Source organism: Tenrec ecaudatus, chromosome 6, assembly GCF_050624435.1.
Source record: "Tenrec ecaudatus isolate mTenEca1 chromosome 6, mTenEca1.hap1, whole genome shotgun sequence".
Classification (NCBI taxonomy): domain Eukaryota; kingdom Metazoa; phylum Chordata; class Mammalia; order Afrosoricida; family Tenrecidae; genus Tenrec; species Tenrec ecaudatus.
The window spans coordinates 63,779,416-63,923,594 of record NC_134535.1 but is presented as its reverse complement, the minus strand read 5'-3'; the positions used below and the strand labels follow the sequence as shown (position 1 = coordinate 63,923,594).

Genomic DNA, 144,179 nt, shown 5'->3' with positions numbered 1-144,179 from the left:
TCTAATAAATTTCTGCCACATATAGGTTCTAGCTCTAGGAAATTTTAGTGCAATAGCATTATAAATATCTTCCCTAAAAACAAAAAAGCAAAACAGAGACACTCTCATAAATTTGTCATGTAACACTATGCTGTACTTTGGCTTCCATAATTACAAGGAAATCGATTAAGGATTTCTTTCCTGTGTTTAATATTAAGGAAAAAACAAATGGCATGACAAGTTATTCAATTAAACTTGTCTTTTTATTTCAATCCATTTGAGGACAATGAATCCGCTTAGAAAACTCAGGGCAAAATATAGTAATCTTCATTTTACTAACACATCATTATACACTGGCAAACCCAGTTGGACTTCACTAGGGGCAGGAGGAGGCTGTTAGAAATGCTGCAATCTGTTTTTCCTTAAAAGTAAGTTTAAAGTGCAGATAAAGAAATACATAAACTCTTCAGATTTGTTTTTAAAACAACCTTGTCTCTGGCACAGCTTTATCAAATGCTGCCCAAAGTATAGACAAATATGATTTTTTTAACTAAGAGTGATTGCAAAAGACAGCTGGGTGTTGTGTCCTGGTGCCAGGCAGAGATCTACTCCACCCTTCACTTTTACATGGACTTTGCCCCTGGGTAGAGGGAAAGGTAGATGTCCATCCTTCCCAACGAGGCTAATCATGATGTCACCTCATTTTCTCTCGTTCGCTCATTCGTTTGATTAAGCATCTATAAATGGCATGCTATGCCATAGCACGCAGTGAGGCGTCAAAGATGAAAAGGATGACACAGCTACTGACACGACAGACCCGTCCTGAACAAATACCCCAAATACAATGTTCTGTAAAGCGTTCCTCTATTGTGTAACTTTCTGCTTTCCTCCATCATCAACAGAAGCATGTTTTAACAACGGGTACCCGTACACTCAGACATTAGTGAGGACTTCTCAGGAGCCAGTCTTTTCCAGCAGTGATGGAGAGACTTCCCGCTCATGTGCCATCTACCTCTCATGGGGTGGGAGTCAATTATACTTAGGTCTTCGATTCTCCAACCTCAGAGGGGAATCCAAGAATAATACAGTAGTAGCTCTCCTGTTTCTTCTTCCCTTGCGATCAAGATGCTTACAGCTCAAACATAAACCTGGAAACCTATGGAGCATTACTACCCCACACTGACTGTGAGCATCACCACGCCATCAACTGCAAATCACCGCTCTTGTTCTCTTAGGAACCTTACCTTAGAGCATTAAGACATTGGACAGAGATGTACTAAGTGCCTATTGTAAACCAAGTACTCACCTGTGTGTTGGGGATCAACTCATTGCCATCCAGTCTATTCTGACTCATAGCAGGATATACACAGGGCAGGATAGACTTGCCCCTCTTGGTTTCTAAGACTATAATGTTTTACGGAAGTAGAAAGCCTTGTCTTCTTCCCAAATGCTGGGGATAGAGCAGTGATAAAATATAAAAAAATCCCTGCCATCAGGGAGCGTCCATTCGATAAAAAAACAAACAAACATGTTGTTAGGTGCAATTGAGTCGTTTCCAACTCTTACAAGAGAACAAACCATGGTCCGTCCGGCACCCTCCTCACAATGGCTCTCATGTTGCATCCACTGTGCTAATCCATTCTTGGCCAGGGTCAGCCTCTTTCTCACTGCCCCTCTACTGGACCAAAGCCTGCTGGCCTTTCCCAGGAACTGCGCTCTGCTGACGAGCGGAGGCATGACATCAAGAGTGTCAAAGATGAGGAAAGCAAAGTCATTACAGAGAGGGGAAAAAAGAAAAGATCTCAGCGCATGTCAGAAGAGACTCTGGAACTTGCTCTGAATCATAGAGTAGCTAAGGCAAATGGAAGAAATGATGGATTCCAAAAGCTGAATAGAAATTTTCAAAGGGCAAAACAAGAAGGCAAAGTACTTCAATGACTAGCAATAATCATAGACATACAACAAATCAGTCAAATAAATAATGTGTCATATGATGTGATGGAGGGGAAAAAATAAAACCTAAAGCAGGAAAGAAAAAGAGGGAGTGTTGAGGAAATGGTGATTTCAAATAAGGTAGTCAAGGAAGGCCACACTACGAAAGTGACATTTATGCAAAAGTTTCAAGAAAGGTCAAAGAGTCGTACAGACAAAGAGTAGGGCAGACCATGAGCCAGCAACCTGTGGAGTGTTTCTAAGACCAGAACGCCAGGACACTACTTAGTGGCAAATCGGGGTAACAGGGAAGCCCATCATGTAATGTCTTACACGTTGGCTATTACGGTGAGTGACATGGGGAGCCCTTTACATGTTTGGAGCAGATCTGACAGGTTTTCAAAGGATTTCTGTGGTTGTTCTACAGAAAATAAAGAACACAGCACAAAATACAAGCAGAAAAAAGTTAGAAAGACAATCTAGATAAATATAAGTGAGGGTGATTTGAACTGAGCTGAAAGTTTATGAAGATGCATAACTATTATCAAATTCTGAATTTATTTTGAAGGTGGGATCAAAAGGAATTCTTGACAGATTGAGAGTGGAGTATGTGGACAATACTGGGATTCAGAAGGATACCAAGAGCTTAGGCATGAACAACTGGAAAGTTGGATTTACCAGATAGGAAAAATGAGGAATTCTAGGGAGGAGGGGGCTCGGGAGGAGGGAAATCAGGACCTTGAGTTTGGACCTAAGATTAAGACGTGTGCCTGCTGGACATGCTAACAGTGATCCCGAATAGTCGTGCACCTAGAGAAGTCTAGAGCTCGAGAAAGGACTAGGGCGGAGATGTAAACCTGGGAGGTGTCAACGTACTGATGAGACTGGATGAAATCACCGAAGGAGAGAAGATGCAACAACGAAACCTTGGGAAAGTCCAACACGGAGACAGCAGGGACCTCAGGAAAAGACAGCAAAGGCAGCCGAAAAGGAGAGGCCAGGGAGGGAAGAGGAAAGCAGGTCAAGGTGATAGCCCAGAGGTGTCCTGAGTGAAGTGCTTCCAGAAAGAAAGGAAACTGAGCACCATATCTCACATACTGCGGAAGGAAAAGCAGCACATGATTGGGAACTGGCCACTCAGGTTAGCATTATGGAGGTCTTCTGTCACCTTTGTAGAAGGAAGTGTATTTTGCTGCTGTTAGTTACCCGGAGATGCTTCTGGTTCTTGGCACCCCTACTGTGGGAGAGCAGAACTGCCCCACAGGGTGTTTTTTGTTTTGTTGGCTGATGGAAGCAGATCTCCAGGACTTTTATTCCTAAGGTCCACTGGCTAGGTCCAAACCACCAGCCTTTAGGACAGCATTGAGGTCGCACCTTTGGTGCCAGATGGAGACAGTTTAGAAGGAAGTGTGCTGTCATTGTTGTTGCTGTTCGGTGCCAGTAAGTTGGTTGTGACTCATAGGTACCTTAAGCACAACACAACAGAAGAAAACACTTGCACCATCCTCACAATTATTACGGTTTTTGTTGGTTATTTTTGTAACAGTTTTACTGGAACTTCATCCACATGTCATACAATTCAATAACCAATCATTTTGAGTTGTACAATCATTACCACAATCAACTTTAGAACATTCTTCATTGGGCTCATTGTTATGTGTGTAACTGTTTTTTTTATTGTGACAAAAATACACACAATAAAACATTCTCCCATTCAACAACTTCTACACGCACTACACTTGTTGTACAACCATTACTGACATCCTTTTCCAAATTATTTCACCGCCATCAACATAACTCAATGTCCCCTAAGCAAACCCTTACTCCTTCACCCACAACAGCCATTGATCAGGTTTTGTTTCTTCCTCTTTTTTTAACTAGTAGTTTTCTTGATATAATATTCACATATCATACGTTTTCATAGGTAAATCACTTTTAAAAAGTTATATATTCATTGTTTGTTCCCCAAATCCCTAACCTCCTCCTCCCACCTCCACGTCCCCAATAAGCCATCACTTCAGTTATTGTCTCGGTGCATCCACTCCTGCTGTGCTTCACAAACTGGGAGATCCAACAGAAATGATGAAAAGTAAATAAATAAAATGAAACATCTTTAAGAAAATAATCTAAAGATAAAATAAAGAGTAAGAAAGAGAAGACCATCAATAGTTATCATTGTTCTGTCATAGTCTATTGTTGCATCCATTATGTCAAGCTATCTCATGAGGGTCTTCCTCTTTTCCACGATTCTCTACTTTATCGAGCATGGTGTTCTTCTCAGGGACTGGTCCATCCTGATAACATGTCCAAAGTTTATGGGCAGCATCTCACCATCCTTATGTTTAAGCAGCATTCAGAAACACAGAACCCTGGCTACAGCCGGTTCAAAGGAGACGAAGAAGAAAATGGCTCTTAGAGAGTCAACACCGACAGGTTCCTCGGGACGTTGCTTTTAGTGAAGGTACAGATGTGCTTTACACAATTGATGAATGTATGGATTGTGATAAGAGTTGTATAAGCCCTTAATAAAATGATTTAAAACGAGAGAGAGAGAAACAGAAAAGTGGAGTGGCAGCTGGAGAGAGAGAGAGATGTCAAGGAAAGGTTGTTTTTTAAAGACCATGTCTGTGGGTGGATGGGAATAAAGATGGAGAAATTGGGTGAGCTGAAGAGACAAAAGTCACATCTAGAACGGGATCTAGTTGACCTTCTTTAAGAGCATACAGCTCAAACATAGTTTCAGGAGGGAAGACAGATTCTCCAGCAGAGATGAAAGGAGACGTTTTCTTCTAATTATTTCTATGCTCTAAGTGAAATAGGAAGTAAAATCCCCAGTGAAGGGTAAAAATGGAATAGGATACAGTTTGAGGAGAGAGGGGTGAGTGGAAGGCACCAGTCTTCCAGCCATCTAGGGTGGCAGAGGCAAGAGTGAAAAGACCCTGGAGCTTGGTAACGTGAGCATTAAAGACCCATTTAAGATTAAAACCTCACTGTCTTCCAGTGGCCTCCAACTCTGCGTGACCCTACATGGCAGTGTAGACTTGCCCCCAGGACATTATGGGCTGTGATTTTTACAGGAGTAGACCACCACACCTTTCTCAAGCAGAATCGCTGGTGGATTCAAAGCACCAACCTCGTGGTTAGCAGGGGAGCACTGAAGCACTGCACCACCAGGGTCCTCCTTTCTGAGATTGTTGCTGTTATGTGCCATTGAGTCAGTCCGGATTCACAGCGGCCCTGTGCACCACGGGATGAAACACAGCACAGGCCTGCACCACCCTGGCATTGTCCCTGTGCCTGAGCCCATTGTTGTAGCCATGGTGTCAGTCCATCTCCTCGAGGACCTGCCTCTGCCTCGCTGTCCCTCCACTGTACCAAACAGGATGTCCTTCTCCAGGGACTCATCTCTCTTGACAGTATGTCCAAAGTACACAAGTTGAACTCTTGCCATCTTTGCCTCTAAGGAGCACTTTGGCCTTTCTTCTTGTTGTACAGATGGGTGTGTCCTTTTAGCAGTCCCTGGTACTTTCAGTATTCTTCTCCAGCACCTAATTCAAGTGCATCGATTCTTCTACAGTCTTCCTTATTTAATTTCCAACTTTTACATGCACTTGAGCTAATGGAAAATGCCATGGCTTGAGTCAGGCACACCTTAATCTTCAAAGTAAGATCCTTATTTTTCAATATTCTAAAGAGGTCTTATACAGCAGATTTACCTAATGCAAACAGAGACTACTAATCATGAAACGGCCGCGCCTTGGTGGCACAGTGGGTTTTGCATCGGGCTGCTAACCCAACATCAGCAGTTTAAGACCACCAGTCACGTGGCAGGAGAAAGACTCGACTGTCTACTCCTGTAAAGAATGACAGCCTGGGAAACCTACAGGGACAGTTCTACTCTGTTCCATAGAGCCACTATGCATCAGAATCTGCTCGATGACAGCGAAAATCATGAAACTAATGGGAAAACAGCTCATGGGTGTGCGTTTCTCCTACCACATGAATCTGCAAAGCAGAATGAGAAACGTAGAGAAATGGACTTAATCAGGTTTTCCAGGTGAGTCCTGAAAAGTGAAAGAGAGATGATCAAATTCAGAGTAATTAAGAGACTGCAGGCATAAATTAATGTTATTTATGCAGTATATATTATATGAAGGATTGATTATGCAAAAAAAAATGAAAGTGGGGAAGAGGCAAATGAGAAAAGTAAAGGGTAGGGCCAGTGGATTTTAGGTCCTGACAGGATGGAAGATTACTGGAATCAAGATAACCGAGATTGAGACAGAAGGAGAGATGGTGTTTTGTAGAGCAGTATATTGGAAAAAGAGTCAGGGAAATGTTGAGGTCACTGGTAATGAAAAAGTCTCAGGCAGCAATTTTCAAACCTTGTGGTCTCAGGACCCTGTCTTTATCATCTTAAAATCGACTAAGCACTCCAAAGAGCATTTGTTTATATGAGTTATGCATAAAAATAAAGAGAAAGTAATATTAAAAGAGAACAATTTAAATCCAGTAATATATAAGCACACAGTCCATTAGCTACCAGGACGAAGATGCTGTCTTAGACTGGATTCTCTAGAGAGGCAGAACTAGTGAAGCACATGTTGTTTTCAGGTGCCATCAAGTCAGCCCTGACCCATAGCAACCCTTTTCACAATAGACCACAACACTGCACAGTTCTGTGTCATCCTCACAATTGTTCCTATACCTGAGCCCTGGACGCCACCACTCTGTCAATCCATCATGTGGAGGGCCTTCCGCTCCTCCACTGCCCCTGCACTTTACCAAGCACGATGCCTAGGGACGGGTCTCTTCTGACAATGTGTCTAATGTAAGATGAAGTCTTGACATCCTTGCTTCTAGATAGATAGATAGATAGATTTATATATATAATACACTCACTGTGCTGACCCATCGTGACCCTGGAGGACAGGGTAGGAACTACCCCTGTGAGTTTCTGAGACTACCTGTTTATGGGAGTAGAAAATCCCATATTTCTCCCAAGGAACAGCTGGTGGTTTCGAACCACACACCATGCAGATCACAGGCCAATGTGTAACAACGACACCATGAAGGCTCCTCTGTATATGTACACAGAGAAGTTTATATCAAGGAAATGGCTCACCTCATTATAGAAGTGCACAAGTTCCAAGTCTGTGGGTCAAGATGGAGGCTACTCTTGATTCACACAAATGCACGTGTTGTTGAACACAAGATCAGACAGCAGGCATCTGTCTGCAGAGGCACATGAATCCATGGTCAGCAGACAAGACAGCAGGCTGCTGATGGCTCCCAAGATCATCAAGCAATACAGCAGGCCACTGGCTCTAGTCCAAAAAGCCAGAGGTCGAAGGATGAGCCAGATGTAGGATTCGGAGCCATTGAAAAGCAAGCAAAAATTTCCACAGCATCCATTTATATTGGAAGCAGGTCACAGACAGCTGCTTTTTAACAGTCTGGCTGTTCATAGTAGATCTCACTGTGGAGGTGATCACATTATCTTAGACCTCATCTTGGGAATGATTCGGATTTAACTACCAATCCACTGAGAATCCTGACCCAGACAAGCTAAGGCAGAATCCAAATTATCACCCAAATCATTGTGGCGCCTCTGGAAACATGCCGTGTACTTTAAGAATGAAGGGTGAAGAGGAAACGTCATACTTTTGTTTTATGAGGAGAATATTTGTGACCTCAGGGACCTCAATGACGTTTTCCAGAGACCCCCTGCCCCCTGAGAGCTGCTGTCTACGGCTGTGGAAGTGAGCAGCCGCAGTACAGCGGAGGAAATAACAATGGAAAGAGATGATCCTGCAGATCTGAGAAGAACCTGTAAGGGCATTGTGGTAGTCTGGGTACTTTAGAGAAACAAATCCACAGAAATTCATGTACAAGAGAGAGTTTATAGAAAGGGGAAGTGCACATCAAGAAGAGATCCCAACCCAGTGCTGCCCAAGCCCACAAGTCCAACATTAACCCATATGTCCAAGACCAATCCACAAAGTCCTCCTCCATCTCACAAAACAGATGCAGTGACACCGACTGCAGGAGGAAAGCTGAATGTATAAACATCTCAGCGCTGGCAGGGTTCTCCACAGGGCCGCTCCAGCACCCAGGGCTGCATCAGGGTAGGTTCATGTGGCTTCTCCCCAGGGATGTCTGCAGGAAGTGAGCCTTGCCAGCTGAAGCAGGGAGATGCTAAGGCAGCCGCACCCTAGTCCGACCATCACAAAACAAGAGACCTTAGAACAAGCAAGGTGAGGCTCACTGAGTCATTTATCTCTCCGCCCTTCAATTAACCCCACATAAAACTATAAACTAACACAATAAACTAACTAACTCAAGCATTTTATATGACTATTGAGATCACCAAGAATCACGACAGAAACAGTACTAGATTAAGTGATGGCAAACCAGGAGTTGAAAGACTGAAGGGGTATGTCTGTAAAAATAAGAGACATTAGGGGAGATGGCATGAGATTCAAAATGGGTTGGTTTTTTTTTAAGGACAGAGGAAAGTAGAAGAGCGTGGAAGCATCTAAAAACAGAAATGATTTTCTACTGTCCCTCCAGAGGATGTAAGAGAGACCACTTGAGAGAAGAACCATTCCCTGAAGAGAGAGTCAAGCTGCGGTCACAGCAAGAGGGTGAAGGGAACGTCAGTGGACGACCTGGAGGATGCACAGAGTTTGCTGCGGGTCGATGATGAGTCCCAGAGAGTACAGTGGAAGGAAAGATGGACACCCAAAAGGGAGGCACGAGACCATTATGTTTGAGTCACTTCTGCTATGTAAAACATTATCCCAAAGTTAGAAGCTTTGAGCAGCCTTTTTTTTATGCTCATTAATTCTGAGGATCAGAAATGTCGAAAGGGCACACGTTGCACGAATGCTATGCTGTCTTGGGCCTAAGAGATACAGACTAAAAGCCTGGGGGACCCGATGACTGGGGGCTGAACTGAGCTAAAGACTCACGCGGTTACAAGCTCGGTCCCTGGGATGGGATGACTCTGAGCACCTGCAAGCAGCCTCACCTTGCTGCTTCGCTGCCTCACGGTATGGCAGCCCCTGCGTAGTCAGAGGTAGCGGAACCACATGGTGGGTCAGGACACCGAGAGCAAGTGTTCCAGCTAACAACAGAGAGACTGCCTCGACATTTATGTTCCAATCTCTGAAGTCACAAAGGTCACTTCCACCATATTTTGTGGCTTACACCAGTAAACTGACTGCTGAGATCCAAAAAAAGACCCCCGGCTATCCAGTCACTTCCAACTCACAGTGAACCTACACAGCGTTTCCAAGGCTGTGAATCTTTACGTCGGCAGATCTCATGTTTCTCCTTGGAAACGGCTGACGGGTGTGAACCACTGGTCTTGTACACAGAGGTCCAGTGCTTACCTAACAGCATCCCCTGGGCTCCACAAGACTACACATGTGGCAAAATGTTCACATTCAGGGGCTGTCTTTTGAGCAAAGGAGACATGTCAAGGCTGAAGGTCAAGGTTTGCAGACACATTGCTTAAGTCATTAATTGAGCGTCCCTTCCTGTCCTTCCTTCCTCTCTCCTTTTTCGGGATGAAGATTGGGGGCTGGGGTGGGAGCGAGTCCACACAGTCATTGGATTTAGAGCCCGGTCATGAAGCTACTCAGTAATCATACAGACATGTGGAGAAACCTCAGGGCTGGCTACCCTCCGCGCTTGTGTATGTCCAGCAGGATTCAAGCTCACCACCAACGGCAAGGGAGGTGAATCTAATCCGACAGATTTTCATTCTTCTACAATTACAAGGAAGGAAGCGAAATAGCAACAAAGAGAGCAAAGTTATAATGCCTAGCCCAGGGTTCTCTTTGACTGAATATGTGCTCTGCATTACTAGAAAATTAAACATTTGAAAAGAAACACTTGAACTCATCTTTTAAAAAAATCTAATAGTAAAGGCCACTCACTTTTAGTCAACAATCTCCTGACATTTCTAAAGAGAGCAGTGTAGAAAGTCCATGGCTCTCCAAGTTTCATTTCATGAGGGTACCAGTGCACAACTCTCAGTCCACTTGTGACTATCAGCAATGAGAGAGAAACAAACTACTTGACACTAGAAGGCATCAAACAGGCACAGAGAATATGCCAGGGCAAACAAACATATACCTGCAATGTTACCTGTGTTCTTGCCTACCGTTTTATTTTTTTGTTCATTAATTTCATCTTGAATTCATTAGCTTTTCCTCAAATGATCTACTGTACCTTAAGAAGACATTTAGTCTTAGTCATTTATCTCTGTATCACATTTTCACGTTGTTTGTTATAGTCAAGAATGGTTAAAATAAAAGAAATGAACACTTCAACAGTAAAAAGATCAAGCTTTATTAGTGCTAAGCATGATTCAATCATGAAACCGGCTCAGGAAAGGCGGGGAGAAAAAGAAGGCTAAATACTCCTGTACAGAGCTATAGGCTCAGAAGCCCACCAAGGCCGTTCTCCTCCGCCTTCTGGGACTGACTCCAAGGCAATGAGTTTTGCTTTTGTTTGTTTGGATACAATGTGGCATGCGAGTGACAGAGCGGCAATATCTGAAGAGGCACCCAACCCAGGCAGTTGGGACAAGGGTACCTCCTATGACCCCACTAAGCCCGTTGGGATTGGGAGAAAAGAATGAAGTGTTCTGACTTGCAGGAGGGAGACAGAAATGCAGAGAAGACTGGAACATCTGCCTTTCAAGTAGCAGGTCATGGATCAAAAGGATCTTGTGACCAGACACAATGGCAAGGTCCAAGAGGTCCAGATCAGCTGGCCGGGTGACATTCAAAGAACCAAATGGGGACAGTCTCGTCTCACTGGACACAAAGGCACAATGCCCAGGCACCAATAGCGCCAAGCTCTGCAGCAGTGGATTCTGTGAAGGCCACACAAGGAACAAGACTCCTTCACCCAGGTGCCATCGTGGGGTTGAGAGGGGAAAGGTCATTAGAAAGGAGCAAAGTCACCGCATGAGAATAGAGGACCTCCTATGTTGACGATGTGGTCCTGCAGGGGGAGAGAAGTAACATGCAGCTGTGAAAATTACGTTTCCATAGACTTGCAATTGGTTTGGGGTGCATGGGAGGTGACAGGGTGTAACGTCTTAGAGCAGTGAGTCCCTTAGGCACACTGCAAGAAGAGGCTTTGTTTTCGGCGACCAATTTCAAGTGGCCTGAAATTAATGTTGCTCACTTCAACGTTATTGATATTTCTAGCAGTTCTGTTTGTATTTCATTTGTAAAATTTCTTTTGGCTCTGTGGTTGCATGAGGGCTATAAGCATCGAGAGTTTACACCCAGTTTTATGGCAGTGCTTATTTAAGCAGCATAATAAAAATAGATGGAGTCAGGAATGGAAACCTGGAAGAGGTTTTTGAGGGTTCCCTCCCCCCTTGAAAAGGCTCCATTATGATTTCAATTGAAGAAATAATTGCTTTAGGTTGAAGTCTAGGGTAGAGGGAAGCAAAAACGGAACCAACCAAAAACCCAGAGCTGTGGTCTTTAGGACCATCTAGGACAGAGTGTAATTGCTCCACCAGGTCTCAAGGCTGTAAATCTTTAGGGAAGCAGGCTGGCTCATCTGTCCCCGACGGAGGTCAAACTGCCAATCCTTCTATTGGCAGCCCTAGGCTCAACCCACTGTGGCTCCTGCAGAAACTGACCTGGGAGGACAAAGCCTCCCATCATTGGAGCTGGACATGGTCAACTACAGCTCTGACAAAGACAGCTGTCTCTGCAACTGCGCAGCCTTGGAGGCTTCCTAATGCAGCTGCAATACTGGAGCTACTCGGTTATAAACTGGAGCCTAGGGGTGGTTAAAAATCAAACAAACAGACTCGCCGCTACTTGAGCTTCAATTAAAGTGTTTGTTTTTTTGTTTTTTTTTTTTCAGGAAATGTTCCAGTTTGTGAAGCAGAAGCTGCTGCAGATACAGCCCCAGCCCAAGACGGTCTGGGAAGGGACAACTCTTTGTAAGAGGGCACCCAGCCATCAGTCATCAGTCTTTAAGCAAGTCCTCGCCCTGGGATGCAACAATGACGTTCACGTCCATTTATTAACATCACTCCCCGAGAACCAAGAATCACCCAACTTCAGAGATAGAACGTCAAGTTTCCCCAGACCAAACCCCAGCAGGACGGGGGAGCCCGAATAGCAGAGAAAAGCTGCAGCCAGGTGTTCTCATGTTCTCTCAAGTGTAAGCAGAGTACCCCACTTTCCTCAGAGATAAAACATGTTGTTCTGAGAATATAACAATAAAAAGATGTCTAGGAAAAGCCTATTAGTAGAGAAGACATTTCTATCAAATAATAAGTCCATTTTTCTCTTATGGTTTAAAAAAAACAATCACTTAAAATTCCCAAGTAGTTTCAGAAGATAAATATATTGGATAATAATTATTTTGTCTTTAGGATTCAGTAGAATGTGGATCTTCTATAATTAAAAGATGCTCCCGCCACCCCCAAAATGTTCCTATTGAGTTACCATGACCCAGCCTGGTAACCAATCACATTAGTACTCCTCCATTTTTATATTATACTACCAGATTATATTTACTTCTTCCCTCAGCATAGATGGCATAGTAGTTATACGTTTGGCTGCTAATCACAAGGTCAGTAGTTCGACACCACCAGCAGCTTCGAGGGAGAGAGGCAGAGCGGGGCTTTCCATTTCTGCAAAGAGTTACAGACTGGGATACCCACAGGGGCATTTCCACCCTAACCTGTAAGGTCACTACGAGTTGGCATCGACTCGGTGGCAGTGAGCTTTTTTGGTTTGTTTCACCAAGGCCTCCTCTCAGTATCTGCAGTTTCTCAGGATGGCCTGAAGCAGGGCAGTTGCCTCCTCCCTGATCCTGGCCGTCTCCCTTTCCCAAGATTTCCTTCCTTCCACCAAGGTGATCTGTCTAAAACCCAAATCTGGTCTTGTCACTCCTCTGTTGGAAGTCCTTCAGTGCTCTTACATTACCTGCTAAATTCAACTTGAACTCTTAAAGCTGACATACAAAGACCTTCAGAATCTAGTCCTTTCTAGTCTCATTTTCCCTCACTCAGTGAACCCACCTCCAAGGGCATAAAACAAAAAACCCTGATAAGATACCACTTAGTTTGCCCGCCGCATAGGATCCAAAAATAGAAGAATAGAAACCCATGTTTAATCATCAGGACCAATGGAGGGGCCGAGATCACCATAAATGATAAACCCGCATCAAGCTATCAAGTTTATAGGTCTACATAAGCTGGCACTGCCACGGGGCCAGTTCCTATTGCTAATACCCTGCAAAACTCAAGGCTCACTGCCACCAAGTCAGGGCTGACTCATAGGGACTCCCAGACTGTAACTCTTCGTGGAAGTGGAAAACCCAATCTTTCCCCCTAGGAGTCACTGGTGGTTTTGAACTGCCAACCATGCAGACCGCGGCCTGACTTGTAACCACTAAACTACCAGGGCTCCCAAATAGGACAGAGTGAAATTCTTCCTTTGGGTTCCCAACACTTGAAATCCCGATGGTGACAGACAGCATCATGTTTTCCCTGAGGAACAAGCGGTGGACTCCAACTGCTGGTTTTGCAGCTAGCTGCTCAGCTTCTAAGTCACCCCACCGTCAGCGTGCATTGCTCTGTTGTACACAGGGTCTCGACGAGTCAGCACACCACCACCATCAGGGTTCCTTCCTCACATGCATATTCATGCCCTACAGGGCTGCAGACCCCGCCATGCAGTGGAGCTCAACCTTCCTAATGCCATGGCCCTTTAATACAGTTCCTCATGTTGTGGTGACCCCCCCAACCATAAAATTATTTTCATTGCTACTTCATAACTGTCATTTTGCTACTGTTATGAATCGGGCGACCCCTGTGAAAGGGTCGTTTGACACCCCCCCCCAAAGGGGCTGTGACCCACAGGTTGAGAACCGCTGCTTAATGGTTCCTAGACTATCCCATACCATTCCGCAATGCTTTGGAACACACCAGGCCTAAAGTTTCTCTTCCCCATCTCTTCTCAACTTTCTAAGCTCCTTTCTTTCCATCAAGTCTTTTAAAACACTTCCTCTGTGCTACCTCTTCTGAGCGTTGGCCTCCGTACCAGCCTTCCTCCCACACAGCCTCAGCACAGTTACCGCCTCCTCTTGGCCTTCCTAGCAGTAGCCATACCCTGGAGTACAGTGTCGCCATCACTTGGAGTAGATTCCATGGTAGTGAGTTTGGTTCCGTTTGGAGTCGAGAGTTGGTACTGGAGATATCTCTCATACTCACAACTCTACAACTAAATAATCTTAGAAATGGGACCCATGATCTTCCCCAACAAACATGTGGGCAGTTAATGCTCAGTAAAAATTTGCTACCTGTGGTCAAGGTGAAAGGTTCCTTTGTACACATTTCCTCAGCATGAGCGAGCTGGACTAAAACACGTGAACAACGTTGCTCTCACAAAGTCCTGTGCTTCGCTGTAGCTTTTCCCACAACTCGAGTTTTCTTTCTGCTTGTTTAAAAAGGGTTTTCAAAGAATAAAAACTTAAAAGTTATTCATCAGAACAAGTGGGTGGGTCAAGTTTATAAATTTACATCAAGATATGACAAAAGCAACAAATCAGTTGTTGTTACTGAACCCTGAAACATATGCAGGATATTTGCATAAATTCTCAATATTGGTTCATTTCACTAACACACACAATTCAATTAAATGGACAGCACTTGCCCCATGTGAAAGAAGAGAGAGCAAGGGCTTTAAGTAGTTACAACCTCACAGAGTTAGGAAAGGGCTTGAATGGCTAGAATGGCCATGTGGTTTGGCTTCGCCTCTCTTGTCAGTAGACTCTGCACTGGCACTGAGGAACATATGTAAAAAGAGAAACCTTGTCTTTGCACATGGCACTCAACATCACCTGGTATGGTGCCTATGGGTTGATCACTGGTAAAATGCAAGGTACTAAAAAACTAATTCAGATACCTTGTAATTCTTATGAACAGATGTAAGACTTTCCCCCCAAACTGGCTGCAGCCAGAGGCCACAGACAAGCCTACGCAGGCTTGATTGAAGACATGTGCATTGATATCTTTTTATAGTTTTACAAAGAAAACCTCTGAAGTTAAATAAGGAAGGGACTTTACAGAAGGTAAAATAAGAACTCAAATCCAAGTTTTGGCGCTGGGTTAGAATGAGCCACTCTGTCAGGCGTGGTACTGTACCGTCTGGGTAATGTCACTGAAAACAAATAGATCAAATCCTGAATATCTTAGATAGCCTGCCATCACACAACATTTAATATTGGCTTTAAAACACCTAACATTCAAGTCTCCATTTCTCTACCAGTATGAGTTGATAGTTCTTTTTCTTCATGAATGAACCTAGTCAGGTTGCTCCTGAAGAAAACACTGTCTGAAGTTCTTCTCCTTGGCCACTGGGCCATCTGATAGGTAGCCAGGCTGAGAGTTCAGATGTGTGGCTTTGATTAAATAAAACATTGGGAAAAGGGCAAGTGCACACTGGCTATTAATAATAGAGAGCATGCCCGTTTCATCACAGTGGGGAAGAACCCCAATCCTGTTCATTCTTGCTTTTGTGGCAAATACTCTTGGTACAGAAGGAACGCTTGACGCAATTGTGTCAAATGGTGGGTGGAAAGAGCGATGCACCTCACAGAAGTTTAGTCAAGTTATTCTGCTTTGAAATATGGCGGGTTTTAAATCATTTATCTTAAACATTACTAAACCTATCCTCAACCTGGCATGCCAACTTAGGGGCATGAAGCAGCAAACTAGCGGAGAAGTCTACGGGGCTAGTTACAATCACAGTTCCATCAGCCCCCTCCCCAGAAGATTGCACTACAGAGGACAGCACTGAACAAGCAGCCCCAGATAGTGTGGCGGGCCTGCCCAGAACACACAAAAGCAACCAAGAGGGAAAGACAGTGGACTGTATCCTGGCCCACCAAATCCCATGCATGATGCTCCTCAAAGCAGCCAAGGCACAGAGAGGACCTTAGGGCTAGCCCCTCACTGACCCACAGTGCTTCGGGGGACAGCAATGGAGAAACAGTGTGGGAATTGTGTTCTGTCAGATCCCACCCCCAACCCCCACACACAAACCAAGGCAAAAAAACAAAGAGAGGACAATAGAGCAGTACGGGGAGCAAAGCAAGGAAGTCCTCAAGGAATCCTAAAAATAGACTTCAGTCTTGGGGGACAGAGCATGGCACTCATCAGACTTGATCAGAAGACATACATAAGGGTCAGCAGACAGACCTGGAACTATGCACAGGCCACCTTTCTTCTTCTTCTTCTTTTTTTCATTGCCTATATAAGATAGGCATGATAAACAATCCCAGGAAAAAACAACAAGGCCCGTGGTTCCATGGGGACAGGGGCGAGGGGGAGGTGGGAAGAGGGAACGTGGAGCCAACAAACCCATGGAGAAGGAAACAACAAGTGATCTAAACTCAATGGTGAGAAGAGTGTAGAATGCCTGGTGGGATTGGATCAAGTGCAATGAATCCGAGAGGAATCACGGAGAGCCGAATAAAGGTCAAACATGAAAGTGGGATGGGAGGAAAGTAAAAGGAAATAGAGGAAAGAACTAGGAGGCATTTGTAGAGGTATAAATATAGGCATGTAGATATGTAAATGTATTCATAGATAACGATAGGGATATAAGTCTATGTACATATATTTACATGTTAAGAATCAAGGTAGTAGATGGACATTGGGCCTATACTCAAGTCCTCCCTCAATGCAAAAACACTTTGTTCTACGAACCTGGCATTCTGTGATGCTCACCTTCCGGACATGATTGCTCAAGTCAAAATGTGGTGAAGATACAGGGTCTGGGGTCTTAAAGTTAAACAAGTGGCCATCTAGAAGGGAAACAATAAATCCCAAGTGGAAGAAGCACACCTTCTTTGATACGAGGTATCGACAGAATCAGGTAGCAGGCATCAGACGAGCCCAAACAAACAATCATATGGATGTGAACAAGGGGGTCTGAGTGAAGACCCAAAGTCCATCTGTAGACAATTGGACATCCCCTCACAGAAGAGTCACAAGGAAGGGACAAGTCAGCCAGGGTGCAGCATAGCACTGACTAAACACAGAACATTCCTCTAGTTCTTTAATGCCACCCTTCCCCTCCAATATCAAGACCTCAGTTCTACCTTTCTAATTGGGTAGACCAGAGTGAGCTCTCAGCACATGGAATCCAGGACAGAGAAACTCTTCAGGAGCAATAATGGGAGTAGTGATACTAGGAGGGTAGGGGAAGGTGGGGGGAGAAAGGGGAGAAATGATCAACATGTAATGCCCCACCCAGGGAGAGAAACAACAGAAACGTGGGTGAAGGGAGACAGCAGACAGTGTAAGATATGAAAATAATAATAATTTTTTTAAAGAAAAGAATCATATATAATTTATCAAGGGGTCATGAGTGAGCGAGTGTGGGGGGAAGAGGGAAAAAGAGAGCTGATACCAAGGGCTAAAGTAGAAAGAAATGTTTGGAAAATAAGGATGGCAGCATATGTACAAATGTGCTTGATGCAACTGAGGCATGGATTGGTATAAGAGATGTCACAGCCCCCAATAAAATGATTTATTTTTTTTTAAAATGCTGTTCAACAATAAACTAATTAAACAGCATAATTTTAATATAATGCTAGAAACATCATCTTGGGAATGACAACTTCTCTTTTAGATTGTCTCCTTAAGAACTAGAGTCCTGGGCCTTCTATTTGAAATTTTTAGCAAATGTATTTTTTTCTCTAAGCCTCAGTTTCTCCTTCTGATGGATAAATAATAATAGTTACCTTACCCCTACCTCCCCCCCACAAAAAAAACCCCAAAACTCATTGCCCTCAAGTCAATGTCGACTCATGGTGACACTGTAGGACAGAGTGGAGCTGTCCCTGTGAGTTCCTGAGAGTCAAACTCTTTACCAGATTTCAAAGCCTCATCTTCTTCCCAAGGAGTGTTTGGTGGTTTCAAACTGCTGACCTTAAGGTTAGCAGCCCAATGTGTAATACTATGCCACCAGGGCTCCTTACACCCATGTTGCAAAGACTGTACCAAATAATGAAGCAGATTCACAACAAGCCTGGGTTTCTTCTGTTCTCCTCACACGTGCCCTTCACAGTCTACATTTCATAGTGGAGCTCTGGTTAAGCAAGTCTGGGGTTGATCCTACCTCACCAAATCTGTTTGTGATGCAGGAAACAACCAAACTGTAACAGAAACCAAACCCAAACCAAACTCACTCCCATCGAGTTGATCAAGACTCACTCATTAAATCCCTTGTGCTTTATCAGATTTTTTTAAAGTGAACTCTTCTGATTTTCTTAAAAACAAATCCTTCATGTCTAAAAAGAGGTAAATGCTGTCATTTGCCAAAATGTCGGCAAACTCCCAGACGCAATAACTCGTACAACAGACGTCTGGAAGAACGTTGTAAGGGTCACTTGAAGACCTCCAAAGCCGAAAAATAATAAAATAGTGAGAGAGGAGAGATAGAGAACGCGCATCCATTTCCCATGGTGGTGAAAGCTACATCTGTAGAACGCACATAGACACATGTAAAATCATACATTCATACAAGTCTAAAGATAAAATTAAAGGAAATTGCAGAGAATATCCCCATTTTTAAAAAATGCAAGAAGTATGTTTGAAAGTCTTAAGAAAGGACTTTCAAAACATTCAAGGGAAATTTTCATGATCTTTTTGTTCCCTTTTTTCCCATGAATTTTTTTAAGTCCCCTCGTATGTATACACATCTTCCTGAAGATACTGTCTTTGATGACGGAGCCTTCTCCACATCTTAGACCGCCATTAACATTTACTAACCAGAATCCCCCAATTCAGAAGGACAGCACTTGGTCATTTACACTGAGATGTTCTCCAACACTTACATTATTATTACACATGGTCAGGTAATAAGCAGACATAAAACCACAGATAAACTCATTTTAAATCCTTAATTATTTAATCTGACTCAAAGAGATATTAAATAGAACCATTTTGAGAGTCACCCCCTTCTTGTAGAACACACAAAGTGAATTGGGAAGCTTCTAAATGGATTGTGTTTGGCAACTCAGGCAGAAAATCAGGGGCCGGGGGCAGCGCAGCGAAATCTGTCCTGAATGTTAGTAGTATGTCATCATACATAGGTGAGTCTTATATGTCATGTGGGAAGTGACTGCATTTACTGAAACACCCATATGCTACAGTTTCTCTGTTCAGCAAGGCATGAAGTAACAAGAGCTCACTCAATACCATCTTGACAGGGGCCATCCAGATGAGCCCAGGTTTATCTATGGAGTGGATATTTGGCATCAGATTATACAGATTAGGCAAATCTCTCTTTGCATGCTGGAATAACAACAAAAAAGGCCATTCTCTCAATCTTTGAGTTAAGATGAGTCTTTTCTTAAAGAACAATGCCAAGAAACATACTAGTTCAAATATATGGTGCTTTAAAGAATTAGCATCTGATATTAATTGTGCTAAAGTCAGGAAAATATTTAACTACATAAAATCCACATGAAAAAACGTTATGCTAGAGTAGTCTCCATAATGAGTTTTAGAATTGCAAATTAGGGGGTTGGAAATTACAATGGCTATATGAACACAACCAACCTTGGAATTTAATAGTAACACTAGTAGTAAGATATTAAAAATTGACCTTTGGTCAATGCTATCCCCAGATAAAATTAAAAATGTATTTGCTCCCTCTATGTTCATTATTTTCCTGATCGGAGAGTTTAATTTTTCGGTTTATGTTTAATGAAGATCTAACTCAATTTGAATCGCTTAAAATTTCAAGTTCTACAGAAAAAAAAGCTAGAGAGAGCCCAATTTTGATTGCAGAGAACATGTTGCTCATTGTTTTTAATAAAAGTCTCCCAAGAGGATAAGTCAAGTTCAAGCAAACCCTCTGAAATCTACCTTAAAAGTCATGTAGGCAGTTCAGTTCATTTAAATATATTTTTTATTTACATACAGATGTGTGCATATATTACCTATGTATACATGCATATACACACACACTTAAAATAGAAATACAAACACCAGGTGGGCAGGAGATTTTTTAAAAGGCACCGACTGGTGCATCTCAATGAGGCAAGACCTGAAAAGAACCAAACAAACCATTCGAAATGTTCAGAGAAGCTCTCACGATATAAACAAGAAGGTGCCTTTAAAGTCAAAAAGAAACATTCCCTATTTGCTCTAGCTGGAGGAGATAAGGCAGAATAACCAATTTTGGAGTCTGATGTTTTTATGTATTGAAGGAATTTCAGTCTTATCTCCACCAAACAGATTAGCCAGTCATCCTTCAAAGTTACAGCTGATTTCTAAAAGACACCCAAGTACATTTTGTCACGATCCAAAAATCTACCCATCTCAGCGCTCCGATGCCAAACTTGTTGGCAGCATTGTGATTTTTTTTTTTTTTTGTGGAAGCAAACGAATGTATGTGATGCTGGGTCCATTGTGTCCTTTGATGGATAGGATACGCCATAGTTATGTGAACACACAGTACCTGTAACTGGTTATAAATGATCGGTGCCGCTATTTACAACTTTAAAGACCGGGGGTTTTTAGAGAGAGCAGCACCATTTCTGAACCAGGGCTGCCTTCCCAGTAGGTAAATGTAAGGTCACTTGGCAGAAAGTGCGCCAGAACGGGAATGCACCTATCTAATAAAACAGCGGTGTAAAGGGGATGAAGGTCCTGAGTCATTAAGCAGGTTCTAAACCAAAGTCAGGTTGTGCCACCTAGAGAAAATCCGGCAATTGTGCATTGGTTCCTTGGTGAGTGCCTTCACGGGAGGCAGAAACTTTTGACATGCCCAAGAGCCGAGCCTCTGTCCCAACCAGTTTATCAAAGCTGCTGGCTTAAGCTCCCCTGACAACTCTGCCTGCTCCACACTCCACGTGGACCCCTCCTCCTCCTCCCTCCCCCAGCCACCCCTTCACCGCGGCACCGACTGCAGCCACAGCCCAAGCAGACCCTGCATCCTGAAGTCCATCCCATTCTAAAGCATTTTCCTCGAAGCCAAAGCAGCCCAGGGTGGGAGGAGCAGGAGAATGAACCCTGGTGGACCTTGCCAGCTCGGGTCCCTGCGGAGGCCAGCAGGGCCACGGCACACACTCCGCCAGCCCCCATGGGGCCTGTATAGGAAATTCTGGTGCACTCAGTACATCATATCCAGGTTACCAAGCCCAACTCCCTGACTAACCTCGGCACAATCCAAACACCATGAACCGACCTCGCTAGAACCAAGCGTGTGCGGTGGAGAGGGCCTTCTTCAACTTTCCTCTCTGCTACCCACTTAAAGGCAACGTGCCCAGCGCACTTGACAAGCTGAAGCACAAAAGGTCGGCAAGCAACCTGGCCTGGAGAGCAGGCTTTCTTCACAAAGAAAACACACAGTAATCACGAAAAGCCCGCAGTCCTGCGGTATGAACTTGACGGCGGGGGCCGCGCCTGGCCCTAACTCAGATCGCAGGCAGCACGGCTTCCAGCCCCAGCCCTCCGCCGGGAGACAACCTTTCCCCTCCCCCTTCCCTCTCCCGAGACCTGCAGCAGCGCCCCCTTCCATCCCCCGCGCTTCTTCCCCCAACTTGGGGCTTGGCGGCCCCGGGACAGCCCAGCCAGAGGCGGGGACACCGGGAAGGCGGCCGCGGGAGGAGGAGGAAAGTTTCAAAAGTCAACTTGGAAAAAGGCGGCGGGAGCCCCCACCCACCCACCCATCCACCGCCCCAGCACCCACCCACAGGCGAGTCGACGGCTCGGGGGCTCCACGTGCGGGCCGGCCCCGGAGACAGGGATTTGCCTGACGTCAGGACCACAAAATCTGCCCCCCAGCGAAAAGTTCCCAGGCGCGGCACCCCGAAACCAAGTGAGCGCGCCGGAGGTCGCCCCACGCCGCCAGGATTCGCCCGCGGGACCCAGGGCGCCGCGCCCCTCCCCCGCCCGGCGGCGCACAGGTCGGGAAGGAGCGAGGGGGCACCCCGGGGGCGGCCCCCGGCCCCGGCGCCCCCTTCCCTGCGCCGCCCCGCTCACCTCGCTCCTGCTCCTCCGCCTGCAAGCAGATGGGGATGTTCTTCTTCCAGCCGGGCATGGTGGCTGCCTGCTCGCCGGCTGCCTCGCGCTCGCTCGCTCGCTCGCTCGCTCCGGGTCTGCGGCGCTCGCCGCTCCTCCTCGCTCGCCCTCCCGGGTCGGCCGCGGCGCGCTCGGGGCCGGTCAGCGGGGCTGGGGCGCCCAGGCGGCACCCGGGGACATCGAGGCGGCGCCGCGCGCCCCGCGCTCGCCTCTCACTCGGGGCGCGGCGGCCGGGCGGGAGCGGGCCGGGGGCGCCGCCGCCGCAGCTGCCGCGGGGTGGGCGCGAGGCCGGGCCGGGCGCCGCGGGCAGGCGGCCGGGCGGGGGCTGGAGCAGGCCGGGAGCCCGGGTCCGCGGAGCCTTGGGGAGGTGGGCGCCGGCGGCAGGAGGGGGCTAGCGCCGCCGCCTCTCTCCCCTCCTCTTCCTCCTCCTCCTCCTTCCCCTTCCTTGTCTCTCGGCCGCCAGCAGGTGGGACTCGGAGCCGCCGCCGCCGCACAAAGCTCCGCTGGCGGCAGGACTGAGGCTGCGGGCTCCCCGGGCGCCTGTGGCGGAGCCTCCCCCGAGACGCGCGCGAGGCTGAGCGGGCACGGAGGGGGCGCGCGCGCTCACACCCTCCGCGCCCCGGGCGGCCCGCCGCGCCCGGCCCGCAGGTACCCGCGCTGGCACCGAGCCGCCGGTGCGGAGCCCACGCCGCCCCACCACGGCCGCCACTCCCTCCTTCCCCGAAGCCCAACTGGCGGCTCCACCGGCTTAGGCGGCGACCTCGATGAAGTAGGGGGCAGTGTCCCCTCTAGTCCCTCCCTCCTCCTCGCCGCTCGGCCCCCTCCCTGGCTGCCGCCCCCTCCTCCAAGTTGTGGCGGCTAGGGAATCGCTAACTTCGCCCCCAACTACGGGAAATAACAACTTTGGAGATGGTCAGCGCTGGCGCTGGCCCTGGCCAGGCGTGTTCTGGAGGGGCAGGGCCGGGGAAGGCGAGCGTGGAGGGGCTCTTTTGTTTAAAGGAGGCAAAGGACACCTCGGCTGAGTGACTATGGAATCGCTGCCTTCAAGTGGAAGGAGGGCTGAGGATCAGCTTTGATGGTTAGTGTCTTCCGCCTGTCGCAGGCTCCTCGCCCATCAGTGGGAGGATGAAGAAAGGGTGGGGGGAGAGCTAGCTGTGCAGCGGAACCTGGAAAATTCTGCCTAGACATGGGGACGCTTGCTTGTGGTCAGAAGCTGGTCCATCATGGGAGGGGCTCCTGACTGTCTTCCAGAGGGCCCTCTGCCGTGTGGGGCTTGGCATCCTTTTACCTGAGGGCCCAGGGTCTGGCTAGATAATGCCTGAGTCTTCACCTCCTGAGTGTCTGATGAGATCGCAAGCATTGGGGGGCCTGAGGCTACAACTAGTGGTTTGTAGCTGTTGGGGTCCAATCACTGCACCGTGATGACTCTCTCTGCCCTGCGGCTTATTTTGGCCTCAGAAGGAACTGCGGTTTGCTCTCCCAAACTGAGGGCACAGGTCTTGCCAGACTTTCATCTCTCTTCTCTTGGAAGCATCATAATACGGCTGGAGAGATGTAATAACTGCGACGGCGGAAAGACTGGACCTTTTTATTTGGTTTTGTTCTTCCTATCGGAATGGTCACTCTTGCTGCTGCTGCTGCTGCCCTGTGGCTGGGTAGCTGTGTGTTCTTACAGGACGGCTCCGCTTCCAGAGACAAGTGGCTATCTGTCTAAGCACGAGAGGGGCTTCCAGGGCAAAGGAACCGGGAGGTTAAGTAACAGGCGGCAGACTTAGGCCAGTCAGGGAAGTTATCAGAAATCTGTTCTGATCGGCTCAAACCTTCTTTCCAGTTTTGGAGAAGTAAAATGCAGAAAGTCAACATAAATGTTGCACCTGTGACACCTCAGTGACCCACCCTCCCTCCCGAATCTACACAGGCCCCTCCAGTGCTCTGGTCTTGTTCTGACTTTGTCATAAAACCTGCATCCATCCTTCTTAGATGCCAAAAGGCATAAGTCATTGATGGCCCCAGAGGGACAAGGCCAACTAGCCTCTGACCAGGGCAGTTGATACATGGTTCCTGGTAAAGACTTGAGCTTTGACGGGTACAACCGACCACAACATTAGCCACACTAACTTTTCTTTCTTGGTGCCTCGCAGCATCGTGTATGTGCGTGGCCATTGTCGTCATTTCACGCTCATGCTGACTCTGTAGGTCAGAGTAGAATTGTCCTCTGTGGGTTTCCCAGGCTATAAATCTTCAGGAGAACAGAAAGCCTCATCTTTCTCCCAAGGAGTGGTTTGTACCAATGGCCACGTGGTTATGACCTTGAGTTTTGTTTGGAGCTTGGTGAATAGTATAACAAGCATACTTCCCAAAGATGTACAAACTGAACAACTGGTCTCTATTGAACCACACATATATGGATACATTGCAACTCACTCAAAACACTCACCGCTACTGGGTCAGTTCTGGCTCACAGTGACCCTATGGACAGTGCAGAACTGCTCCTGTGGGTTTCAAAGGCTTTCAATATAGTGAGAGTAGAAAGCCTCATCTTCCTTGTGTGGGGCAGCCAGTGGGTTCCAACTACTGACCTTGTAGCTAGCAGCCCAACATATGACCTGCTCTGCCACCAAGACTCTTGGTACATTGCAACTAACTGTGTCATTTTCCTGTCAAGATGAGTGGCACATGACAGTGGAAAGGGAGTCCCAGCTCACAATTATGATCCAATAGAATGTTAAACCAGACAGATAAAAGTCCTACTATGTGTTGGACACACACACCCTGCCCCAGTCTAAAAGCTAGGGATAGAAGAAGAAGTTTAAGTGCCCGCTTGCATGCACCCGCGCATTGCACACTGCATTGCTATAGAATGACGGTGAAACTGTGACACACCTTGTGTGTGCCGAGGGGGCCTTGTGTGTGCCGAGGGGGCCTTGGACAGCATCGTCCGGATTGAAACTAATTGATCACAAAGGGACACATGCTACAGGAGGGTGTTGTTATAAAAGATAAAAACCAAGACAAAGATTTTCAGACCAAAACCAGCCAGCATTGATGGTCAGCAGTGGGAGGGAGGGAAGAGGAAGCCAGGGACTAGAGTGTGAATTTAGGGCAAGGGGAAGATGGTATTCAGCAAGAGGGTGAAGAGAAAAGGGGATCAGGGAAGTGTAGTAAGTAGCTTAAGGTGCTGAATACAAACTGATTATCTGAAATGGACATCCCCACCCTGATTCACAGTAAAAAGTTGGGGGTGGGGGAGTAATAATAATCTGTGGTCCTTTGGTGAAAAAATATTTTCCCCAAATTCCTTGTGTGACACTGGAGAACTTTACAGTCTGGGTTGACAGAGCTCCATGTTCGCTGTAATGATTTTGCTATTTACAAGGCACAAAGGTCTCTGCAGAGGTCATGGGATAGATGCTTCTACGGGACCCTGATTTATCTCATTTTCTATTTGCAATTCTCAAACTATAGGGATGAGGAGATTCTTGCTCTTACTGCTAGTGCCTCCCTTACCTGGGGAAACCAAAAGGAGGGGGAGGTAGGGGTGGTGGGGGGAACAAGCCTGTAAACTAAAAGCTTTCATTTTACTGTTGGATCATTTTTTGTCAAGCTGTGGATACACTCAGTCCATTCAGAACTGAAAACTGCTTCCCTCTCCTTCCCTGTGTGCTCTGACAGCTGAGCTCTGTCTCCTGCTCCCAGGGCCTTCGCCCTCCAAGTGTTAGGACTTCGTGGGACTCCATTTCAGGAGCTTGCGGAGTCCCGCAGGAGACATAAAATCCCAGCTGTTATTTTGGATTTGTTCCAGGGCCCAAAAATAAAACTAAAACCACCACTATGCGCATGTATATTTAATCATGTGTTGATCTTTAGGAACACAGTCGCTGCATATCAAGTAGGAGCCTAAACATTTCACCACTGCCACCAAAATCCAGGCTCCGTGTCTATTGCATGCGGTGATATGAAAACTGTTTTAACACCTGATACGCATTCCCTCGGGATCGCCTTGAAGGCAATGGGTTTGGATTTTTGGCATGTACTTCTCATAGAGATCCCTGGATTCTTTCAGCTGTTAACTCAGTTTCAGCGGCAAAGACCTCTTGAAACGTTTAAAATGAAAGGGGCTTCCTTGGATCGTTTATTGTTTTCGGGGGTGGGGTGAGGATGAGGGGGAACAAACAAACCAAAAATCAGCAAAAAGCAAGCAGAGTGCATCCAAGTTGTTTTTATTTTAAGTTCTTCACTTAGGAAGGCATCACGGGGATGGGCAGCATGGGAGAAGGAACTATGAGATGAATAATTTAAAGATGGCCTCCATGTAAAAGCACAAAGAACTTTCACCTAAAGGAAATGATACAAAGTGTGTTTTTTTTAAAATACGTTTATTGGGGGCTCTTACATCTTTTATCACAATCCATACATTCATCCAGTGTGTCAAGCACATTTACATCGTTACTTTGAAAGCATTCTCTTCCCACTTGAGCCCCTGATGTCAGCTTCCCATTTCTTCCTCCTCCCTCCCCCATCTGCCCTCCCTCGTGAACCCTTAAAAAGTTACAGATTATTTTTTTCCATATTCTACATCATCCTCTTTGCCTTCACCCACTTTTCCATTATTCGTCCCTCTGGGAGGGGGTTCTAGGTTTATCCTTGTGATTGAAGCCCCTTTTCTCCCCCCACCCTCCCCTAATCCTCCTGGTATCTCTACTCTCCTTGTTGACCCTGAGGGGTTTATCTATCCTGGATTGCCTGTGTTGCGGGCTCTTATCTGTAGCAGTGTGCATGCTCTGGTCAAATCTGATTTGTAAAGTAAAATTGAGGCCATGATAGTGGGGTGAAGGAAGCACCAAAGAACTAGAGGAAAGTTGTGTGTTTCATTGGTGCTATACTGCACCCTGGCTGGCTTATGTCTTCCCTGTAACCCCTCTGTTAGGGGATGTACAATTGTCTACAGATGGGCTTTGGGTCTCCACTCCATGCCCCCACACCCCACATTCACATTGGTTATGGCTCTATTCTGAGTCTTTACTGCCTGATACTTATACCATGGACACCTCATGATCACACCGGCTGGTGTACTTCTTCCATGTGGGCTTTGTTGCTTCTGAGCTACATAGTCGCTTGTTTATCTTCAAGCCTTTAAGATCCAAGACACAATAGCTTTTGATAACTGGGCACCATCAGCTTTCTTTACCACGTTTGCTTATGCACCTATTTTGTCCTCAGCGATCCTGTCAGGAAGGTGAGCATCACTGAATGCCGGATTGTCAGGACAAAGTTTTCTTGTGTTGAGGGAGGGCTTGAGTTGAGGCCCAACGTCCATCTGCTACCTTAATTCTTAACATATAGATATGAGTACATAGTTCTATTCCCCTCTCATTATATATAAATTACATATGTACATACCTAAATTTAGGCCTCTATAAATGTCCTTTGCCTCCTGGTTCTTCCTCTATTTCCTTTTTACTTCCTCGTGTCCCACCATCATGTTCAGCCTTCATTCGGGTTTAGCAATTCTTTGCTGCTACATTAACCTTGATTGAGTCCCACTAGGCATCCTACAACCCTCCTTCCATTGATTTTAGTTCCCTTGTTGTTCCCTTCTCCACTGAGGTATGCTTAAGAAACAAAACAATACAAAAGAACGGGGCATAGGGGAAAAGCTACTATATACATACACCCCTGGGTTGAGGTCCAGCAACTATGGCAGGGGTCAAACACAATTCAGGGATACTTATGGCAGCCAACTAAATAAGAGGGAGAAAGAGAGAGAGAAAAAGACATAGGTGGGGGGTGGGGCAGGCCACTAACCCACCCAAGTGGGGGTGGGTATTGTTTATATCTCCACAGGAGAGGGAGAGAGAGACCAGGCTTCAACCCAGTGTGCCAATACGTGAATAATACATACTGGCATGTACCATGGAACCAATAGAGAGGTCTGCGGGGCCCTAATCCCAACTATGTGGACACCCCCCACCCCCTCCTCAGAAGAATGCACTTCAGAGGACAGCACTGGGGCTACAGTTTGGGGAGAGGGACACATCAGATTAGAGCACACGGAAGAAATGCAAAGGGTTGGAGAGGACATTCTGGCCGGCCAAACCCCAAGGACGATGTTCCTGCTCAGGGCAGACAATGCACAGGGAGGACGGTAGGACCGGCCCCACTACCGGACACGGTGTCTCCACTGAACCATGGCACTGTCGGGGACTGCACTGGAGACACAATGTGGGAATAGTGCACGGTGGGCCCCATCATGCTGGGACGAGGCACTGAAGGCGTGCAGCAGAGGAGCACTGGGAGCAGAGCGATGAAACTGCTGGGGAATCCCAAAAAAATAGACTTGGGCGACAGAGTGTGGCACCCCATCAGACTCGACTGGAAAACACTCCTAAAGGCCAACAAACAGACCTTGAACTATTTATAGGCATTTCCATTTTTGTCCGTGGTTTTCTTTTTGTTATTGTTATTTTGTGGTTATTTCTTGCTGTTGTTGTTAATGTTTTGTTGGTTTTGACTTCCTTTGTTGTTTTATTTGGCTTTGCCTGGTTTTTGCACATATTAAGGAATCTGCATGTCTATCTAGATAAGATAGGCAGGATAAATAATTCAGAGATGAAATGAACGGAACCAGTAGTTCCGGTGGGTTAGAGGAGAAGAGAATATGAGAAAGGAAGGGGAGGGGGACCGACCTAGAATGTGTTTTGAAGGGTTTGTGAATGTGGGTTGCAGGGTTTGGAACCAGCCCTCCATTCAAGTCCTCACTCAGCACTCCAGCTCTGTGATATGGGCTATTTATAACCTCTCTAATCATCCGCTTCCCTCTAAGCAAAATGTAAAACCTGCATGCCAGTATTGTGGTGCGGTTTCAATGAGCTTCTGTAATATGGCACTTAGTACCTGACACATAGTTAAATGACAAACCCCACTGCTAGTGAGTCCATCCCAACGCATAGCCACCCAATAGAGGGTGTCTAAAGCTGCAAATCATTCCAGGAACAGCCTCATCTTCCACCCACCGAGTGGTTGGTGGATTTGAACCTCCAACTTTGTGATTAGCAGTCTCATACTTAGGACCAGTTACCCCTGACTACATGTCAAGGAGCCCTGGTGGAGCTGGTGGTATGTCACCTTATAGGACATAGCAGAACTGTCCCCGTGGGTTTCTGAGGCTGCAAATCTGTAAGGGCATAGAAATCCTCATCTTTCCCCCACTGAGCAATCGGTGGTTTCAAACTGCTGGCTTTGCTGTTAGCAGTCCAGCTGGTAGCCCAAGAGGGCTCCTGGTCTCACTCTTAGAGTCCCCTCAAGTTCTACCCCTTCTGTAAGTCTCGATTTCTCTGATTTCCCCAACCCTCTGCACCGCTGTTCTTGTCTATAGTCATCATTGTGTAAGTCGTGCCCATAGTCTAAGTTCCTACAAGGAAGTGTGTCAATGCAAGCAGAGGCTGGAGTCAGCTGGTTCAAGTTCAGACCCCAGGTTCTCCACTTACTGTGTGACTATTTGAAATTATTGGCTTCTCCCTGTCTGTATTTTCTAATCTACTAAAATGGGGATAACAAAAGGACCAGGTTCATAGCCTGACTGGGCATTCTATAAAGCATTTAGACTTCTGCCTGGCACATATGGAGAATTGAATAAATTCTAGATATTGTTATTATTATCATAAGGCTAGTTCCTTTACCTTAGGCTTCTTGGCATTGCCACTGGCACCAGCCACTGAACAGTGTGTTCCCAGTAGATGCTGGCAGAGAGAATGGACATTGAGAGGAATTTTCATTTCTGAAGCAAATCTCCAATGATCAGGAAGAACTACCATAAATTTGCTGGTGATGGAAATTTTGTTTATTTCAATAAGGCTAGGAAATAAAACTTTCCGGTCAGAATAGAGAGCACTGGCTTTATTATTTTTATTACACACTAGAGCTAAATGACTAATTGAATCTCACCCCCATTGAGTGGTTTCCAACTCATTGTGACCCAGTAGGACAGGTGGAACTTCCCCTGTGGGTTTCCAAGACAGTCACTCATTGCGGGCGTAGAAAACCCCGTCTTTCTCCTGATAAATTGAGTAGGTAATGTTTTAAATGGTTGCTACTTTCATGACAAAAAGCTTCTAATAATGAATTCATGTTTAGTCCATTGAGTACCTTAAAAAAGAATTAGAGTGATGGACTGATTAAGTGACTTTAGAGGGAAAATTCAGGCAGCTGATTACAGCTCATCTGGATGGCTGAAGCAATGACTGAGAGCTTTCTTGGATGAAATTTATAGGGTGGGTAAAGGAGTAAATACCAAAAAGAAAATGGAATTATTTATCATGTTGGCAGGTGCTAAGTGACAATAAAGGAAAGCTTAGTTTGATCCAGACGCAGCCTATATGCGTGCACACTGTGGATTAGTGGTGACACTGGTTAGAAAGTTCTGTGTGTCCACATACTCTACCTGTCAAAGTACGGATTGACAGTCATTTTACAGAGCAACTGGACTGCCTTGTCTTTCCAGGTCTCTCAAGTTTCCCACCACAGACAGGTGCAGTCTCGCCACTTCTCCAGCACTCAGTTTACTGGGAAAGATCTGTTTCCTTCCCTGACAGGTTTCCACCTTAACACAGGTTCTGGTTTTCATAGGTTATCCTGTATGTAGAAAGTGCCCGCTACATATCATCTCACCTAGCATTGTTACTTCTGGAAATCTCTTCTTAAGAAATAATCAAAGATGAGGCTAAAGGTTTCTGTTCAAAGATTTACTTGGGATGGCAAAAAAGTGGAAAGGCTCTACAGGTCCAACAATAGGGGATTATTCGCATAAATTATGCTGACCATTGTAAAACCGTGAACTATCATGAAGTCACAAGAAGGCAAAAAGGAAAGTTAAACACAAACCCACCCAGAGTCCTTTCCAACCCCAGTGACACTGGAGGAAAAGCAGGACTGCTCCATATGGCTTCCCAGGCTTTTGGAGGCAGGCGGCCCTCTGTCCCATAGAGTGACTGATAGGCCCAATTTTTTGGTTACCAGCTGAGCGTTTTAAGTAACCACTGCGCCACCTGGGTTCCTCAAAGGAAAGGTTGCCTTACTACATTCCATGGATTCTAAGACCCAAACCAACTCACTGCCGTCGAGGCAATGCCGACTCATGGTGACCCCATAGGACACGGCAGTGGCCCTGTCGGTTTCCATGGCTCACCTGTTGTTGGGAGGAGAGTGCTTTGTGTCACCCTGAGCTGACTGGGCGGTTAACAGCCTCAGAAGTCACCATGATGCCACCAGAGCTCCTTAGAGTCATGTTATATATATATATATATATATATATATATATATATATGCCTAAAACTGGGATGTTTACTGTAGTTTCATTGCCTGTGCATGTATATTAAGCCTTACAAATGGGGGGTATTAGCTTGAAGGCATGTTCTGAAGACAGTAGCAGAGGACGCTTTTAAGAAAAGCTTCATCGCCAACCCCCTGGTGGGGATAGAGCAAGATGATGTGACAAAACACAGGTATGGAAGAGGCTGCATCAGAGAGTAAGTCAGAAGAATTCAGGTTAAAATGTGAAGATGTTTTGGTAATACCTAATGAAATAATGTCACTTATGTTTCATGTATGGTAGCTCCAGATTGGTATTTGATCATCTCTATGTCTAAAAGACTTCTTTCAATAACTATAAAATAATTATTCTTGGTGTTGAAGTGTTACATCCTTGTTTATTGGCAGCATTTTGTTGTATTTTCTTAATAGTACTCAGTTGTGGAAAGTGTTAATATAGAAGACCTAGATAGGAGAAATTGCATATATATGCATATGTAAGTATATACATATGAATGCCCATCCAGGTATATGAATATGAATCCAACTACTTTTAATTGTGGAGAAATATTTCAAAGTTAATTCTCTCTGAGCACTGGCTCCATCTCCAGGTCCTATTTTCCTATTTCTACATATTTTAATTTTTTCAGTGGTTTATAAGTTGTTATTTTACATATTTAATGGGAAATTTTCATTAAGTATTGTCTTTAAGGTCTCCATGAGTCCCAGTCATTTCATGACAGTAGGTTTGGGTATAGTTTTAAAAAAACAAATGGTTGCTGATGAGAATTGCTCTTAAACTTGTCTGGACTTGGATGACTTACAAGGTATTCTGTAACTCACTAGTTGGCTAAGAAATGAAACTTGGAAATTGGAGTTTCCTTCTTGCTTTGGCAGGCAGTCTAATCATTTACAAATCACGTGAGTTTTCTAGACTCTTGCCATTCCCCGATACAGCAAACACACAATAATGCTCCCTCGCGCACGTCAGAGTAGCTGCGAGCAAGCATCTGGAATGGAACAAGCAGATTATATCATAATTGCAGGGGGCCCCAGCCAAGAGTGTGAACAAGGCATTCTGTGAAGACAAATCTATCTCCCCTTGAATATATCACTAAGCAACATTCATTCCCACACTTACTGTGAGGTCCAGACCAGCCAATCTACTGAAATCCCCAGGAATGCCTGCCTCAGATCGGGTTCTGTCTGATATATCAAAAGATAAAAAATTACCCTCCAGGGATTTAGAAGCTTATTTATCGTTATAACCTGTGCGTTTTGGTCTGAGCCGTGCATCCACAGTGTCTGACACATATGTATTATGCATGTATGAGCATTTGTTTGTATTGTCTTTAACTTTAAAAAATCTGTTCAATGAGCCTTTTTATTCCATGCTTATTATCTACCATGTTTCATTAAGATCCATGGATAGAGTCGCTCCTCATTTATACTTACGTTATTTAGGCACTGCAAGGGAGATTTGCCACTGGCTATGGAAATGGGAAACAACTTAGGAGATTGATGATGTGATTTTTTGTTTTGTTTTTGCACTTGATGTCTGGGTTGCCTCTTGATTTTTGTTTATGTCTTGAATGGTAATCAGCCCCTCCCATCTGCCCATCCACACAGTTGCCAGAGTGAAGCAGGGAAAGGAATGAGCGCCCTTAATTCAGAATAATCAAAGTCAGCTCCTGCAAGAATCCGTGAGGCAGGCGAGCTTCCATAAAGAAATAACAACTTGCATTTGCTAAGGGAAGAAGCAGCAAGTCCCAGCACTGGACTCAGGCGTTACCCTAATGCTGCGCTTTGCAGTCAGCCCAGTGGGGAATGGAAAAGAACTGCACTGTGGAAATGCCTCTAAATGATTAATGAGCAGCCAAAGAATTCACTGCAAAATCGTAAGCAACAGTGGACAAGAAATGTGGTCGTCACAACTGACCTCTATTCACCTGATTATACATATAAACAACTGTTTACCAAATGCTTATTCCTTTCCCTTGTAAAAGTGCAAGTGATCTTTAAATGTAAACACAAAAGGTGCCTAACATGTTTAGCCGGGGAGAGGAAGGTTATTCCTTTAGGTTGTGATTAGTTTTATTCAAACACGTGCCTGCGAAATCCACGGACAGAGGCCAGAGAGGCAGGAAGAAGAGGGAGAAGTGGAAGGTGAGGCTCCTTGCCTCCAGGAACAACCTTCTTCTGTGCCCGGAGATGAGAAGATGTGGATGAAGCCCAGCTGCCACGACGGAATGGTCTGGTAACAGATTCTATAGAAGAGTACCGATCCAAAAGTGGGAAATGCAGAAAGGAATTTTAAATTCTCTTGGAATCCAAATTTTCTAGAGCCATGGAGGCTGAGTGACCCCTAAAGTGTAGCCAGAAATAAGTTTTCATCCTTAAACCCTGAGGTCTTCTCAAAACTAAATAGTCTTTTATTATGATTATTATCCTGTTTAATACTACCTCGCTTTTTAAAAATTACGCAAGCTTGACAAAAGCACAAATGATACATGTAAGCAACTGTGTACCAAATACTTATGCTTTTACTTTGTAAAGGTGCAAATGGTCTTTAAATGTAAACAAACACAAAAGGTGCCCAACACTTTGGGGGAGAGCAATAAGGGGAGAGAAGTCTCTTCCTTGGGGTGGTGATTAATTTCAAGCAAACACTTTCCTGCAAAATGCAGGGAAAAGAACTGTGAACACAGTGAAAAACAAAACTTTTAGCTACTATTTTTTTTCATAAAAATTTAAACTTTTCACCAGGTGAGCCAAAAAGTTACTCTTTAAGCTTAACTAGTGAAGAATGGCTGCTTTGAGGAGGCATTTCCTAACTATCTTTTCCTGTCTCTATGGTGAAGATGACAGGAACATTAGATTGGAAACTTGGAGAGCAGCGAGTTTATATTAATGGCAGAGGGGAAATTTGGAAAAGAGGAGGATACGTGTACAACTTGAAGAACGAACTCAATGTGAGGACATTGTGTAAGAGCCCCGGGGACAGAGTGAGTTATGCATTGGGCTGCTAACCACAGGTCAGCAGTTCGAAAAGACCAGCCACTCTGAGGCAGAAAGATGAGGCTTCTTCTTCCTCAGAAACCCACAGGGGCAATTCCATCTTGTCCTATAGGGTCTCGGTGTGTCAGAATTGACCCCATGGCAGTGAGAGGTGGTCCCTGTAGAGAGTGTTGGATTGGTGTATGTTCTGCTGTGCATATTCGCAAACATAACAACAAAAAGTTTTAAAAAATAATATTTAAGTGACTGTCTCTAGAAACCTTGAAAACTAACAGGAAACAAGTCAAATTGCAATTTAGTCTTTTTTAATGATTGTATCTGAGAGAAAACGTCTACTTCTTGTGAGTGAACTATACCAGATAAATCTTTCGAAAGGAGAAAATTATAAACAAAAATGGCTGCAGGACAGCATTCCCAAATCTGCTATCATTGAGTGAAATTAACATTATATCAAAGTGACCAAAGGCAAAATAAAAATAAAAACTTGAATAACCCTTGAGTGTTACATCATAAAGGCATCTACTCGGGGCAACGATGGATTCTCTCATACATCAGAACAGTGAATTGCATCAAGGACGCTATATCACTCCACATTCACTTCCGCTAAGTGCAGTCTGACTTCTACTAATGCAACGTAAGCCATAGTATTCTGTAATTTATCTGTAATTTGGGTCTATTTTTAACCCAAGGAACAGATCCAATGATAAGTGTTTTATTTTGCCTAACTCAAAAGCCAAACTCACTGCCGTCGATTCGCTATCGACTCACAGAGAGGGATCATAGGGCAATGTCAACTACCCCTGTGAGTTTCTGAGACTGTAACTCCTCCGGAGCGGGGAAAGCCTCCATCTTTCTTCCACAGAGCAGCTTGTGGGTTTGAACTACTGACCTTGCATACTGCAGCTGAAAACACAGAACCACCACCCCACCAGAGCTCCAATTTAATTTTGGTTAGTCACTCTCTTTTTCATCAGTTAATTAGTCTCTATCTTCCAAGCTGTCCCATCCAGGTACTTTCTTGTCACCTCCCCCAAATTGCACCTATCCTGTCTGTAATTTATGTTCTAAATCTGATAAAAGCTAATCTATTCTAATATGCTATTAATCTGATCCAACAAATTGAAACTAGTGTGTCAGAATGCACTAGGAGCAAAATGGAAGCCTATTCGTTTCCTATCTTTTTTCTTTTTAAGAATTTCACTATAACCTTTTATTTAAAAGTGCCTTAATTCAAAGAGGTGGTATTAACAATAGGCATTTTAGGCAAAGCATTAGACACATAGGGGAAATAGGACATCTTCTTTGATATTGCTCGAAGCCCAGCAATCAGGAGTGATGTCACTGACCACACTACAGTAGTGGATGCACTTGATGACCACATTATGGAAGATTCTGCAACACTTTGCTTCAGAGCTACAGAAGACTCAGCATTAGGTTAAACCCCCGGGGGCAGGGGGAGACCATGTAAAGCGCCTTGCATTTTTTTATTTATAATAAAGGTTAAAGCATTTGAACTTCCCGCTTAATTGGAATATATTTCACATTTCCTTGCAGCAGTAAAAGCAAGATTTGGAGGATCCGAGTGCTGCTGTGTAAAGCCAAATTTTCTGAAAATTCATTAAAACAGCACTTTAATTTTGACAGAGTTGAACTACTGGGGAAATTAATTGATTGTTTCTCACCTGAACTTTGGAAAAGTCATTAAGCTTATATGGTTTATGGAAAGTTCAGAAATGAAGTACACGGGAATCAATATGTCATCTGATGCACAGTGAAAATGGCCCTTCAGGTGGAAGAAAGCTCGGAGCTTTGTCTCTCGCGCGCCTGAGTCCACGAGCAGATTTCCAGACAGCTTCTCGGTTACTGTGGCCCGTCTCCCTAGGTGGTCATCTTCCTGGGACACACACTGTCAGGGCAGCATCAAGAGGTCTGAGAGAGGAGCCACTGGACTTTAGAACCCATTCTTTCCTGACAATAATTTTTTTAAAAAACCCGCATTAAGGACAGATTATGCAATATTGAAAATAATATTTATATAGGTCTGGATATTTTCCAACAACCTCTAACTAGGAATCTACAACTGGTCGACATGTGAAGAGAAATGGAAAAGTCTTGTAGGTTGTGTTTCTGTGCTTACTAGGGAGACTCATCATGTCCTGGGTGAATCGTAGGCCGTCAGTGGATTCTAGCTGATTTGGTCAGCAAGGCTTAGGACTCCACCTATTAGATTAAATGAAGGAAGAACAGGTGGGGGGGGGGGGGAATGGGCAAGACTAGTAAGAGAAATGATCATGGTATGACTGTAGTTTATTTAGTCTTTTGAATATGTCTTTTCTGATAGATTCATAAACTGGGGGAGATTTGTACTTATTTTGTTTTTGAAAACACCAAGAGGGGAGACAGTTATTTGGGTGTTTTCAGAACAGCTGTTCTTTGGGCTTAGGTGGTCTTTAGCACCTCTATTACAGTGAGAGAGAAACAAATATTCTTTTGAATAGCTATATTCAAAACCATTCCAATCTCTTTCAGCCCTTGCTAATCCTTCCCATCTTGGGGCAGCTAAACTACCTTCCAATCCACTCTCGATCCACACAATCATAGCTGTTGCAACTCATGGAGACATAGTCTATGGGGAGCCTATTGAGTGGATGTTATTAATCCAGTATTTGCTAGCATAAGCCTTATGACAGAAGGTCTACAAACACAATGTTGCCTGAAGGGTAGCAGGCTGAATTATTGGAGATCCCTGGATTTGGGGAAACCTCATGGGTGTCTAATGAGAGGTTACCTTTGACCGGATTTTTTTGAAGCGATCAAGCAGATACCTAACAAGAGTGTGCTTCTAAGTTAACATTTGATACTTGGCATGCTCAGTATTCACTTACCTACCCTTTCAGGTTTTTGCCCAGTTGAGCTAATCACTGTTTTCTCTATTGGGAACTAGTTACCCCTTAGAAGTATGCCATGAACAGAGAAATTCTTTGGAAATTATAAACTAATCTTTCTTTCCTTTTGCAGTTTTATTAAGATAGTCTGTGGAAAAGTAATGAGTTCATGAAGAAATAAGTACCCACCCAAGTCCGGGCAGGGTGCCAGTCCACCTTGTGGCTGCCGGCTAGTGTGCAGCCTTTCACCTTGTCTGTGGGTTGCCAACTGTGGGTGACTAATCCCAGCCTCCTTCTCCCAGAGTCAACTTATCCTGTTATATGTTCCCATGACAGGCATCTCTGAACATGTTCTAACAACTTGTTCAGAGGAAGGCTTTCCCTTGAAATGGGAGACTAGCGATTCTTATTGCACCAGTGGTTGCTCATAGGGACATACTTATTAAGCTAGATCCACTAAACCAAACATGGCCAATGTCCCTTTAAAGCCCACAAAATACCTAATACTATCTAATATCACATGCCTCACACCAAAGAAAAGTAGTTCCAATAATCACATTAGGGATGAGTTAATGAAATGTTTGACCAAATATAACAGGCCAATTTTTCAAGTGATGATTTTATGTGCCTTATTAATGGTATAAATGTCATGGCCTTTGGTCTAGAAAGGTTCCCCATTTCTGTTACTAAACCAAGAATCAGACTTCCTTGCTCACAACATGTCTGATTACACAGTGCTTGATAGATCAGAACATCAACAGACCCATTGCCATCGAGTTGATTCCAACTCATCACAGCCCCGTGGAACAAAGTAGAAGGGCCCCATCAGATTTTCAAGGCTGATAATTTTTACAGGCGTCAACTGCCACATCTTTCACCCACAGAGAGGCTGTGGGTTTGAACTCACGATTTTCCGGGCGGCAGTCAAATTCTTTACCCATGCCCCCCTTTGGGGGCCCCAGAGAGGGCCGTAAAATAATGTCTATTTCTTTGTTTCACTGTGCCTTGTCCTTTTTAAGGAAGTAAAATTGTTAACTGAAGGATGGATGAAGTCTGTTAGGGGGCATCGTGGGTTACGCGTTGGGCTGCAGTTTGAAACCACCAGCTGCCTCATGGAAGAAACAGGAAAGCTTTCTACTCCAGTAAAGAGTGACAGTTTTGAAAATGCACTAGTGGAGTTCTACCTGTCCAATAGGGTTGCTAGGAGTCAGAATAAACTCTATGGCAGTGGGTTTTTAAAATTTTATTAGTAACAATAGTAGTAATAGGAGTAGGAGGAGTAGTAGGAGGAGTAGTAGTAGTTTTTTGAGAGAATATGAGTGAGGCAGTGCCCGGTCAGTGGTAGAACTATTGCCCTGCATGTAAGGGTCCAAGTTCAATTCCCAGCCAATGCACTGCAGGCACAGTATCTGTTTGACAGTGTTGTTATGATGCTGAACAGATTTCAGCAAACCCTCCAGACTAAGAAAGACTAGGAAGATCGGTGATCTGCTTCTGAAAAGCAGCCAGTTAAAAGCCCAGGATCACAGCAGCTTGATCGGCAACCAATCATGGAGATGGTGCGAACTGGGCATTTGGTTCAATTGTAGATGGGGTGTCATGGGTTGGAGATTGGCTGATAGCAATTAACAACAAAGTACAGATAAGGTCAGAATCTATCAATGCCATTTCTGTCTTTCCACCAGACCTCTTCAGTGATCCTAAGCCTGTGACATAAGCCCCCAAACAGTGCTCTTTTCTGAGCTATAATTTTTTTCTGTCTTTAATTGATCATACCAATTGTCAGACCACTGATCTGGAGGTCCTTATTCCATTACGAAAATTGCGTTTCTTACTCCTAGAAAGAGACTCTTTGGGTCAAGTCACCGTCTCCAGGAAGTTTACAGTAAAGCACACCTATTGGTTATGAGGTGTTATTGAGTTGGTTCAGAGGCATAGTGACTCCACGTAAAAAAGACTGCCAGCACTGCCTGAGCCTGCACAATGCTCATGGTTTTTGCTAGGTTTGAGGCCAGTGTTGCAAAACACACAGGGGATATATAACATATTAACTTATTAGCGTCGGTCATGATATGATCAGAGGCGAACATATTGCATTTCAACCATCTCTGTGAGTAAAAATTGCCAGACGACTAGAGAGACCACGGAAACCAGAATCTGGAATTCTTCAGATCAGATTAACAAAGAGGGCCATGGGGAGGGTCCCTGGTCACACAACAAGAACAAATTGTTTGGCTGTGGAATGGGGCACCAGGCAATGCCAGAATGTGTCTTTCAAAGAATAACCTCATCTCTTAGAGTCTATCTGGTGCTTCCCCTTGCTGGCTTCTCACTGAGATCTTTGAATCAAATAGTCAAAGCCTGCCGGGAAAAGGAACCAACAGCATCAGCTATAACATTGCAGTGTTTCCCTTTGGGCAGCATTCTTTCAACTCTGACGGTGAATTTAATTCTGACAGTAGTCTGATGCCTACTCTGATTAAAAAAACAAAAAACAAAACCCTATTTACTGGGACCCCAGTCTTGCTGAGATGCAGGAATCTGATCGTTGTTGGCACACTCTGATGGCATTGGTGACACGCCTTTGTTTTCATGGGCCCTGAGAAGTACACATAGCAGCAGCACTGGAAACACTCCAGCCCTCGTGGGTGAGCAGGTACATTGAAGGGATCGAGGACAGCCGGAAGCCACTTCACTTCATTTCCACATTATGTACCTTTCTCACAGCAATCCAACTGGGGGTCGGCGGGGGGGGGGGGGGGGGTAATGGACAATCTTAAAAGTCAAAAACCACAGGCATAAGTACAGAAGCTTCTTCCTATTGAATGTGTAAATATGAAAGTGTAACTTAGAGATTGACAACATACAATGACACAGAACTGGATTAGTATCACCAACCATCATTTACTATCTGTGTGCACTAGAGCAACTTTGTTGAGCCTCAGGCTTCTCATCTGCAAAATGGGAAGGTAATAGAACTTGCTTCATGTAACTTCATCAGACCGCTAACCGTTGCCATTATTGATTTTAAAAGAAATAAATATGGCACTGCTAGAATCTGTTTATAAGGATATATGGGTCTATAGCATTATAATAAAATAAGTAAGTACCATTCTAATTCTCAAGCAAACAAAGTTTACTCAGAGAACTATACGTCTACAAAATGTCCACTGCCTTGGCAGCCACTTTCTGAACACTCAAGCAATAGAAGCCTTTATTCCCCCTTACGTAATTTAACTGCACAGTTAGGGATGAGAAAAGCTTAACACTGATCAGTAAATACAAAAATTAGTATATACAACATTGCAATATTTGCATTATAGCTCAGTTGACCTGTAAATTATTCTGACATCACACGTGAAACAGCCTGCAAATGTCCTTATTCTTCTAGCGCCTCAAAACACTTACATGCAGCGATGGAGTAGCGCAAGCAAGGAAAAGAAGCTGGAGGTTTCATGATTTTGCTTTTTCCATCGCGCGGGCTGACAGGGGCCCCAGTGGTCATACTCACAGCTGTCCAGGGAATCCTTTGAATCCACGCACAAAGGAGTCGCCTCGTTTCCATGCGTCTCAAAAAACGAAAAACTCACTTCTACCGAGTCGAATCCGACTCAGAGCAACCCTATAGCACTGGGTAGGCGGGCTTCTGTGGCTTTCCAAGACGTTAATTCTTTACGGAAATAGAAAGCCTCGTCTTTTGTCCCCAGATTGGCTGGTGATTTCAAACTGTGGACCTTGCTGTTAGCACCCCAGCCAAACCAGCACCCCACTAGGACTCCGTGCTTTCTAGACCAGTTACATCCTCCTCATTGCTGATTCTTATGCTGTAAGTTTGGGGGGAGGTGATTTTTTTCTAGCCAGTTGGGATATCCAGAGCCGGGAAGAGAGTGTAGTTGTCCGCCTCTTACCCGCACACCTTCCTCGAACCGGCACTTGTCCGTGTAGAAGCGATTGTGGGTACTTTGCGAAGGAACCAGCCTGGGAGGGTATGTTGTCCTTGGGTGCTGACATCCTAACGTGGGGGCGGGGGGACGGGGTGGGGGGCTGTAAAGCTGGCATGCTAGCATATATGGGTTTGCTTCCAGGGGAGCGTTTTCCTGCTTCCAAAATGAACACTAGGATTGCTTGACTCTAGGAGGGCCGCCTGGGAGGTATTTGTTCATGATTCAAAAGTTTGTTTGCTGAGCTTTTGTTCTGATAAAGATCTGAAAGTCCATTTTACTAATGAATGAACAGCAAGTCTAACTTGAATTTTTTATGACTGTAGATGTGCTGCAAGAGGTCAAAAACGACTGAGCCACTGACCCTCGGAGACGCACAGCCGGCTCTCCCTTTCACAGGAACGGTTCAGAAACGCGAAGACACCTGCGTGCTTGAGGGCGCACGCACACACACACACACATCCTCACTTTATTCCCCCTCCATCTTTTGCTTCCTTCAGAAAAAAAAAAGACGAGGGCAGTTGAAGCAATCGATAATTCTTTTCTAAACCAGATCAGTCCATTTTCCCCACACTTTTTTTGTTTGATGCTGAGCCGAACAGTCTTTCGCCAGAGTACGCAATTTCAGACACTGTGCTGCAGTCAGGCCTGTTGAACGAGTAGCCCAGGTCCTCAGGAGAAAGTGTGACTACAACTGTAAGGCACGTTTTCACGCCTGGCTTATGGACTTCATGTCGCTCTTGCGCAAATATCTCTATAGCTTACTTGGAGGGGGAAACTAGTTCCAAAGTATTGGTGTTGGAGGTTCAACACTCTCATGAAACAGTTCGAAAATCCTATTATTTAGATTATAATGAGAACCACGAGGCCTGAAAAATTGAGTCTTACTGCTATTTGGATAGAACATTTAACATACGTGGTCTCCTTTTCTGACACCTAAACAAGGAAATGTCCATTTTAGTCCACTTACGCGGGTAAGAGACCATAGAGCATGTTAAAATTATATTTGAAAACTACCATAGGGCAGAAGAATATAGTAATGTCCACATTTGGTACAGATTATGCATTCTTCAATCATTGATACTATATAAGACCACTATTTTCTAAAGTCCAGAAAAGTTTATCACGCTGCAAGAAAAATACTTTGATGGTTACCAGAAATGGGAGAAGGGGACGTTAAATTACTGAGCAGAGGGTATACACGGTAAACTTGAATGAAGGAGAAGGCAGCATACAATATGAGCAAGGGCAGTCAAAGATGATGGCGGCAGAAGACACTGGTAGGTATAGAAGGATTTAAGGCAGCATAAATAGTACTGTTACATACAGAATTCTGCAATGCCTTTATATGTAAATGCATAGCTAGACATGCAGGTTTAGCCAGTACGGGAGGCTAAATGGGAATATGCCATGGATATATATAAGTTTGAATAAGTATATATATATGCATATATGTCTTTATATAATATATTTCATATATTAATATCATATATAATATACTTAACAGGTAATTATTACTCAAATTCTTAATAAAGTACAATTAAAATAACCCAAGAACTCTATGTCTACAGGTGTTCAACGCTTCAACAAGTGCTTTTGGAATACACAAGAAATAGAAACTCTATTTATTTCCATTACATCATTTACCTCATAGTTACATGAGACAACCTTAATGATTAGTTAACCATGAATATGGTGGCACACACAGGCACAGAGTTATGAAAACTATTCAGCCATCAACAAACCTTGAGTAAGTATGTCACAGATGCTCGGGGCTCATGACCATTGTCTCAGGAAACACCAAGGTCAAAAGGCGTAACACGATCACAAACACAATGATCCACACCTTACTTTAATGAGTATGACTGGGGTCTAAAAAGCCCGTGAGCAGCCATCTAAAGTGAAACTATTGGTCACTCCCTGTCTGGAGGAAAGAAGAGGGCAGAAATGTAAGAGACATGGAAACAATTGATCCTATGGACCATGCAAGATAAACCAGACTAGATAAATCAGTCTCCATCATCCTGAGACAGAAGAACTAGATGACACCTGGCTGCTACTGCCAACCGCTCTGAAAGAATCACATTAGGAGATCCTGAATAGAGAGGGAGGAGGGGGGACATTGTGAAAGGAGACCTAAACATAAAAATGACCAGGTTTACTGGCCATGCAGAGCCTAGCGGGACCCCCAGAACTATGGCTCTTAGTCACCCTAAAGATCTGGAAACGAATGCACCCTCCTGGTCCAGTTTTCAGCCAAACCGAAGGCAGGTCTACAGGAGGAGGAGTGACATGAGGGGACTGTAGAGTAATCGCCCAATTGAAATCAAAAGGATAGTCCTGACGTAGGGCAGAGTTCAGAAAGATTAGGGGACAAGGGAGCATGGACACAGGAAACACAGGGAGGAAGTGGGACAGGTGACATGACATTGGGGGATTACAATCATTGACATGAAACCCAATATGCATGGATTATTGAATGGAAATTTGATCTGCAGTGTGAACTTCCCAATTCACACAGCAAAAGTTTTAAAAAACGGATACTTTAGTGGGCTCTCTGATACCATCTGAGAATAAGCACATGCAGGTGCAAACACAACTTTAAGAGATAATAGTATTTCATTACAGAAGTTGTTTCAAATGTGTATGTGTCTTTTAACTAATATGTGTTACATTTCCGAGTTTATTTGCATATTTACATGTATATTTGTTGAAACTGTTGCAGTCTTTGCCTAAAGAATCATGGGTTGCATATCTAGGGATGCTTGCTGATGAACGCTGAGTTCCAAGTTCATGTGCAAGCTTGTGCCCAAATAATCTATATAATGAGGAGTTAGCTGAAAGTAAACATATTTTTGAAAGTTATGTTTTGGCTTTACAGATTAAATTTGACTGTTTGATGAAAAAATTTGAAAAGAGTTTTCCTTTAGCAGCTGAGTAGAGAGGGTAGCCTTAAGCTAAGGTTTTCAAAATTCTATTGTAATGCACACCACATTAAGTAGAAATATGCTATATCTGGTAAAGTTTCTGTATTTCAGAAGTCTATGTATTTTGTTTCAAATAAAATATATCATAAAAGTGGGCCAAAATAGGCATCATTTAAGAGCATAAAATTGTCTCTCTCTTTTTTTTAAAGACTAGATAAATTGATGTATGTTTAAGAAAAAGAAAACTATCTGGGAAAACATATCCTTGCCATCAAGCTGATTGCAAATCATTGTGATGCTATAGGACAGGGTGGGACTTCCCATTTGAGTAAATGAGACTGTAAATCTTTATGGGCGCAGACAGTCTAATTCTTCTCCTGGGTAGGTTCATACTACTGACCTTATGACCTCATGCCTATGCCCCTAGGTCACCAGTGCTCCCCAAGGAAGTGTGATCTTATCCAAGTCTACATGTGTGGTGAGCTCTATCTGTCTCAGTTCAGATTGCCCCATACGTTTGTGAAAGGCCTGCTCTCAGTGTCACTCGTTAACACATTGACTTAGAACTACCAAGTCTAAAAAAGAATTTGTGCAGACAACCAGATATTTCATAAAACATGAGCATGTCCCTTAAAAGAAAAGTGTGCCATGCTTGTATGCTATCTCTGCTTAATTCTCGTTCATTTTTATTATTAAAACTCGCTCATGTAGCTGATATTTCTTCTATGCCCAGGAGGCATAAGGTTTGTGTTTTCTGTTGAATTATTTCAGATAAATGTCAATTTTATTTTGTAATGGGATGAGAATTTTGTCTTATATATTTTTAAGGGCTACAACTACATGACCTTTAAGATATTTTCCTACCCTGTGATTGTTGATGATTCTATTATGACCTTTCTGGAAGTCAAAAATAATTTCTTAAAACTTTATCATAATTATTAAGGAATGTACACTGTGATCTTAGCCTAAGATATAATATGCAAATCATTATGTTAGCTACGGTTGTAATTTGAGGGGAAAAAAAATGGATCCTAGGAATTTGCCAATGAAATTTCATAAGGTTTGAGGGATGAAAGAAACATTTTTCCTCCAAAGATTGTATTCTTACACCAAGACCTTTCTCACAGTTCTCTCTCTGTGGTCCTCCCCTTCTGCTAAGCTATCTGCGGTGTAACACGTGCCCAACTGCATAGCAGAAGCAAGGGCATCTTAGCTCGCACACCGTGCACACTCATACAGTCGTCCGTGTGCAGATGCCGAGGCTGTGGTTTAACTCCATATTCTGCTTCAAAAGCTGTCACTCAATGTTCCCTGCTGGAGTTGCTGACTCAGACTCTTCCCTTTGATTTCCTTGATTCACTTCCCAGCTTCCAGCTCTTTAGTTCCAGATTAAAATGGCCCTCACTGCAGTCGCCCTGATGCTGACTCAGTGGCTCTGCATTTTCCAAGGTCTGCCTACAGCTCTGCAGACTTTCGCTGCTTCCAAAACGGGGTGCCTTTGTTTCTGTGCATGTGACCTTAGAGAGCTCGAGATAGTATTTCCTGTTCTGTTGCAAGTTTCCAGAGATTTTGTGGTGGGGGAGGACTACGTTTGTAACTTGATTATGTCTGCCAAATGCTCCCGCTGAACAATTTCAGCACTCCCTTTTATACTTACAGTTGGGGCTGGCATAGTCGTTGTTGCGTCAGTAGCTGATATTGACTTGGCTCTAGTTCGTGGCGACCCTTGTGTATAATATAGAACAATATGCTGTTTGGTTCCTCACCATCTTCATGATTATCAGTTTGCCTGGAGTCTGCGGCTGAGGCAACGTGGTGTTCTGACTGCCTTCCAGCCCGGGTCTCTTCTTCGAGCCCTGTCATGGAAAATAGTTGAATGCGCTCCTTGGGATTTTCACAGTGGCTACCACCAGGGGCTCAAGTATAAAACCAACTGCGAGGGTGGCGCAGGACCAGGCGGCATTTGTTCCGGTGTACATAGGGTTGCTATGAGTCCGAACCAACAAGACGGTGCCTAACAACAATACTATTTAGACATCGATCGCCAGGCCTTTAGTCTTAGCCTGTCCTCGTCTGGAGACTTCACTGAAGCCTCTCCACCATGGGTGAACCCGCGGGTACTTGAAGTATCAGTAGCATGGTTTTCAGCATCACAGAGGTACATAAGGCACCGTAGTACAATGAACTGGTAGACGGGTGGTGGGGACTGGCAGACAGGCCTTGTCTTTCTACTTTCCAATAAGTGTATCACCACATTCATGGTCTATATAGAGCCTCGTTGTGTGATGAGTTATGCAGTGAACTGCTAATTGCAAGTTCAATGATCCACTCAGCAAGAGAAAGAGGAGGCTGTCTGCCCCTGTGAGGATCTACAGCCTCAGAAGCGCTATCGGGTCACTTTGAGTTGGAATCAACTGGATGGCAATTGGCAGCATGCAATTCGTGGTCTGTAAAGTGGCATCTATATAAAAGCAGTAACATTCATGAAGATGAAGCACGCTTGAACACATGCATTTAAGTTATTTTAACTTTACATTAAAAACACATGAATGTATAGTTACACTTACAAATACTCACTAGCCATTTGGGATATTGTTCTTAGGTGCCATCTGTTAGCTCTGACCCATAGCCACCATATGCACAACAGAATGAAGCACACCCTGTCCTGCACCATCCTTACAGTTGTTCCCATGTGTGACCCCATTGTCGCAGCCGCCGTGTCAGCCCATCTTGTTGAGGCCTTCCGCTTTTCACTGCCCCCCACTTTACCTGGCATGACATCCTTCTCTAGGGACTGGTCTCTCTGTTGTTGTTGTTTTTCCAACAGCTTTCTTGGTGAGTAATTTACATATCATACAATGCAATTAGTAGTTCAATCATTCAATCACATCTGGAGAATTGTACAATCACCCCTCACATCAATTTTAGAGCACCCCTCCATAGTTAAATCGCCTTTAAGATGATTTATGAAATCACAATTGGTTTCAGTGCTTCCCCCCTCCCATCTTTATTAGTTACTTCTAAAATCCCCATTCCCTCCCTATCTGCCCCCACCCCTGTATTCTCTATACCCACTGGTATCCATTATTATCATTTAAAAATCATTTTATTGGGGGCTCATTCAACTCATCACAAGCCATCCATCCATCCATTGTGTGAAGCACATTTGTACATTTGTTGCCATCATCATTTTCAAAACATTTTCTTTCTACTTGAACCCTTGGTATCAGCTCCTCATTTTCCTCTACCTCCCCCACCCTCCCTCCCTCATGAACCCTTGGTAATTTATGAATTATTATTATTATTATTTCATGTCGTATACTGACTAATGTCTCCCTTCACCCACTTTTCTGTTTTCCACCCCCCCAGGAGGGGGTTATATATATATCATTGTGATCAGTTTCCCTTTTCTTTCCCCACCTTGCCCTTACCCTCCTGGTATTGCTACTCTCAATATGGATCATGAGGGGTTTATCTGTCCTGAATTCCCTGTGTTTCCAGCTCTATCTGTACCCATGTACATGCTCTGGTTTAGCCGGTTTTTAAGGTAGAATTTGGGTCATGATAGTGGGGGTGGGGGCAGAAGCATCAAAGTACTAGATGAAAAATGTAAGTTTTAATGGTGCTACACTGCACCCTGACTGGCTCATCTCTTCCTTGTGACTCTTCTGTAAGGGAATGTCCAGCTGTCTACAGATGGGCTTTGGGTCATCACTCTGCACTCATTCTCAATCATAATGATATGGGTTGGGTTTTTTTCTGGGTTTTTGATGCCTGATACATGATCCCATTGACACCTCATGATCACACAGGCTGGTGTGCTTCTTCCATGTGGACTTTGTTACTTGCCAGCTAGATAGTCGCTTGCTTATCCTCAAGCCTTTAAGACCCCAGAACTTATATCTTTTGATAGTCAAGCACCATCAGCTTTCTTCACTACATTTGATTATGCACCCATTTTGTCTTCAGCAATCATGTCGGGAAGGTGAGCATCATGGAATGCCAGGTTATTAGAACAACGTGTTCTTGCATTAAGAGAGTACATGAATAGAGCCCAATGTAGATCTGCTACCTTAATACTAAGCCTATAAATACATGTACATAAATATATTTCCCTATCATTATATATAAATATGTTTGCATATGTACATGCCTATATTTAGACCTCTATAAATGTCCTTTGCCTCCTAGTTCTTTCCTCTATTTCCTTTTACTTTCCTCTTGTCCCACTATCATGCTCAGCCTTCATTCAGGTTTCAGTAATTGCTCTTGGTTGCATTGTCCTTGGTCAAGCCCTACCAGGCATACTATGCCCTCCTCGCCATCGATTTTAGATCACTTGTTGTTCCCTTGTCCTGGTTTGTCAACACCCACTTCCTTTCCCCTGCCCCCTCCCACCAATGTCTCCCCACCCCCTGCCCTGCGCCGAACCATAGATCGCATTGTTTTCTTGTCCAGATTGTTTATCCTGCCTATCTTATTTAGATGCCTCCACTCCTTCTGTGCTTCACTGCTGGGAGACCTGAAAACAATAAAAAGCAAAATCAGAGAAAAATACTAATAATGCATAAGGACCCCCAACAATAATAAAAGAGCCAGGGAAGAAATTTCTGTCATGAAACCAAAAAGAAATACTTGCATGCAGAATAGTTTCTTCTATTAAATTGGCATTCTCTGATGCTCACCTTCCTGGCACACCACTGAAGACAAAGCGGGTGAGTAAGCAAATGTGGTGAAGAAAGCTGATGGTGCCCAGCTATCAAAAGATATAGCATCTGGGGTCTTAAAGGCTTGAAGGTAAACAAGCAGCCATCTAGCTCAGAAACAACAAAGCCCACATGGAAGAAACACACCAGTCTGTGTGATCACGATGTGTCAAAGGGATCAGGTATCAGGCATCATCAGAACAAAAAATCAGATCATAGTGAATGAGGGGTGGTGTGCAGAATGGAGACCCAAAGCCCATTTGTAGACCTCTGGACATCTCCTTACAGAAGGGTCTTGGGGATGAGACGGGCCAGTCAGGTTGCGACGTAGCAATGATGAAACATACAACTTTCCTCTAGTTCCTAAATGCTTCCTCCTTCCCCACTATCATGATCCCAATTCTACCTTACAAATCTGGCTAGACCAGAGGATGTACAGTGGTACAGATAGGAACTGGAAACACAGGGAATCCAGGGCAGATGATCCCTTCAGGACCAGTGGTGTGATTGACAATACTGGGAGGGTAGATACTAGGGAGTGTGGGTTGGAAAGAGGGAACCGATTACAAGGATTTACATGTGACCTCCTCCCTGGGGGATGGACAACAGAAAAGTGGGTGAAGGGAGACGTTGGGCAGGGCAAGATATGACAAAATAATAATTTATAAATTATCAAGGGTTCATGAGGGAGAGGGAGCGGGGAGGGTGGGAGAAAATGAGGAGCTGATGACAGAGGCTTAGGTGGAGAGCAAATATTTTGAGAAGGATGAGGGAAATGAATGTACAAATGTGCTTTACACAATTGATGTGTGTATGGATTGTGATAAGAGTTGTATGAGCCCCTAATAAAACAATTTTAAAAAATACTTGCATGCAGAACAGATTCAAGTCGTGTCTATAGGGTGACCAACTGGCCAAGTGTTGAGTTCGATCCAGCATAACCAAGATTACAATGGTCTCTGCCTGATAGTAAGGCCGATGGAGATTCTTGCCTGTGGCTAGAGCACTTTGGCCAGGGGCTTCGTGTGACCAAATATCTGCAGATGGGTTTGGGGTTATCACTGTCCCCCACAGCCCTCCTCCGCACGTTGGGTGTTAATAGTTTATACTGCGATGCTTTTCTCCTCACCATAGTCACACTCTGCAATTGTCATCTTGGGATCGCACAGGCTGGTGTGCTTCTTCCATGTGGACATAGTTGAGGCTGTCTCTCTTGACAACATCTCTAAATTTCTTAGATAAAGTTTCACCAGATTTGCCTCTAAGGAACACTCTAGCTGTACTTCTTCCAAGGCAGGTATATTGTTCTTGTGGCAGTCCACGGTACTTTCAATGTTCTTCTCCAGCAAGGCAATTTAAACGCATTGATTCTTCTTGTGTTTTCTTTATTCAACGTCCAATTTTCACACGCATATCAGGTGATTGAAAATACCCCGGCTTGGGTCAGGCCCACCTTAATACTCAGTCACTTTTAGAACTGGTAACATCAATAAAGGGAATGAGAAGAGAGAGAAAGGTTTAAGCGGAAATCATGGCTTTCCTACATTATCTTAAAGTAACAAAATGTACTTGATGTGGGAAAGTTATTTTTGAAAATTGAACCTTAGCTAATGAATTCAAAAGAGAATATAGAACCTAAGTATTATCATTTGGGAATCCCTAGTGAAATAAAAATGTAAGCAGTGGCTATCCTGGTCTTCTAATACATTAGATCAATACTTACCAAAGTGGGTGAGACTACCCCATGAGGGTCACTGGAATGTCCCGGGGTGGGTGGGGAAGTAGGAAGGTTTGCAAGAGCAGATACCTACCCTTTATCTTTGATTCTGTATTATAGTACAAATATTTTCCATAGCCAGGGTCCTGGAGTGATTTTTTTCTGTAAAGGGGATGATAATAGGTCAAAAAGGGTGATAGGACAAAATAATTTGCGTTCCTTTTTTTTTTTTTTCTGTAAAGGGGCCTCTGGACTTTGGATTGCCAAACTTATTTGACCTATTGTCCCCTTTTAAGAAAAATACATACTCAACGTCCACCCCCCCAACCACCCACAATTAAAAAAAAATTGTAATATAGCCCACAATCCAGGATAAAATGTAGATATCTGCTTTTGCAAGCCCCTGGATGATTCCAACACTCCCAGGGGGTGGTATCTTTTGGAAACACTGCATTAGATGAAAAACCAATGGGACAGTCCACAATGGATATAGTACAAAAATATACATATTCAAGATCTATCTACCAATTTTATAAGTAGTAGGACCGGAGTCAGAGGATATTATAGGAAGATTCAGGATGTAGGAGATTATGCAGGATAAGTTAGGAGTGTTTTATATATTGTGGTACTTACATAATTTGTTGTCAATTTGAGGCTTATCAGTGAATGGTGTGGAGTTTAGCCTGCCAATCAGGTCGCAGCTTAATGATGTCATTAGGAAGTGCTAAGGAGATAAATAGCTTGCTGGAGGTTGGACACAGGCTGATTGGGAAACACTGCAGCTGACAAGACAGATGGAGCTACGCTAGTGCCCTTGCGTACACTGCCACTGGATCTACAAGACTTCTCACCCAATGGCCTGTGATCTTTCTGTATTTGGCGTCATTGCATGTGTTTCATGAGTCTGAAGAGGACTTTATAGATTGGTATCAGACAATTGGGCTAATATGAGACTTATGGACTTGATCTGGACTGGCCTTGGATGTTTTCTCAATAGTCATTTGCTCTTGCACGTGAAGTTCTCTCTTATACACATATGAGTTTCCCTGGATTTGTTTCTCTAGTCTACCCAGACTACACATATGTTTCTTTTACTATATCACTATACCCAAAATATATGGTTTCCCTTTTTGCAATATTAAATTTGATCATTAGATTCTGGCATTGGCTGCTTGATCCATGCATTATGAAATATCCCATTAGATGTAAATGAAAACACTACTAAGGAACTATTCTCCTAAACATATTGTCCACAGTTGGAAACCACCAGCAGCTCCACGGGAGAAAGACTGGGATTTCTATTCCAGTAAAGAGTTACAGTCTTGGAAACCCATAGGGGGTCACTGTAAGTCATCATTGACTCAATGGCAGTGTGTTTGGTTTGGGTTTAAAAGGATCAGGGTTAGTGAGTCCTCATGTCATAGTGACTAGGTCAGCAGTTTGAAACCACCAGGCACTCCACTGGAGAAAGATATATTTCTCTTCCAGTAAAGAGTTAATATAAGGTCACTATGAGTCAATAAGGACTCAATGGTAATGAGTGAGTGTGAGAACACTTTCAGGTTCAGAGGGAATTGAGAACAAAAGGACTGCTCCACCCTGGGGAGAGATTTGCCTGGCAAATCACGAAGTTCAAGACAATGCAAGTCTAATTCTAATCCTGACCAAAAACTGAAAGCTGAAGATTTATGAGGATTAGACTTCTCAGGCATGGCAGGACTCGGTGAGAGAGATCAGAGATCAGTGATAACCAGTCTACTACACACAAGACGGATCTTCCTAAGAGAGAATGGGGTTGTTAAGGATTAATTATGTGTCTCCCTGTCCCAGGAAAGAACTCCTGTATAAAAATTATGGCACCTTTTGGTGTGATCTTATTTTTTAAAGGGACTATGATGATGTTATCAATTAATAGGAGGTCATACCAGACTAAATTGGAATCCTATCTGAGGAGAACAGATACAGAGGGATGACATGATGCGACCTTACAGTTGAACTCCAAGCAACACTTGCAGCAACCAGCAGCCAGGATGGAAGCGTAGACTAGATCCTTCCTCCAAGCCTCCAGAGAAATCAATGCTGGCCACACCTGATCTTGGACTCCATCTACTGAATACGAGATGATAAATTCTTTTTATTTAATGCCACTTACTTTGTGGTATATTGTTATAGGAGCTCTGAAAAACCAAGACATATTGGAGGGGGAGGTGATGCAATGGGGATGATGGGACCCACTGATGGGAACATGGTGTCACATGTGAACACACTAGACAGGAAGCAGACAGTCTTGGTAGAGATAGAATGTGAACCCAGGTCTGCGATCCAAAGCTGCTGTGTTTCCCTTGCACCTTCTACCTCCCAGCTCATTGAACTGACGGTGCCTGTGGAAGAGGCCTTCACAAGGAGCTTTGTTCTATGCACTTGGTATAATTCTCCTGGCTTCCTTCCTAACCATAGTTAAATGCCAGTTATTTGCTGAGGCAACAGTAGGAGAGAGCCAAGGTGACACACATGGAGGGAGAAGGAGAAGGAACCAGTGGGAAAGGCTCACATTCTGGATCAGACACACCTGGGTTGGATACTGTTTTTCTTGCCAATTCAGTAGCTTCTGGAAAGTTTCCCATTCTTTTAGCGTGTTTGTTTCAAATGAGAGGAGTATAAACTACCTGGAAGTGTTTCTGTGAGAATATAATTACAAAGAAATCATCAAATACAGTATCAAATCTACCAGGAATGATCCTTCTTCTCTTGTTAAAACTAGTCTTTGTCATTTGGGGTCTTGGAAGAAATGGAAACATAGTAACAATTGTGAGAGTGACCCAGGCTGGGGAGCGTTGGGTTCTGTTGTCCATAGGATGGTCTGAGTCAGAGCAGACTCAATGGCCCCAATGATGACCAGCTGTGTGTGGGGGGTGGGGGTGGGGGTGGGGGTGGGGCGGCACGAGTTGGGATGGTGGCGGGGTGCGGGGCGGGGAAGGTGCTGGACTTTGTAGGTGGCAAATCCACAAGAAAATCCAGCACAGAACCTGTCCAAACTTGACTGGTAAAGAGTTGCTTTTATGAAAACGTTATGAATCAAAAATGATAATACCTTGCCTACTTTCATTCCAGCTGCAGCTCCATCCCATCACCGTAGAAGTCAGGGAGCTGACTTCCTGATGCCACCTTGCGAGTAAGACTTGTGTTTTGGTTTGGCAAGGAGGCACTTAAGTTTTTATACTTGTGGGGTTACACAAATGAAATGTTTAAGGTCACAGAATCATCTTTCACACTACCTGTTGTCAGCGATCTATGAGACCATACCAATAGATGTCTTCTGCAAAATCCCCCCACCTTTTAAAAAAATAATCATTTTATTGGTGGATCGTATGCTCTTAAAACAACCCAGACATGATTGTATCAAGCACATTTTCTTTCTACTTCAGCCCTTAGAATCAGCTCTTCTCTTGCCCGCTCCCTTCCCCACCTTCCCACCCTTATGATCCCTTGATTGATTATAAATTATTATTATTTTCCTATCTTACACTGACTGCTGTCTCCCTTCACCCACGTTTCTGTTGTTTTTGTCCCTCTTGGGATAGGGGGTGGGGGTGTTATACGTGGATCATTGAAATCGGTTCCCTCTTTCTCCCTGCCCCACCCCCACACCTTCCCATAATGATACAATCATGGTATCCCTACTCTTATTATTGCTCCTGAGGGGTTTATCTGTCCTGGATTCCATGTGTTGAGAGCTCTTCTCTGTACCAGTGTACATGAAAGCCAATCTAGCCAGATTTGTAAGGTAGAATTGGGGTCGTGATTGTTGGGGATAGGGGTGGGGGAGCATTAAAGAACTAGAGGAAAAGTTGTGTGCTTTATTGGTGCTATACTGCACCCTGGCTGGCTGGCTCATCCCTTCCTTGTGACCCTTCTGTGAAGGGATGTTCATTTTACTGAAGATGGGCTTTGGCTCTCCTCTCTTCGTCCCCCTTGTTCTCATTGATATGATTGTTTGTTTGGAGTCTTCTGATACATGATACCTGATCCTGTGTCCACCTCATGATCACGCAGATTGGTGTGCTTCTTCCATGTGGACTTTGTTACTTCCCTGCTAGATGGACACTTTTAAAACTCCAAGCTTTTAGGACCCCACACTCTATATCTTCTAAAGCTGGCCACCATCCGACTTTCTTCATATTTGCTTATGCACCCATTTTGACTTCATTGATTGTGTAGGGAAGGTGAGTATCACAGAATGCCAGCTTATTAGAACAAAGTGTTCTTGCATTGAGGGAGGACTTGAATAGAGGTCCAATGTCCATCTGCTACCTTGATACTTAACCTATACATATATGCACATAGACCTATAACCCTATACTTATAAATTAGTATATTTTCATATATGCATGCCTATACTTATACCTCTATAAATATCTTGCCTTCTAGTTCTTTCCTCTATTTCCTTTTACTTGCCTCCTGTCTGATTATCCTGTTTTAGTTTCATTCAGCTCTCAGTAATTCCTCTCAGCTACATTGAATTTGATAAAGGCCTTCCAGGTGTTCTACATCCTCCTCATCGATTTTAGATCTCTTGCTGTTCCCTTGTCCCTGCATTTGTTGACTCCCCTCTCCCTTTAGCCCACTTCTTCCTCTCCCCTGTCCCCTGGCACCCTTGAGCCCTCTTTGTTCTCTTTGGGGTTGTTTATCTTGCCGACCTTGTATAGATAAACATGAAAAAGAAGAAGACAAAAATGGGGAGGGGGGCTATACACACAGTGTCAGGTCTGTCTGCTGACCCTTATGTATGTTTTCTCATCGCGTCTGATGAAGTGTCATGACCTGCGCTCCAAGTCTGAAGTCTATTTTCGAGATTCCCCAGGGATTTTGCTGCTGTGCTCCCCTTGCTGCTCTGTTTCACTCCCTTTGTGCTTTGCCCTGGTGTGTGGGGGGTCAGACCAAACACAATTTCTGCACTGTGTCTCCAGTGCTGTCCTTTTCAGTGCTGTGGGTCAGCGAGAAGACATCGTGTCACATGGTGGGGTCAGCCCTCTGTTCCTCTCTGTGCCTTGACTACTCCAGGTTGGCACAATAAGCCTACCGATCACATCATATGATTCTTATTCTCTTTCATGTCAGTGTGTTGGAAACGAAACCAAGACTGGCCTCAACAAGTGGAAGAATATTCCATGCTTGTGGATCACAAGACTTAATATAGTAAAGATGTCAGTTCTGCCCAAGACACTATATGAGTTTAATATTATCCCAATACAAATACCAACATCTTTCTTTAAAGAAATGGAAAAACTGGCTACCAAATTCATATGGAGAGAAAAGAAGCCCAGAATTAGCAGAGAACTCCTCAAGAAAAAGGATAAAGTCAGAGAACTTGCTTTATCTGACTTTAGCACCTATTATACAGCCACTGTGTCAAAACAGCATGGTACTGGTATAATGACAGATATTTAGGCCAATGGAAAAGAACTGAAAACCCAGAAATGAAATCATCAGCATACAGACAACTGACCTTTGATAAGGGCCCTAAAATATGAAATGGGAAGTGGATGCCCTCTTCAACAAGTGGTGCTGGGGGGGGGGGGGGAATGGATATTTACCTGCAGAAAAATAAAGCAAGACCCTTACCTCAATCCACGCAGAAGAATAAATTCAAGGTGGTTCAGAGACCTCGAGGTAAAACCCCAAACTATTAGGGCTATCAATGAGGGAACTGGGACAAACCTGAGAATTTTGGTGCAGGGAATACTTAGGCTATAGGAAATAGGGAAGAACACAAACACAGAGGGAGCACAAATTGAAAAGTGGGATATACTGAAGATAAAACACCTATGTAGATCGAAAATCTACAAGATTCAAGAGGGTAATAAGAGAGCCCACAGAATAGGAAAACATCTTTAGCAATGACACATCAGACAAAGGTCTTATTACTAAAACCTACAATATTCTGTTAGCCTACAAGGAGAGAGAGAAAAAAGCAATGGAGGAGGTAGGCAAAGGACCTGAATAGAAGTTTCACAAAGGTGGGAATTCGAATGGCCAATAAACACATAAGAAAACGTTCCCAATCATTAGCCATAAGAGAAATACAAATTAGGACAACTATGAGATACCACCTAACACCGTCAAAGATAGCCCAATTCAAAATAAGCAGAAAGCAACAAGTATTGGAGGGGTGTGGTGAGATAGAAACTCTCATCCATTGCTGGTGGACCTGGGCAGTCATTATGGAAATCAATTTGGTGTTACTTAAAACAAATAGAAATTGAGTTACCATATGACTCAGCAAACCCCTCCTGGTCACATATCCAGAAGAAAAAAAAAAGAAACAGACCACGACCAGATATCTGTGCTCCATTGTTCGTTGCAGCTCAGTTCACAATCACAGAGTTGGTAAAAAAAAAAACAACGAAATTTCCATCAACGGACAGATGGATTAAAAAACTCTAGTACATATATACAATGGAGTACAACGCATCCCTAAAAAGCAGTGATGAATGCATGAAGCACATCCTCACATGGGAAGAGTTGGAAGCAGCGAACTAAGAGAGAGGTCTGCGGGGCAAGATCGCGCTACAGAGGACAGCACTGAAGGTACATCCTAGGGAGAGTGGGGGGTCTGCCAGTCTGGAGCAAACTAAGAGAGAGAAAGAGAGAGAGAGAGAGAGAGAGAGAGAGAGAGAGAGAGAGAGAGAGAGAGAGAGAGAGAGAGAGAGAGAGAGAAAGAGAACCGTCTCCTGGCCCTCTTGGAACACGTGGGATTAATAAGGTCGCAAAGAGATAAATGGCTCGGCAAGCTGCACCCCTCTCTCTCTTGCTCTCTGGTGATCAGACCAACATGCGGCTGCTTTGGCTAGTTCTCTGCCTCAACTTGTGTACTACACTACCTGTAGGACAGTCAACCCATGGATCATGTTGCTAGAACTTGGGGTTCCTTTGAGACCTGCTTCACTGAGCTGCGGGTGTATACATTGCTTGAGCTTGAGGCTGTAGGATCCTGTCATCTTGCATTGATTGAGTTTAATATCTCATCCAGGACTGCTTCGCATGCTCCTGAGATGCTGACTGATGGTGACCCACCCTGATGACTGTTGGAAGACTAAGCTGTCTGCTTCGTTGACCTTGGATCCAGCAGCCCTCGTGAGTTGGAGAACTTCCAGTATATTAACTGTTCTATGGAAGTGAGTTGTACTGAGACCTCTGTACTGCTGTGTGGACTAAATAACTATTTAACTGTATTCTTTCATGCTCTATCTATCTATCTATCTAATCATAAGTGTCATGTTTTGTTTCTCTAGAGAACCTTGTCTAACATATATAGGGTTTTTGTTGTTTTTGTTGTTGGTTGATAACCTTGTCTATTTCTTCTATTGCTATAGGTCTGTGATAGTCTGAGTTGAGTAGAGAATCAAATCCAGGGAAACTCATATGTGTATAAGAAAGAGCTTTCTATACAGGAGCAACTCAATATTGAGAAAATGTCCCAGCCCAGTCCAGATCAAGTTCACAAGTCTGATATTAAACCATATGTCTAAGACCACTCTGTAAATTCCTCTTCATACTCACGCAAAACATGCAATGACACCAAATGTAGGAAGATCACAGACCAGTGGGTGGAGAGTTTTGTGGATCCAGTGGCAATGGAAGCATCTCAGTGCTGGCAGGGGTCTCCGTGAAGCGCTTTCAGCTCCAAGGCTCCAGCATAGCTCCATGTGTCTTGTCCATAGGAATGTCTCACAGGGAATTTGTGTGTGTCTTGCCTCCAGCAAGCTATTTTGCTCCTTAGTGCCTCCAAAGGAGCTCATCCAGCTGCAGCCTGATTGACAGGCTAAGCTCCACCTCTTCAGTCTTAACACTCAAATTGACAACAGATATGTAACTATCACAGACCACCAATTGTAAATTTGACACTTCTACACAACTTTTTAGCCATATATAATTTTCAAACAAACAATAATAAATTCATATCTGTACCTAACAGGATAAAATTAAAATGCACACAATTCAATATGTGCTACCTGCATTTAAGCATAATATTCTATAAGTGAACAAAACAAAAATATCCTAGACTTATGTAAACACCTACACCATAATCCTATGAACATATTCCTATGGATATATTCCCCAGCCTATGCAAGTTTGTAAGCCAGCCACTTCTTGCCTTTATCTGACCAAGTTTGTATATCCAACTTCTATACTACCCACTTACATAAACTCAGTGCTCTGAGAAGACCATCATAAACTTTGATATGAAGAATCTTCATTCCAGTTGAAACCTTATGAGTCTGCATTCATAAGCAAAGTCAAATCAGGACAGGCCATCGATAAAGTAAGAAGTAATGCACCAGTTCACAGTCTCAAAAATCTTCTCTTCATCTGGGTTGGGTTCTGGTCAACTCAATGTGGGCTACCTGACTTAGCCTCGCCAGGGTGCCCATTGGCTGCCTTGAGACCATGGGCCCCATCACAAATTTTCAACAACTCTGTCCCCCTTGGGATATGTCATGAACTTCAGACCAGTCAACCATCTCTCGTCCTGTCTTCTAGTCCTGTAAGCCAGGTCTATGGGTGTCAGTGGCCATATTCAACCATCTCTTTATTGCTGCAATTCTCTCACTTCCACTCAACAAGTGAATCCAGGAGGTCAACCTGCCCACAGGCTCCCTTTAACAGTTCAGTCCTAGAACAGAGTTTTCTTCATTGTTAGAGATTCTTTATTCCAACTCTGACAAACACCACTGATTCAAGACTCAAACAGCCCAAGTTCCTTTTTCTTTAACCAGCTAGCAGCCACCTAGGTAAGTGCAATGTCCTGAGTACTCCACAGCACTAGGAATGCAAATGTCCTGAGTACTCCATGGCACTGGGTGGGGCTTATCCTCTCAGAACCTTCTTTGCATGTCCTAAACCCATTTAAAGATAAAAATTTAATGGTTCAGGTCAAGTGGGCTTACAAGCTCTCTATTTTCATACTTCCCAATAATCATTTATATCAATCATTATGTTAATAATAATAAGCAAAAGAAATCAGTATAAACAAAGCAGAATCAGATACTAACCTCAATTCTTAAAATAGTCAAGTTCAATCCATATTTTGCTAATCTTAATTCTTTATCCAAATTAGTCTATGACATAAAAATATGGGATTAGGTCTCTGACAGCATCAAGCAAGAGTCAGGCTTTTTGTCAGCCATTTTGGCTTTCTGTCAGACATTTTCACTAATCAGCTCTATGAAATTCAAGGGGCAATTTTGTCCCCTGAGCTCAAAATATATATTAATCGCATTCATTTTTGTCATTTCAGACACAAATAATCCAAGACAAATTCTAGGAATCAAAGCTTTAAATTCCCATATTCTTTCCAAAAATCAACCCAGTAAACGTCAAGGACATATCTGACCTCTGGATAGCCAAAGAAGAAAATCAACCATGAGGCAGAGGTTGAACAAAGATCCACTCTCCGTCTTTATGATTTGTTTCTCTAATACCCCACTCCCAAGGTACCATAATGCATGAGTTTGGGTTGACTAGAGAAACAAATTCCAAAAAAAAAAAGAAGAAACAAATTCATAAACACTCAAAACCAGGGAAACTCATATGTGTTTAAGAAAGAGTTTTATGTACAAGAGCAATTGAATATTGAGAAAACATCCCAGCCCAGTCTAGATCAAGTCCATAAGTCTAATATTAGCTCATATGTCTGATTCCAATCTATAAATTCCTCTTCAGACTCATGAAACACGTGCAATGATGCTGAATGCAGACAGATCACAAACCATCTTGTGGAGATGCATGGCTCCTTCAGCTCCCAGCTCTTGCATAGTTCCATGTGTCTTGTCCACAGGAATGTCTCACAGGGAGTGAGCATGTGTCTGGCCTTCATTAATCTATTTATCTCCTTAGAGCCTCCAAATGGGGTCTTCAAGCTGTGACCTGGTAGACAGGTTAAAATCTACCCTTTCACTCTTAAGTCTCAAGTTGACATCAGATTATGTAACTGTCATAAGGTCTTTTGAGGTTCTTGATATTCCTCTGGGCTAAGTTAGGGATGGTTTGTTTTTCCAAGTATTTGTCCATGTTGTCCAAGTTTTTAATTCAAAATTTTTTAATTCTTGGGAGTAACACGCATTTGTAGTACTGTGTAATTAGCCTTTTAATTTCATTAGGTTCTGTTGTAATGTCCCTTGTTTCATCCCTCATCATGACTATTGAAATTTGTTCATTCCTTCTTTGGCTAGATTTGTCAACAGTCTATCAATTCTATAAATCCTTTCAAAGAACCAACTATTAGTTTCATTGATTTTTAAAAATTGTTTTCTTGTCTTCCCTCTCCTGTATATCAGCCCTGATTTTTATTATTTCTTTCATTTTGCTAATAGTAGGATTGTCCTATTGACTGTCCTAATTGGTGGAGGTTTTATGCCAGCATATCAATTGTAAGTCTCTCCTCCTTTTTCATGTGTACCTTTATTGCTATCAAACTTCCTTTGATAACTGCTTTTGTTGTGTCCCAAATGTTTTTGGTAGAGCATATTCTCATTTTCATTGGTTTCTAAAAACTTCCTAATTTCGTCTCTGATCTGGGACAGTACCCACTCATTTTGCAATAGAGAGTTAGTCATACCCCAATTGTATTTCCTTGTTTTCTTAATCATCCTTTTGTTGATATCGTCTTATGGCATAGTGGTCTGAAAGGGAAGTCTGAGTGATCTCTATATGCTTGAATTTACACAGGTTCGACTTGTGCCCCAGCATGGGGTCTATCTTTGAATATGCACCATGTGGGTTTGAGGAGAATATGAATTGTTTTAGCATTTGGGTGGACAGCTCTGAAAATATCTATCAGGCAAATCACCTATTTTCAGATTTTAATTCTGTAGCTTCCATGTTAAACTTCTTTTGCTGTGATCTATCATTCTCAGAGAGTGGTGTATTAAAGTCACCTACTATGATTGTTAAGCCTGCAATTTCTTTTTTGATATTTTGGAGCATTTGATTGATAGATTTCTTGGATCTCTCATTGGGCACATATATATTTATTATGCTCACTGGTTCTTGGTCTACTGTTCCCATGAGCATTATATAGTGCCCGTCCGTATCTTTTGATATGGTTTGTACCCTGAGATCAATTTTGTGAGAGATTAGGATTGCAACTCCATTTTTAAAATTTCCAATTACTTTGTATATTTTTCTCTAGGCATTGATTCTCAGACATTTTTGTCTGAAAGCTTGAGAAGTGTCTCTTGTAGGCAGCAGATCGATGGGTTTTGTTTTCTAAACCAGTCTGCTAGTCTATCTTTTAATGGGCAAATGTAGTCCAATGATACTCACAGTTATGAGATTAATCTGTGAACTCTGTGATGTCATCTTGTATCTTTTGTGTTGGTTGTTTTCCTACATCCCTTCTTATCAGTGTGTTGTGTGTGCAGCTTGTTCAGTCTTGTCTTCTTTTCTCTATTGAGTCAATGCTATCATGTGAGCTGTTTTCCATGTGTTGATCTTTGGTGGAGTTACTCTATGTGATGATTTTATTAGTACTCATTTAATGTTGTTCTGCCCATACTGGGTTGGTAAGAATTTTTTTGTATAGCTGGATTTCCTTTAACATATTCTGTGAATTTTTCCTTGTCCAGGAAGACTCTTACTTCTCCATCTATCTTGATATATCATTTGGCTGGGTAGAGTATTCTTGTGTTTGAATTATTTTCTTTAAACCATTAGAATATGCTACTCCACTTTGTCCTCTTCTTTGTGGTGCCTGCTAATAGATCTGACCACATTCTTATTTGGGTACCTTTATAAATGAGTGCCTTTTACACCTTAGTTTTTCTTATAATTTTCTTCTTTTTCTCAAAGTTGGATAGTTTAACTATTATCTCCCTTTGTGAATTCTTCTTCTGATTCAGTCTAGCTGGTGTCCTTTCAGCATCCTGAAAGGTTGCCTGATTTTAATTAATTAAATTTGGCAACTTTTCCCGTAAGAATTTCCTCACTATTTCTGGCACTGACTTCTTTGTGTCTCTTCTTCCAGTAGTCCAATTATTCTAATGTTGTTCCTCATCAAAGCATCAGATATTGTTCTTATATTTCCTTCACCTTCTCTGATTATCTTGTTTGACAGTCTTTCCCATTTGTCAAAGTTTCCCTGGTTATCCTTGCATCACTGGTATGATTCTCTGCTTCTTCTAATCTGTTGGCGAAGCCTGTGAATTTGCTATGTGCTTTTGTTACCTGATTCCTTAATTTTTATAGTTCCCTTTGTGCGTGACCTTTATCTCCTTGATTGTTTCACCCAGTTTCTGTATTCATTCTCTCATATCATGTGTTACTCCAATCAGCATTCTGAAAATTTCTTTGTGTAGCAGATTGTCTTCTTCTCCTATGAACGTTGTTAAGTTCAGGAATTCCTCCTACATGGCCTTTTGTTTCTCCTGATTTTTTGTTGATGTAATTGAGGCAGTTTTCTGTCTGCATATGGCTTTGGAGGAGCTCACCAATATTTTCCCAGGTGCCAAAAAGGTCTGAGCTCTCTCCTTGGGAGGTTGGAAGGAATGCTTCTGCAAGCTGCCTGTAGCTAAGTTCCCTGGGGAGACGGACTATGGCGTTTTCCCTCTCTGGTTTTGCTCTCACTCTAAGTTATATTGTTGCTTGGAGGATGGGTTGGATGACCCTCTCAGGGGACACTGGTTGGATGTTTTCAGGCTCCAAGGGTGGCACTATATAGGTTGATTTAGAGAGGAGCTCTGGAACTTTGGTACAGAGTGTCGGAGGGAGCTCTCATTGGGTTTGGAGGTGGATTGAGGCTGGCAGCAGTTAGAAGACCTCGGTGCCAGTCCAGGGAGGGCTGAAAGTGTAGCTGCAGGTCCTGGGGTAACTTGGTGGTGGAACTGCAAGGCCTTGGGCTGAACACTGGAGGTGAACTGGTTCTGGCCACAATTAACAGTCTTTCAAAGACTGTGTCATGCCCCAAACTGGTAGAACCAGTTTTTACCTGGGATGAGGCTTTCAGCTCCTCTTGACTTTTCCTGTTTTGTTATGTTAAAGCTATGTTAATGGACCAGGTTTCTGGTGGCTTATATTCAGAATTACACAAAGGAACACCTTCTTGGATTGAAAGCATTTTTAATGTGTTGTAGTTTTGTTTTTTTATTTTATATACTGGGCTTGTAGGGTGCCCTGGAATCAGGGTTGTGACATGCTGTCCCCCAGGGAAGAAGAACCAGATTAGCAAGGTAGATTTGGTGCCCACTGGGCCTGAGTTGCCTTGGCTGCCCTCCTGTGTCACCCCAGCTCTGTCCTGCTTAGATTAGAAGGCTGTGCTTCAAGGATACCACTTCTACCTTGGTTAAATATCCTAGAGTCTCTCCAATTCCAGCAAATTTGTGTCTAATTATCTGTTGTTATCCCTGCTGGGCAGGCAGAGAGCTGAGCAGAGGGTAAAAGGGGATGGTCTATGCAGTCACTCTGTTCCTGTCTGGGTAGAGGAGATGCAAAGCCAGGGAATGCCAGATCTGGGAGTGTTACAGAGAGGAGACCTTCAGTGTGAGCTCTTGTGGCTAGTTCTCAGAGACTCTGAAAGCCCGAGATTAGGACCACTTTTAGACAGCAGTCTGGGGAAACTACTGCATGCTGTGGGTCTCAGATCTTGTGCACCAGAAGGGGTGGCAAACACTGTCCTACTATACCTGGAGAGGGATTAGCAGAGCCTGTGGGTAGACATGCTAAACTTAGAGCATTTTTACAAGCCCACAAACCACTCTTTGGGTGAAAGCACAGGAGGAGATATGATCCACAGATCTTAGTACACTTGAACTCGATTTCTGGCATCCTCCTTCCCACTATTGGCATCCTCACCTCTTAATTTTTTTATCTGACAGCAGGAGCACTGGGCAGGTGACTGTACCTGCATGCCATCTTGGAATGCACTATTTGTTTCTTTTATTGTCTTAAGAGTTTCAACACTACCAATATGTAAGACTTCCAGAGAGAAAATAACATAAGTGATACATGCCACAAAAAATTGGTTGTTTGGGGTTGAGGCAAGAGAATTATTCTAAAGCAATTAGAAATAAAAGGAACAATTGTATAATTATTAGCCATTCACAGCATTTGGTATGGTGAGCTAGTGTCACATAAATGGGGGTGACAACAGATTGGAAAATGTTTAATTAAACTGTTTAATTGATGTTTAATTGATGCTTGTCTATCATAAGTAACAGAGCTTTATAATTTGTAATATTATTGCTCAATATGGAGATATAACTTACTAAATTCTTTTATTCCTTTCATATAATTCTGCACCAATTACATTGGCTATGGCCTGCTCATTTACTGGTAGTTTTATGAACTAATGGAAATTAAATTTTGCAAATAATGTATTTAACTTTATTATTGTGGTTTTTTTTAAAGGTCCTAATTTTCACTTAAATAAGTTCTAGAATTGCCACTGACATTACCATGGGTTTTTATTTATTTTCCTTTCTTTAAAATTTGGAGTAAATACATATATCATATTGTTCCATAGTTCAATCACATTAAATAGTAGTGTACAGTGGCTACCACAATCAATTTCCAAACATTCTTTTCCTGGCTTGATTATTTGCCATTCTTTTATCCCACCATGACCACCACAATACCTCCAGATACCCTTATTCTAATTGCTGTACCTATAGCTTCATCATTTCTGGATTTCCTATGCTGAAAATTAGAAAAGCATATAACACAAACTCAAGATGTTGGCTCCACAATGACAACACAGCTGAGATAAACCCCAATATGAACAAACAAAAAAACACAGAAAATGCTGCAAACCAGATCAGACCTAAAATACATCAGAGGGGGATCCACTGACAAGGTTTTAACTGTTTAAGTCAGGTTTATTATTTTGATCTTATATGGTCATTGCTCCATTGCACTCTGTTTAGTAATCACTGTCCTCCTGTCCCTGTATTATGGGGAGAGGGAAATCATTGGGTTTTTTTTTCTTATTTGGTCCCCACAAATGTATCTTGGGCTCCCACTGTTATCCATAGCCTTCTGCAAACCAGATTCTCAAAATTTAGACTCTGATATTAATCCTTCCCTTGACAGCAGATTATATGATTATATGATTTGGTAACTGCTGATAGTGTGCTTCTTCCATGTGGACTTAGTTGACATCTCACTTAGATGGCTGCTCGTTTGCAGATAGACCTTTAAGACCTGATGCTCTATTTTACCTGATAGTGGGGCACCAACTAATTTCTTTACCACATTTTGCTATAGCACCCATATCTTCTGTGTTCCCCTCGTGAGAGCAAGTATCAAGCAGTGCCATTATGTAAGAACTAAATGTTCTTAAGTTGGAGCTAAGATTTAGTACAAGCCCAAATTCATTCCTGACCCCTTTTTTTTTTTAACCTGTCTTTGGCTTCCTTTCAAAATCTCCTTGTTAATTTAGGGTAGGGTGTTTTTATTGATCATCCTCCTGGGGCATAACAATCTTCCATTGATGTTGTCTTTGAATAGCCCCTTGCACTAAATTTTTAAGGCTCTGGGGAGAGGGGGATATTTGGCCAATGTAGGCTAACTCCATATCACAGTATCTGAATTATTCACTTGTACAGAATCAACCCTATCATGGCTGTACACTATTTACAAAACAATGGGGTTATTCAATTTACAATAATAATAACTGAAAATGCCAGTCACAGGTTTGCCAGAATAATACATATCTTAATACAGCATATAGGACATTGATGTAGCAAGACCATGTTTGTCCTCCTACCAAACACTTAAAAATCTCAGATAGTATGTATTTTCCAACTTAAGTCCTCAGGCTACAAGTGTGTTTGCGGTAGAGTCCAGTTTACCTGGTGGAGTTTCCACATCAGGTCTCACTGATGAAACACCTGGAGCATGCCGTGTGCCTTGAAGATCCGGGATTTAATGCTCCAGTATTCCACAGAACCCAGCCTGGGTTTCCAGGATGCATTCAGAAGTCAAGGTCAATGTTGCTTCCACCAGGGACACTTCCCACCTGGGTCCTGTGCTAGTCTGGGTTGAATAGAGAAATTAATTCATAGACAGTCACATGTGTATAAGAAATAGCTTTATATACAAGAATAGATGAATATTGAGTAAACATCCCAGCCAAGTTCAAATCAAGTTCATGATTCCAATATTAGGCCACATGTTCAATATCAATCTATAAAGTCCTCTTCAGACTCAAAACACATGCAATGACACCGAATGCAGGATGATCACAGGCCAGTGAGTGGAAGGTCTTATGGATCCAGTGGTGGCGAAAGCATCTCAGAACTGCCATGTGTCTCCACATGGCTCCTTAGCTCCAGAGTTCTAGCATAGTTCCATGTGTCTTGTCAATGGAAATGTCTCGCAGGAAGTGAGCATTTATCCCACCTCCAGAGATCTGTTTATCTCTTTAGGGTCTCCAAATGAGATCATCAAGGTGCGACTTGATCGGCTAAACTCCACCCCTTCACTCTTAAATCTCAAATTGACAACAGATTATGTAACTACCACAGGTTCCCAAAAGCATTTTTAGTCATTCTTCCCCCAACTGGAGGTTGGTCCGCCTGTTTTTCCTACCAACAGCATGCATTTGTGTTCTCCACACACAGTTGTTCCCTTTCCCTTCTCCTGACTTGTTGTTCCCATCAGAATCCCTCATCCCCTTGATAGGACTCTCTACTTGTCTGAAGGACCTCATCGTAGCTTTGTATGACAGCCACTTCCCCTCCCAGCCATTTGATCCCAGCTAATGTGAGGTGCCTTCAGCAAAGTGACCTTCAAAATACTTACCTAGAGTGGCTGGTATGTAGTTCATTGGCACTGCTCATGCTTTCTACAAGGCTGTCTGCAACCCCTGACCAGTAGACCAGATAGTCATGGATTTTTATGTTTCATTTTTTAAATGATATTTCACAAATATTTAACAGACTAAATTTCCAATACGAAATTTATTTGAAATGTTTTACTGAATTACTGGTTGACAACTCAAATTTTTGTTGGCTTTGGGTGGGAGAAAAAAAAATCACAAGTAGAAAAGATACAGAGTAGGAATAGTTCAAACAAATGCTCAAGTCAGTAGCTCCTTCACCATTTGTGAAACACTCTTTGATCAATAACCATGCTATCCAGAACAATCTCCAGGAGAATGTTGCAATTTTGTTCATTTCAAGGCAAGTCACAGAAGACATTTTCACTGCCGGCGATGTCCTCACTTCATAAATGCTCCTGGTTACCAAACAACCGTTTCACCACAAGACTGTTCCCTGACATTAATCCTGGAAAACCATTTCCAGAGAAGAATAACTAAAGCCTTTCTTTTTCTGAGAATTGGGGGACTTTTTTGGATTGGTTGGAAGATTTATATTATATAATTAGCTATTTTTTGGATAGTGATAAAGCCAATTAAGGCCTAATTTTTCACTGTCTGCACAACTCCTAAATATCCAGGTGAATGAAGAAACTCACCAGTATGTGAGCCTTTGGCCCTAACATACAGCACCATGTCACAAGGAACATCTGGAGCAGTCCATGGTCCCTCACCTCTGGTCGCATGCACCTAGGAACAGAGCTGTAGACAATAAATGGAGTGAAAAAGCAGCCTGAGAGGATTGTGGAAGTTTGCTTGCATTCTGGGCAATGTCCCAAGATTGAAATGAATTGTTCTCAGTGCAGCAGGGAGTGGATATCTGAAATCACTCATTTAAAAGCCACAGGGGGCTTAGGACTAGGAAATGGTAAAATGTCAAATAGAAGGAAATTAAAAGTGTCAAGTCCTGAGCGAGAAACCACAACTAGAGTGGACAAAGGTGGAAAAGGTCACTTGTAATGTTAAAGCCTAAAAATACCCCAAGCCACACAATGCTGAAATAAGACAGAAAACAGGGTTAATACGCCACTGTTTCAGAGCTACTGGCCACTGGTCACTTGGTTTTTTTAAAAGATGTTGAGCCAGTATATGAGGGTATGATAGTACATTAGCTGTGTCAATTTGAGGATTAAGAGTGTAGGTGTGGAGTCTAATCTGTCAATCAAGTCATAGCCAATGAGACCTCTGTGTGGGCATGGCCTTCTCCTGAGAATTCTGGGAACGCCTGTATTTCCTCCTTGGAAGTGAAAGATATTCTCTCTGCTCACTCCATGTGAGACATCCCTGTGGAGAAGACACATAGAAACAGACTAAGGGAGCCAGACCTCTGGAACCGAAGAAGTCATGTGGAGACCCCTGCCAGCACTGAGATGCTTACGATGCCACTGGACCCACAAGACTACTCTCCCATTGGTCTGTTATCTTCCTGCATTTGGTGTCATTGCATGTGTTTCGTGAGTCTTAAGAGGACTTTATAGATTGGTATCAGACATATGGGTTATTAGTGAATTTATGGACTTGATCTGGATGGGACTTAGCTATTGGGATGTTTTCTCAATATTCAGTTGCTATGGTATATCAAGCTCTTTTCTATACACATATGTGCGTTTATGAATTTGTTTCTCTAATCTACCTGGACTAGCACAGAGGGTCTAGTGAAATAAAACTGCCATCAGGGTTCCAGTTCACATATGCATAGGCTTATTCCAAATAAAACATATTTAATCATACCTTTGTGATCAGAGGATGGCTGAAGACAAGTTCTCTTGGCAATACATTTGTCTTGGTTTCATTAAGGTATGTTCCCCACCCCCACCCCAAAGTTCATATCAAGCCAATGACTTTTGAGGATCTTCTCGACCAGTTTAATTCAAAACAGAAAAGTCAGCTCAGAAGACTATGGCATCTGTTTCATAGGTGGGCTTCTCAAGAGTCATGTTAATAGATTTTCCTGAAGGATACACGTGGCTTATTATGAAGTTTTAAGAAATTTGACTGCACTGGTGAGGAAAAATCTAGGAAAGTTGCAAAGAGGGATTTGTTTCCCCCATCACTACAATGCACCTGCTTATTCATTGCAGGTAGCACAAAGAGTATTCAAGGAAAATTTTATTGGTAAACCTTACTCCGCCCACCTTCCAAGTCCTGATCTTGCCACCTCAGACTTCTTTTTGTTTGTTCCAAAAATTCAACAAACATTCCAAAGGAACATGGTTTGGGTCCCTATGAGCCAAACTACTCTTCTCCTGGGGTATGAATTGTACGTGCAGAGTTGTTCAGGGAAGGGTTAGAGATATGGAAACACTGCCTTTAGAAGTATATAGACCTAGTTGGTGTATAATCTGAGAAATAAGAGTTTCCCATTTTCATCTAATAAATATTTCTATTAGTTTTAAAAACTGTTATGAGAAGGTGAAAGTTTACAGAGCATATAATCAGTTTTAAATTCAACAACACAACGCACTGTTGCAATCCATTCACTGCAATCCCCTAGATATACCATACTCTAATCTTCTTTCTATCTGTTTCTGTTTCCCCTTTTTACCTAACTCCCAGAACTTTGTCCTTGGGTAAATGCTGCATCTCTGAACTGAAATTGTTGATTGTCCTATTACAGGTGTGAACTCCATTTCTGACCTAAAGGGTGACTGAGGCCTTTGTCACAGGAGTCCTCCTGTCTATCTCTGACTTGTAAGCCTAGAGGATCAGTGCTGTTTGAGTTTCTATTGTAGTGCGGTGGTCTGCCATCTGGCCTCTGAAGAGAGATCACCCAGTCTCGTAGGTCTGGCTCTATCTCTTACCACTGTGTCAATATGGAAATCTCAGCATCTCCAAACATTATCTGTAAAATGAGACTAATAATAATAATGTCAAAAGCTCTGGGTTGTTGTAAGGAGTCAATGAGGGAGTATATGCATATTGATTCATAGTCAAGGCTCAATCATCCTCACTGCCCTAGAGTCAATTCCGACTATGACGATGCTATTACCATTCTCATTGACTGGTCTGAAAAACAACTGAGATAAAAGAGGTAAACATGAGAATTCACTGAAAAATTGGATCTCCATCTGCAAAAGAATGAACAGGACCCATAACTCACATCATGGAACCAAAGGAACCCAAACTAGATAAAGACTTAAATATAAACCCTAGAACCATAAAGATCATCACTGAGAAAATAGAGACAAACTTAAGGACCCTAATATAAGGTATAAATCCACTACTGACCATAAAATAAAATACCTACTCTATAGAAGACAAAATTGAGGACTGGTGCCTTCTAAAAATACGGCATTTATACACATTAAAATATTTCATCGAAAGAGAAAAACAAACCCACAGATTGGGGAAAAAACATCTAGCATGGTAAATCAGATAAAAGGCTCATTTTTAAAATCTATAGAAAATTAGAACACCTTAATAAGAAAAATGCAAATAACCCAACCAAATTGTGCACAAGACATGAATAGATATTTACTAAATATGACATCTAAGTGACGAACAATCATATGAAGAAATGTTCATGTTCATTATCCATAAAGAAATACAAATTTGAACAATGAGATAGCACTTCATTCCAACTCTCTTAGCAAGATTCAAAACAAAACTCAACATGATAAATGCTGAAAAGGATGTGGAGAGCTCGGAAGTTCCATACATGGCTAGTGGGATGGTAAAACTGGACATCCACTTTGGGAATCAGAATGGCATTTCCTTAAACAAATGCAAATACAGATACTTTATGATCTTGCAATCTTTTTACTCATTATATACCCTAAAGAAATAAAGAACAAAACATAAACAGACACATGTACACCTATGTTTATTGCAGCAATTTCTATAATAACGAAAAGATGGAAGCAATTAAAAACTCAACTATAGAGGAATAGTTAAAAATACTCTGGTACACTCATACAATGGAATATTATGCATCCTTTAAAAATAAGGAAGAGTCTGTGAAACACCTTAAAACATGGACAAAATTAGAGAACATTATATTCAGCAAAGTCAACCTCATAAAGATAAGTATTTCATGGCCATGTTTATAAAGGTTAAAAAGAAAAAGAAAACTTTTTCACACCAAAGGATAAGACTTTAAAGACCAGGATTAGGTGGGTTGGGGAATGAGGGGTAGGGGAGAGGGAAAGGACAGGAAAGTAGGGAGGGAGGGAGGATCAGAAAAGGAAAAACAAAAACACGGAAGTTCAAAACCACCAGTCACTCAGCAGGAGAAAGGGGGGCTTTCTACTCCCCAAGATCATTACAGCCTTGGCAATAACTAGTGTAATGGCTTATTGGACATGGGGGTGGGGGAGTGAGTGGGTTAGAGGAAAATAGGGAGCAATAATGAATACAGGAGTCGGGCCGGGGGGATGTTCTGGAACAGATTGTGGTGATTATATACAACCCTTCTTTTCAATCCAACTGAACTATAGAAGTCTCTGATATGTGAATTATATTTCAATAAAACTCTTTGTTTTTAAGCTACAGTCTGGAAACCCACAGGGGCAGTTCTACCCTGTCGTATAGGGTCGCTATGAGTTGGCGTCGACTCTACAGCAGTGAGTTTGATCACTGATTTGATGAGCTGAGCCGAGCAAAAACATGGAGTTTGCATGTGTGTATTCTATTCTATAAAGAAAAGGGGGAAATAATTACATAAAGTTAAAATTTAAAAGGCAAGAGAGAAGGGCCACAGCCTTAAAAGCCCTCTGGTCTATGTCCTCATCAGAGCTACATCTGGGAAGCTGGACAAGGCAGAAAAGTAGAATTGAAGAGGGCTCGTATTCTTTTGTGACATACAATTTGGTTCCAAACAATCAAAAAAAGAAAATTCAAGTTCACTATATTTTTATTTGTATGTTTCTGATATAGACCCGACTCCATAGCCCATCAGAGATCTCGATAAATGAGTTCTCCTATATATGGAGAGGTTCTTGCAACAGGTGGTTTTAGGAATGTAGAAGAATAACTTATTTCTTCTTGGTGTGTATCTGAGTAGGGTGAAGGCTTCATACTGCTGACAACCATTGCCTTATATGAACAGTTGCCTATTATTTTAGAAAAGCGTAGAACCATCTGTTGAATTGGGAATTAAGAAAAGTTAAGAAGGAGACATAGAAGAGAGGCATTTTGCTTTGAAGAACTGATGGGTTTGAATGGCAGCGGTGCTGAAGTGTATGGAACGCTGTAGACCGACTGCCAGAAGAAGCAAAACCACCATTCTCCTCGGAACAAAGGATGGAGAGACGTCCTCGCACATACTTGAACATGTTATTAGGAGAGAACAGTCCCTGAAAAAGACACCATGCTCGATAATGCAGAAGGGCAGCAACAAAGAAGACCTTCGGTTAGATGGATGGTTGCAGTGGCTGCAAAACTGGGCTCCAATATAGCAATTGCAAGACTGGCAAAGGACTAGACAGTGGTTTGTTCTGTTGTACGTGGGGTCGCTATGGGTTGGAACCCACTAGAGGGCACCTAGAAAAAACAACGATAACTGCTGCTTCTCTTTTCTGACTTCAGACCCTATCCTTCCTAGTGTTCTATCATTCAATAAACTCATAAAAGTTCAGGGTTTATGAAAATCAGCTTTCCATCTGCAGAGATTGAGCTCAGTGTGGATAATTGGGTTATTAATTGAGGTGGGTTCATTTGAAATGAATTGGATTGTGCTGCTTAAGAAGTATTCTGGAAAGAAAGTAGTAAACAGTGTTTGTGTGGGAGAGTAGAATAGAATGGGAGGTGTTTATAATGTAGCTAGATGCTTTGAGTTCATTGATAAAAGTAATAATCAAAATCGGAGGGTTTTTTACTCTATAGCAGCCCTATCTGATATTGTGTCAGTCCAGGTAGACTAGAGAAAAACATTTATGGGCACTCACATCCCAACCCAGTCCAGATCAAGTCCATAAGTCTAATATTAGCCTATATGTCCTGTACCAATCTATAAAGTCCTCTTCAGGCTCATGAAACACATGCAATGATGCCGAATGCAGGAAGATCACAGGCCATGGTGAGGGAAATCTTGAGGATCCAGTGGTGGTGTAAGCATCTCAGCACTGGCAGGGATCTTTGTGTGGCTTTCCATCTCCAGAGGTCTGGCTCTATCAGCCTCTCTCCATGTGTCTTCTCCACAGGGATGTGTGGCAGGGAATAAGCAGAGAAAGTGTGTCTCCCGCCTCCAAGGAGGAAATACCAGAGTTCCCAGAATCCTCAGGAGAAAGCCATGACCACACAGAGGCCACATTGGGTGTATCCTGATTGACAGGCTAGACTCCACCCCTACCCCCTTAATCCTCAAATTGACACCCGATTATGTAACTCCCACCTATATCACACTTTCTCCCCAAGTCTGGAGCTACCATACCTTAGACCTAAAAAAAACCCAAACATTAGAAACCAGATTTCTGAATGAAATACCATGGGCATTATAAACAGTGAAATGCATGCTATTTGGGTAAACAGCCCCAAGAGTCAAGGTCCAGTTTCAAAGGAAGGAAAGCCAACAATCAATGAGACTCCATAAAACACATTCTGAAAATTTGTGAGAAAAAATGTACTCTTTGATGTAAAACTTTCTCGTACACATATATGAATGTCTCTGGATTTGTTTCTTAGTCTAACTTGGCCTGACACAAATAGATTCCAATTTTTATTATCCCACCTGGGCCAAGTAATAGGTGAGGATGTGGAGGTGGAGAAAGCCTATGTATTTGAACTTTTGTGCAAAGCACTAAGAAAAGCCCATTTGGTTATGAATTGCAGTAATTAACAACAGGCAGTCCAGTTGTGACCTCTATCCCAGACAGAGGTCAACATTGCCTCATGAATAAGTGACTCGGCATTACAAAATTGTGAGGTGTCTCTTCCACAATTAAATTTGCCCTTCTCTGAAATAACCAAATCAGAGTGCCCTGTAGGAAAGAAAGTCTGGAGAGTAATTCGAGAGTGTACTGTATTGATTAATATTATTTTATAATATTGGTAATAGAAACTACTAATTGCCCCAAATCAGTCCCTTCTTCTCTTAATACCCCACAACCCTCCATACCTCCAACACTATCCCAAGATTTTATTTCCTAAATTCCTTCGAGGCTAGGTGTGGTCATGGATTCTCAGAAGCAGAATGTCAATGGAAGTGATGGGCATAACTCCTGTAACATTTTCCCAAAACACAATCGATGCCCTCTGCTTGCTCTCACTTAGACTACACTGTCTGTGGGGTCTCTGTTTTGTCATGAAGACAAGGAAAGGGCCTTCTCCAGGCAGTTACCACACAACACACTGGAGACGATGTGAGCTTCTGGATGCCCATGAAGAGCAGAGCCATCTCTCGAGCTGGACTGTTACCCCAGGGCTGCACAGTGGGAGGGACGTGATTTCCTTTGCGCTCTACCCCTGTGTATATTTAGCTCTCTATAAAAGCTCCATAGACTTCACCTGCACTTTAATTTATTCTTGTGCAATATATCATTCCGCATAATATAATACAAGTATGTAGTCTTTGCTTTCTATAGCTTGTATAAAATTACCACCATGTACTGGCTTAAAACAAGAGACTTATTATCTTGCGATTCAGTAAGTCAAATCTGATGGGTTCTCTGATCAGGCTCTACTGGCTGAAATCGGGGTGTCAGAAAGGGCTGCATTCTCATCTGCGGTTCAGGGGCCTCTTCACAGGCCGTGTTGCTGCTGTCAGAATTCATCTGTATGTACTATATGACTGGGTTCTGTTGTGAGCTGTTAGCGTAGGGCCACTGTGAGGGCCTAGAGACTAGAAGCACTTCCTTGCTACATGGCCACTATAGGCCGTTCACAGCGTGATTGTTGTTTCTTCTTAGCAGGAAGTTATCTCTTTGACTTCTTCCTCATCAAATATTCAGCGAAAACTTTGCCGATTAGAACCCGATTCACAAAGGCCCAGCCTGGTGATATGCCACCTAACTCCCTTGTGATAGGTTGTTTGCCAATAACTTGGCTGGGCCAGAGTTTCAAATTGGGCTGACTCCAAAATCAGCGGTTCAAAACCACCAGCTGCCCTTTGGGAGAAAGATGAGACTTTCTATTCCCTTAATGATTTACAGTCTCAGAAATACTCCCCAGTTCTTGACTTGAATTTCCAGTAAGGTTCACTTATCACTCTTGTAGGAGGGTCTGTTGATTTGGGGTGACCTTACAACAATGTTGTATATCAACCCCTGATTGCTCTACTCCCTCTCCCCCATCTTGAGAAAGTGACCCCAGCTGAGATGAAGTGTCCTCAGTCAAAGTGGTTTAAGATATACATATAAAGGGGGTGATAGATGGTTCATGGGCACTAGGCAGGCTCTTTACTTCATTGCTTGGGAGACCAGATTAGAAGATTACACGACTTGAGAGCAGAAGCCTGACTTTGTCTTGGTGTTTGTCCTTATAGTAGTGGCCCCATGCAACATTTATCCTTCTGTGATGGACTAACTTCACTCAGCACAATAGTTTCCAGATCCATCCATGTCATGGGGGTGTTTCATCAATGTTATTTTAGGGATGGCGTGTTAGTCTGGGTAGACTAGAGAAACAAATTCATAGACACTCATATGTATATAAGGGAGAGTTTTATATAAAGGGTAATTATACATTAAGAGAGAATCCCAACCCAGTCCAGTTTAAGCCCATAAGTCCTATATTAGCCCGTATGTCTGATACCAATCTATAAAGTCCTCTTCAGACTCACGAAGCACATGCAACAATGCTGAATGCAGGACGATCACAGGCCAGTGGGTAGAAAGTCTTTGGATCCGGTGGCAGTGTAAGCATCTCAGCGCTTGAAGTGGTCTGCATGTGGCTTCTCCAGCACCCAGGGCTGCATCAGGGTAGGTCCATGTGTCTTGTCAGTAGAGTGTCATCTCAGGGAGTAAGCAGAGAGAGAGAAGTGTCTTCCATCTCCAAAGAGGAAAATACAGAATTCTCAGGAGAAGGCCATGCCCACAAGAGGCCTCATTGGCTATATCCTGATTGACAGCCTAGAGCCCACCCAACACTCTTTATCCTCAAATTGAAACCAGATTATGTAACTACGACAGATGGATCGTATTCCATTGTATGTGTATAGCATAGTTTCTTTATTCAGTCTTCTACTGGTGGCCTTTGGGATAGCGGGCTATGGATGACAGTGGAAGGCCAAACTCCCTTTGCAGGGTCCCACATGGGTCAATCCTCTGGTGAATCCCCTCTGAGCATAGTCCTGGCATGTGAATATCTTGTTATCAGACAGAGAGCATTGTAAAGTCAATTATGGAAGATGTTATTGGGTTAAAATGTAATCCCTTAACATTTTATCTCACTTTTGATCCATTTAAAACTTGTTTCCATTTTAATTATTTTCTACTGTCTTTTTTATTGAGCTTTTCTGTTTTGTCTAGTTGTTGTCATCATTGTTGTTCACTTCCTGTTTGTGTTTTGTATGATTTTTTTGTATATCAAATCCAGGCTAGATAAATCTAAATAGACAGTAACTGGATTAATAATTAGAGGCATGGAGGAGACAGTTGGGGAACCTGGGGAACTAACAACAATGAATACAAGGAAGAAGAAACCTACTAAAATTGATTGTGATGTGATTTCACAGCTTTCCTTAATAGGATTGAATGTTTAAGTTATATGATACATGAAGCATTTGCCACTAAAATGATATTTTTAAAGCATCATACATGAAGAAACAAGAGGCCCAAAGTAGATATCAGAAGAGACTCTGAATCTTGTTCTTGAATATAGAGTAGCTAAAGCAGTCCGAAGAAATGGTGAAGTAAGCCGAAAAGAACATCTCAAAGGGGATCTAAAAAGGACACAATAATGCGTTACAATGAAAGATCTGAAGTTAAAAAGCCAAAAGTTCTAAAAAAAAAAAAAAAAGCTGGAAAAACAGATGAAAATATTCAATCCTCAAGCTGCAATATTGAAGTCTTCCTTGGAGAAAATATTGAATGATGAAGGAAGTGTCGCATCTGTTTTGGAGTTACAGCGAGAGTGCTCTTTGGAAGTGAGAACAGCAAGATTTCATCTCATGTGCTTTGGCTATGTTATCAGGAAGGATCAATCACTGCTATAGGATGTCAAGATTGGTCAGCTGAAAGGAGGAAAACCCTGGATGAGATGAACTGACAGTGTCTGCAACAATGAGCTAAAATACGCAACAATTGTGAAGATGGTGTGGGACCAGGGAGTGTTGCATTCTGTTGAGCATAGAGTTGCTATGATTCAGAGTCAATTTGGCTAACAAGAAAATGTGTATGTTCTTGAACTTGTTCTAGAACAACAAAAACACACAACACAAACAAATACACTAAAATAGAACAACATAAACTTACACACATGCACATTACATGTTGTTGTTATACAATATCTAAAACGTTTCCCCATTTTGATAGTAGGTCAAGACAATGAATGCCGATGAGAACAAAATTCAAATAAGACAAAGTGAAAAGTGTCAGAGCCTAAATTGCGAACACCTAGTTCATAGAGGACGAATGAGGACAGTGGGAGCCCAACCCCCCCTGCAGAGTATCTAGTCAGTAGATTTCCACTAGCCTTAGGTAAGATTCTCAAACAGCTTTACTTTCAGATAAAGATTATTGCAATCATGGCTACACTGGATCGAACTTAATACTTGGTCAAGTATTATAATACTTAATACTAGGTGCAAGTATTTCTTGCTTGTTCCATGACAAAAATTTCTTCCTTGGCCCTTTAAGTAATCATGGTAGTCTTTTTATTATCATATTCACCATTTGTATTTTTATTATTTTATCCTTGTGTGTTAGTCTAGGTACTTTAGAGAAACAAATCCACAGAAAATCATGTATAAGAGTTTTATGTAAAGGGTAAGTGTACCTCAAGAAAACATCCCAACCCAGTGCTGCCCAAGCCCACAAGTCCACCATTAACCCATATGTCTGACACAAATCCACAAAATCCTTCTCCATCTCTCAAAACACATGCAATGAGGCCGACTGCAGGAGGAAAGCCAAATCAGTGAATATGTAAGCATCTCGGCACTGGCAGGGGTCTCCGCAAAGGTGCTCCAGCACCCAGGGCTGCATTGGGTTAAGTCCATGTGGCTTCTCCTCAGGGATGTATTGCAGAAAGTGAGCCTTGCCAGCTGAAGCAGGGAACTGGCTAAAGAAGCTGCACCCTAATCCGACCATCACAAAGCAAGAGACCCGAGAACTCAAAGGCAAGCCTCACCTAGCCATTTTTCTCTCCGCCCTCCAAATAACCCTACATGTGTTTTTTGGCCAAGTTGTCATAATAAACTTTAACTATCTCACCCTGCCACTTTATTCTGTTTCTGTTTTTTATTACACCTGTACGGTTTTCTAGTTTGTGAAGCACAGGAGTAGATGCATAGAGATAAAAATTGATGCAAGAGTTTATAGGGGAGGCAGAGGTCATGGGTGAAAGATAGGGATGGGAAGGGGGTTGGGAGAAAAACAATGTATGTGGGATGGAGGAGGGAGCACTAGAACTGATGATGATTACATAATTTATTTTAAAAGTGATTTAACCATGGAAAAAAAGAAAATATTATGATATTGATTGTGGTGATGATTGTACAATTCTTGATATGATTAAACTATTGAATTGTGTGATATGTGGATTAAGTGCCAATAAAACTTTTTTTTGAAAGAAATGAATGCAGCACCACTTCTCTTGAATTTTCCATTCCTGGCATAGTAAATCATGATGATCTGATTCCACTTGCCCATATTAGCTCCCTGTGGTAGTTACATAATCTGTTGTCAACTTGAGACTTAAAAGTGAAAGGATGGGGTGCCCTCTCCCAACATGGCGGCCTCAGCAAAAAAGAAGAACAAGAAGGGGAAGACAATCTCCCTCACGGACTTCCTGGCTGAGGACGGGGGGAGCGGTGGAGGAAGCACCTATGTCCCCAAGCCAGTCAGCTGGGCTGATGAGACAGATGACCTGGAAGGAGATGTTTCCACCACTTGGCACAGTAATGACGACGACGCATATAGGGCCCCTCCGATTGACCGTTCCATCCTGCCCACTGCTCCACGGGCTGCTCAGGAACCCAATATCGACCGGAGCCGTCTTCCCAAATCGCCTCCCTACACTGCTTTTCTAGGGAATCTGCCCTACGATGTGACAGAAGAGTCAATTAAGGAATTCTTCAGAGGACTGAATATCAGTGCTGTGCGCTTACCTCGGGAACCCAGCAATCCAGAGAGATTAAAAGGTTTTGGCTATGCCGAGTTTGAGGACCTGGACTCCCTGCTCAGCGCCCTGAGCCTCAACGAAGAGTCTCTAGGTAACAGGAGAATTCGAGTGGATGTTGCTGATCAAGCACAGGATAAAGACAGGGATGATCGTTCTTTTGGCCGAGATAGAAATCGGGATTCTGACAAAACCGACACAGACTGGAGGGCCCGTCCCACCACGGACAGCTTTGACGACTACCCGTCCAGGAGAGGTGACGACAGCTTTGGAGACAAGTACCGGGACCGTTATGATTCGTCCGACCGGTTTCGTGACGGCTACCGTGACGGCCCACGCAGGGATATGGATCGATATGGGGGGCGGGATCGATACGACGACCGAGGTAGCAGAGACTATGAGAGAGGCTACGACTCCAGGGTAGGCAGTGGCAGAAGAGCATTTGGTAGTGGATACCGAAGGGATGACGACTACCGAAGAGGTGGGGACCGCTACGAGGACTGCTACGAGAGACTGGACGACCGGTCGTGGGGCTCCCGGGATGACTACTCTCGAGAGGAGTATCGGTGTGATGACCGAGGTCCCCCCCAAAGACCCAAACTGAATCTAAAGCCTCGGAGCGCTCCTAAGGAAGATGATTCCTCCGCTAGCACCTCCCAGTCCAGCCGAGCAGCTTCCATCTTTGGAGGAGCCAAGCCTGTGGACACGGCTGCTCGAGAGCGCGAAGTGGAGGAGCGGCTGCAGAAGGAGCAGGAGAAGTTGCAGCGGCAGCTGGACGAGCCCAAACTAGAACGGCGGCCTCGGGAGAGACACCCAAGCTGGAGAAGTGAAGAAACTCAGGAACGGGAAAGGTCAAGGACAGGAAGTGAGTCATCACAGACCGGGACCTCGGCCACTTCTGACAGAAACACACGAAGGAGAGAGAGTGAAAAGTCTCTGGAAAATGAAGCATTCAGTGAGGAAGACTGTCTGTCACTCTCCAACTTCCAAGCCTCCCAAACTGGATCAGCCTCTAAAAGTCATGCCGGCCCCTCCGCCAAAGGAGAATGCCTGGGTGAAGCGAAGTGCAAACCCTCCTGCTCGGTCTCTGAGCTCAGACACCGAGCAGCAGTCCCCGACAAGTGTTGGAGGGAAGGTGGCTCCAGTCCCACCATCGGAAGAAGGACCAGCAAGGAAAGATGAAAAAGTCGATGGGGTGCGTCTCCCAAGAGGCCAAAGTGGGAGCTCGAGCCGTGGCCCAGCCGACGGAGGGAGCAGAGAGCACCGGGAGGAGTCGGACAGGAAAGATGGCAAAAAGGATCAAGACTCCGGATCTGCACCTGAGCCAAAGAAAGCCGAAGAAAATCCAGCCTCCCAGTTCAGTTCTGCAAGCAAGTACGCTGCCCTCTCTGTGGACGGTGACGAGGAAACTGAGGGGGAGGATGACACCGCGTAGACCTCGCATCCTGGGCTTCCTCCTCGTCTCGCCACCCAGGACACTGAGGGGCAAATCAAACCTCTACCCAGACACACACACACACACACACACACACACACACACACACACACACAATAAAACGCGCCGTCTCCTGAAAAAAAAAAAAAGTGAAGGGATGGGGTTTAGCTTGTCAGTCAAGTTTCACCTTGATTACCTCATTTGGGGGCAGTAAGGAAATAACTAGCTTGCTGGAGGCAGGGTGCATGCTCACTCCTTGTGACACCTTCCTACTGACACAACATATGGAGCTACTTTAGAGCTCTGGAGCTGGAGAAGTCACGTGAAGACCCATACCAGCACTGAGATGCTTACACCGCCACTGGATCCACAAGACTTCCACCCACTGGCCTGTGATCTTCCTGAATTCTCTGTCGTTGCATGTGTTTCATAAGTCTGAAGAAGACTTTATAGATTGGTGTAGGACTCATGGGCTAATATTTCACTTATGGACTTGATCTGGACTGGGCTGGGATGTTTTCTTAATATTCAATTGCTCCTGTGTATGTGTAATTGGACTAACACACTACCTAATGCTGAGAATATTGATATATATGCATTTCATTTGTGACAACTTCCAATTCACATTTCATGCATTCCATGTTGTGGTTAGTAATGGTTGTTTGCAACTGTTTCTTCTAATTTTGAGCCATACCCCATCAGTCAGTGAAGGTCCGAAAGCTTTGCTCCATCTATATCAATAAGGTGGACTCTACTTTAAGGAGGGGCTCTTCCTGAGTCCATCCTGAGGGGCTCATATTCCAGCACTAGATCTGACAAGCTCCTGCTGCTATTCATAAGGTGGTAAGTGGCTAATTCATCAAAAGTGAACAGCCCATTACTTCTTCCTAGTCTGCTCTTCATTTGGAAGCTCCTCCGAAATCTCTCCGCCATGGGTGGCCTTCCTGGTACTTGAAATAATAATTGAATGTCTTCTGGCATCACAAAAACACACAAGCCACCACAGTGTAACAAATGGATGAGTTGTGATTGTGGTATGCAGACTATATATCTACTCCCATTCAAGAAACCTGCAGGTGAACATGATGAAGACAAAAGTCAATCCTTGTCCATGTCATTGATAAAAACACTTCAGGAAGGGACTTCCGCTAATTTTGAATTTGATCATAGCTGAGCTTAAGAGAACTGTCACTTGTTCTAAGTTATTCTTGTGGTCTAGAAAATGCAGTTTCCTTGTCAAACTATTTAAGTGAAGTATTCTTAACTCAGATAAAGTCACATTTAAGATAAAGCAGAGAATCTCTTTAAACCAATTTACTGTAATAGTTTTTGGTGGATACAAGCTTAATTTAAAATAAATGGGTCACTAGTTAGATTGAAACATTTCCGTCATCCAGATCTCTGCTCCAAGTTATTTGTAGCAATGAGTTCTGATCTATTGTCAAAATGGGCATATGTTTTGAATACTGTGTATATCTGTTTACTATGATGATAAAATAAAGAACTCAGCTCTAGTATAAGAGATGCTCTAAGTAAGTAACTACCCCTTAGACTATGCCAAGTAAGGGAATTCGTGGATGCTTCAGGCACTCATTCAGCAAAAGATTATATCGAAGACTCATCATATATATTGGCAGGTAGGCTGATTAAGACCTCTACCTTGTGTAGTTTACCTTTTAGTTGGGAAAGAAGGGTAGCAATATCCAACATTAAAATCAGTGCTGTTGTAGGTGAGACGACAGGACCAGGACAGGGTAAGAAGTACTGGGAAGTAGAAAGTTGACATCATGTAGCATGGTTAGCACAGCCTTTAAGGAGGTGACACCAGAGCTGGAATCACGTTTTCAAACAGATGTAATTGAGCAGGACCACAGAGAATGGTCTGCAAACAAAGATATTGGAATAATGGGCCCAGTTTCCTGTGGGATGCAGAGGCAAGGTCCAGCTGAGGCGGGTTCTGGAGGCCAAGCACATCACTTCTTCCTCGGAGGTAGTACCAGATTTTAAAACCAGAGTGCATGACATGGGGAGGGTATTGTTTATCTCTCCATAAGAAAGGGGGAGAGAGAGCAGACTTCATGCCAGTGTGCCAATCCTTGAGGGCAATGATCCTGCCTGGAGAAGCTCATTAACTGAGAGGACTGCATAGCCGGCCCCAGCTTGAGACGTGACACCCCCTCCCTACATGATAGTGCAATAGAGAAGACCACTGAAGATACAGTTAGGGGAGTGTAGCCGATCTGACCCACTCACTTGGGGACAAACCAGGAGGGGAGTGCAACAGACCAACAATGGGAGCAAAACCATGAAATCCCTCAGGAATCCCCATTGTAGACTTATGATTTGGGGGGCAGTGCTTGGCACCTCATCTGAACTGGTTTGTAGATATTCACAAGGGGGGGGGCACATTAAAGTCTAAAAGTGTAACGGGATGGGAGTAGGGGCTTGAGACAGCTCCATTCTTGACTTCAGGAAGAACAATGGAGTCTTGTAGAAGGCACACCCCTCAGACACAAATGTTGAGGACTAAAAGGGTACAAGTGCTGTTAGGTAAGCAGGTCTTGGGATATGTATGCATCCTTGAAAGAAAGGGGTATTGGACTGATGGATTATAACAGGGTCAGCTCGCTATTTTTCAGAGAGATATTCACCTACTCTGGGTCAGGACAACAGTTAGACTTGGAACTCTTTGTACAGTTCCCCTCCTCCCTTTTCCTTGTCCTTTTTTTGGTTTTTGTTTTTCTTTTTGTGTCTATCTATCTATATAAAATCGTCAGGATAAGCAATTCCAAGGAGACAGCAATGGAGCCTATGGTTGGGTTGGGGGTGGGGGTGGGGCATGGAAGAGGAGATGGAGAGGGATGTGAGTGGTCAGCCAATAGTGACAGGAACAGGGGAATAGCAAGGGACCTAAAATATGGTGAAGAGGATGTTACATTCCTGGTTATGTTTGATCAATTGAAATGTTTTCAAGAAACTACTGAGAGGTGAATGATGGGTAAACATGATAGTGGGGCAGGAGGAAAGCTAAAAGAATAGAGGAAAGAACAAGAAAGTGAAAATTATATATAAGTATAAATATGGAGGTGTATATATGTAAACATATGTTTATTTGCATAAATATGTCTGTCTCTCTATGTATATAAATATATAAACATAGGTATATATGCATGTGCATATATGTATATATACATATATATATAATAAGGATGTAGATGTACTTTGGGTCTCTACTTAAATCTTACCTCAGTACAAAAACTTTGTTCTAATAATGTGTCAAATTAGGATACTCATCATCCTAACATGATTGCTGAAGACAAAAATGGGTGCATAAGCATATGTGGCGAAGAAAGCCGATGGTGCCTAGCTATTGAAAGATATAGCATCTGGGGTCTTAAACACTTGAGGATTAACTATCTAACAGGGAAGCAACAAAGTTCACATGGTAGAAGCACACCAGCCTATGATATCATGAGATGTCAACAGGAATAGGTATCAGAATAGGCTTGAAAAAAAAGCAATCAAAATGACATGAAAGACTATAGACAATGTGGAGACCCAAAACCCACCTGCACAATATTTAGAAGTTCCTCACAGGGCCACCCAGAAGGAATGATATATCCAGGGTTCAGTATAGCACTGATGAAACATAGAGCTATCCTCTAGTTCTTTAATATTTCCTTCCTTATTATTTCTGGTCTTAGTTTTACCTCATTAATCTTCATTCATTAAATAAGATATAAATAATATAATATAATTCGTATAAATAAGATCATTTGATCCAAGAAATCCAAGATAGATAAACCCTTCAGAAATAGTAATGGGAGTAAATATTCCCTGAGGGCACAGGAAGAGGGAGGGAGAGGGGGAAGTGATAACAATGATGACTGTACATCCCTACTCAAGGGGAATGAATAACAGAATTGTAGGTGAAAGGATACATTGGATGGTGTAAGATATAGCAATAATAATAATATAATATGATAATAAAGTTTCTGGGGGCTAGGGGAGCTGGAGGGGATAAAGGGGGGCTGATATCAAAGAGTTCAAAAAGAAAGAAAATGTTTTTAAAATGATGGTGGCAGCAATTGTACAATGATGGTAGACATAACTAAATTATGGATTGCTTTAATATCTGTAAGGGTTCCTAATAAAATGATTTAAAGAAACAGCACAGGGTGCATGAAACACAGCACACAATCAGAGGGTTTCTCTTAGAGATGACAGATGACAGGATGAAGGTAAATGGTAATGAGATGATTGCACATTGAGATAACAAATTATCTAAGGATATTTTAAAGTCAGCTCCAAACAGACTTGAGATAGTAAAAAAAAATCCTGAAAATTCTTCTAGAAAGTGCCTGTTGAAATCACATGACCAACTTTTAGGAAGTTCAATGCCATCAAGTTTTTGGGGGGTGTTGAAATTGATTTGTTTCTTTGGTTGGGCAGTAGATAGTTCATTTGCTTTGATTTGTAAGGCCACAGTGGATGTTTACTGCAACATATTAGGTCATGGTAGAATCCCATCTCTTGTTTCACTCTGGGGAGAATGCTCACTGAATGGGAGAATAGGTGCATTAGTCTGGGTACATTAGAGAAACAAATCCACAGAAACTCATATGTATAAGAAAGAGTTTTATATTAAAGGTAAGTGCACATCAAGAAAACATCTCAACCCCGTGCTGCCCAAGCCTACAAGTCCAACATTAGCCCATTGTGTGACACCAATCCACAAAGTACTCCATCTCACAAAACACACACAATGATGCAGACTGCAGAAGGAAAATAGAATCAGTGAACATGTAAGCATCTCAGCGCTGGCAGGGGTCTCCATGTGACAGCTCCAGCACCCAGGGCTGCATCGGGTTAGATCCATGTGGCTTCTCCTCAGGGATGTCTTGCAGGAAGCAAGCTTTGACAGCTGAAGCAGGGAACTGGCTAAGGCAGCTCACCCTGATCTGACCATCAGAGAGCAAGAGACCCAAGAACTAGAAAGGTGAAGCTCACTGAGCCATTTATCTCTCCATCGTCCTTCAATTAATCCCACGTGTTTATCGGTCAGGTTGGCACAATAAATTTTAACTATCTCAGTAGGCAAATGCTATTTTAACATCTCTCCTGAGCAAGCATAGTTAAATTTGCATAAGCTATTCCGACAATCATTAATAATATGATATTACCTAACAGGCCTGAATCTTGTTTGCCAGCAGCTATCAGTGCACCTTTCTGCTCTATGTTCACTTCTCTGATCTTCATTAGTCACTGATCTTGATCTGCAGTGACTAATATTTTACTGCTTTACCAAGAGACTAAAGTTTAGGGCTCTGTGCCAATTACTCTTTCCCCAGTTGTTTAACAGAGCTATGGCTATTGAAACACTGCCTGGCCCAGCATCATCTTCCCAAAGGTTTCTGTTTGAGCCTATTATTGCAGCCATTGGGTCAATCCGTCTGGTTAAAAGTCTTCCTTTAGCTGATACCAAGGGCTCATGTAGACAGAAAATGTTTTGAAACTGATGATGACAACATATGTACAAATGTGCTTGATATAATTGATATATGGATTGTTATAAGAGCTGTAAGAGATCCCTATAAAATGATTTATTTTTTAAAGTCTTCCTCTTTTCATTGACCTACTATTCTTCCAATCATTATACCATTCATCAGAATAGGTCCTTCCTGCGAATATGTCTCAAGCATATCAGACAAGTGTCACCATTCTTGCTTTTAAGGAGCATTCTGACCTCACCTTTTCCAACACAGGTGGATTTGTTCTTCAGGCAGCTCAAGGTATATTCAATAGTCTTCACCAACAGCATAATTCAAGTGTATCAATTCTTCTTTTGTTTACATTTTTTAGTTATTGCATGCTGGTGAGATGACTGAAAATACCATGTCTTGGATCAAGCACACTTTAGTTCTCAAAGTGACATCTTCGCCTTTTATATTAGATTTGCCCAGTGGATGTGCCATTTGATTTCTTGATCTCTGCTCCCATGTCTGCTTCATCAAAGTTGACTACCCAAATTCAGAGAGTTACTGGAGCATTCAGAAGAATCTTGGATACATTCACAATCTCAGGAAGCTTGAAGACCCCAAGTTTAGTTATTAGTTAGGATTATTCTAATTATATAAGTACAAATTTTTCCTTGGGGATAAGAAATAAGAAGATTAAATTGTCTTTCTCTAAGCAACACATTACCAGCTTAAATGAGATTAGCGATGTTTTAACCACTAAGAGTATATATTCAAGATTGCAGTTACTTAATTTAAATATTTCATATAGTGAAACAAACTCCCTAGCCTATCTGAGATGGAAAAAGGGGGCTTTAATTCTTGAATCACAATTATAGACACATTTTTATGTATTTTCTTTCTTGTGGGGAGAGGAATGTGAGTTTCATAGGAGAATCAACTGAAATTCAGTTTTTCTTCCTGTGGAGTTCTTCAAGTGGACACTTCTTTCCTTTTCTCTCAGAGACCATGTTGGTTCCCTCAAGTTTATACTGGCATCAATTAAGACCCTACCAGCCCCACAGTAGCTCTTTGAAGAATTGGCAGGGTTTAGAAAAGAGCCACATGAACTCTACCCACAAAACACAAAGTAAAAATCCTAAAATGTACTGCTGCATTTGGCTGATTGTCAGTTTTTAAAAAATTTCATAAACAGAGTGACCCTTCATTTCTCAAAATGAAACTCACTGCCATCAAGTCCATCCCATCTGATAGTGACCGATAGGACCTAGTGGCACTGCCCTTGTGGGTTTCTGAGGCGGTCGTCTTTAAGGGGCCAGAAAGTCTCTCCCTTTCTCTGCAGGGCAGTTGGTGGTTTCAAACTGCTGACCTTTCAGTTATCAAGCCCAACATGTCACTGTCATCGAGTCTAGTCCATCTCAAAGGCACCCGACAAGACAAGATATAATTGCCCCTGTGGGTTTCCAGGATTGTAACTCTTTATGGGAGTAAAAAGCCTCATCTTTCTCCTGAGGAGCCACTGGTAGTTTCAAACTGCTGACCTTGGGGGTTAGCAGCCCAGTGCATAACCCAGGATGTCACCAGGGCTCTTGGCTACAGCTGATTTCACATGCTATTTAGTGCAGAATTATTAAACCAATTCAATGACTTTAACTTCAAAAATTGATTATTTAAGTAATTTCAGGACTGCTTTTTAAAGTATTACAAACCTTGGTGGTGTCGTGGTTATGCATTGGGCTACAATTCACAAGGCCAGCAGTTTGAAAACGCTGCTGGTGCATGGGAAAACGGCAGAACCTTTTACTTCTGTAAAGAGTTACAGTCTCTGACACCCACAGGGGCAGTGCCACTCTGTCCTATAGAGGTTTTATGAGTCAACATTGACTCTGTGACAATGAGTTTGATTTTTTTGGTTTTCTTCAGTTATAGAAGTCCTGGTAGTGCAGTGCATTAGGTATTGGGTTGTTAAACTGAAAGCCAGCAGTTCTAAACCACCAGTTTCCTCTTGGGAGACATATAAAGCTTTCTACTAAAAAAATCGAACTCTTGGAAACCCACAGGGGAAGGTCTACCCTGCCCTTTATGGTCATTTTAAGTCAAAGTTGATTTGGTGGGAGATTTTCAGTCTTAAATTATAGTTCATGAATGACATAGATTTCAAAATCAACCAAAATTAAGTGCACTGAAATTAAGTTGATTCTGATTCATATAGGACTTATGGGGCAGGGTAAAACTGCCTCTGGGTTTTTGAGACTTCTTAAAACCTTTATGAGAATAGGCAGCCTCATCTTTCTTCTGTCACATGATTGTTGGGTTTGAACTGTGAATTTTGCACACCTCAAAGTGCACCAAGGCTTCTTACTGGAGTCCTGAATTGATACTGTGTGTCATCAAGCTGATTTTCAACATGTAGTGACCCCTTGTGAAAGAGTAGAACTCCCCCTTAGGGTTTTCTAAGCTGTAATCTTTTGGAGAGCATATTACCAGATCTTTTCCCATAGAGATAATGGGTGGGCTTGCACCATTAATATTTTGGCTCGCAGTCAAGTGGTTTACCTTGGCACTAATGGAACAACTTAGCCCTCCATTTCAACAAGAAAAACTTCCAGACCCACTGTTAACTGGTGTGCCTAAGAGGCATGGCTTATGATCTCTGAGAGAAAAATTACAGGAATTCCTTGGAATCCCCTTTCAGAATGACCCAAGGGGAGATGGGGGCAGAGCTTACAGTGTCGCGTAGGACCAGGGACATCACTGCACTCTCAAAATTCCACAAACAACTCTGAGGGCCAGACAAGAAATTCTGCTTGCTTGGAAACAATTTTCAAGGGAAACCAGAGTCTGATGAGAAGGAATTCACCCAAAGAGAGCTAAGGTGTATAAGCTTGGTGCTAGGACAATGGGTCATTGTCAACAGGGAGAGGCAGTTCTGAGGTTAACAAGGTTTATGTTGCTCAGATTTCCCTCTGGCCTCGGTCACATCCAGAAACCTGGGCCAGAACTTTGGAGGGAAGTGGCTGATAAGAAGCTGATCACCAGTATCGTTGTAAGGTACAGGGAGGGCAGCCCGGCTCTGTGAACTGTAATAGGATAACCCAAGGGAGGCACAGGATAACTGCTTCAGTTCAGCCTGAAGGCAGTTGGCTCAAGTTGCAGCAGTTCCACTGGAAATACCATACAGAGTAGGCTCCCAGACCACCTTGGCCAGTATCATGAAGAAACGACCAAGGACCCCCATCACCACAAAAGCCTGGTACCCAAGCAAACACACCTCGGGGTGGAGGAGGCAAAAGATCCCAAGTGGCAACTAAGTCTTGGAGACATGGAGGGCCACACCCTCTGGGGCTTTCTCAGCTGGTTCAGGAGGTCTCCAAGAGAGTTTCCCATGATTCATCTAAAGGGACCAGAACCAACAGATACCCTTATGTTAAAAATATCTCAATCCTGTTGACTCTATTTACCCTCCCCACAGCTGGCGTGTCCTGGAGAAACAGAGCCTAAGTGCCTTTAACTTTTAAAAGCCTAGTTCTTCCTTCCCTTCGTACCCAAAATACACACACATAGTGATGATATTTAATGAGCACCCCTACGATTCTGTATACAGATGTCAACAAAATAGAAAAATGGTTCTCACTTCAGGACAGTTTCATCTAGTTGGAAAGGATATATGTAAATATATATTATTTTTTACATATACATGAATTATTAACAAAGCAGAATGAAACATGAAGTAGAAAATTAAATGAAAACATTCTATATAGATACTGTTTGGAAAGAGCAACCTGATGGATTATTTCAAGATGTTTTCTTTTTGGAAGAAGCGAGGTGATAAAAAATATTGGAGAAGGATATTGGTTCTTTCTACTTGTGATGAAGAAATTCCAGGGCTTTCTGTGCAATGTTAGTTCAGGCAGAAGGCCGTGTGTGTGTGTGTGTGTCTATGTACACACACACTTAAATGAACAGTATTAGGTTCCACACACACTTCCAGACACAACAGAAGGAATTACTTGAAGTAGAGCAGGCCCTTTGAGTAGCACTTCCAACAGTTCCCTGGAGCACAATCCACAAGGCCATTGCCTTCCTCTTGAGATGACAAAGTAAGTAATAGCCATGAAGGCTCTAAGTGCCCATATTTGAATCTCTTGGGCTCTGTGAAGCGGTAAGCAGGCCCAATATTCATTCAAAATTCATGCCATGAAAGCCAACCACCTACAAAGTGGAAGGTGGAGGAAGCTTGGTGGGGCAAAGTAGACTACGAGGCTGAAATCCTGGTTTCCCTTCCTGACTGTGTGATCTTGGAGCAGGTGCTGACCTTCTTGGAACTTGGCCTGCTCATATGTAAAAGGAGGCTAGTCACACTTACCTTGAAGATGTAATACATGGAAATACAAGGTATGTGGCATATAAAAAGTACTTAATACATTCGGTATGTCGTTCTGCAAAGGGTAATAGGTTCTCCCCAACCACGAACTGGGGAAAGACAGTGGTGTGTTAGAGGAAACACATATGGATTCTGTGAGGCTAATAGATGCTACTGTGCCCAGAAGAATCACTCTGAAAATACCCCTTCCTGTGTCCCAATCCTAGGGGCTTCTGTTTTCTTCTAAGTTCAGGGGCAGGTGACCTGCCTCAGACACGAGCTAAGAAGATCAGGTTCACTGCGCTTTGTATCTGAAGTAAGGCATCTGAGGAATGACCCTCCACTCCGAGAATCTTTGGGTCCGGGTGGTGGTTGTGGTGGTGGTGGTGGTGGTGGTGGTAGAGCTGCTGCTCTGGGCCCCATGACTGCTCTGGATTTCTTCCTTTGTGGTGCCTCTTGCTGCAAGGCCACATGGAGTGCCAGTCAGTACTGCTGCTAGATCTTGGAAGAAACAGGTACATGCTTCCACCCTGTGTTGGGCTGAACTGAGCTTGGTGCTGGATTGAAACTTGGCATTGGGATCACTTCTTCTCTGGTCTTTGGTGCTGCCCAGAACCCCAGCTCTTTGATTTTCTTAAAAGGAAAAGACAATTAAAAAAATAGAGAAAGCCCTGAGACATTATAACCTAGCAATTTCCTCCCCTAATTCACCATTTCAGACTGCATTTTAAATGATATAATTTAATCCCAACAACACTGGGATGTGATATTATTTTTCCTGTTTTACCTATGACACGACTTAAGACCAAACAGATTAAACACTTCCATGGCTTGTTGGAGGCAAAACCTGATATTTAGAGCCAAAATTTTCTGACTCCAATACCCTGCTTCATTTAACGCTTAGTGGTTATAGAATCTCTTAGTGGTGATTAAGATCTCTTACTGGTCAAATACCCAGTCCGATGAATTTTTATACTAATATACTAACAGTTCCTAATACACAGCTCTCAATTAAAGTTTGAATAAATGAATGGTGAGTGTCAGCCCAAGGCCAGGATCAAAATACATTCTCAGTGATAATAGGGTTCTCCTCATTTCAATCATCAACACCCAGATAGATCATGCAATTGTTTATGCATAATTGAGCCTGTGCAATGCACAGCAAAAGGTTTTAGGCAGGTGAGCCTTAGGTATGGTATCACACCCAATTTAGGGCACAAAATACATCAAAAGTCTGAACCAAAGCAGATATGGCTTTGTGCAAGTCTGCTTGAACGTGAACCCGTGGTGAGAACAAACATGAATCACATCAGTGGGCAGGCTTGACATGTGGCTTCTGCAGTTACATGCACATTGCTATTAAGCAGTGCAAGAGAGTTTAAACAGAGAAAGCGCTATGTGCTAAATATTAGGGAGGAAATGAAATATGCAGTGGAGGAAGGGGAAAATAAACAGGGAAAAAAGGAGCCCAATGTGTATGAGAGAAAGGAAGATAATACATTGCAATATCTGTCAGGAAATGAAGAGAAATTCATTTCAAAGGCTCCTGGTCCTCTGTCCACAAAACAAAGGCCTGATATGTCCTCCTTGAGTACAGTGGGCCCAGCTTTCTCTTTTTCTGCATCTCCCACTGCTAGTGAAAATTTTGTCAGTCAAATGAAATGAAAGTATTTCCCCACCAACAGAGGACTTAACCTAAGTGTTGGACTGGAGGCCCAAAAGGATCTCAGAAAAATACCTGAGAATTTAAATAATGAGATAAAGAAGAAAGCACCATAGAGCATTTAGGGGGCAGGTCCAGACACAGGGAACAGCAGGAGCCAGGCTTGGATATTATAATCAAGGGCAGATTCAGACGCTGCAGGGCCTGAAAAGTATGCATTTGTCAGACTCCCTTTCATAAAAATAGTAAAAGCATGAGAAGCATGAGAATATAATTAAATATTCAAGTGAATATTTATTCAGAATGAAAAGGTAGCTCACACAACTTAGAAAATTAACCAACAGCGAGTACCCCAAATCTCGCAAAAATAAAATAATGATCAGTGTGTTTGTCTGGGTACTTTAGAAAAACAAATCCACAGAAACTCATGTACAAGAGAGAGTTTTATATAAAGATTAAGTGTGCATCAAGAGAACATCCCAACCCAGTGCTGCCCAAGCCCACAAGTCCAACATTAACCCATATGTCCAACACCAATCCACAAAGTCCTCCTCCATCTCACAAAACACACACTATGATGCCAACTGCAGGAGGAAAGCCGAATCTGTGAACATGTAAGCATCTCAGCGCTGGCAGGGGTCTCCATGTGACTGCTCCAGCACCCAGGGCTGCATTGGGGTAGGTCAATGTGTCTTCTCCTTGGGGATGTCTTGCAGGGAGTGAGCCTTGCCAGCTCAAGCAGAGAACTGGTTAAGGCAGCTGCACCCTTGTCCAACCATCACAAAGCAAGAGACCTGAGAACTCAAAGGCAAGACTCACCATTTATCTCTCCGCCCTTCCATTAACCCCACATATGTTTATCAGTCAGGTTGGCACAATAATTTTTAACTATCTCAATCAGTTAATTAGGTTAATGACAGAATTCTGTAATATTGTTTGTTCAATAATTTGTGGAGGATTTTATTGTTTATAGCATCTTCATATGACAATGTTTTTCATAGCTGTAAATTAAAAAAAAATATTTTCAGGCTTAAAAAACTTGCACCACCTCGACCCAAATTGAGCAGTTTTTAAAATTTTGACACATTTTTCACCATTTCTTTTTTTTGGGAAAACTTTGTATTGTGAATTCAGTGAAACTTTACAAATCACTTCACTAGTTTTGTACTAAACAACTTAATTGGCTTATGAAACCTCCCAGTGGCTTGTCCTCCCCTCCCCACCCTTTCTGTTTCTTTGCCCACCTCCCTCTTGTAGGCTATTATCTTCCCTTCTGCCAAGTTACCACTTAACTGCCTTCGAGCCTATTACTTCCCTCGCTTCCCCTCTCACCCCTCACAGCCATCAAATTCTGATTATTTTGCTATACAATCTTTTCTTGGTTTCTTAAAAATTAACAGTGGTGTCATACAATAGTTGCCCTTATGTGACTGACTAACTTCACTCAGCATAATGTCCTACAATCCATCCATGTCATGAGGTGTTTCAATATTATTCTTTAATGGTGAGTATTACATTGCATATTGAAGTCATTTTATAATATACTAAGTAAGTAGAGCTCAATGAGCTAGTTTGACACAGTGGCTGCAGTGATGGGCTCAAACATAACAACAATTGTGAGGATGGCACAGGACCAGAGTGTTTCTTTTTGTTGTACATTGGGTCACTATGAATTGGAACCAACTCGACACCACCTAACAACAACATATACAAGCAGAAGAACGTAATTCATTAAAGTGTTGATGTATCAGTTCCTTCGGCTGTAGTAACAAGGTATCACAAATGGAGTGTCTCACAGATCAAAATTTTAGTGAAATCAGGTTGTTGGTTGTGTTCATTTTATCTGAGGACACAGAAGAAGTGAGCAAGAAGTGAGCCTTGCCAGCAAGAAGGATGATCTGTTTTATGCCTCTCGCCCAGCTTCAGGTGATGGTGATTGAGTCTTCTTGGATTTGTAGATGAATCACGTCAATCTCTCTCTGCCTCTGTCTTCACAGGACTGTCTTTCTTGTGTCTCCCAATATCTCCCCTTTTTGAGTTCACAGGTAATCTTTGAAAACTAATTTCCGAACAAGGTGGAATTTATAAGTACTAGAGATTAGGATGTTGCGTGAGGTAGTTAGTTTATTGTGCCAACCTGGCTGATAAAAACATAGGGGTTAATTGAAGGGTGGAGGGATAAATGGCTCAGTGAGCTTCCCCTTTCGAGTTCTCGGGTCTCTTGCTTTGTGATGGTCGGACCAAGGTGAGCTGCCTTAGCCAGTTCCCTGCTTCAGCTGGCAAGGCTCACTTCTTGCAGACATCCCCAAGGAGAAGCCACATGGACCTACCCCATTGCAGGCCTGGGTGCTGGAGCAGCCCTGTGGAGACCCCTACCAGTGCTGAGATGCTTACACGCTCATTGATTTGACTTTTCTCCTGCAGTTGCCATCAATTTGTGTGTGTTCTGTCAGATGGAGGAGGACTTTGTGGATTGGTGTCAGATATATGGGTTAATATTGGACTTGTGGGCTTGGGCAGCACTGGGTTGGGATGTTTTCTTTATGTGAACTTAGCATTTATATAACTCTCTCTTATATATATGAGTTTCTGTGGATTTGTTTCTCTAACGTACCCAAACAAACACATTGTGATAGTTAGATGATTTTATGTCAACTAGACTCTCCTGGCTAGGGGTGGAGTCAAACTTGTCAATCAAGTTGAAGCCTGATGACTCCTTGATGGCAAAGAAATGTGACACTGGGAACGGCTCTCTCTCTGCCACCCTGCCTTCCTGCTTGCTGGGACTCTGCTGGCCACCCTTACAGCTGCTGGTACCCTGCCATGTTTACACTAACCTTGGATCCACATGACTCTGCACCCATCGACCTGTATTCTTCCGACATTCTGCATTATGACATAGAGCTGCTTGCGTCTGAAAAAGAGACTTCGGGACTAGCATCAAATGTATGGACTCGAGTTTGACTGGGTAGGGCTGTCTTCTTGATATAAGCTTTCTGGATAGAAAGCTTTTCCTTATACATTTATGAGTGTCCCTGCATTTGTTTCTCTAGTTAACCTGGCATAACCCAGACACCTCAACATTGGTGTGTGTGTGTGATAGAATTCAATCCAGAGCAGCTGATAAATGTTTATCTTTATTATTAACACCTTAGAAAAGTATATCTCCATTTTTTACATTTGTTGGAAATGCCATGTAAAATTTTAGAAGAATGATAAAACCTGGGACAATAACTACCGTGTTTTTTTTCTTTTATCAAGAAGCCATAAAATTTCAGTAATTTCAGCTTTCTCTTTTAGTGACTAATGTTTAATTCACCTTGAGTTGATGACACCACTAGCCTGTTGTCATCAATGTTTTCACTGGAGTTAGCATATCATGAGTTTCATTTTATCTTCCTTGATGTCAGTAATTTTGTGTCAGATCAGCAAGGAACTTAATGTGCTTTTTTATTGTGTTCATATGTTTCATTGCTCTTCATGATTTGCATTATCAAAAAAGTCAAGAGCGTTTTTATTACTTTTATTCAAACTCTTTCTTTTCCTATGAATGAGTTGTTTCTGTCAGAAGAATTTCTACAGGCTTTATTGCTCATCCTTGCCATGTTTTGTATTTCATAAATTTTACCTGATTTTTCATTTCTTATTAAATACGTCTAAATAAGTTAAGAAGAGGGACCACCTTCATATACATCTAAACCACAAATCTCCACTTTCTCACTAATTCTACTGAACTGTTCATAACTGACTGTCAATTTTCCCTTTGGATCTTATTTGTGCCCATGTAGCAAGTCTTGAACATCTTTGTATTGTTCCATCCAGACCAGTTTTTCCCAAAGTGGGTGATACCACACCTTGGGGAGTAATGGAGTCATCCAGGGGCTGCTGCAAAGGCAGTAACCCACACTTCATCCTGGCTTATGTGCTACACTTCAAAAGTTTTTCATTTCAAAGAGGGTGCTGAATATTTTTGTTTTAAGGAGCAGTAGGCTAAATTCATTGGGAGCACCTATGATCTAGACTTAAAAAAAATCCAAGTTGGTGTGTGTTCTTAAATCCTCTATGTAGGAGATGAATTCGAAAGCATTGAGCTCTTACAAAATACCACCGTAATCAAAAGCCTCAGAGATCATGGAGCCAGCTTTTTCTCCCACAGGATTAAGGGGATGAGCTGTACATTACAAAACTCTGAAAAGCCTGTCCACGATATTGTTAATAAGTTCTTTGTCCTCACCATTTAAAAACATCTGTGTCATCATAGGTTTCCTTGTGTGATGTAGTGGTACAAGCAAACTGAGCTTGTTTTACTTTATTAAATATGGTCACAAAACCATTTTCAGTTAGCAAAGTAGAGGTAAATAAACATAAAGAGTAACCTAGTACAATCTAACTAAATATAATTCCAATGTAACCTGTGCTTAGCTTAAGGTGACCAGATTTTAACATTGGCGAAGCGGGACACCATTGATAAAACTCATATTTTGACGAAATAGCCACATGGCAGCTGAAAACCGTATACCCTAGCTTGTCGTGCATTCTTTCCAAAAATCGGAACTTTTTAAAACACCAAGGGACACAGGAAAAATTGTTAAAAATCGGGACTGTCCCTAAAAAGCATTTTGGCTGCCCAAGCCCTAGTGGGAGCAAGAGGCCCTGTGATACACAGGGCACCACAGTGAGAAGAGACAGTGTCCTCAACAATTGAGATGACGCACAGCTTATCTGTGCAAGTTTACAGCAATGTTTGCTAATTTCCATCTGTCCTTCCCCTTCCTGAACAGTTTTGTCCAAACCGCAGGATGGTATAGTGGCTCTACTGGCTTCCACTGACTGCTATTACAAAATACTGTAAAGGACGTGTTGAAAATGGCCGAAATTGGTTTCACATTTCTGAAATGAAAAGTCCAAACTTGAGGTTTCTGCCGACCATGCTCTCTCTGGGGGTTGTAAGGAAACCCCTTCCTTGTCTTTTCCAAATCCTGGTTGCGCTGTGTGTTAGGCAGGGTTTCTAGAGAAACAAACCAGGACACTTATGAGTTTATATAGAGATAGATGATATAGATATGCTGTATAGTGAGAAGCAATGCAACAGCTAATTAGTTCACACAGCAGTACAGAAGGCTCAGTTCAACTCACTGCATGGAACAGTTAATACACTGAAAGTATTTCTTGCCTGAGGGTAGAGTCCTCTTTCTGCTTCCTTGACCTTGGACTGCTGTGAGTTGAAGGACCTTCAGTATATTAACTGCATGTTCCAGAGGCTGCACCAGTGAGAGCTGGTGAGGAAAATTCACTGGGTGAACTGAAGGATTGTAAGACATGTCATCTGAAGTCAAAGGAAGGAATCCTATCAGAGCCTAAATTATGGGAATCTGGTTTGCAGAAGGCTGTGGATGAGAATGGGAGCCCCAAATATATTTGTGGGAACTCCTAGGAAGTAAGTCTCTGGTGATTTCTCTCTGCATAGAAGATCACAGGTGTAGACCTGCCTTGCATGCTTAAAGCCTTGTCAGTTGATACCCCCTCTGATGTATGCTGATGTGGTTTTCAACATTTTCTACATTTTTGTTTGTTCAGATTAGGGTTTACCTCAGATGTGTTATGTCACTAGGGGGAGTCACCTCTGGAATTTGTGCTATTTGTTTTTCTGTATTTTGGTATTTGAAACCCAGGATTGATGAACCTATAGGTGTGGGGTATCAGCCTCACAATCAAATGGGTCCAAGGGGTGGTTGTGTAATTAAGGGGTAAAATTAAAGAGACATGAGACAAGATAAACCCTTCAGAGCATGCAATTGCTCACCTCTGGGATGGTCATGATCTCAACAGCTAGATCCACACACACAGAGAGAGACTAATGATTCCAATCATGCCTTATATACCCTTAGGGGAGGTACAAGCCCCCCTAATTATATCATTACAGGAAGAGGTTGTACCACAGGCATATGTGCAATAGGAGGGGGTCAAGCTAGAGGTGTACATGCAATAGGAAGGAGAGGTACTAGGGATATATATGTGACAAGATGGGAAGACTCTAAAGTCAAGATGTCAGCCTAACTTTGATTCTCCTTGAGTTGGTTTGACCTTGTCTTTGGGCTCTCCTTCAGGGGAACAATCCACTATCCTTATAAGAAGGGAGTGGGCCCCACCTAAGGTGGGGCAGACCATAGGGTCTGATTGCTCTAGGTAGCTGAAAATCCTCAGAGAGATAACCTTTAAGCAGATGACCTCCAAGTGTAAGGTCATTGACCATGTGTTAGCAAGCAGCGTCTTAGGTTTGGCATATAATATGGGGGGCAACCTGGGGAAAACCCTTTGTGTATCCCACATATAGGGACAGCAAATAGAATAAGTGTTTTGGGGTGGGGGGGAAGGAGGGTGCAGTCATGGTGATGTTGGTGGGGAGGAGGTTGGGTGGGTAAAAGTGAGATGATGTCAAGGAGTCCAAGAAGGAAAAGAATGTTTGATGTGGTTGAGCTATGGATAGATATGATACATGTATTCACTCCCAAGTTTTTCTAAAAGGTAGGAGAAATAAAAATAAGAGAAGTAAATGTGTGTATATACATATATGAGGAGGTCTTTATGGCTGGTTGCTAGCTGAAAGTTAAGTGGTTTGAATCCACCTACTGCTCTGAAGAAGAAAGATGTGACAATCTACTTCCATAAAGATTTACAGCCCCTGGAGACCCTAGGAAACTGTTCTACCCTGTCTTCTAGGGGGGCTAGGAATTGTCATAGATTAAATAGCCATGTGTTTGGTTTGGATACCTGTATTTCTTATCTTCTCCCTGGGGAAGGTCTGGGAATAGTAACACGCTCAAATGAAGGAGCACTGCCTGCAGAAGATCCATATTTGTGTTCATTCCAAAGAAAGGTGGGTCAACGGAATGTGAAAATATCCAAAATTACAATAAAATACAAAGCAAATGAAATTGCACTGAAGATGATTAACATCGAGCTGCACCAATACATTGACAGACAGCTTCCGAGTTGGATTCAGAGGAGACTTGGATTGAGGGATATCATGGCTGACAGCAGGTGGATCTCAGCTCAAAGTAGAGAATACCAGAGAGAGGTTGACCTGTGTTTCATTCTCTAGGCAAAGACACTGTGCTGTGTGGACCATCACAAATTAAAGATAGAACTGTGAAAGATGGCACTGTGAGGAAGACAGCTATACTCACCACGATACCACCAATTCTGCAAGAATGACGGTTCTAGAACAATTCATTGTGCTCACGTGGAACCTGTGCACAGACTAAGAAGCAGTCAATTGAACAGAATGAGGCGTTTAAAATGAGGAAATAGGCATGCTAGGACTTTCACCATACTTAATCTGTGTGTTGAGCAAATGATCTGAGAAACTGGACTATCTAGAGAAGAACTTGGCCTCAGAACTGCAGGAAAATCCACTAACAACTAGAGACATAGAAATGACATAACCTTGCTCACCGAAAGCAAGTAGAGCATGAAGCGCTTACAAACGAAGACCGTCCCCCTCCTGCCTTCATTTCCCACTCCTGAAATCCAGAAAGAAGCCCAGAAACGACATCATTCAGTATGGTTTACAACTCAATTTGAAGAAATAAAAGCCATCACAACTACACCAATAGGCATCGTGATAAATGCAGGGGAAAAAAGAAGTTGTGAAGGATTTCGTTTGACTTAGACCCACAATCAACTCTCATGGAAGTGCAGCAGTCAAGAAATCAATGATGTATATTGCGCTGGGGAAATCTGCTGCACAAGATCGCAAAATATTGAAGAGCCCAATTGTCTGTTTGTGGACTCAGATGCACCTGACCCAAGCCATGGCAATGTGTCATAGTATGTAAAAGATAATGACAAAGGAAGACTGGAGAAGAATTGATTAATTTGAATTATAGTACTGGTAAAAAATTTAAAAGTACTATGGATTGCCAGAAGAACAAGCAAAGCTGTTTTGGAAGAAGTACAGTCAGAATACTCTACACAAATGAGGAGAGTGAGACTTGATTTCATGTGTTTTGGACATGTTGTAAAGAGCGACCAGTCCCTGAAGGAGAATATCATGCTCCATACATGCATCCTCAAACTATGGCCCGCGGACCACATGCGGCCTGCCAATTTATCCAGCCCGCAGGGTGTTTTCGCCCATTTGTTTTGTTGTTGTTTTTTTACTTCAAAATAAGATATGTACAGTGTGCCTAGGAATTTGTTCATAGTTTTTTTTTTAAACTAGAGTCCGGCCCTCCAGTGGGTCTGAGGGACAGTGAACTGGGCCCTGTTTAAAAAGTCTGAGGACCCTGCTCCACAAGGAACAGGGTCTGTGGAAAGAGAACGACCCTCAGTGAGAGGGTGTGTTAGGTCAGGTTGACTAGAGAAACAAGTTCAGTGATGCTCATCTGTGTGTAAGAGAGAGTGTGTATCAAGCAAACATCCCAGCCCAGTCCAGATCAAGTCAAGTTCCTCTTCAGACTCGCAACCACAGATAGAATGCAGGACCACAGGCTGCTGGGGGCAGAGTTGGGTTGGATCCCATGGCGACGGCTGCATCACACAGCTTGTGCAGGTCTCAGCTTGGCTCCTCCACAGGAAGGTGAAGGCAGAGGCTGACCTCCAGAGAGCCATTTATCTCTAGGAGGTCGTCAAGCTGCGACCTGATTGACAGGCTAATACTCCACCCATACCTTCTTACAGGTGCCATGTTGGCACAAAACACCTAACTATCACAGATGGATGGCCATGGTAGCTACGACAATGAGTTCTAGCCCAACAATGGCGAGAGTAGTGGGAAATCGTGATTCTGTTCTGTGCTGCTGTGAACAGAGTCGCTGTGAATCAGCGCCAGTTTTACAGCTCTTAATAAGAACATGCTCAAGACTGGACTTCGGCTGTAGTGCACTTACTTTATCTTCAGCTTGAACTTCCTTATGATGGTCTTTTCTTTTTCCTTTGGATTTTATCCTTTTTTGTAATTAAAGAAGAAAATCCAGTGTCTTTGAAATCTAAGCATCATTGGCCTTGTTATATTTTTGCAATTCTTTTTTTAACAGTTTATTGGCACATAATTTACATAGCATACAATTCAATAGTACAATAATTCAATCATATCAAGAAGAATGGTGCAATCATTACCATATCCATGTTAGAAGAGCCCCGCCCCACCCCCATGGTTAAATTACCTTTAAAGTGAGTTGTGCAGTCACAGTCTAGTGCTCCTTTTTCTTCCCCCTCCCACCTTCATTTCCCACTCCTGAAACCCCCTTCCCTCCCCACCACCCACTCCCCACCCCTGCATCCTCTATCAACCCCTCTAACCATCATTATCACTATGCATCCACTCCTCCTCTGGGTCACAAACTGGGAAACCCAACAGAAACAATGAAAACCAAAATTGAATTTAGATGGCCAGGGTAAAATAATAATAATATAAAGACCAAAATACAAACAATGAGTAAGAAAGAGTAACTCCCCCATCAACATTCCAAAGAGCCAGAGAAATTTCTGTCATGGACCAGGAACCAACCCAGACCAGGTCTATAGGGAGGTCATCTGGCCAAGTATTGAGTTGGATTCAGCATATTCATGGTTACAATTGTCTCGGCCTGACAACCAAGCTGCTCAAGACTCTGGCCTGTGTCTAGAGCATATCTGCCCGCTCTCAGTCTGACGGGATCCTCTACAGATGGGTTTTAGGCTCCCACTGTCCTCTGTAGTCTTCTGGGTGTCCTTAGCTCTGATACTTTTCCCTTCACCATAGTCTAATTTTGTAGTTGTCATCTTAGGATCACACAAACTGGTCTGCTTTCTCCCTGTGTGGACTTAGTTGACTCCTCGCCTAGATGGCTACTTGTTTGAGTAAAAGCTTTTAAGACTCAAGACACTAATCTGATTGATAGCTGTGAACTACCTACTTTCTTCACCATGCTTTGCTGGAGCACCCTTATCTTCAGTGATCCTTCATGAAGGTGAGTATGTATCAGGGCCGTGTTATCAGAACTAACTGTTCTTGAATTGGGGCTAGAGTTAGTCCAGACTCTATTTGCTTGCCCATGGGTTTTATTTCTTCGTCCATGGGTTTGCATATCTCAGGTTTACTTTGGCAGTCGTAATATGGCAAAATCACAACCCTAAAATATCAGTGTATCAATAGCAGCCATAAGCCAGTCATCAACCAAACAACACACAAACACACACACACAAAGGAAAGAAAACACAAAAAAGCAAGCTACAAGCAGGAAAGCAAACACCCATATAAACAAAGAAGTACAGCATTGCCAATCACCCCCCTGGGGTATGTTGATTACACTATTATCATCATCATGACCCAGCACTTCAGACACTGTTGGTGTAAGGAGTCTACGGGAGTACAGTTTCACCTTGAGCCAAAACCCATACGTTTTTGTCCTACTCAGTTCGATCTCATTTGATTGGTCTCTGTTGGCCCTACTAAGCATGGGGGTTGATGTCAGTGGGGGCCTTCCTTGGCCAACTCCTCTAAGTGTAGATACTGGTCAATGGATCCCAACCTATCAAGTCACTGCAGGGTGGGCACTTAGGCAGTTCATGTATGGTGATCCTGGGTCTCTTTCCACCAGACAGCCACTGAACTGGGGGTCCCCCCTAAGGTCCAATGACTGCCACTTCCACAATCCTGGGACAGCCACTCACTGCTTCCTTTCCCATCCAAGTACCCCAGCCCTCAGTCCAAGGGTGTAGGCAGCAGCTTCAAGGTAGGGTTCAGCTCATTCAGTGGGGCCTTTATGGTAAGTCCAGCTGGTGGAGTCCCTGAGTTGTGCCATGCTGCCTGCCTGGTCAGTTTCGATGATGAACCTGGTGCTTAGTCCATAGTGTGGTTCACTGAAGGTTGGGTAGTCTTTTCTGAAGTTGGTCCTTATCTTTGTTCTGACTGAAGGTATTGAGCTCTCTGTTCTCTTTCTGAAGTTGCATGTTTTATATTTTAAGCATACCAGTAAAAAAGGGCAGCATTTGCCCAAAGCAAAGCTCAGAATACACAAAGGGGCAGTAAAGGACAAATGAAAATGGAGAACTCAGAGAGCAAGTGGGAAAGGTATTGTTTCATGGAGGGAATTGTAACTATTGTTTCACAACAAAATGTGTATGAATTGTTTAATAGAAAGAAAATTAGTTATGTATATTTTTACCAAAACCACATACACACACAAAAGATTGGACACATGGAGAGAAAAATAAAGAAATAAGGGAATTCATTGACTGACTGGTAATCTATGTGTTACTTTGCCTGAGTGAGCAATGCATGTGTGGTCGATGATTGCTAAAGGCCCAGTGCAAGTAATAAGAATAAAAATAAATAAATGAATGAATAGATGGATGAAGGGAGGTGGACATTGTGCTCTTTGTGAAAAGTGAAATTGCTGACTAACACTAATTATGTTCCTTTTTAAATTGCATCATGATAATGTATCAGGTAGTCTAATTAAAGCTAACATTTATAATAAATTTAATAACATAACTATCTGTTAAGAAATATTCCACAGATTTCATCCCTATTGTTGTGGACACACACCTCTCTTGGGGTGTCAAGTTCACAATGGCAAAGTGTGTGCATGTGTGTGTGTGTGTGTGTGTGCGTGAGCAGGTGACTTGTGGTAGGCCATGAGCAAATGGCTGGAATAATCCACACTAAGAACTAAGTTCAACCTTGGCCCTGTGTAATCCTTCAAATGTCAATTAGTATCTTTGACTGTTTTCAAAATGGATTTTACTATTGGAAGAAAATCAAACATTTGGCCGAAGTAGCAGTGATGGAAATACTTGAAATTACTTCACAGTCCCTGATTGACTGAATGAGGTCATTTCCTGGTGGAATGACTTGTTGAGTTGGGCTGGAAAAGCCTGATTTGATGGCTTGCCCATCATTAATGGTGTGTAGCACAAGTACAGAGTGGGCACAGTTGGACTCAATCTGTTTTATCCATTCATGCCTGACGGTACGACAAGGGGCCTGAATGCTATTATTAGAATATGTTTCCAACTCTCCAGTATACTTTTCTATCTCAGTAGATCTCAAGTATCCCTGGAATCCTTGAGGGGCCATTGGTGAACTTCCTTGGAGCAAAATGACTGTTCCTTAAAACAACATGTCTAATAAGTTACTTTTAGATTATAGACTTCGATGCAGTGGATGAACAGCCGAGGCTGAGAGAGGATAAAGAAGACAGGTCAGTTATAAAAGCATCCCTGAAAAAATATGGCTTTAAAACTTGGCTGATAGGTCAGAAGGGAAAGCTCCTGGTCTTTGAAATATTGCTTGGGGTGACCCGTAGCTCAGCAGTAGGGAGGAGAGAAGGTATTCAAGCATGTATTTTCTCTTTAATAAAGACGACAGTAGCTTCATCAGGGAGGAACGTGTTCCATCAGAATGGGTTTCAGTTGGTGATTTGGTTTCCTAGTGCAGCTGTAAGGAAATGCAAGCGGCTTTAAAGAACAGACATTGTTTTCTCACTGGCTGAAAATCCAAATCAGGGTCCGCTGGGCATTTCTCAGTGACTCGATGCTCCTCACACGGTAGCTGTCTTCCTTCGTTGGTCATCTTGCCTGCTGACCTTGCATTCTGTTGACTCCACAGCTGCAAGTCTATTTGCTGACCTCGGATCAACCATCTCACCTTCCACCAGCCTGTGTCCTTGCTGCTTCCTTGTTCATCAGCTAATGAGTCAGAAAAAGCCCCCAGCTTACCATGTGATGCATAAACTTGAACCAGACTTTGAGTCACTTTCTTGATGTGAAATTATATATATTAAACATATATACACATACCTTATATACTTGTGTAAAAGCCAAGTTTTTCAGCATATTTTTAAAGGTAGTTTTTGTGGTTAAAATGAAGTGCCTCGGCTGATATTTGAGTCACTTGAGTATATATGGTATATATGTTTTCACTGGTTTTCCTTCTCTAGAGAATTCAGACTAACATATTGTGCTTCTTTAAGAAGGTTAATCACATTTGATAATTTAGAGCAGATTTAAAGATGAGACATTAGAAGGAAGTAGGGGATTGTTTCCATATATTTCGTATTGAAGGTCTATGCAATCAGTGGTCATTGAGGCAAAGTAAGAAAGTGAGAGAGAGAAACAAAGAGGTAACTCAGAGACATTACAAGGAATGCGTTTATTATTTTGTCATTAAGGTAAACCTAATGAGCTGTGGGAAGACATCAAGACCATCGTTCGTGAAAAAAGCAAAAGGTCATTTAAAAGACAGGAAAGCAAGAAAAGATCAAAGTGAATGTCAGAGGAGACTTTGAAACCTGCTGTTAATCATAGAGTAGATAAAGCAAATGGAATAAAGGGAGAAGTCAAGAACTGAATAGAAAATGTCAAAGGGCAGCTCGAGAAGAATAAGCAAATACTATAGCAAAATGTGCAAGGACCTAGACTTAGAAAACCAAAAAGGAGGAATATGCTCCTCCTGTCTGAAACTGGAAGAACTCACGAGAGAACTGAAAGAAATTCAAGCCTCAAATTGTAATTTTGAAATATTCCATAGGCAAAATATTGAACAATGCAGGCAGCATGAAGAGAAGATGGAAAGATTATAGTCACTGTACCAGGCAGTGGTATATAAGCATGAGCCAGTAGCGATGAAGGAGGAATTTTAAGGTACACTGAATGCGTTAGCAAATAACAAGGTTCTAGGAATTGAAGTTGAAGTTGAAATATTTCAAAGCTGAAGAAGCACTGGAAGTACTTACTCATCTATACCAGGAAATTTTGAAGCTACCTGGCTAACTGACAGGAAGATAGCCATATTTGTGCCTATTCCAAAGAGACATGACCCCACAGAGCGTTCAAACTATGGGATGGTATCATCGATATCACACACAAGGAAACTTTTACTTAAGATCAGTCAACAGTAGTTACAGCAGCACATTATTAGGGAACTGTCAGAAGTCCAGGCTGGATTCAGAAGAAGACATGGAAAAAGGGATATTATTGCTAATGCCAGATGGATCTTGGCTCAAAGGAGAGACTACCAGAAAGCTGTTTGCATGTGTTTCATTAACTATGCGAAGGCATTCGACTGTGTGGACCATAATAAACTATGCTAATAATACACTTGAGAAGGATAGGCATTCCAGAACATTTTGTTGTGCTCATTTGGAACTTGTAGACGATTGTGGGAACAGACAAGGGTATATTGCGTGGTTTAAAATCAGGAAAAGTTTGCATCAGGGTTGTATCCTCTCACCATACTTGCTGATTCTGTGTGCTGAGCAAATCATCAGAGGAAATGAATTCTATGAAGAAGAATGTGGCATCAGGATTGGAGGAAGGCCTAATAACAACCTGTGATAGGCAGATGACACAACCTTGCCTGCTGAAAGTAAGGAGGAATTGAAGCACTTGCTGCTGAAGATCAAGGCTTGCAGCCTTCAGTGTGGATCACAATCATGTAAAGAAGACCAAAAACCTCACAACTGGACCAATAGGTAACTTCATGACAAACGGAGAAAAGACTGAAGTTGTCAAGGATTTTGTCTTGCTTGGATCCACAATCAATGCGCATGGAAGCAAGAGTCAAGAGATTAAGAAATGAGTTGTATTGGGAAATTGACTCCACTTGACCTTTTTTTAAAAAAAATCATTTTATTGGGGGCTCGTACAATTCTTATCACAATCCATTCATGCATCCATTGTGTCAAGAACATATGTACATTTGTTGCCATCATCATTCTCAAAACATTTGCCTTCTACTTGAGCCCTTGGTATCTGCTGCTCATTTTCCCCTCCCTCCCCACTCCCCCCCACTCTGTGAACCCTTCATCATTCATATATTATTATTATGTCATGATGTGTTCCCCGGCCCTCTTCTCTGCTGTCCCTCCCCCAGGGAGGAGGCTATATGTAGATTCCTGTAATCAGTTGAAGAGCATGGTGCTATTTAGAGGACTATGGTGCAGCTGGCTCTAGTGATGATATTTTCAGTGGCTTCGTCTGCATGTAAAAGTCGGATACTGACTAAGGAAGGCTGTAGAACTGGTCTTATCACAATATCTTATCACTCTCAGTAATAGGTGACAAAGAGTTTGTAGCTTCCATCTTGTGAAGATCAATTTCAATTGATCATTGCCCTGGTGGACACTTTAAGTGAAGTTTTGTGAGAGAGCCAATGTCAGAAAATACCCTGCTAATGTGCCAAGATTCCTGGCTACCAGAAATGGGAGAGATCATAAATGTTTGTTGTTTTAAGCTGCAGCTTGTTTTTGGTTTTTTCCTTAGTTGTTTCTCATTTTATTCAGAAGTACAAGTTTTTCTTCCTGGCCTATAAGCTCTTACATAATATGTCCTCTACCCATCTTTCTTTTTTAAAATTTAATCATTGTATTGGAAACCGAGTGCTGCTTCCTGACACAGATGCAAGTGTGTCTTCCCTGCCAGAGTCCTTGTGAGCCTGTAGTCTCTCCACTTGGTATACATTCTAAAGAAATAAAGACCAAACTACGAGCAGATATATGCACAACGAAGCTTATTGCAGCCATTCCTAGAATAGCAAAAAGATGGAAACAACACAAAATTCTGTGTGTAAGGGAATGGATAAACCAACTCTGGTACATTCACACAATGGAATAGTATGCATCCTTAAAAAGCAATAGTCTGCTAAACCCTCATGACATGGGCACAATTGGAGGACATTTCGCTTATCCAAGTTAGACAATATCATAAAGATAAAATACATTTATGGCACCATTGTTATAAACAAAAAAGTGGAAATAAAAATAGTTTTCATACCAATGGACAAGACTTTAAAGACTATGATACATTGATTGTCGATGAGCTCAAACTCAAATTTTCCACTACTTGAATAACAAAGTCCAAAGGGGAAAAAAAAGCACAGTGTTCATAATTTTGCTTGATAGTTGAAACAAAAATCCAACTCAGAAAAACCTGTCCAGGCTGAGAGTGAATCGCGCATCTTGTCTCTTCTAAAAGGGGTGAGGCTTCAAAGAGTCGCTCTCGCACAGACAGTGCCCGTGTTGGTGCATTTAAACGTGCATCTGGTGCTAACCATGGTCCAAAGAAAGTTAGTGATAGCAACAGGAAAATTAAGAGGAAGACTGTGAGAACCATGATAAAGTTAAAGAAATAAATCATTGCAAAAATTTGAATAAGGTTGCTGCTTGTCTGATTTGGCAGCTGAATGCAACATGGCTAAATTGACATTATTTACAATTTTGAAAGATGAAAATGTGATCAAAGCAGCTAATTTAGTAAAGATGTGAAACCATTTACATAAAACAAAGAACTCAGGCCATCGAAGAGGCTGAAAAATTGCTCTTCATTTGGATAAATCAGAAACAACTCAATGGCAACAGCCTATCTGCGAAAGCTGGAAGCCTCCATAGTGATTTAAAGTCCTGGAAAAGTGAATGCATGTGTAACTTGGGGGACCTCCAAACCAATTATTTGGTTTTCTATGATTGTTTATAGAAAAAATACCAAGTTTTCGAAATTTTTGGTGTTCAAAGAGCATTTTCAACAAATATTCCAAATGTTTCTTATTATAAGACTTTATGAAATTTTATTGATTGCTAAAGTTTTTTTAATTTGAATCTTACACATAATGCTGTCACTTACAGCGTTAACCCACCATTTGTCTGTCAGTTTGTCGTACTGTGTTGCCTTGTGCATTGCTCTGATGCCTGAAGGCTATGTGACTCGTATGCCAAACACCAGCAGGGTCACAGGCTTCAGTGGAGCTTCCAGACTAAGAACAGACTGCGGAAAAGGCTGTCCAACTCAGAGGAATTAACCCCTAAAAACCCTATTATTAAGCATCATTTAATACTCAGAACTTAGGCTGTCCTAATTATAAATCTAGGAGAATTAGAAGTTGTCAGAAATCAAATAGAATGCATAAAGATCCATATTCAAGGTGTTGGTGAGCTGAAATGGACTGATATTGGTTATATTGAATCAAGAACCATATGGTTTACTATGCTGACAATGAAGCAATCAAGAAGGATGGCATTGCATTCATCGTAAAAATGGACATTCAGGGTTTAACTTGACGTATAACGGTGTCACCACCACTAAAGCTAGTGATGCCACCTTGTGTGTAGCGGAAAAATGGTGTTAGCGATGAAGAGACTGATACAGATTGGAGAATTCTACCGTTATCTTCAGTCTGAAATTGATCAAACATGCAATCACAATCCATCAATAATTGCTGGAAATGCAAATGAAAAAGTTGGGAAAAAAGAGGAAATAACAGTATGATCGAGTTTTGCATGACCAACGATTCCTCATCACTGATACCATTTTCCAGTTACATAAAAGAATACTATATGCATGGCCTTCTCCACATGGAATACACAGAAGTTGAACTGAGTACATCTGTGGGAAGAGTTGATGGAAAAGCTCAATGTTATCAGCTAAAAAAAAAAGGCCAGGGTCTGACTGTGGAACAGATTATAAATTGCTCATATGTAAATTGAGCTTGAAGTTGAAGAAAATGACAGCAAATTCACAAAAGCAAAATATGACCTTGAGGATATACTACCCCAATTCGAGAACATCAGAATATTAGATGTGATGTAATAAACACTAATGACAGATTACATGAGTTGTGGGAGGACATTCATAAAGAAAGCAAAAGGTCATTTAAAAGACAGGAAATAATGAACAGATCAAAGTGGATGTCAGAAGAGATCTTGAAATTTAATCTTAACCATAGAGTAGCTAAGGAAAATAGAATAAATGAAAAATTAAGAGCTGAACAGAAAATTTCAAAGGGCAACTTGAAGACAAAAAGTCAAATATTAATGTGCCCTTTGAAATGTGTGAAATGAAATTTGCAAATACCCAGAGTTAGAAAACCAAAAAGAAGAATGCACTCAGCATAACTTTAAATGAAAGAACTGAAGAAGAAATCAAGCTTTAAGTTGCAAGATTGAAAGTTTTTATGGGGAAAATATTGAATACTGCAGAAAGCATCCAAAGACAATGGGAAGGAACACTCAGAGTCCCTGTACCAAACAGAACTAGTCAGCATTCATTTGAAGAGGTAGCATATGAATAAGAACCAATGGTACTGAAAGATAAAGTCTAACCTGCACTGAAAGCCTTAAATAAAAACAAGGCTCCAGGAATTGATGGGATAGCAATTGAAATATTTCAGCACACTCGTGAAGCACTGGAAGCACTCACTCCTCTATGCCAGTGTGTTAGGTAGGGTTCTCAAGAGAAACAAAATCAGGACAGGTATGATAATATATACATATATAAGAGGATTGGTTTACACCACAAGAAGGAACTACCACATGGAAGTACAGAAGACTCAGTTCAGCTCATTTCCTGGAATAGTTAATATACTGGAAGTCCTTCAAATGATGTGGCTGTTGGGTCCAAGGTCAAGGAGGTAGGTAGCTGAGTCTTTCCTCGGGCAAGGCAGGCAGCAACAGTCAGTAGCTCAGGAGTTTAGTGAAGCAGGCCCCAATGTGATCTCGAACTCAAGCATGGTGATAGGATCCACCAGACTCATCCTCAGGCAATGTACACACCAGTGTGGTGAAGCAGGTCTCAAAGGAACCTCAAGCTCTAGTGACAGGATCCATGGGTTGGCCTGGCCAACAGGTAGTGTGGCACACAGATTTTAGCAGAGAATTAGCTAAAACAGCAGTACGCTGGTTCAATCACCAGGAAACCAGAGGGAGATGAGATGCTGGCTGTCTTTATTTATTTCAGTCATCCTCCAATCAAGCTGAGACCTGATTTAACTCTATCCACATGCTCCTATTGGCCTAGTTGGTACAATAAACCTATCACAGCCATGAGATTTGGAAGACAGCTACTTGGCCAACTACCAAGAAGAGATCCATATTTGTACCCACTCCAAAGAAACATGTGCAAATTATAAAATAATATCACCGATATTATCACATAAGTAAAATTTTCCTGAAGATCATGTAACAATGGTTGCCATAAAACATTGACAAGAAGCTGACAGAGGTTCAGACTGGATTTAAAAGAGGACATGGAACAATGGATACCATTGCTGATGTCAAATGGATCTTGACTGAAACCAGGCAATACCAAAAAGGTGTTTACTTGCGTTTTATTGATTATGCCAAGGCATTCAATTGTGTGGATCACAGAAAACTCTGGGTAGCCTTGAGAAGAAAGAGAATTCTAGAACACTTCATTGTGCTCACATGGAACGTGTACATGGATCAAGAGACAGTTGTGCCAACAGAAAAAAGGAAGACTGCCTGGTTTCAAATCAGGAAAGGTTTACATCAGGGTTATAGCCTCTCACCAAACTGATTCAAGCTGCACGCTGAGCAAATCATCAGAGAAGCTGGATTATATGAAGAAGAATGTGGCATTAGGAGTGGAGGAAGGCTTGGGGACAAACTGCGATAGGCAGGTGTCACAACCTTGCTTGCTGAAAGCAGGGAGGACTTGAAACACTTCCTGATGGAGATCAAGACTGCAGCCTTCGTTACGGACTACACAATGTAAAGAAGATCCACATCCTCACAACTGGACCAAGAGGTGACATGATGAAGAGAGAAAAGTTTGAAGTTTTCAAGGATTCTGTCTTGCTTGGATCCACAATCAGTGCTCATGGAAGCAGCAGTCAAGAGATCAAATGAAGTACTGCATTGGATCACAATTCCATGATAATTGCTTCATATGTATGTGAAAATTATACTTTGAATAAGAAAAACCAAAGAAGATTGGTGCATTTGAATTACAGGGCTGGTGAAGAAGATTGACAGCACTGTGGGCAGCGAAAGATCTGTCCTGGAAGGCAAAATGCTCTTTAGCGGCAACAAGAGTGACATTTTGTCTCATACATCTTAGACATGTTCTCAGGAGAAACCAGACCCTGGAGAAGGACATCACGCTTAGTAGAGAGGCAGCAAAAAAGCCTAAATGGATTGTTAAAGTGCCTGCAACATGAGCTCAAATATAAGAACAAACATGAGGATGACACAGAATTGGGCAGTGTTTCTTCTGTTGTACGTAGGGTCACTATGAATCAGAACTGCCTCAATTGCACCCAACAACAGAAACAGCATTGGCAATAGTTGTGACCTGGCAGGACCTGGCAGTGTTTTGTTTGCTGGTACATATGATTGCTGTGAATTGGAATTAACTTCTTCTTCTTCTTTTTTTTTAAAAAAATCATTTTATTGGGGGCTCATACAACTCATCACAATCCATACATACATACATCCATTATGTCAAGCACATTTGTACATTTATTGCCATCATCATTCTCAAAATATTTTGCTTTTTGCTTGAGACCTTGGTATCAGCTCCTCATTTTCCCCCTCCCTTCCTGCTCCCTCTTTCTTCATAACCCTTGATAATTTATAAATTATTATTGTGTCATATCTAACCATCTCCCTCCACCCATTTTTCTGCTGTCCATACCCCAAGGAGGAGGTTATATGTAGATCCGTGAAATGGGTTCCCCCTTTCTACCTCACACTCCCTCCACTCTCCTGGTATCACCACTCTCACCACTGGTCCTGAAGGAATCATCTGTCCTGGATTCCCTGTGCTTCCAATTCCTATCTGTACCAGTGTACATCCTCTGGTCTAGCCAGATTTGTAAGGTAGAATTGGGATCATGATAGTGGTGGTGGGGTGGTGATGGGAGAAAGCATTTAGGAACTAGAGGAAAGTTGTATATTTCATCATTGCTGTACTGCACGCTGACTGGCTCATCTCCTCCCCAAGACACTTCTGTAATGGGATGTCCAGTTGCCTACAGATGGGCTTTGGGTCCCCAATATGCACTCCCCCTCATTCACAATGATATCATTTTTTGTTCTTTGATGCCTGGTACCTGATCCCGTCTACACCTCATGATCATACAGGCTGGTGTGCTTCTTCCATGTAGGCTTTGTTGCTTTTGAGCTAGATGGCCACTTGTTTACCTTCAAGTCTTTAAGACCCCAGACACTATATATTTTGATAGCCAGGTTCCATCAGCTTTCTTCACCACTTTTGCTTATGCACCCACTTTTCTTCAGCAATCATATCAGGAAGGTGAGCACACAATGATATGACTTTTTGTTCTTTGATGCCTGATAACTGATCCCTTTGTCTGAAAGGTGAGCATCATGGAATGTCAGTTTAATAGAACAAAGTATTCTTGCATTGAGGGAGTTATTGAGTGGAGGCCCAATGCCCATCTGCTACCTTGATACTAAACCTATAAATATATGCACATAAATCTATTTCCCCATCCTCATCTATAGATATATTTACATATGTAAATATAAATATGTTTACATTTATTTAGACCTCTATAAATGTCCATTTCCCTCCAAGTTCTTTCCTCTATTTCCTTTTACTTTCCTTTGGTCCCACTATCATGCTCAGCCTTCATTTAGGTTTCAGTAATTCCTCTCAGTTACATTGCCCTTGGTCACATCCTACCAGGCCTCCTACACCCTCCTCATCACCAATTTGGATCACTTGTTGTTCCCTTGTCCCTGGGTTTATTAACACCACTCTGGAATTAACTTCAAACAGCACCTAACAACAGCCACTTTTGTGAACATCTGTTCTTACTCCCTTAATACAAAGTTACAGAAGTTCAATAGTTGTATGAAAGGGCATGTGTAAGGCTAAGACTTCTGATGTATGAAGGTAAGTAAGACAGGATTGCTCCTAGGGTTACAGTCCATATACACACAGGTGTCCTTCAAACAAAACGTAACCAAGCATGTCCCTGCGATCTGCGTGTGGCTGCAGACAAGCTCTCTCAGTGCTACACTTTTCCCACTGTCCTTAGGTTGGCTCAGAAGAAAAGGTTCGACCCAAGGGTGACTTTTTGCTACTCCAATTCAATTCAAGGCAGAGAGGTCGGCTCATAATATTACGGTGATGGTTTTCAGATTCCAAAAGAGTAACTTGATAGGTTTTTATTGAAGGACTATGGATAGTTACTGGGACTTATTATGAACTTTTAAGAAAATTGGAAACTCCATCGATGGGGAAAAGCCCAGGAAAATTGCACCGAGGAATTGATTTCCATCACAAAAATATATCTACTTAAACTCTAAGGTTAGCAAAGGCTGTCCTACATTGGGAAACCTTACCACAATTGTCCTAGCCCCTATTTTGCCCCCTATAGGCTTCTTTTTATTCTCAAACAGCATTTAAAAGGAATATACTGTGAGTCCTTTGGCCTGCCAGTGGTATAAATTGAAGAATGCAGAATGCTTCCTTTAGAAGTGCAGGGATCTAGATGGAGAATGTGTGGAGAAACAATAGCTTCACATTTTGTTATGTCTCTGTAATAAAAGTTTCTATTATTTTATAGCAATGCTTTTGTACTTCCTCCATATTTATATATCAAACAGTTTCTTCTAAATAAATCAGTCCTTCTCTGTGTTGTTCAAATAACTATTTGTGTCATTTAAAAATTGATTTATTACAAATTTCTCACCTCCTAAGTATTTTGTTGGTGGCTATTATGATTGTGCATTTTTCCTGTCTGTGTAAAGGGAGAGGCTAACTTTACTGATATCCATGCCAAAAAATAAACCTTGTGCAGAGCTCCGGAGACCCTAGATAAAGAGAAATGTTAGAACAATCCATTTTAATTCTGTATTGAAGTAGAAGCTCATATCACTTGCAAATACATACTTTAAAATGGTCTCTCTTCCAGTTTCTACAGTTGCACAGCAAATTGCTCCACGGATCATTTATTATGATCCTGGACTAGGAGTTTGGACAGGACACCGTGAATGCGGATTCTCTTTGTTTTCCAATGTCTAGATTCAGCTGAAAGGCTCAAAAGCTGGAAAGTAGAATCGTCTGAAAGCTGGTTGACTCACATGTCTGGCAGCTAATGCACGCGGTCGACTTCTCAGTTTCTTTCTGCACCGACTTCTCTGTGCATCCCTTCACACAGTGAACTTCCTCACCGAGGCTGCCTTGTTAGAGCAAACCCCCCAAAAGAGAAAGAGAGGGCGGCGAGAAGCTGTGTCCTATTTATTAACTATAGTCACAAACCTACTGTAGTTCAAGGAAATAGACTGTGCTCTTTTTGTTAATTAATTGGGATTAATACATATATCAAATCATTCCGTAATTCATTCATGTCCAGCAGACTTGTACATGTGCTACAACAATCAATTTCCAACCATTATTTTTCTATATGGACCCCTTGACATCATCACCCCTTCACCCCACCACCACCTCTGTGTTCCCCTCCCCCCCAAACTCTTTACCACTTGCTGACTCTACAGGTTCATCAGTCCTGGTTTTCATACCCCAGAAAAAAAAACCAAAAACAACCATATACCGCAACTTCAAGAGGTTGACTCCCAATGACATAACACTCCTGAGATACCCCCTAATATGTACAAGAAACCAACAAAACAATGCTTCCCCAAAGACATAAGATTTTAGAGACCAAATCAGGTCCAGTATGCATCCTATGGGGAATCTGATGATAATTTTTAACTGTTCAGGTCAGGTTTGTGCCCTTGACCTTCTGTACATAACTCCACAGTGCACTCCGCTTAGTGGGCACTTTCCTCCTATCCCTCAGTTGTGGCTAGAGGGAGTTCAACGGAAGTTTATTCCTGTGCAGTTCCACCAATAAATCTGGGTTCCCACTCTCATCCTTAGCCTTCTGCAAACCAGATTCTGAGACGTTAGGCTCTGATACTAAGCCCTCCCTTCAACAACGGATTTTATGCTTCATAATCCCTCAGTGGCTGATGAGGTATGCTTCATGTGGATTTCGTTGACATCTCACTTAGATGGCTGCTTTTTTGGGGACAGGCCTTTAAGACCCCAGGCGCTATTTTATCTGATAGCCAGGCACCATCTGATTCCTTCACCACATTTTGCTATAGCGGTCCCCCACGCTTGCTACCAACAGACATGCCATTGTGTTCCACTCGACGTGTTTGCTGTTTTCCTTTCCCTGAGTTGTTCTTCCCATCTTTATCCTTCCTCCCTCTAATAGGGCTGTCTACGTGTCCAGGCGGACTTCACCACAGAAATACATGCTAGTCTCATGTTATACAACCCCTTTCCCCTCCTTTGACCATCTGATCCCGGCTGATGGGAGACATCCTTCACTCTAGTGTATTTCTAAATACTTATCGACTCAAAATGCTTACCTGGAGCGGATTGTGTGTGGTTCCCTGGCACCGGTCTGGCTCTATGCCAGGCCGTCTGGCTCCCCAGTCTCTGGATGCCCTACAAGCCTGGGCTTGTACCCATTTTTACTGCTTAATTCTTCTGCAGTGGGCTCATACAGAATCTGTCCTTTTGTGCTTGACTAACAAGGAAACATACGGTCTTCTTGATGCAGGGGGGCGGTGCAGTTTCTGGAAGAGCATGTGGAATCAAGAATATGACTGTGGTCATTTTGGGAAAATAGAATCTGCCACAGTTGCCCCCAAAACACCAAAGGAAGTACTGGCGCTCCTCAACTCTGAATGCTGAGCTGGTGAAGCCAGGATAATGGACAAGATGGTGTCACAACTTGATTGTGTCTAGTGAGGGATGGATGCTTGCCCAGCTAAATAGTTTACATCCTCATTCCCTTGGACTCTGCTAGATCCATATGGGCTTTCTCAGAAACTGATGGCAATGCAAACCCACACCATGTGCTACTGTTGCACTCTCGCTGAGTTTCCCGAATAATGCTGTTGCTAAGTCCTGAGTGTTTGCTTTCGGATAATTTGACTGCATACGCTCAAAATTAGTTTTTGCTGGCATATAAACATCTTTTAATTTTTATTTAAAGTCACATCACTTACATTTTTTTTACTACTTTTCAAATCTCAGTCAATTCTCTTGAATTTCCTAGGCAAAAGATTCTCTGTATAGTGACAGTTTTGCCTTCTGTCATTTTATTGCTTTAATATAAATCAAAGCAAAAACAACCAACATTTTCAAAACAATGTTGAATAGGAGTGATGATAGAGGAATTTTTTGTCTTTTCATTATGTCAAAATCAGAAATATTTGATTGTTAAGCTATTAAATGGAGGTGGGCCTTCCTAATTCCTATTTGTTACAGGTTTTTGTTGGTTTGTTTTCTTAAACAAGGAAGTGAGAATTTCCTTTTCAGCATCCATGGTGATTATTTTTCATCTTTAACCTTTTCATATGGATGCTTTATGTTGGCAGATTTCCTACTAATAAATTGTATTTGGAAAAGCACTATTTTGCTATGGTACATTATTTAGTATTGAATTGAAAAAACTATCAATAATTCTTTGCATATATATTTGTAGCATATTACTCTGGTTCCTTTCCAGAATGTACTAGTCTTTGGTCCTTTACCAAGGGCATCCTGGACATGGAGCTGTTTTGAGTTATAAACGGCATATTTGTAGCATATTATGTTCATGGTCATTGTTTTCTAAATGGTTTGGAATAACATTTTTCCCTTAAATCTAAAATTGTCATGGAGAGGTATCTACAAAATATATTATTGCTATTTCCCATTGGTTGGGATTTGTTGGGTCTCCTATTAGGATAAACTAAGTTTTAGGAAAATGTATTTGTAGAAAATAGGAATACTATTTTAGAGTATATTAGCTCAAACTGAGGTTTTGTTCTATTAGAAAATTTACTCTCAATCGCAGTGACTTTACATAACAAATATTGATTGTTACTCACACTACATATTGAGCAGCCGTTTGTAGAGAGGCATCTCAGGGACTTTAGGGGTTCAGGTTGGTGGAAGTGCTACCATCTCTTGATGTTCCTATGTCAACCTGTGACATCAGCCTTCACTGTAGCAGGTTAAAGAGTAGAGAACTTACTTGTTTGTTTTTTTTGAGAACTCACTTTTATAAAAAATCTCTTGGACCCCAAAGTGACACATACCACTTCCACTCATACCTAACTCATCAGAAATATTCAGATGGTTCTCTCTAACTATAAGGATATTTGGCCATAGAATTTGGATAAATGGAAATCAGAGGATGGCTATTTAACTACATTCTAGAATAAAAATTAAGAAAATTTATAGGAATACAAAAACACCTGGCTCTCAACAAGGTAAAACTACAATGTCAAGCATTCAATAAATGAATATCAGACATGAAAAATTAGGAAAATATAACCTGTAATTAGGAGAAAAATAATCAAAACATCCAGAACTTGCATAGCTATTGGAACTAGTAGATAGGCCAAAAAAACTCTCATGTATCTATTTTCCTTATGTTCAGCAATTAAGCAGAGACCGAGAAAGCATTAAAAAAGACATTTCTTGACATGAAAGCTACATTACATGAGTTAAAAGAAGACACTGGATGAGATTAATGGAAGATTAGACACTGCAGTATAAGGATTAGTGAGTTTTAGAACAGAAACCATCCAAAATTAAACACAGAGGAAATAACTTAAAAATAAGTGATCAAAGAATCAATAAGCTGATTGTTGTTAAGTTCAGGTAGCCCAAAGAGAAGAAAAAGAGGGGAGAGAGAACAACAGATATGAATAAAAATTAGTTTTAAAAGTGCTATTTTTCAAATTTTATGAATATTATAAACTCTCATATTCAAGAAGCAAAATGAACCCAAAGTATAAAATTGTAATGAAAATAATAATAGAACAACATAATTAATTTGCACAAGAACAACAATAAACAGAAACCAGTGATAAATGAAAAAATCATTGATAAAGATATGCAGAGAACATAGATTTCTTGTTGGAAATAACATATGTGAGAAGACAGTCAAGCAAAATCTTTACAGTAGAGAAAATTTTCTAACCTGGACTTCTATACCTAGTGAAAATACCTCTCAATAACAAAGAAGAGATGAAGAACATTTTGAGACATGGAAAAGTTGAAAGAATTGATCTCCATGACTCCTATACTAAAAGAAATATTTTACAAATCCTTCAGGTAGAAGAAAAAAATTTTTCTAGAAGAAATGATGACTTCAAGGTTTAAAACTCCTCCTGGACACAAATGGCTGAAACATCACATTCAGACAGGAGAAAATCCTATCAATGTAAAAGAGTCTATTTTGTCCAGTGCCATTCTTTATAAGAGCAAGACATCTTTCCTAGATGCTTACCTGAAGGTCTACACACCTTTTCCTAAGTCTCACGGGCCAACATTGCAAGAACAGGACCTCTATGAATGACTTAATTACAGGATTTATGCTTGAGTCAAGTGGGAGGGGAATGTCCAACTGAATTAAATTGAACCCCTGCCATAGGTAAAGAGGAAAATCACTGTTAATAGACAAATGACATTGTGAGAGTTATGTTTTGTGTCAACTTGGCTGGGCCAAGATGCTCAGTTTGGCAGTTGGATTCTCCATGATGTAATCTGGCGACCCCATGATGAGTTTTGCTGTGAGCAGCCAAACAGTTGTGGGAAGATTAGGTGGAGTGTTGCCACCTTCATTAGGTCAAAGGCCTGATGTACCTGGAAGAAACTTTCATTGGGGGTGTGGCCTACTCCTATAAAAGTTGAGACTGTGCGAAAGTTAGCTTCCTTTTGGCTGGATCTGGTTCCTGTATCTGTCTTATCAACCTCTGGTTCTTCATCGTTGAGCCAATAACCTGCTATATTTCCTGAGGACCCTGGGAGCTAACAACAGCCTGTCATATAACCTACTGACCTTGGGTTCATCCACCTCTGCCTTCACAAGCCTGTGAACTACCTGCTTCCTGGTTCACCAGCAATGGCAACTACATGAGCTAGAAAAAGTTTCAAGTTTAACATCTGACCCATGGACTTGAACTAGATTGAATTTCTACAACTGTCTGAACTATTTCCTTGATATAAATTTATCTATCTAAAATCAATGAATATATATATATATATATATATATATATATCTGATTTTGCTTTCCTAAAGAACTTAGCTTAATGCAGAGATTATTTGCTATCAAGCACACAATATGTGATAAACCAGCATATAATCCTAGGGCACCACTTGTCTATTGGTTTGTCATATTGTGGTGGTGTGTGTCTTGCTATGATGCTGAAGGCTCTGTCACTAGTATTTCAAATACCAGCAGGGTCACCCCAAGTGAACAGATTTCAGCAGAGCTCCAGATTATGAAGAGACTAGGAAGATGAAATAGGAGATTCACTTCATAGGAATTAGCCACAGAAAACCTTATAGATAGCATCAAAACATTGTCAGATACTGAAAACCTCATGAACAGAATTAGAACATTGTCAGAGCTCATGCCAGAAGATGATCCTCTCGGGTCAAAGAGCACTATAAATAAGACAGAGGAAGAGCTGCCTTCTCAAAATAAATTTGGCCAGAATGACATGGATGGAGTAAAACCTTTGGGACCTTCATTTGTTTTGGGGCCACGAACCAAAATGAGAAGAAAAGGTGAAAAAAAATCTACTAATAATTGGAACTTCGAATGTACCAAGCATGCATCTAGGAAAATTGGAAATTGTAATAAATGAAATGGAACACATAAAGATCAACATTCTAAGCATTAGTGAGCTGAAGTGGACTGGCCTTGTCCATTCTGAATCATGAATCTCATGATTCGCTACTCCAGGAATGACAAATTGCAGAGGAATGGCAACGCATTCACAGTCATAAAAGGATATTTCAAGATCAATCTTGAAGTAAAATGCTGTGATAGGATAATATCGATCCAAATACAAAGGAATTCATTCAATACACTATTATTCAAATTTATGCACCAACCACTAAAGCTAGTGATGCAAAATTTGAAGGAATCTATCAATGTCTTCAGTCTACAATTGGTCAACCATTCAATCAAAATGCATTAATAATCATTGGTGACTGGAATGAAAAAATTGGAAACAGTGAGGAAGGAATAGTAGTTGGGAAAATATGGTCTTGGTGATAGAAATGCAGCCAGAGATGGCATGATAGAATTTTGCAAGACCAATATCTTCTTGTGTTTAGCAGTCTAACATGTAACTCACTGTGCTACTAGGACTTCTTTACCAATGACTTCATCACAAATACCTTGTTTCAGCACCACAAAAGGACGTGCCCTTCACCAGATGTAATACACAGAAATCAAATTGACTACATCAGTGGGAAGAGGTGTGGAGCCCTGGTGGTGCAGCGGTTACATGTTGGACTGCTAATCACAAGGACAGCAGTTCCAAACCACCAGCTGCTCCAAGGGAGAAAGAGGAAGCATACTATTCCCATAAAGAGCTACAGTTTCTGAAATTTATAGGGACAGTCCTAACATGTTCTATAGGGTTGCTGTGAGTCAGAATTGCTGCAATCGCAATGAGGTTTTTTGTTTTTAATGTGAGGAGATGATGGAGAAGTTCAATACCAGCAGCTGAGACTGCTAGGGACACACCGTGGGACAGACCATTAATTGCTAATAGGGAAGTTCAAAATGAAGCTGAAGAAAATTAGAACAAGTTCATGAAAGCCAAGTTATGAGCTTTTGTATATCCCACCTAAATTTCAAGAACAGATTTGTTACATTGAATACTCATGAGAGAAGGTCTGCTGAGCTATGGGATGACATCAAGAACATCATATGTGAAGAAAGTACATAAAAAAATCAAAGTGAGGATCAGAAGAGGCTATGAAACTTGCTATTAATCATAGAGTAGCCAAGACAAATGAAAAATGATGCAGTCAAAGAACTGAATAGATCATTTCAAAGGGCTACTCAAGAAAATAAAAGATTATAATGAAATGAACAAAGACCTAGAGTTAGAAAACCAAAAGGGGAAAACATGTTCAGCGTATCTCAAAGTAAAAATTCAAGCCTCAAGTTTGCAAGATTGAATGATTAAAAAAAAACATTTTATTGGGTGCTCGTACAACTCTTATGACAATCCATCCATCCATCCATTGTGTCAAACACATTTGTACATTTGTTGCCATCATCACTTTCAAAACATTTTCTTTCTACTTGAGCCCTTGTTATCAGCTCCTCATTTTCCTCCTCCTCCCTCATGAACCCTTGATAATTTATAAATTATAATTTTTTCACATCTTACACTGACCAGTGTCTCCCTTCACCACTTTTCTGTTGCCCATCCCCCTGGGAGGGGGTTATATGTAGATCATTGTAATCAGTTCCCCCTTTGTCCTCCACCATCCCCTCCTTCCCCTCCTGGTATCACTACTTTCAATATTGGTCCAGAAGGGATCATCCACCCTGGGTTCCCTGTGTTTTCAGCTCTTATCTGTACCAGTTTACATCCTTTGATCTAGCAAGATTTGAGCACCCTGACTGGCTCATCTCTTCCCCGAAACCCTTCTGTAAGAGGATGTCCAGTTGCCTACAAATGGGCTTTGGGTCTTCACTCTGAACTCCCCCTCGTTCAGAATGACATGATTTTTTTGTTCTTTGATGCCCGATACCTGATCCTATCAACACCTTTAGATCACACAGGCTGGTGTGCTTCTTCCATGTGGGTTTTGTTGCTTCTGAGCAAGATGGCTGCTTGTTTACCTTCAAGTCGTTGAGATCATAGACACTATATCTTTTGCTAGTGGGACTCCATCAGCTTTCTTCACCACATTTGCTTATGCACCTGCTTTGTCTTCAGTGATCGTGTTGGGAAAGTGAGCATCATGGAATGCCAGGTTAATAGAACAAAGTGTCGTTGCATTGAAGGAGTACTTGCTACCTTAATACTAAACCTATAAATATATGCGCATGCATCTATTTCCCCATTGTCATATATAAATATATTTACATGTACGCATGCCTGTATTTAGACCTCTATAAATGTTCTTTGGCTCCTAGTTCTGATGGAAAGATTTTATGAGTGTATATTGACTGATGCAGGAAGCATCAAGAGAAGAGGGAACACTCCAGAGTCGCTGCACCAAAAAGAACCAGTCAACACCCCACCATTTCAGGAAATTCACGTGAGCAACAACTAATGGGACTCCAAGTTGCATCGATAGCATTAGCTTTCAAGGAACTGATGGAAACCAATGGAAATATTTCACCAAGCAGAGGAAGCACTGGGAGCGCTCTTTTATCTCTGCCAAGAAATGTGAACGACAGCTACTTGGTCAACTGACTGAAAGAGATCCATATTTGTACCCATTCCAAAGAAAGGCGATACAATATAATGCTCAAATTATGCAGCAATATCATTACTATCACATGCAAGTAAACGTTTAATGATGACTTGCACAGCATTCAGATTGAATAAGCATGGTGACAGCATACAAAGCTGACACGCGCCTTTCCTGATTTTAAACCATGCCGTATTCCCTTGTTTGGTTCCCACAAATGCTTCTTGATCTGTGTTTAGGTTCCTAATGAGTACAATGTTCTTCGATTCCCATTCTTCTTAAAGGTACTCACAGTTTGTTATGCTCCACACTTCAAATGCCTTTGCACAGTAAAAGACAAAAAAACCCCCCAATAAAACAAGTAACCTCCTCCTGCTATTCTCTGCTTTCAGCCAAATTCCATCTGTCTGCAATAATAGCCCTTGTTCCACATCCCCTTCTGATTCTGGCCTGAATATCTGGCAGCTTTCTGACAATGTCCTATAGCAACTATTGGTGGATGATATTCAGTCAGCTTTCACTTGGGCATGATATGAATGATATTGATATGAAGACAAACAGAGCATTACGATTCAAAGAGGAATCGATGTGCTTGAGTTGTGGTGCTGGAGAAGAATACTGAAAGTACCACAAACAGCTACAGGGACAAAGAAAGCTGTCTTGGAAGAAGTGCTGCCACAGTGCTCCTTAGGGACAAGGATGGCAAGACTTGGTCTCACATCCTTTGGGTATGTTGTCAGGAGAGACCAATCCTTCATCAGTGCTCCATAAATAGGAGAGATGGTGGGAAAGAGGAAGGCCCTTGAGGAGATGGGCTGACACCATGGCAGCAACAATGGGTTTGGGCACAGGAACAATGGCAAGGATGGCACCGGATAAAATGTTGATTGAAGAGAACTGAAATCCTCCCCAGATTAGGAGCTACCAGAGAAAGCCTGTTTTGGGTAAGAGTTTAACCCTTAGGAACTCAGTGAATTGTCAAAGTATGAGTGTAGATTTTTAAAGATTCAATTGCTGATCTTTAAGGATTTTTATATAACAGGAGATTCCTGGAACCTGGTCAATGTTGACCGGAGTTTCCCAAAGTAAAAGGAAAATAGGTCAACTTTGTGTGATGCATGATGCATTGCTACGAGTGAAAACAAAGAACTGTACATTCACATCCGATTCAGTGAGTGATCCCAAATGTTTACATCTTGGGAATTGCTATAAAAATCAGACCTCTGTACTGAGAACATGATACTTTTTCTGTTCAAAACACAGAGCTCCAGTTTACAAGATAACATTTAATGAGAATAAATATGTTAATGAGAAATACATCATCAAACTTATATAAATTGCTTAGATAGAAATGCAACTGAAGTATGTGTTAGGAAGATGTACAGCTTTCATTCACCTCCAAATTAGTCTACACGGCAAAGATTATTTAAGTAGCAAGAACTGTAGTTTTTGTTAAACCTGTCTTAGAGCTACAAATAAACAATTCCACGTTGGAGTGGAGGAGGGCCTTCTGAGATAATGTGACGTAAGCCTTCACTTTGCAGTTGTCAAAACAGGCATCAAGAGGGGTGAAGTGCCTTTCCCAGCCTCTCAACAAGTTAGCTGCACGATTTAATTCATCATCATCTGTCATAGTGATGCTGTCCATGTCTCTCCTGATTGAGCCATTCTTCAGCAAAGGATACCGTTTCCTCTGCAGAATTTAATTGGTTGTTTCAGAGAGAAAACAAAAACCATGGTGAAACGACCTAGGGATTTCCAGCTTCCTGGGAAAATATTGAATCATTGATTGGCCCAATCAATCTGACAGTTGGCATCACCTCATCCCACACTTGTGACACAGTTGAGGGTTCCTGAAGGAAAAGGAACTCTTGTCCTGCAAGTGTCCTTCCTGCCTCGTGCAGGAAAAATGCTCTCCTCTCCATATGGACTCATCTTCTTGGCTCACCTTTCTGACCTCAAGTCCAATAAATCTCCCACTACTTACTTGGCTGCAGTGATGCAAGTTCCTCCAACATACCAAGCCATCTTGGAGAACCTCCAACATACCAAGCCATCTTGGAGAACATTTTCTAATGCTTGAAACTCCTTTTGTCTGAAAGTTCCACTGCCAGACTTTTGTCTGACTGGCAACAAGGTTAATTTAGCCTCCTCCCTAGAGCAGCCTTCCTTGATGCTTTATTCTACAATATCAGGCCATATTCCAAGCCACTCGCCATACCTCTATTGTTCCCCTGCATTGCATTATCACCACTTGCAATAATGTATTATTAACTTATTTATGTTTATCCATCTGTACAGGAGCTTTGGTGGTATAGTGGTTACTTGTTTGGTTATTAATCACAAGGTCAACAGTTTGAAACCACCCGTCACTCCATACTCAGACACTCACAGAGGCAGTTCTACGCTGTCCTATCAGGTCTCTGTAAGTTGGCATTGGCTCAGTGACCGAGAGAGTATCCATCTATACATTCTAAAATGGAATTTACACAAGAAAATAGTTTTTGTTTCAATAGTTTTATTGGCACTTTATCTACATATCATACAAGTCGATAGTTGGATCATATGAAGAAGAATTGTACAATCAGCACCACAATCAATTTGAGGACATTTTCTCTTGTGCTCATTGTCACTCAGTTAATTTTTTTAATTGTGGCAAAAGTAGACACAAAAAGGAATAGAATTTTTAATATTCTTGCTCACTGCTGGATCTGCAGTGTCTATGAGCATCTGGCCTTTGAAAAGACCTTAATCATAATTGGATAGATGGATGGGTAGATAGGTGGATTGATGGATGAAATTACTATTTCCCAAATGGGAAGAGTAGTAATCTGATTTATTTGGACCACATATTTTTAATACAGATATCAGAATCAAGTATGTTATAGGGATCTCTATTATGAAACGAGTTTCTCTTAAGCTGTGTGGTAGTTGCATAATCTGGTGTTGACTTGAGACTATTAAGAGTGAAGGGGTGGAGTTTAGCCTGTCAATCAGGTCACAGTTTGATTCCCTCATTTAGAGTCGCTACAGAGATAAATAGCTTGTTGATAAGACACATGGAACTACGCTGATGGAACCAGAGCCCTGGATCTGGAGGATCCACGTGGAGACCCATGCCAGCGCTGAGATGCTACCACTGCCACTGGCTCTACACGACTTTCCACTAAATGGCCTGTGACCTTTCTGCATTCGCCATTATTGAATATGTTGCATGATTCTGAAGGGGAATTTATAGACTGGTATCAGACATATGGGCTAATATCGGACATATGGACTTGACCTGTACTGGGCTGGGATGTTTTCTCAATATACAATTAATTACTCATTGATATAAAGTTTTTTCCTACACATAGATGAGTTTCCCTGGATTTGTTTCTCTAGTCTACCTGGACTAACACAGCTAGTAAATACTTTAAAACAAAACAAAAGAGCCCCAACTTTTTAATTGCAAATTAGGTGAAGGTTTACAGAGCAGAAGTGTCCAGTCATGTTCAAGGACTGAGTGAATAGTAAGAGGTAATGATGGCAACACAAAGCAGGGGTTTTTAAGAACTTATTAATCTTGTGACCCTAAGATAGTCACTTTTCTTCTGAGTCTTTGTTTCTTTGTCTATAAATTGATGATAATGATATTCCCCAGGCTCTACCACAGAGTTTCTCTGAAGATCAAAGGAGATTATGTCCATGAGCGTGCCTCATAAACTATGGAGTTCTATATAAATGTATGTATGTATGTATTTATGTATGTTGGGAAGACATGGCTGGGTTTACTAGGGGCAAGGTCAGAAACCCACAGGACTTGAGAGAAGTAAGGAGACAGTAGAATCAAAAGGAGCCCTGCTTTTCGTTTGCTTGTTTTTTGTAAACTATGCCCTCCACAAGTGTGGTGTTGCTGAGGGAGTTAAAATAACGCACTCAACCAAACGTGGAACTCAAATCTTGTTTACACTAGAAGGAACTAGAGCTCCTTGGAGAAATAGCTGATTTTTGGACTGGAGCAAGAAAAATAAAACACTAGCCTTCTTGTGGGAGAAGGTAAGAAATTCTCCAAAAACATGGGTCATGTCCAAAGTATAGAGGCAACTTGAAAGGGGCTTCTGTTGGCCAACTCTGAAGAATTTTAACACAAAAGTAATTCAGGATGAGAATGCATCATTGAAAAATCATGAGTTCAAACCAATAGGAAGTGAATGGGGAAGAAGGTAGAAAATTGTGTAAATGCTATTATTGAGACAATGAGCAAAATTAGAGTATGGACGGTAGATTAAATTAACTAACTGTGTCCATGCTAACTACTTAGATTTGATTAATAAAGTGTGTGGGAATATCATTTTTAGGGAACATACAATGAAGAATTAAAGTATAAAGTATACAACCCACTTCAAGTGGTTCAGAAAAAATATATACATATTAGGCATACATATGAGGATGCCTCAAAATATTCCTGGAAAATGGAATGGAGAGAAGTGGAAATTTCCCACACACTTTTTGAAGCCCCTTCATATATTTGATTGATGGCTTATTTATAGTTATTAGAAGTTTTAACTTTTTCAATGTGCATTTCTCTATCCCCAAAGTAGAAAACAAAAAGAACTTCCTGCCAATTGAGTGGATTCTGACTCATAGTGACTACTGTAGGGCAGAGTAGAATTGCCCCTGTGGGTTTCCGACGGTATGAAGGAAGCTCATCCAAAGGTATGAAAGGAATAGGAGCAGCTCATTTTCCTCCTCCAGTGCCATTGATTACGTGCTTCAAGGTGTGCACCTTCCTCATTAACATGAATTCACCGCCCCCTACACATCCTGACTCCATTTTTCTAGCTGCGGTTGTCGGCTTGATGCCATAGACTTGGTGCTATAAAAGCGCACAGAGCTCAGGGCAGACACTCTCTGCTGATTAAGCTAACTTACTGTGCAGCAGGTTTGAGTCCTTCCACCACTCTGATTTTGTAGTTATCCACGTGATGCACAGCCCACTGTTCCATCAGGGCTCCTTCCAAAATAGAAAAGGACAGGCCAATTAGAGGCACAAAATGTATAATCCTCAGGGAGTGTATCATTGCGTTGCATGTGGTTCCAATTTATTTTGGGAGGATGTGTTCTGACATAATTCATAGAATAAGAAAGTAATGCTTACTTAAGATTATATTCTGAAGTATCCAATTTATCTTGTCCTCCCCACCTTGGGAATGAAATTCTCAATCTTGCTTTGCCTGTCTGCTCAAATTACAGACTTCATATTTCCTGTCCTAGATAAAGCCCAGCTTACATGTAGGTTTGACATTCGCCAGTTCAAACATCCATGCCATTTCAATTGAACGCAAAGGACAGAGACCTGAGTCATAGCCGGAAGTCCTCCAGAGATTCTGAATACCTTGATAAAATATAAGAAATTCTTACTCAGCTGCCTGGAATTGGGACCTTGGCTCCTCTCTCTTGCTTACTTCCTCTGAACAGCATGATGCATCACTCTGCACCATTAAGCAGTGGCAATTTCACCCCAGGGGTGACAGCATTTCAAGAGCTAGTACTGTGATCTGAGATTGTTTATCACTTCTCTTAACTTTATAGAGTGGTTGGAACCTTCCCCAGGGGGAAGGTGCTAAGGAGCTATCAAACATCATTATGGTTATTTTGATTGCTGAATCACGTATCATAAGGAGGCTTGCATACTGACCACAAAGGGTGTGTGTGGGGGGGGGGGGTGGGAGGGGATGATAGTTCCTCCTTCAGAGCTAAGACTTTCTGGGGAGGGGGGAGAGGGAGTGCATCAGCTAGATAAGAACTCCCTGTGTTTGTTTACTCTACTACAGAGAATAGGGCCAATAATTCAATCAACTCTAAGAATACACAAGAGAGTGACATTTTTTAAACTGAGGAGATTTAAGAAAGGAATTGTTTCAGTGAGTTTAAGGAGCCCTGTGGCATAGTGGTTACGAGTTGGGCTTCCATCCTCAAGGTCCCCAGTTTGAAACCACTAGCTGCTCCTTGGGAGGAAGACGGGGCTTTCTTAATCGCCACAGTCTCAGAAACTCACAGGACAATTCTCTGTCCTATAGGATCTCTATGAGTCAGTATTGACTTGATGACAGTAAGTTTGGCTTTGGTTTAGGACTCAATAGATTAATAAACCCAGGAAGCACAAAAGACACTCTACCGGAGATAGTTTATTACCTGTGCTCATTTTTTAACTTTTAATACCCTTGTAACAAAAAGGTATGAATAGAAATTCACAGTGATGGCAGTAAGTGCCCAGATAGAGTCGATATATTCAGAGACAAAAGTGATTGCATCTCATGTTTTAAGAAATATCATCAGAAAAATTCCACCTGGAGCTAACTTTGAGGCATCTTTATAATAAGACTAAAGAGAAATTCATTCAGAGTTGAATTCTTTTGCAAGGAAGTAGGAAATGTGTCCAAAGTATTCAAAACAGTGAAAGAAACACCTGAAAGTTATTTGTAATGCATAAAGTTTACGAACCTTAAGAGGATTTGAATTTCTGCTGAATAGGGACAATTATTTCTTAAGCCCAGCTTTGTACGTAAAAGTTACAGGCATGTGTTTAGCTCTACAGCACACTGCAGGGGGACATGAGTGATGGTCCAGTCCAGTACTTTATGTCAAGCGCAATAAGCCAATCCATTCTAGATGGCATGTTTTTTGCATTTCCTTTCTTCTTTTTGGAGAAAAGATACTTGAAAATGAATTTTCAAAATGCTTGTATTCTGTTCTGTTGTACATGGCACCCTTCCACCAGACTACAGCGATTAAGCAAATACTTGTAATTAATTGGGGGAATGTATTTCTGGGGAATAAAAAGATCCAAATATTCCACTCTCTCTTAAAACAGAAATTTTTATTATGGACTTGGGTGCAGTGGGTTAAGAGTTATGCTCACATAATAGAGCGGCAGAAAAATGGGAGCTGGGAATTTGAATCCTCTTACTTTCCAGCTGAAGGCAAACTAATAAAAACGACCAAATATGCCAGAATTCTGTACATATTCTTATCTATTAGGGATCGTCTCACCTATCTTCTCAAGAAACTTGGCAAGATAACTATCATGAGCTTCATTTGAAACAAACAAAACTTGGAAAGTCTCTGAACCACTCGATCAATCGCTGTTGGAGCAAACGAGAGATTCTGACACATATTTTAGACTAAAAGCTCTTTATTATATTATGTTTGAAATCATTTATTTTTTGTTTTAGCTGAAACTATCCACAGCAAAACAATGATTGCTACACGTACCACACAGTGACATGATTACACGCTTCAAGGTGTACACCTTCCTCATTAACATAAATTCACCACCCCTACACGTCCTGACTCCATGTTTCTAGCTATGGTTGTCGGCTTGATGTCATAGACTTGGTGCTATAAAGGTGCACAGAGCTCAGGGCAGACACTCTCTGCTGATTAAGCTAACTTACTGTGCAGCAGGATTGAGTCCTTCCACCACTCTGATTCAATCTATATGCCAACAACCTGAGAATCTGCACTACATGAAGAAGGACGCCGTGTTGGGACTGGAGCTCATTAGTGATCTGAGATATGTAGATAACACCCCTTCCTTGCTGAAAGCGAAGAGGACTGGAAGCGCTTACTAACGAAGGTCAAAGACTACAGCCTTCCATGTGGATGAAACCTCAGTGTGGAGAAAACAAAACTCCCCCTACCAGGACTAATAAACACCCCCGCACTAAAGGAAGACACTGGGACGTTGTTGAGGATTTCTTTTTACTTGGACCCACAATCAATACCCATGGAAGCAGCAATAAAGAAATGGAACAACTCTCTTGTCCAGCCAGCCAAGGTGCTGAAAGGAAAGAAGGTCAAGGGCAGGAGGTGGCCCTGGCACCGATGGTCAAGAAGCAGGAGGACAAGAAGTTGGTGACCCCTGTTTGAGAAGAGAACCGGGAATGTTGGCATCAGGCAAGATATCTAGCCCCAACGTGACCTCTGGAGTGTCAGATGGCTACAGATAGCTACATCAGGCTGCAGCAGCAACGGACCATCTTCTACAAGTGGCTGAAAGTGCCACCCACCACCCACCAGTTCACCCAGGCCCTGGGCTGATAGGTTGAAGCTGGCCCAACGGGACATGCTGGAGATGAAGCAGGAGAAGTAGAAGGTGTGCTGCTGGCCTGGGTGAAGAAGAAAGTTGAAGAACAAGTAGAAGTTCCCACCAAGAGAGTCCAGTCCTGCAAGCCAAGGTCAATACTATCACCCATGCTGGTGGGAAACAAGAAGGCTCAGCTGGTGGTGATTTTGCATGACATGGACCTCACTGAATTGGTTGTCTTCTTGCAGGACTTTTGTTATAAAATGGGGGCCCCCTATTGCATCCTGTAGAGGATGGCCCAGGTTGGGTGGCTGGTCCACAGGACGACCTGCAATCCCAGTGGCCTTCACACAAGTGGACTCTGAAGTGAAAGGAGCCCCAGTCAAGCTGGTGGAAGGATCCACTGCAACATCAGATACAGAGAGACTGGCCACCGCTGGGGGGCAATATCCTGGGCCCCAAATCTCTGGCTGTATATCACCAAGTTTGGGAAAAGGTCCAAATAAAAAAGCTTAGCACCAAACTGAGCTAGTGCACAAGGCTGACTTTTTGTATATAAAAATAAAACTAGTTCTTCGGCCTTGTCCATTTGGCATCCGAGTTGGGGTGTGTGCTCGTCTGTGGAGTTCATAGCAAGCATATGTTCCAAGCTATTTGAAATCTGATGGTCAGTAAACTGAATGTTGGTCCAACTGTGAAAGCACGGGGAATGAACCCGAGCCAGCTGCATTACTAGGAAGTAAGTCAAGGCAGGCTGTGTGAGCAGGGAGCTTTATTCCTACTGAATGGTCCGACATGAACACCTTGGGTGGGGGGAAGCGAAATCAAACAACAATGTATCACACTGGGAAAATCTGCGGCAAAACATCTCTTTAAAATACTAAAAACCAAAAACAAACAAAAACATCACTTTGAAGACTAATAAGGTGTGCCTGCCCCAAGCCAAAGTGCTTCTAATCATTTCATATGCATGTGAAGGCTGGTCAATGAATAAGGAAGAATGGATACCTTTGCATTATGATGTGGATGAAAAATATTGAAAGTGCCACGGGCTGCCAGAAGAACAAGCAAATCTATATCAGAAGACGTACAGTCAGAATGCTCCTTAGAAGCTAGAATGGTGAGCCTTCATCACACATACTTTGGATATGTTATCAGGTAGACCTACCCTATACAAAGGTCATCCTGCTTGGTGGAGTGGAGAGTCAGCAAATAATCAGAAGAGTTTCAACAAGATGGATTGACAGAGTGGCGGCAACAAAGGGCCCCAAGGAAACTCGGGTGAGGATGGCACAGGACTGGGGGTGTTCCATTCTTCTGTACATAGAGAGAACAACAGCACTGCTTGAAATAAAGAAGACTTCAGGGGATATTTTAATTTTAAGGCTTAAAGAGTATTTTGAGACAGACAGCTCAGGAAGCCCATGATTTTATTGGCAAGTGGAAAGTAAGACTGTGGAAATAATCATCCCTGCCACACTGCCCTGTGGCCTATCATCCTATTAATAGAAGCTTCTGTGAATTGTTCATAATAAGGAGTGTTAATTCCAACACGATGAGCAAAATGCACTTGGAGTGAGCAGGTGTGCCCAAGGTAAAAGTCAGACTGTGCCTCAAGACAGCAGGCCATTTGCCAGCCAGGCTTTGAAAATGTCCTTCCATTCAGTCCTAATTTCTTTTATTACTGTTCAAACATGGCGGGTGCCACATTTGTTACCAGTCACAAGAACACTATCACTTGTCCTTGTCCTTCCTGACACATTTCCTTTCATTCTTCCTAGAACCAATGTGGAAAATCCGGGCTAGGGACAAAGGAATGGTCACTGTCATTGGTTCAGTCTCATAGCAACCCCATAGGAGCCCTGGTGGTGTAGTGGGCGATGCATTCAGCTGCTAACCTAAGGTCAGTGGTTCTAACCCACCAGCTGCTCTGTGGGAGAAAGCTAAGGCTGTCTACTTTTGTGAATATTTAGTCGTGGGAGCCCAAAGGGACAGTTCTACTCTGTCCTGCAGGATCTCTATGAAAGCAAGGCTAAGTATGAGATATTCTAACACTTTATTATGATTATGATTATTATTATTGGTTTCTCTTTAGTTATAAGCAGTTTAATAACGAAGCATTGTCTTTGACTGACTGGGTTCTCTAGAGAAGCAAAACCAGGGAGTTTTATATCAAGGAAATGGTTCACACAGTGTCAGGGCAGGCAAGTCCCAAGTCTGTGGGCCAGATGTCAGGCTAGCCTAGAGGCTTCTCTTGAGTCATAGCCTACAGGGCTGATGAACAAATGATCAAACGATCACAGGGAAAGAGTTTGGCTGTAGAGGCTTATGAATCTAAGCTCAGCAGGTAAAGGTAGCAGGCGGCTGATGACTCCCAAGGTCAAACTTCCTTTTAATTTCTTGGCTTCTTATAGCACATCTCATCATTGAAGTGATTAATAGCTTTCATTATCTTTGGAAAATGCAAAATTATTTTCTCAAATACTTCTGCTATATTTCATTTATTTTCTCCTTGTAGGACTCTGATTACATGTATTTGTTCTTTTGGCCAAGTCTCCCATGGTGTGTTCAGCTTTCCATTAAAATTTTTTTTTAATTTATGTGTGCTTCCTTTTGGAAGTGATCTGCTTTTGACTCCACCAATTTATCTATTGCTGCATACATTACACTTTTAATTTAATTGGGATTTGAAATATAATGCACATATAAATTTCAACCACTTGAAGTGTGCAATGAAATAGTTTTTAGTATATTTCACAAGTTGTACAACTATCACTACAATCTATATTAGATCATTCTAATCCTCCTTTGGGAGCAAATCCACATTTCCCCCAATTATGCTTTAGTCCTGAGCAATCTGTTTTCTGCTTCTATTGATTTTCCTATTCTCTTTGGTTTCGAATACGATAAATCATACAATCTGTGATCTTTTGTTACTAGATTTTTTCAGTTAGCATAGTTTCCAGTGGTTCATTTCTATTTCAGCATGTGTCAATACTTTATTAACTTTATTGTTAAATAATATTCTTTATACCACATTGTATTTATTCATTCATCAGTTCATACACATCTTGGGTTGTTTTTGCTTTGGGGCTAGTATAACTACTGCTATTATAAATAATGCTCACATTATTGGGCACGTTTGTGTGTGGATGTGTGTTTTCATTTTTATTGGCAATATTGAGATGTGAGGTCATGTGGTCAATCTATGTTCCACTTTTTCAAGAACTACCAAGCTGTTTTACAAAGTAACTGCACCATTTTACAATCCAGCCAGCATTATAAAAAGATTTCCAATTTCTCTACATTCGCACTAATACTTGCTCTTTTCTGCCTTTTAAAATTAAAGCTGTTAACTGGATTCAAAGTCATATTTCATTGTGATTTTGATTTGAAAATGTTTTACCATTTAGTTTCAATTTATCTAATTCCTATTTAAAGACGATGGGTGGTACTAGGTTTCCTTAATGACTATTCATGGTGAGCATCTTTTTTGTCTGCTTATTGGACATTTTGGTACCTTTTGTTTGTTTTTCAAATTTAATAAATCATTTTATTGGGGGCTCTTAGAACTCTTATCACAATCCATACATCAATTATATCAAGCACATTTGTACATATATTGCCATCATCATTTCCAAAACATGTTCTTTCTACATGAGTCCTTGGTATCAGCTCCTCTTTTCCCCTTCCTTCCCCCACCCTCCCACCTTCATGAACCCTTGATAACGCATAAATTTTTCTTATTTTTGTATTTTATAACATCCGCTGTCTCCCTTCAATCATTTCAATCAGTTCCCCCATTCTCTCCTTATCCCTTCACCTTCCCCCTACCCTCATGGTATTGCTACTCTCATTATTGGTCCTTAGGGGTTCTCTCTCCTGGATTCTGAGTGTTGAAAGCTCTGATGTGTACCAGTGTACATGCTTTGGCCTAGTGAGATTTATAAGATAGAATTGGGGTCATGAATGGGGTGGGGGTAGGAAGCATTAAAGAACTAGAGGAATGTCATGTGTTTCATCAGTGCTATACTGCACTCTGGTTGGCTCATCCCTCCCTTGTGATTCTTCTGTGATGTTCAGTTGTCTACAGATGGGCTTTGGGTCTTTATTCCAACCTCCCCCATTTGCATGAAAGCGGTTATTTGTTTTGGGTCTTCTGATGCCTGATACCTGACCCCATAGATAGGTCATGATCACATGGGTTGGTGTGCTTATTCCATGTGGACTTATTGCTTCCCTGCTATAAGTTCACTGTTTACCTTCAATATTTTAAGACCCCAGATGTTACATCTTCCAATAGCCGGGCAACATTAACTGTTTTCACCACATTTACTTATGCACCCATTTTGTCTTCAGTGATCATGTCAGAAAGGTGAGCATCACAGAATGCCAGGTTATTCGAACAAAGTGTTCTTGCGTTGAGGGAGAACTTGAGGAGAGGCCCAATGTCTGTCTGTTACCATAATACTTAACCTATATCCCTACCATTATATATTTACATATATACATACATGTATGTATAACTCTATGAGCATATTTACCTCCTTGTTCTTTCCTCTATTTCCTTTGACTTTATTCCTGTCCAACTCTCATGTTTGATAGTGGGCAGAACAGGGCATTATTCCACCATGGGGAGGGAACTGTTCATGTCTCCACAGGAAAGGGAGAAAAGGACAGACCTCAACCTGGTACTCCAAGATGTGAGGGCTACATAGTGGCATGAGGAAGTGAACTCACAGAGAGGTCATTGAGGCCAGGCTGGCCCCTATCCCAGCTAGGTCAGCCCCCTCCCCAGAAGAATGCACTGCAGAGGACAACACTGAAGACACGGCCTGGGGAGGGTGGCAGTCTGCCCAGACCACACTGGAGCAAACTAAGAAGGAAAAGGAGTAAGAATGAGAGTGAGAGAGAGGGAGAAGGAGGGAGAGGGAGAATGAGAGGGAGCGGGAGAGATCAGCATCCTGGCCCATCAAGCTTTAAGGACAACATTCCCTCTTGGAGCAGCCAATGCACAGAGAGGACCAATAAGATCAGACCCATCATAAGACAAGATGTCCCCTTACTGACCCACAGCACTATGGGGGCAGCACCAGACTCACAGTGTGGGAATTGTGGCCACTCTGACACCCGCACCCCCACCCCACAGGGTGTAACTTGAAGGGAGAAAAGCAACAAAGTCCCTGAGAAATTCTGTAAATAGACTTCGGACTGGGGGTTAGGGCTTGACACTTCATCAGACCCAATCAGAAAGCATTCATAATGGTCAGCAGAGAGATATGAATCTATTCATAGGCTCTCTCTCTCCCTCCCTCCCTCCCTCCCTCCCTCTCTTTTAATTTTTCTCATGTCTATCTATATAAGACAGTCAGGAGAAACAATTCCAAGGAGAAAAATATGGGACTGGCAGTTCAGGGGCAGGGATGGGGTGGGGTGGGGGAGTGACAGGAGAGAGGAGGAGGTGAGGGAAGAAGAGGGAGGGATCCAACAAACTCAGGAATGAGGGAACAACAAGAGATCTAAAATCAATGGTGATGTGCCCGGCTATCAAAAGAGATAGCATCTGGGGCCTTAAAGGCTTGAAGGTAAACAAGCGGCCATCTAGCTCAGAAGCAACGAAGCCCACGTGGAAGAAGCACGCCAGCCTGTGTAATCACGAGGTGTTGAAGGGACCAGGTATCAGACATCATCAGAACAAAAAATTTTATCATAGTGAATGAGGGGGAGAGCGTGGAGTGGCGACTCAAAGCCCATTTGCAGGCCACTGGACATCCCCTTACAGAAGGGTCTCGGGGAAGAGACCAGTCAGGGTGCAATGTAGCAACAATGAAAAATACAACTTTCCTCTAGTTCCTAAATGCTACTCCACTGCGCCCCCCCCCCCCATCATGATCCCAATTCAACCTTGCAAGTCTGGCTAGATCAGAGGATATACACTGGTACAGATAGGAACTGGAAACACAGGGAATCCAGGGTGGATGATCCCTTCAGGATCAGTGGTGTGAGTGGTGATACTGGGAGGGTAAAGGGAGGGTGGGTTGGAAAGGGGGAACGGATTACAAGGATCTACATGTGACCTCCTCCCTGGAGGATGTACAACAGAAAAGTGGGTGAAGGGAGACGTCAGACAGGGCAAGATGTGACAAAATAATAATTTATAAATTATCAAGGGTTCATGAGGGAGGGGAGAATGGGGAGGCAGGGGAAAAATGAGGATCTGAAGCCAGGGGCTTAGGTGGAGATCAAATGTTTTGAGAATGATGAGGACGATGAATGTACAAATGTGCTTTACACAATTGATGTATGTATGGATTGTGATAAGGGTTATTTGAGCCCCTAACAAAACGATTAAAACAAATCAATAGTGAGGAGGACATAGAATGCCTGCTGGGGTCAATCAAGTGCAATGTAGCTGAAAGGAAGTACAGAGAGCTGAATGTGTACCTTTTTATATAAGTGTATATTCCAATTTCTTGCCTATTTCTAAAGAGAGATTTTTTTTTTCTAAAGAGAGATTTTTAACTTTTTATTTTTGAGTTGAAAGGCTACTTTTTATACCCTGGTGAGTTGGGTCAGATCGTCTTGAGAAACAAATCCAGCGACATTTTTCTCTGCACAAGAAAGAACTTTATATCAAGGAGCAACTTATATCAAGAAGGCTCCCCAGCCCAGGACAGCTCAAGTCCATAGGTCCAATGGAAGCCATGGCCCTCTTCAGACTGCTGTAGACAAGGTGAAAGGCAGGGATATCACGGGTCAGTGGGTGCAGAGTCCCGTGGATCTAAGTTTGGTGGAAACATGGCAGAGTGCCAACAGCTGCCAGGGTCAGGCAGCCCACAGGAGGCAGACACAGGCCCCCAGTGAAGTCCAGTGAGGAGGAAGATAAAGTGGCAGAAAAAGGGCATCTCTGTTCAACTTGCTCTTACACAAAAGGCTTGTGATAGATCTGAGTCCACCCTTAGTCAGGAGTGTCTAGTTGACATAGTCCCTAACTGCCACACTTGGATACACACCCTCTATTAGCTATACAATTTTTTAAAATGTCATTCTTATTCAGTGGGCCAATGGATTCTTAATTTCCCAATGGATTCTTAATTTCCAATGTTGCATTTTTCAGTTATAGTAAGTCTACTTAATTCTTTTTCTAAATGTTTTATTGTGACTTCAGTGAAAGTTTACAAAGAAAATTGGGTTTCAATTCAATAATTTTTAAGAATTTTGTTTCATGACATTGATTGCAGTCCCCACAATATAACAGCACTTTCCCCATTCCTTCCTGTGTTTATCATTTCCATTAATCCTTCATTCATAGCCTTTCCTGACTTCTGATCTCTATCCCCGGACAAGTGCTGCCCTTTTGAGCTCACGTGGTTGATTCTAAGGTGTGAGTCCCTCCCTGGCCACCAAGTCAGTTTAGACTCATAGCAACCCTAAAGGATGAGGTAGAACTTCCCCTGGGGACATCCATAACTGTACCTCTTTACAGGAATAGAGAGCCTCATCTTTCTCCCATTTTCTAGACCTATCAGTTGTTTGGCTGAACATTTATTTCAGTATCAGGCCTAAAGAATAATGAGGGTCCGTAACCTTGGGAGTCCCACAGTCTCTGTCAGACCAGTAAGTCAGATCATTTTTATGATTTTAAGTTTTGGTTCACATATGCCTGGTAGTCTATCCAGGAGCACTGCTCCATGAAGCCTATCAGAGTGGTTAGCAGCAATAGACAGGCATCATTTAGTTGTGGTTTCAGGCTCAGAAATGCTAAGGTTTGGGTCATCTATTAGTCACCTGGGCTAACTATTTCAATGTGTCTTTGATTGTCTTCATTCTTTGTTGTTCCAGATGGGGAGATGCTAATAGTTGAAACTTGCAAGAGTTAAGAACTAAGTTGCTATTCACCAAAGAAGGATGTGTTGTTAGGTGCAGTGGCTTCTGCTCTGACTCATAGCAGCCCTATGCACAACGGAACCAAACATTGGCTGCTCCTTTGCCATCCTCAAAATCGTTCTTAGGTTTGACCTCATTGATGCAGCCACTGTGTCTATCTGTCTTATCAAATGTCTTCCTCTTTTGCCCTGCCCCGCTACTTTACCAAACATGATGTCCTTCTCCAGCATGTCTCCTAACAACATGTCAAAATTATGTCAGATGAAGTCTCACCATCCTTGCCTCTCAGGAACATTCTGGCTGTTCTTAATCCACGTGAGGACCCTGCAAATGGATTTTGGGCTACCACTATCATCCATAACCTTCTGCAAACTGGGTGCTCAGAATTTAAGCTTTGATACCATTCCCTCCTCTGGATTTGGATTTTATTATATATATTCTTCGGATTACACAGGCTGGTGTGCTTCTTCTATGTGAATTTAGTTGATAACTCACTTAGATGACCTGCTTTAAGTCAAGCCTTTAAGACAGCAGATGCTGTTCTTTCTTATAGCTGGGCACTATCTGATTATTCACCACACTTTGTTACAGCACTCATATCTTCCCTTATTTCTCCATGAAGGTGAGCATCCAGTAGGGCTCTCTCGTGAGAATGAGGGCTATGTCATAAGAACGAGGACTATGTCCTAAAAACTAATTGTTCTTAGATGGAGTGTAGGATTAAGTGGGAGCCCAAAGGACATTCATATATCTATGGTTTATATATGGCCTTTCCTTACTTTAGAGACATCATTATCATTTTATTGGAGGTTATAAATCATTCCCATGGGGCTTAAGGTAATTCATTGATAGCATCATTAGTTTAGCCAATAGCATAGAATTAAAACTTTGAGAAAAGGAAATTATACACATATTTGGTCAGCTTTTTAGACCACAATACATGAATTTTTGACTTGTAGAGATTAGTGACTGGACTTTATCTATGCAAACAGTGAGGGTTGACGATAGAGCAAAACTTTCAGTAACATGCATTCTCAAAGGTAGAACCATGTCTGCTGTGTCATTAAAAATCAAAGAGAGCATGACACACAAATATATGGTAGTCCCTTGCCTCCAAACTCTCAAAGCAAGAGATTTGAACTAAAGTCCAGCAACCACCAAATCCATGACCTTGGGATTTTGGTCATCTGGGACTTCTCACACCAGAGCAGCGGTTTGCAGCCTGTGGGCCAACACCCCTGTGGGGGTTGAGCAACCCTTTCACAGGGATTGCCCGATTCATAACAGTAGCAAAATTATAGCTATGAAGTAGCAACAAAAATAATCTTATGGTTGGGGGTCACCACAACATGAAGAACTATTAAAAGGTCGCAGCATTGGGAAAGTTGAAGACCAACCACTGCATTAGGGCATTTCAGCCCTAAGTCCAAGAGAGCATTTTAGTTCCTTCAATCTGCTACAGGTGAGTTTAAGGTAAAGTCCAGTTCTCTTGGAGGGGATTCTAGATCAGATTCTTCTGGTATGGCCTGGGAAGAGTGTTGTGAACCTTGAAAGGGCAGAATCAGAAGTCCCAGTTTCCTTTGGTCTCCTTTACTAAGATCTGCCTAGACACTAGATCAAAAGAGTCCAATTAAGAACATTATAGCAGGCCTATACTCCCCTTTGAGTCTATGTAATTAATGTTGTGTTTTTCACCATCCAGAGGAGGAAATGGCATCAATAATTGGTACAGAAGATGAAACAGGGGTTTCCTACGATCCTGAAGGGAAAGAACAATCAAAGAAATGATTACCCTAAATGGTTACATTTCTGGGGGATTGACGAGGCATTTTGTTTGTTGACTTCCTGGAGGATGAAAGAATGATAACATCTGCTTCTTATGAGTGTTTTGAGAAAGTTAGGCTGAGCTTTAGCAGACAAAAAAGTTGAAAAAGCTTCATCAGAGTCCAATTCCATATGACAATGGTCTTGTGCATTCTTCTCATCAAACAAAGGCAATTCTGCAAAAAAGAATTTGATGGAAACTCGCTAGGCATCCATCTTACAGTCCTGATTATTCCTTCTGATTTTCCCCATCAGGAACTCTGGTGGTGTCGTGGCTGTGTGTTGGGCTGCTAACTGCAAGGTCAGCAGTTCGAAACCACTAGCCACTCTGTAATAGGAAGATCGGGCTTTGGAATCCCCCAAAGAGTTACAGTCTCATAAACTCTTTATGAGCAGGCATCAACTTAATAGCAGTGAAGGAATGAATCTTAAAATACCATTAAAAGCCACCAATTTTCCTTCAGTTAATAATGTAAAAATAAATAATCTACCCTGAGTCATCACATTTTTAGAAATGAACTAAATGGCTGGCTTCATTGCTAACAAAAATATCTTGAACTTCATGAGGCTTATGTTGGGAAATAAGTTTATAAATTTTAATTTTTATCTTATAATTACATTTTTTCATAAAATGTGGAAGTTCCCCACATTTGTCCTTTGGTGATTGTCCTATTTCACACAACATAGTGTCCTCTAGTTTCATCCACATTATGAAGTGTTGCTCAAATTTCTCATTGTTCTCTAACTCTGTGCACGATTCCATGTGTGTATATGCACCATCATTTGTTTTTCCATTCACCTGTTTAACTACACTTAGGTTGTTTCTATACCTTTGTTATTGTGAACAATGCTGCAATAAAGTGTGCATATGTCCGCTCCTCTGTCAGCTCTTACTTTTTAAAGTTATATACCTGGTTGTGGTATTGCAGGGTCAAATGGTATTTCTATTTCCAGCTGTTTAAGGATGTGCCCTACTGTTTTCCATCGTGGTTTCACCGTTCTACATTGTTGGAGTGAATGAAAGTTCCCTTTTCTCCACACCTTTGCTATCATGTTTTGTTTTGTGTCTCATTTCACTGTGCTTTATTGCCTGGGGTGAGATGAAAACACTTTGCTCTTCAATGGTTCATGGTCACAAGCATTTCTTCAGGTGTTGCTAGCCACTAGATAGTCTTCTTTGGTGAAGTGGCTGTTCATATCCTCTGCACAACTTTCCCCCATTGAAAGTTTGTCTTTATTGCTGAAGTATTGAACTTTACTGTAGTTTTTTTTAGGTTAGTCCCTTATAGGATATGTTGTTGCTAAATATGTTTTCCCAGTTAGAAAGTTCTCTACTTACTCTTTTGAAGAAGACTTTGATAGACACAAGTATTTAATTTTTACAAGGGTGAAGTCATCTAGTTAAACTTCTGCTCTTTATTCATTTCTGTGCATTATCCTCTGCTCTTTGTGCATTTATGATATAAACTGTTGTTGCTGTTGTTAGGTGCTGTCGAGTTGGTTGTGACTCATGGCGACCATGTGTACAATAGCAGGAAACACTGCCTGGTCCTGTGCCCTCCTCACAACTGTTGCTGTACTTGAGCCTATTGTTGCAGACACTGTGTTAATTTATATTGATCAATGGCCTTCCTCTTTTTCACTGCCCCTATACTTTACCAAGCACGTTGTCCTTTTCCAGGGCCAGGTCTCTTCTGAAAACATGTGCAAAGTTTGTCGTTCTTGATGCTAAGTAGCATTCTAGCTGTACTTCTTCCAAGGCAGATTCGTTTGTTCTTTTGGCAGTCCGTGGGACTTTCAATGTTCTTCACTAGTGTCATAATTCACCGTACGCATTACATTGAGCAAATTAGCTGCACAAGATCTCTTCAAAGTGTTAAAAGCAAGAATGTTACTTTGAGGACTAAGATGCACCTGACCCAAGCCATGGTAGTTTCAATCATCTTATCTGCATGTGAAAGTTGGACACTGAATAAGCAACACCAAAGAAGAACCAATCATCATTTAGATTATTGTGTTGGTGAAGAATATGAGGGCGTACACACACACACAAAAAAAACAAACGAACAAATGCAAAAAAGCTCCACTGGGCAAAGCTTTTGTAGTATACATATTTCCCACTAGGCGAGCATTAATCAACTCACTCTGAGTTAGTGCACCCAGTGGCCTCACCTGGGAAGGTTCTCTCTGGTCACAGTGAATTTTTTTGTAAAAGCACTTTTACTCAAACATCATTTTTCTTGTGATGGCCGATTTAAGAGAACAGCGTGTGGCTGTGAATTTTTGTGCCATGTTCAACATCACTGTTGTGATGTTGAACATGGCTTGCAAGGACAGAGCTATGGGAAAAACTCAAGTGTGTGACTGGTTTTCTCATGTCAAAAAGATGAAATGTCGACTGATGACAACTCTCATTATGGACAGTCATCAACTTCCAGAACAGACAAAAATGTGGACAATTTTTTTGCACTTGTGCTCAAAGACTGATGACAGCCCGTTGAAGAGATGGGGGAGCTATCTGGACTATCTTAGAGCTTGGATTTTTAACAGATTTCGGAATGTGAAAGGTTGCTGCAACATTTGTGCCTCAGGTTCTGACTGACCAGCAAAAAGAGCATCAACTGGAAACGTGTCATGCTTTGAAAGAAAAACTCAGAAGTAACCCAGATTTCCCCCCAAGGTCATTAGTAGTAACAGACATGGTGCTATTCTTAGGAACTCAAAAGCAAATATCAATCAAGTCAGTGGAAGACCCCATGATCACCTTGCCCAAAAAAACCCTCCTCGGATGAAATCAAAGAACAAGATGATGTTCTTTTGGTTTTGTGATGTCAGGGAGATAGTGCATTTGGAGTTCGTTTCAC

The 144,179-nt window shown here is 42.2% G+C and overlaps 1 pseudogene; it reads left to right on the top strand.

Moving 5' to 3' along the window:
• The first annotated feature begins 79,201 nt into the window (after window positions 1-79,201).
• Window positions 79,202-81,134, top strand: LOC142449950 (eukaryotic translation initiation factor 4B pseudogene; annotated as a pseudogene).
• The last annotated feature ends 63,045 nt before the right edge of the window (window positions 81,135-144,179 follow it).